The sequence below is a fragment of the Porites lutea genome, chromosome 9 (assembly GCF_958299795.1).
Source record: "Porites lutea chromosome 9, jaPorLute2.1, whole genome shotgun sequence".
Lineage (NCBI taxonomy): Eukaryota > Metazoa > Cnidaria > Anthozoa > Scleractinia > Poritidae > Porites > Porites lutea.
Window position 1 is genome coordinate 30817854 of NC_133209.1, and position 144179 is coordinate 30962032.

The window sequence follows — 144179 nt, forward strand, 5'->3', positions numbered from 1 at the left end:
CCTATTCATATACTATAGAGCGTTTTCACCCACGTGGCCAGCATCTATGCTAATTCATTGGAACAAAACAAATCATTTCATGATGAGAAAAGAGTTCTACTCCCAGAGGATTTTCTGGGTAAGCCAACATGGCCGCCGTTTCATTGTTTTGGAACACCAATATGGCTGCCGTGACGTCATGTGAAAACGCTCTATAGAGGTAGTGAGGAGAAGTTGATTAAGTATCAAGCAAAATACATTTTGTGTGATCATGTCCTTAATTCTTATGACTACTCTGTTTTACAAAGCATTGCTATAAGGAGAAATTTGATGCTGATCACTCTTGGGGTTTAAAGGGTTAGAGATTTGTAGCTGTCATCCCTTGTGAGTTACATCTGGCGCTCTGACAATCAGCAGGAGAGGTAATAGGTTGGTTAACTGGTAATAGACCCCTTTCGTGCAACTTATTGTCTATCCCAAAATTGTGCATAACCATTGTTTCCAATTTTTCTCCTAGGTATTACAGTCGTCTTAGAGAAACTGAACACAATGCTTGTGCAAAATTCTGGGGGGAAGAGGGTAACCGAAAATTATGTGAAAATGGTGAATCAGACATTTACATGGAGAAAGAGTAAAAGAGAAGTGAAAAGGGGCCGGGTTATAGGGAGGGATTGGACCCCTCCTTTAAATCTGCCACTGTTATTCTCACTTCTGTATGTATGTAGGCTGTTCGAAGCACGCTTCACGGTAGTCAGGTCCGTGTGGGCCTTTCACCTTCCACACTCCTTCGCGCCTTTCCCACTATCTGAGAGCCTGGAACAGGCTGGTAATATGCCATAACCCAAAACCCTAGCTGACCCTACTAAAGGCTTAAAGGTCTCAGCTTTATGGATTATATAAATGCTTGCAGTGCCTGCACGTCCATTCAGTTTTTTCATGCAGATGGCCATTCACATTCTCATCAGTTTTGACTGATCACAAGGTGTTTTTTGCATTGATTTACAACTTAATTTTGCAGCTGTCAAAAAACTCACCAAAAACTAATATTAACAGAGGGGAATACCTTTAATAATGTAACTGTGGACAAAATTATGCAGCAATTGAGCCAATTGCATCAACTAACAAATTGTAAGTAAGGATCAAAGTCTAGCAGCAGTAACAAACTGATTATTATTGTTAGTCAAAATAATTCACATTAAGGTGTTACAAAATCCTTTTCTGCTGAAGTTCTTAAGGTGCCCCAGAAAAATGTTTTCCTTGGAATTTTTAAAACAAAAATGGTTTGCATTTCAATGATCAAAACAGTACAACTCCAAGTCATAGACAGTACAAATCCAAGTCATACACTTTTTCCGATGTTACAAAGTGTCATATTGCTAATCAAATGAAACTTGCCCCACAGAAAGTTTGTTTATAATAATATATTATAATTATTAATTAATTTAAGATTAGCTAAATTTCTCCATCAAACCAAGTGAAATGAACAATTTGATCATTGAATCATATTAAAACACTCTGGGTAACATTCCCTATGATGTTCAACACTTAGCCGCATCAAACATCAAGTGATCTTTGCTACACAATTACATTTGAATACCAGCCAGCTCTCAAGCATTATGTGTGAGTTTCACGTCTGCATACAAAATACAGTGATTTCACACATCAAGGACTCAAAAATCCTGACAAATTGTTCTTTAACACATGAGAAATCAGTTTCCCCGAAAATATTCCAAACAAGAACGCGCTTACAGCGGCATTCAGGTCTCGCCTGCTTGGAGATTAGATCCAGAAATGAGGAGGTGATTAATTCTACAAGAAACATGATTTACTCGCTAAAGGTGTTTTACTTCCTACTTTATCGATGTCCATACTTCTTATTTGTTCCTGAATTGATTTAGTACGCGTGTTAGCGATGACCAAAAACACTTCTGCGGTAGCAGGCTATATGCGTGTATGAATACACAGAAATTCAAGGACCTCAACCCAGAGAAATTACATCATTGCTGGATTTCGAGAAAGTGATTTACATGGCACGTCATTTCAATCACTGCCGAAAATAAATTGCATGCTCATCCCAAGAATCATTTGCATACAGTGAAAGTTTACAACATCCGACCATCGCAATTTTGCTAATTAAGATTCTTATTTTTTTTTACTACTCCGTAGTGTTCACTTGCTCCAAAGTAATCAACGCTTTCAAGCGATAGAATTTGTGGACCGACACGTTTTGGAAAAGCTCTAAATTTAATCTTTCCTAAGCTTTCTTCGCAAAATATTCCTGGCTTTGATCACGCAACGATTCTTAGTCCCAGTTTCCATGGTCTCCGCAAGGAAGTCCTGGCACAGTGACCTGCTTGTGTCCTAAAATACGACCAAAAATTCCGGGGGGTACTTCCAGAAAAAACTGGGAGGGAAAAAAGAAACCCTTACCCTTTTTCGGACCAAAATCTGTTATTTTCCCCACCCTATTTCAGACCTGAAGCCCTAGAGCCCGGTGCATGACTGGAGTGCATGACAAGCTGTTACAGCACGTACATGGTAGTTGGCGTAAACATTAAAAGGGAAATGGTCTTATCGCCAAATGATGAAGAAGCAGCTAATTCTTCTAAGAAACATATCCAATTCAAGACTAGAGTGCACAAACCATACCCTATTTCAGACCAAAATGGCTAAAAAAAACCATACCCTTTGTTGTGGCACATCCCTATATAACCTATAAAAGGGACTACCCCTGGGGTGAAAAACTCGTTGCAGATTATGAGTCTCACTGCTTACGCAAGTGAGTCTAATATTAAGCACTTTATGTTGACTATGTGTCCCAACTGTATTAAAACATGCTAAAATTGACAGTCACCTTTTGATAGCTTCAGAAGTGCTCAAAGGTTGTCAAAACATCTTCGGACATTTCCAGCTAAGTTTGAAAGTCTCAATGGAATCAATGTCATCAATGGAAGTATTCTGAAGATGTTGAGGCATTTTCGGAAATTCTGGTCATGACAAGACCAAGTGGCAGGTATAGTTTGTATAGTTGTGTAACCAAAAAAGGTCGATTTTAAAGTTGTCACATACTTTGTATGTCCTGGTTGTTTGATAACAAAGTGTCATAATTGGTATTTAATGACGGTTTGAAACTTGTTGCTGATACTGAAAACAATGGTACAGCAACAACTTCTTTGGGTGACAAAGGTCCCTCAGAAGAATCATTTTTGCCATCTTCTGTTTTCCCTCAATCAGCTCTTAGTGAATGACACTGGAATCACATCAGCTTTTACTAAAATGAATGATAAAAACAAATATTAAATGAAAAGCCTCATCTAATCTTATTATAATGCTATGAACAGACAATGACATAACTGAGGTCTACAATAATAATAATACAGTAGGCATTCTTTACACCTAAGGGGCACTCCCTTGATTAACCTAAAAATGCTGCCAAACAGGTTATATGAGTTTACAGGGTCTTCAGTCTTATAAATAGGGTATGCAGTGTCTTGGACAGAGTATATTTTCTGGACTGGATGACATTGAACCTTGGTGGTGAGCTGTCTACATGTGTGGTGTACAAAAAAAAGGCATACATGAGCCAAAGGTCCAAACAGCTGGAGCTTATCCCAGTATCCTTAACATGAAGCATGCTTAGGGGTGTTGTTACTCCCCCCTGGATCGGATACTAGTCCATCTCAGGGTCCCCCCTCCCAGCAGTATGTTGCTGTTACTCATTTATAACTATTTTTTGGGTCCTCTCCAGAGCTCATTTTAACCCTCCTTAGCGGATTGGGCTAAAATGGGTCTGAGTCGGGCCCAAAACATATTTATGCCTACAAAAACTACTTCTCTGGCCATGCATAGCCCAACTCTTCTGGGGATTCATCTCACCCCACCCCCTCCTCCCCCCCGAACCCGATAGAAACACGTGTATATCTAAACACGTCACGTTTTTCTGCCGCACCGGTACCTAGGAATGAGCGCTAGCCAAACATCAGAGGAAGAATTTTAGATTAATCGAGGTAAATCCGTGTAAAAAACTCTTCTTCATATCCTTCGCATCAAGGGGGGAGGCTACGTTTGGACGCGAGTTTTTTTGAACCTACAACAAGATGTTGGCCGATTTATTCCAAATCTGGATATGAATGGACAGGGATTTGTTCACTCAGTTCATAGATTTATACAGCGACAAAACTTCGCGGAAAAATTATCTCACGTTTTTACGTTCACCCAAATACTGCCAAAACGTCTCTTTCAGAAACCAGTGTTGATACTTTCCTTTCATGGGTTCAGATCAGGTGCGAGTTCTAGAAACTTTCGCGGCCCAGGAAATTATTCAAAGAACTTACCATTTCCTCCCGTGACGCTAAAAAGTTTCTCTGCGACTTTAGCTATATTTCCTCTAGTAACACTCGAGCAGTAAATATAGTTGCTTGATTGATCACCGAATTGCACATAGAATGAGCCTTTCACGCCAGTTTCGCGCTTGATGTTTTGGCAGATGATTTTAGCGTCACCATTCTTCGGGAGCTCGAGCACATGGTCTTTGCCGTTGTACCTAATGGTGATTGATTCAAGTTTTTCGTCCTCACAATCTGGTTCTTGTTGTCTCTGTTTCTTGAATTTTGTTTTGATTTTAGCCTTTCCCCTTTCAGTCATGATATAGCTCGCAGAAGTAAAGATGCAAATATGGCTCCCTTGTTTACGTTTCAAACTCTTATAATGGCGCGTATGTGAGACAGATTAGACACGGCGCGGTACGGTGAGATTTGAAGCACCGCCCACCCGTCTTCGTTCTCTCCGTCTGCAACGTGAGTGCTATTATTATCACGTCATTGAGCGTGACTTCACTATTCTCTACTTTATAGTAAACCTAGAGAAAATATGGTCCTTATTTGAAGCGATACCATTTTTCTTCTCCTTTTTATAGCCTGTTCAACTGATTTAGAATTTTTATATTGTGTTGCCAGTCGTTCTCCCCTACCACGTCCACGTCTACCACGTATGTATATCCAGGATGTATATGCACAAGATTTCCAACCCGACTCCTAATCAGCTCCTGGTGGTTTGAGCTGACCTGTTTTGTCCGTACAAAGCTTGAGAGAAAGCAAGTAAAGTCATTTAAAATAAGAGGGGTCTTAAGACAGCCGAAATCTCGCCCCATCCCCCCACACTGATGACCACTGGTTTCATTTCGCGGGAAATCTCAGGCCACGAGCGGAGGGGCACTCTAGTCAGCTGTTTTATAAAATTTTATAAAACTTTATAAAACAGCTGACTAGGGCATCTTTACGAATTTTCCAGAGGTTTGCGCACTTTTCAAAACATCCTGTCTCTTATTGGTCCCACGCAGGTGACTCGATTAAATCAGATTGAATTTTTATCAGTTCACTGGGGTATGAAAATCTCTGATCTGATCTGTTCTCGCACGAATAGAATGTAACTTGCAACATGTGAAACGTGGTTCGTGTGATTGCGTAGGCAAAATCAGAGGGAAACCACTATGTTTTGCTTTGGAAAATTATATGAAAGCTCATTTTCATAGAGAATTGCACTTTTTCAGTTAAAACGTAGCTCTTTTACATTGAATGCTTTTGCATTGTTTTCCTACTTGAGTCTTTCTTGTTTTGTTCATTATTCATGGTGCCACAGGCCTAGGTCAGGAAGCAGGGGCACCCAACGAGAAAAGAGTTCAAAACCACTTAAACATAGCATTGTTAAACGTATTTTAGTATTTAAACGGTAGATATAGGCATATTCTTATCCCCTAAAAATTTTTCATCTGTTCGGATTTCCTAGTTGAAAGTCCAGTGATCTGAAGACTATAGTGATCCAAACTTACCTTTTCGAAAATCTCAGCCAGAAAAGGCTCCCGAAAATTCTAGGTGAACTTTTTAGGGTAAAAATCCGTTAAAAATGGGCAATTATACCAATTTTTTAGTTGTTTGAAAATCCTAGGAGAGGCAGGCAAGTAAGAAATTTTACAACAAATGTTCCGAAAATTCGGGTCTCAAATCGTCTTCCGAACAGATATTTTCCGAAAATTGACGTTGGGTGCCCCTGAGGAAGTGGTCAGGGAAAGAATTTCCTCAAGGTCGGGGAAAAGTCAGGGAATTTCAGTTTAGTCAAGGGAAAATTAAAGTCTTTCAAAGAGGTCAGGGAAAAATAAATTCAAGAGTACACATTTATTCTTTTCCCTCGACTTTTATTGTTTTCTAACAGTTAACAGTTTTTTGTACATTTACGAAAATGAATCATGTTGTATAATTTGGTAGAATATTGTTCATGAAATTGAACGACAAGCTAATGTTGGGTTTTCAAGAAAATTAATCTTTTTTCGCACGTTTATATGATAAGGAACTATCAATTCATGTACGCTGCACGTGACTTGCTGGTAGCATAAATAAATGGGCGAAGGTTGAGAGCCTCACGCTCCCGGTTGAGTGCATTATCAGGACTAATTTGTTAAATTGTATGTTAAATCGGTTGATCAGGGAAATTTTACATTTGTCTGGAAAAAGTCAGGAAAAAGTCAGGGAATTCCAGAAACCTCTTGTTGTGGCAACCATGTTATTTCATATCTTCGAAATTTTTTCCACGTAAATTTAGCGCGAGCGTGGACAGAAGATTTAGAAACCAAATTGACACGTGTCCTCTTAAACCACACCCAGTGAAAAAAAAATTTTTCTACTTAATAAACTCTCTCTGGTTGATTAAGTCTTATTAAGTACCCCTTTGTCTTTTGTGATCTTTTATCCTTTGTATGTATTCTATACATACAGTGGAAAATGAAAACAACAATAACCGGCAGTTTATTAACGTATTTAATTTATTCTGACTAGGAAAACCTTAGTTTCCTATAAAGTCAGTAATAAAGTCATTGTGCATTGCTGAGGAAGGAGTACAGTGTTGTGTGACAACTGGATTTGACCACAGTTGTGGACTGTTAAAAGCAAAGGAAAACTTGATTGCTAAGTGGTTTGAATGGGCAAGGGGACAATGGCAGTGCCATCTTAGAGTATGCAAAGTCCCTTATGTTCTCCAGGCCCCAGTTGTTCAAACGTTGAATAGCGCTATCCACCGGATTAATCACTATCCAGCGGATAAGTATTAGGGAAACCAATCACGCTATCCGCTGGATAGTGATTTATCCGGTGGATAGCACCATCCAGCGTTTGAACAACCGGGGCCAGGGCTATAGGAGCGAGCAGATTACTTAAGAGCGTATGAAAGTAACCACCCTGTGCAAGGAAGGTGACATGCAAAGTGAAGAGAGAAAAGTGACTGTACAAATAACCTTTTTAATACAGACATCAAAGGGAGTCAAGAGCCCATAGGCCCCCGATATGGAGGTGTCTGTATTATATAGCTAGCTAGGATGGTATGAAGTGGGTATTGTTGGAACAAGAGAATCCCCTTTCAAAGATAGGCACATTTCCATAAGGTTCAACTGTATTTTTAAAGTGCAAAAACAAATTTATTACAAACAGAGCATATACATTTCCAGTGAAGTGTTCAATAATAGTAATATTATTACAGTAATAGCCATTATCTATATTTCCAGCAACTTACATTGCCTGAAGCTCATTCCTAGTGTAAACTGGTACGCTTTTCTCCAGTTGTCAGCAGAATCCTGGCTTTTGAAAAGAGGATATTTTCAAACCTCCCAATTTTACATGTGAGCCAATGGTTAATTCTGTCAGCCAAACACACTGTATTTTACCCCTGATTGTTCATGCCCCCTGTTCTACACTTTTTCCATGCCCAGATGAAAGGGTTCAAAAATCTTGATTCTAATGAGTAAAGTAGGATATCACCAAGACAAATTTCATTGCTGCATTTCTCACTTCCCGCAAACCTCCAGTTTTCACTTCTTCTGCCGGTTGGATTTTCTGCCTATCTATCTTATCCTACCCTATCTTTAGCAGGATGTTTTTCCTCGTTGAGTGGACATTAAAGGAAAACACCTTACATATTTTTAGGAATGAAATTTGACTCAGATTTTTGTTTGAAGGCAAACCTTATACTTGATGACTACCACCAGCATATTATGTGCATTAATTAGAAGATAGCTGTAAAAGGAACAGCATTTCATAGTTCTGTGTCCAGCTTGCTGCATGTTACATCAATGGCCTCCCTTGGCTGTCAAATCTTATTAAGAGCAGAAAACCTGTCTAAACATGCAGCCTAAGTGGCACACAAAGTTAGTATTATTTATCGTAACATCCATTTCAAAAACTGTTAAACAACTTAGGAAATTAAAACTAGCCAAAAATCTGATTTAAAGATGTCATAATTTTCTCTTGGCAAATAAATATTAGATCCATATCTGTTAAATTCTGAGATTTTCATGCCAAAAACTTGTCATTAACATGCCCCATGTACAAGCAGCTGTCACGCAAAATCTTTTCTTGGTGGCGTAAATCTCTCTGGGAAATACTCTTCTTGTGTTCTTCAATCATGTTTACATAGTTGGCATTTATGACACCTGGTCTTCCTGTGCGCCCCATACTGATCAAATATTTTTCTCTCATATTTCCCCGCTCCTTTTCCATTTCATCTTTTTGTAACTTGTTTCTTTCCTCCTGCTGCCTTTTTCTTTCCAGTTCCAATTCCTAGAATTGAGGCAGAAAGATGACAGAATGATTAATTTTGGGGCCATTGATACATTTTGAGCAAAAACAAGAGGCCTCTAATAGCCAACATTTCACGCGTCACCACCGGTTTCCCAGAAAAATGAAATCTAAGGAACAAACATACAAATTCCATACTGATGATGCATCACTACCCATATCCAGGTAGTGCTTCTGATTGGCTGAAAATTTGCTTCATCCAATCAAAACCACTACCCAGATCTTGGTAGTACTAGTGACATGTCATCAGTATGCAATTTCTATGCTCGTTCCTCAGATGCAGTGGCAGATCCAGACCTTCAGATAAGTGAAGTGCCCGGTCTCAATTTTCGGCACTTTGGGCGTCAGTTTGGTTTGGGGTGGGGGCAGGGGGCAGGCCACTGAGATGTCATTTCATGGGGAAACCAGGCGACTCTGTGAAATGTTGACTGTTTTCTCAGGATAGCATCTTTATAGGATGAGTTTTAAAAGAGATCCAAACTTTGCTTTAAGATTCCTCTTTAAGTCTTTAACAGTGGCCAACATTAATTCTCTCCTATCAATATCAATACATTGTCAAAACGTTGTGAGAATTAACAGAATGGTCACCTCAGAAACATACTTTGATCAGTTAAACAACTAATTCTTTGAGGGATTTAAATGATACAAAAGTATGATATGCAAAAAAAACATATCTGCTGTTGTAGAGGGACATGGGAGAGACTGTAAAGCCTGGTTCCCATATGCTGCCGATGTATCTGTGAAGTAGCCGCCGGCACCGCCTGGGACCCTTCTCAGACAAATGAGAATATACGCCACCAGCAACTAGAGCCATCGCAGAGCTCTACTGCCAGCATGCCTACGAAGTTGAACTTGCGTAAACTTTGCAGGCATACCAGGGGTAAAGACTTGGATGAGCAATGTTGCCCGCCACTTCTGTTCTATATCGGAACAGTGTCCCAGGCAGTACCAGCGGCCATGTCATAGGTGCATCGGCAGCATATGAGAACCAGGTTTAACTTATGTTCAACTTAGTCCTACGGTACGATAAACAGTTTTTAATTATTCTAATTTTAGTCCTACCGCCATAAACAGTTTTTAATTTCTAGTTGTATAATGTATCTATAGTTTTAGTTGGTAGCATATTTTAGGCAATTATGAGAAAAATGTTGTTATACATTCTTAATTTCCAAGTTACATATTTTGAGAAATTCTCTTGTAAATTATTTTTAGTTCATCTTTGTATTTTAGTTTATCTTAATTCGTGCCGACGGCGCTAGAACGAATGAATGATACAGTTAGGAAAGCTTCGATCCGCCTCAGGAATTCGTGTCTCGACGTTCATATTTTCGTGTCAACAAGATCGATTTCGCGCTTTGACTTTGCTCCGTAAAATATGCATTGTTCGGAGTCGCTGGCTTACCATAGTTCGGTGCGATGAAGCGAAGCTGAGAAGTTTTGTCAACTTTTTGCCATGAATTTTTGTGGAATTTCACTTCTAACTTTAAAGGCGAGAAGCTCCAAGGTCTTTGAAAATACAACGTAACGACAGGCTAGTTACGTTTAATTCTTCATATTTTAGCTATTTGCGTGTATATCAGAGCGGCGTCTAATACTCAAAGAATTCATTAAGAATTTGACATTCCTTCGATTTAACGCCGGTACGAGTCTTAATAAACAATGCTCAAGATTCAATGCTCAAGAGATATTAGGAACCTTGCCCATTTTGTGCAGTTATGGACTAAAGTAAGGAATGTAAAACAAAGATGCAGGATAATTTTAACACCAAACATCCACCAAAACGCTATAAATATACCAGTTAAACACCATAAACACGGATGACACGATACGGCGGATAAAGCTTCACGACAATATTCCAACCTGACATATTGCAATCCTCGCCAAAGCTGCGTGCTTTCTTTCGATGATCCTCTGTTTTCTCAAAGCTTCCATGTGATAAGCTGCAGCCATTTAGTCGTTAGGAGTATAAATTCCACAAGATCTCTAGCACTTACAAAGCAATTTCTCAAAGACCACGATGGCTCTCAAAGGGATTTGTTACCAGTTTGGTATCTAAGGACAAATACTTGCAAAGTACTATGGGGCGGCAAGGGTTTCCCCTTACACTCCGCGGGATAGGAGGGCCGTGTGCGCGCCGAGCAGACACAGGAAAGCGACAAATGTTCCGCAAATTCTCAGATCGCTGTTACAAAACAATTTCGCAGGCGGTTGTAGTTAACTGGGCTAACTCTTGCATGCTATCTTTTGTATTAGAGAGGTTAAGCATTACGTTTACATCAAATTGCGAATGCGAATTTGTACAAAGTGACCAAGTTTCCCCTTTCCTTGTCGTTTACTGTTAATTTAGCCTGAATTTCATCCAATTGCTTCGAGTCGTTTTCTCCTCTCTGAGGGAGTAATAATAACGACTCGAAGTAATCGGATGAAATTCAGGCCACTGTTCATTATTTCTACACATAAATGAGTAGTTTCACGCAATTTTTTATCCATAAGAATTTTTTGAATTGTTGTCAATTTTTTCTGCTCATTTTCTATTTTGAGTAATTCTCAACTTGAATCTGACGTTTGCCGTTTGCCGTATGCGTAAAGCTTAAACTCTCGAATAAAAAAAAATTGAACTACAACTATTCAAAGCACCTGGCTGTATTTCATCCTTGCTAATGCGGCGTGCTTTTTATCGACTATTCTTTGTTTTCGCAGAGCCTCATTGTGATAGGCTTCAGTCATTTCTTGTTCAGTGCTGGATTTTTCTGACTGAATAGCAAAACTTGTTCAATTAGCAAAATTAGCTTCAGCGACGTCATTGTCGTCTATTGAATAATCGAATGCTAATTATCTGACGTCAATTTTGCATATTCGGAACAGAAATTGATGCGCATTTTTCCCACCCAATATATATTATATGCATTTTTCGCAAAACCGTCTAATTGTTTTGATTTTGAAAGCGTTTAAAATATACTTAACATCTTATTAAACCATCAAGAAACTTTATAATCCGCCATGCACTTTAGCCTTTATTAGCTCAAAGTCTAAAGCTCTTGAGTAGTTTTAGAGGGTCGACGATGCTCTCCATCATCAGTTAATCACCTTCCAGTAAATAATGGTTAACATACTCAGAACTCAGTATTCTTTGCTCAGAAATTACGCATTATGCGCACTCACACACGTGCTTGGAATTCAGATTAATTAGTTCAACTATTCAAGCGACAAAAGTAAACAAAAAAACAAGGTTACGACAATGGTGTGAAATAAAACCATTCAAAGTAACGGCATTTCCAGGTAGAAAAAAGAAATAATAATTTCAAGCTATACTTTATGGTCAGCATGATAAAACTTACTCCTAATATACAAGCCGTTCCCTTTCCTAAAAACCAAATCGGAGAGAGAGACTCTCTCCCCGATTGATTTTTTTTAGGGCACGGGCCGGGCGTCTGTGCACAGGCTAAGAAGATGGTGGCCAAGTAAGAAAGCTTCTGAAGAAAATGATTTCCATTAATACATCCCAATAGTGCAGTCGAGGGTTTTTATTAAATAAAAAATAACTTCTCTGAGACATAATTCCCTTTTTTGATTTGAGTACTAAATATATTTCCGAACTAGATGTCTGTGGACAAAATTCCACATGTGTCCGCTGCCGCTGCAGTCGGGAATAATTGAGAGTACGCAATACTATGGCTCGAACTAATCTTCTAATGCCTATTTTGTTCCTACAATTTCTGTAAAACGTAAAAAAGCACGAGTTTCAAGTTTAAATGCAAGTGACTGCAGCAATAGGGCAAAGAGCTTTTGCCAAATTATTTTCCTTTTACTTTATCGTACTATGAATATCCTTAGAAAACTAGGTACAGTTGTATGTTTTTCTGCATTTATGCTAACAGTTACTAAATGTGTAATGGAATTAACTCGAAAAGCAAGTGATTTAGAAAAGTTGTTACAAGCTTACATCTGACGGTGTTGCTATGGAACATGATTCCCTTGACAACTGTTTTGGGGCTAAATATTGTTCTCTGTTAACTCAATTCTTACCGCTCTCTCTCTCAACCTGCGCATAGCCTCGTGTTTTCTATCTATAACTCGTTGTTTTCTTTGAGCTTCTGCGTGATAAGCCATACTATCCATGATGGATTCCTTTCTTTTTGCCTTACCGACTAGTATAAGCACGTTCAACTGTAAATGAGACGCCGGCCGGGCAAATGAGGTTTAACATAGGCTACTGTCTTATTAGCTCTCTTGGGAGTCCCTAGCTGTCAAAAGAATCCTTCGTGGTGCTAATGAAAAAGATTAAGAGCTTCATTGTGAGGCGTAAATGAAATCTTTTATTTACAAAATCCCGTTTTATCAATACAGTAAGACAAAGCTCTTTGCTTGGTGCAAACAAGCCTTTGTACTTGAGTAGAGTACATAGACATTCAAATCACGAAGTCAGGACTGTTGTCTGCAAAGTTTTGTGGATTGGAAAAACTCCTGTTAGAGATGCGCGAAGGACAGAAACTGCTTCAGTTCTGCATGCATAAAAATAATCGCGCAAGTTTTTGGACGTTTTCTGAATATCATTTCCAAAGTTTTGTGTTACCTTGAGGGTACTTCGCTGTACTTTGCACTTTTGATATTTGTTTACAGTACACTTAAGAAATTTATTGACCAACCACAAACAAGGAAATTACCTCCCAAGGGATTCAAGAATCTACAAAAGACAATGCCTCGTAAACAAAGTATTAAGAAGATAGGATGTTAAATCACGTGTAATACCATAGAAGCTAGACTGTCTTTTGCAATCGTTTTGCCAGGCACAAAGGTGTTTTGTCGTGAAAATATAAAAAAAGTTCCGTTCAGAAAATGTATGGAATGGCATACCACCAAGAGGCTCAGAGAAGATTTCGAGTTATCGAAAGAAAGCATCTCGCTTTGGAAAATCTCAAACGCCAAAAGCTTGCTAGAATGGTAAGACCTTAATTTCGAATTCGAATTTGCAGTCATGAATTTGTTTTCTTCATGGCTCACCATTTATTGCAAATAAGAAGTTTATTCTTACGCTGATACACATAGTGACTTTTGCGCAACCCGAGTCAGACTGAACTTTTACTGATTACTTCAACTATCGGTTACGGAAGAACTAAAATGTTTGCTCAACACATTGAAAAGTAAAACAATAGCTAGAGAAATGGATTATTACATTTGTTTACTAAACTTTGGAATGGAGCAGCATTGCCGAATTTTTGAAGAAAAGCATATTAGTTTATGGCATTATATGTAGCTTAGCACGCTCTTGGTTGTACACATTAAAGTAACAATTTTGGAGCAACCTTATATAAAACTTCTGTTCATGATAAACATTTAGTGGGACATGTATATCATCTATTACAACATTTCGTAACTAGGACAACGTCATTCCACCTTACTAGTACTGGTTATTTTTGCATGCTTTCTTCCGCCAAACATTTAAAGGTGCGGCCTGCACAGCACTCTGATTAGGGCAAAAATAAATAAATAAATAAACCAACCCTTCGCATTTCACTCCCCCACCGAAGCAGCACCACAGTTCCGTTAGAAAGTAACCCATTCATCAAAACGTGAGTGTACTGGCAAGTCAAGATGAACAAATAAATGAGAAAGCATTCCCTTGAAACTAGATCTGATGAAAGAAGCAGAACTACTCTGGGTGTACTTGTGTGTCTGTAAAAATAGATAACTATGACATTAAATAGAGCCCTTTGCTTTACCGATAGCATAGATCCAAATAACGGATCAGTGTTAAATTTTCAAGTACATTCGTACCCCACCCCTGGGGGGGGACTCCACATATGAAAGGGGTGGGGATGCTCGTCTGAAATTTTGAATTAAACCCCTAAAGGAGACCGATCTGGGCGGGGCCCAAGCTTTTTTTGAACCCTAAAAGAGACCATGGTAAAACACAGAAAATATATATCTTTCGCGTGCAACCCTAAACGAGACCTTCACGGCTAAATATGATGGCGTTTTGCCGAGAACACCCTAAGTGAGACCACAATCCGAAATTTATACCTCTAAACGACACGACGAGTATCTCCACCCCTTTCATATGGGAGTACCCCCCGGGATTCGTACCTCTCTTAGAAGGCCACCCAGGGAAAATAGATACGTAGCCGTAGTAGGGAGGTTAAACAAGGGTGAATGTTCCGACAAGAAAAGGAAAAGTGGCTGAAGGTTATGAAATAGTCTCTCCACAGACTTTCTTCTTTGTCCGGTAGAGCTCGGGCTAGGGAACGAAAATAAAAACTGCAAAGGCGTTATTGAGCGCCACCATAATCGAAGGGGTGAAAGCGCTAAAAAGAAAAATGTTTATGGAGGCTAGGAGGCCGTTTATAGGGGTTCAAATCAGGAGCTAAGATTTTAAAGATTTTTTACCGAGAGATGATTAGTTTGCAGCAACTGTTGAGATGATCTTTGTTTTCATTCCAGGAAAAAGACACAAGTAAGAGGGTAAACGAAATGGAAAACAACGAGAAAACAGGGACAAGGGCAGGGACACGCGCGAACACTCGTTCGGAAACACGCAACATGACGAGGACTGACCCGCGCGCGGCAAACGCGCGTGAAGCGTTCTGGGTTCCAGACATCTGTAATACCACTACTGGTAGCACATACTACCGTGAACTCATCCCACCGAGACCTGAGCCGCTACATCAATGGCGGGATTTAAAGAACCGAATCAGACATGACTACAATCTTGTACCACTACCTTACAAGAATGAAGACATCGTTCAAAGATGACCTCAGATGCAAGGAGTCGGTCCATGTTTTGTAAAACTCTCTTTTGCACCACTATCCCACCCTCTCTCTCACACACCTGTGCAGACCTCCCTAGTAATGAATGAATACCATGTTGTCATGCCAACAATAAAATTGCCAACTGTTCTCATTTTCAGTTTATCATTAACATCTCATGTAAATTTAAATTCAAATTTTAGCTCTTTTTCAGTATAGCTCTGGCCCTAAGGAAGGCAAATTTTGTAAGCCGCCCTTTGCCGTATTGCCAGCCTTGCATTCAGTTATGTTTTAATTCCCACTTCAAGTGACCTCTGGCATTAGAGTCAGTCTACATCAGAGATCCGGCAGGAAAGGACCAGTCGGTTTTATTTGCGCGCATAATTCAAGAAAAAGGATGATTTGTGCAAATAAACTTACATTTTAGCATGTGGAGTTATTCCTTATTCTCATCTCTATCTCATCATTTCTAAAAGCTTTTTCCATTTAACGACGGACAACTTTCTTTAAAGACCATCGTTGCTGGAACCAGCACTGATAGTGTCCATCTTAAAAGGTATCTGCCATAGAGAGCCTAAGTAAGTAACTGAACAATGGCATGGCTGTTTTCCAGATGACTGTTTTAGGCATGTGTCTGTCTAGTAGGTTAGTTCGCCGTTGACTGTATGTGAATTTTAGGACAAAAAAGACAAGTTTTTATGCTGAATAAAATTTATTTCCACAAATATATTGTTTTTCATATTACAAATACAAAGGAAAATAAAAATACAAGAGGTGAACTACATTGATGGTAAGCTTGGGTAGCGGTACATGTACATGAATTAGTTACTCTGATGACCATTTGTGTTACCACATGTAACAGAGAACGCACTGACGTTTTTGAGGTCTTGGTATTATACTGTACAACTGATGAATTTAAGAACACCATGGAACACTCAAGGACAATTGAGTTTGGCAATCACCTACCACGACCTAAAAAAAGATAGAAACTTTAACATGTTTTTTAAATGCAACTTTAAAGAAAACAAAAAACCCCTCACTGACACTGAAAGCTACTGAAAAGAGCAATTTTTTACTTCTTTAAGTTCACAGCCACCACACTGGCACACACTGGCATAAAGAAAACTCTGATTTAGCCTACGTAGCATGACGGTTTTTTGATTGGTCGTGCAAAGCCATAAAGGCGGGTGAGGGCAGAGAAACTGCGAGGAGATTGGGGGGGGGGGAGTAACGAGAAAATTTTTATTTTTCTCGCGGTTGTTTGCTCGTTTTTGCGGCTTCGCCGCTCAGTATTGCATTCTTCAAAACCGCCATGCTACGCAGGCTAACCCTGATTTAGCTGTTTACAAGCATGGCTGAATGGATTCAACTTGGAACTAACAAGAAACATATCCAGCTACTGAGGTATTAGGGTCATTATAATCCAGCACAATAACCACTCTACAAAAAATTTCTCTCTTTCTTTTTTCAAATTCTCCTTTTTCTTATTACGATAATTCTGTCAAAAACACATTTTTTGACTGTAATACTAGAACACTTTGCAAGAAAATAATATCTGGTTGCTTTTGTTAGAAAGGTGAAAGAGGCAAAATTTAAGCAAGAGTATGAAGCATTTTGATTAGCTTTAGCCTCTTTTCCAAAGTACAAGAATAGAAACCGAAGTAAATGATCATTATTTAATAACAAATTTTATAATACCTCTAAAGCCTCCACCACCACCTCTGAAACCTCCTCGAGAACCACCACCTCCACCTCTACCTCCCCCACGAAAACCACCACCTCCACCTCTACCTCCTCCACGAAAACCACCACCTCCACCCCTACCTCCCCCACGAAAACCGCCACGTCCACCACCGCGACCACCCCTGCCTCCACCTGAAATCATAACAAGAAGCACATTAAATTTATTACTGTATACAAAATATCTGCTAATGTCAATTCTAGTGGCAGATCCAGGGAAGGGCCCAGGGGACCTGGGCTCCCCTCATTTTTTTAATTTTTTTTTTTTTGAGACTGCCCCCCCCCCTCCCTGCCACGTTATCTCAGGGTCTGGATGACTGCCCCCTCCCCCCTTATCTGAAGGTCTGGATCAGCCACTGAATTCAACCAACAACAGAAAAGGACCTCTGACATTAACAGGTTAATGAAAGTTACACATGTATTCTGCTATCAAAAGTTCATAAGAAGAGGTCTGAATGGAATGGTGGTATCATAGAACTCTGTTAACATTCAAAGGACCGTTTCAAGGATAGTTTGATGGTGATTTTGTGGTGTGGAGAGATGAACTCATCCACTCCCTTATTGAATGATGGATTCTTGAAAGGTGATTCTAACTTTTGAGGCCATGGACAAAATGATGTGACATGACCATTCAAATAAACCCTCTTCGGCAGCACTTTCAAAAGGTGCTATATGGTCTTCAGCATTTTAACACGATGAAATCCGGAAATTTTGTTGGATTTTGAGTTTGGTCACTTTTGGAAGTGAAAGGTTAAAAAAGAAGAAGGTTGCCAATGTAAGATGACCAGGATTAGGATGGATAAAGGTATGCTTCTCATTCCAGTTTGCTATGTAGAGATGCTGGCACAAAACACACAAGGATATAGAATACCTCTTCCTCTGCTGCCAACACCCCCTGGGGGTCCTACAAAGTAAATAAACGGACTTATGTTAAAAAGTCTTTCAAGTAATCTCTAAGAGAACAAACATGTACTTGTTAAATAGAACCCTTGGAAATTTGTTTATGGTAAACTTGGCACAAAAAAAATCTCCTTGTAAACAATTCTGTACACCTGGTCCTGATAGTTCAAATGTTGGATAGCGTTATCCACTGGCTATATCACTGTACAGTGGAAAAGTATTTGAGAAACCAATTGTGCTATCCACCGCATGGAGACTTTTGAACAACAGGGCCCTGTTGGCAACTGTAAAAAAATAAAAGCACTTTTTTTGAGTATCAATGTATTTAGCATGAAAGCACTAATTGGAGACGGGACTGCCATTTAACGTGGTCATCCGAGCCATGCCAAGGTCTGTCCATTTGCAGGGCAAAGGCAGTACCTCCATTTTTCAGTCATTTTAAGACCCTGAGTGTTGGTCCGGTCCTGGGAATTGAACCTGCGACCTCCTGCTCTGCAGTCAAGTGCTCTACCAACTGAGCTAATCCTGGCGTGGTTACTGCAGGAAACAGGTTCATTGAATTGACTGTTTCTGTTAAGTACTAGTGTTGGATAACATTTAACCACAATATTTACCTTTTTGTCCAGGAGGCTTTGGAAGAAATCTGGCCAAAGGTAGGAGCTTCATTGGATCAATAAAAAACTGGTGGAGAAGGAATCACAAAATTAACTAAAGAGAAAATGCGTGGCTGGCTACCAAAATTAAGCCACAATTATAAACTATCTCATGTACATGTATGATTTTGTGTCCACACATCTCTGTACTGATCAAGTCATCACATCCGTGGATGTACAGTACATTTTTCTCTCCTGCCACATATTTAAGCTCAGCCATGAAGCCCTGTGCGAACAGATGCAACATTGTTGGCCAACAACTCCCAACATTGAGGGAACGTAACATGTTATGTCCGTTTGCACACCCTGTTGCATGTTGTTGCGTGTTGTTGGGAGTTGTAAAGCAAAGTTTGAAACCAGTCAAACTTTAAGCAACAACTCTCAACATTGTTGGCCATAGCTTAAAAAGTAATTTAAAAATATTCCATGAGACTACATTCTCAGTGGAGCACTGTTGATATGACCACTGTTGGACCCATCTGGGTGCTTGTGTTAGTATGGTAGCATCACATTATGTTATTACGTCCTTTGAAACTAACTGATGCCTTGTATATTTTTTACTATCAAACAGCAGGATATTGCTCAATTGCACTCTCGCGTTGATTTCCTTCATTTTGAAATGTTACCCTCTCTTTCATGTTAATTTCCGTTATTTGAAAGTTGTGTTCCACTACATTGCAAATTCATGTTAATTCAAGTCGCATTAATTTCCAGTACCTTAATTTCATGGAGCTCTAATTTCCTATACTAAGGTGTACCTATTTACCATACCTTCTGATCTTTTTTAAACGATCCTGCTTTCATGTCTGTGTTAACCTTCACTGAAAAGTACTGTATTTATAGGAACCTAGTTAAGGAAGTATCTATGTTATTTCACATGTAAAATATACATTGTATCTCATTAAAAAGGGAGTAAGGTAAAGTGAGTTGTTTGCTTTCAAATGGTTGTTGTCCAGAGGTAGCTACCAAACACCAGCTGATTCAGATGCCCACATTAAAAAACTTATGAAAAATCAACCGTGCAAGATTTTAAAAAATTGTCTCTTTAAATTCAATATACAGTTCAGTGCCTGACACTAACAGTAGTCCACTAGCCCATAACTAGTGAATAACTTCATACTGGGCTAGTAAAAATGTGCTCCTCCTAGCCCCTAGACCAGTTAGTTAGCTGGAAAAAATATGTTTTCTTTGCAACTTTTCCTTAGGGTTACTCATAACTTGGGAAGTTCTTTTTCTAAAACTCTTCATCAGAAGTTTCTAAAGCTTGAGTATTAAATGTAAACCAAAGGACTTGCTATCCATGACTCACAAAACAGATGCCATTATACGTCCTGGCTTTCATGTCACCCAATAAAGTAGGAACCTGGGTTAGAGCAACCATTGGTCCACCATCTTGGAATCTTTTTGCGCAAATTCAATGCAGGAATAAGGAAGATTTCAAGCTTTTTTTGACAACTTTTCTTTGAGAAAGAGTCCTTCAATGGCTGATGATTCCTAGGCAGTTTATCATTGTTTACCAGGGGACCAAACACAGCATGAAGAGTAAGAGAAGTGTGATATTAAAGCGAGCAAGAAGTTTTCAACCAAGTTGGAACAAAACATACCCACATCTCCAATTCATTGAAGGAAAAATGAACTGTGAATGAACTTGTGTATCCCCAAACAGCAGCGTTCAGAGATTAGCAAATCTGCATTTGCCATAGGAACAGACAATTTCTGTTTGGAAGTGATAAGGGGTCATGAAATTTCTGTATCCCACATTTTTTTTTTGGACCAGTGGCTTGTCTTTGTGGGCTAGTGATTTATTTCACATACTAGCCCATTGCCTAGTGTCCAAAATAGTTAGTGTCGGGCACTTCGGGTTTAAGGTATCTCCACTTGACACCACTTGTACTTGAGACAACCCTGAAGGTATCTGGTAACCTTCAATAGCCCTTAGGTCCTAATCTCACAGGAAATCCATTCTCAAGTTTAAACCAGTATTCAAACTAGTTTAATTCAGAATTTACTTTGTTTCCTACTCCTGAAAGTCCTTAGGAGACAACATCTGGTGCGTGAAATATTTGAAGGAAAATCAAGGCTTTGATTGTGACCCCATAACGTGCTGTTAAGAGACAAAGGAAAGTCCGGTTAAACCTGAGAACCGGATTTACCTGCAGCAAATACACCAACAATTAAGTAAGGAAAGGTTGCCACACTGACTATGATCATGTGATAAATTACATCTATCTCTATTAAAATACAAGGATACAAAATCTGTCATTGGACCAAAGATATCATCTACTTTGCCAATCTGTGACTTGTTCTCTAAATAAACTGGAGCATTGAAGTAAGGAATCTTCTCATTGGTGCATTTGCAGACTAGGTCACCCTCGCAGGTGTGAAGAACATGGCCTAATTCTGTGCACGAAGGATAGTCAAAGGAAAAAACTTCTTTAGTAAAGTGTAGTATTAAGCATCGAAGTACTTTTTTTATTGAGGAAACTGTATTTGCATCTCTCTCTAGGGACCCTGCAAACAATACTACATGGTCATTTGCGCTAGACAAGGGTCTTGCTGTTTGCAGGGTAAATGGTAGTAACTTCATTTCTTAGGGCGTGTTCGATTGACAGTATTCTGAAATAAGAATAAATGGAAAAACATGTAGAAATCATTTGTTTTGATATTCATTGCGTTGCAATGTCTGTAAATCTGCTTGAAATAAATATTGCAATGTATGAAGCATTAAGTGATCCAAAAATCACAGTACAAGAGATTTGTAACAAAACTTTTGCATAGTCCTATTCTAGAATATGCTCAATTATCAAAAGCACCCTTAGTTATTTTAAGGCCCTGAGTCCCAGTCTGCAGCTGAGCTGTCACTAATAGCTGGTGACCAGGGGCCTCCCAAGCTACTATGCTGATGTTCCCTGGATACTTCCATATGAAGCAAATGGAACATACAACCAAAAAAACTTCCCAGCGGTGCAATTCCCTGTGAACTGTGACAGCCCTGCAACAGTCCATTAATTTATAGACCGAGTTAACCGTGCCATGCTAACATGTTTTCAAGCACAATTGTCCTTACATGTGTAGTTGCTCCCAAATTTCAACTGACAGATTTGTTTACTCCGCACACTGAACAAACATTCTGAACACCCCAGAGCCTTCAACAATCAATCCTTCAATTTAGAAAAGAAGGGGCTAAACTACAGAATACAGGGTAAATTTTCTAGGTATATTTGTTGGGGTGACTTGGCAGCTCGGCAGTCCCGACTGACGAGCCGTCGAGCCACTAAAATATATATATTTCTCGTTCTCTAAGATGCTAACCTCGACTGACGAGCCATCATGCCACCAAGCCACTAAAATATATAGTTCCTTTTTTACCTTAACTTGTTCTTTAAATTTTATACTTTTAACTGTCTGTCTTATAGTTATATGGCTTATATCTTTCTCGTTCTTTAAACACTCATGAGCCACCGAGTCACTTCTGTTTAAGACCTTAAAATATGGCCCCGTAATCTGCAGTTTCTCCTAAAGAGGATTGTTAACAGTATATGTACTACAGAGGAGCATATCTGGGGCAACATCTTCACAATAAAAACTACACAGCCCTATCTGTCCTGATTTGATCTTCATTCAGTCTTCAATAAGACCCCTCATGAGGCCCGATTGAAACGAAAGACATATTCACTGTCAGTCTTATGCCTAAAGACAAGCATATAAGCTTAAGTTTGAGAACCTTCACTCACGAGTTATTTGCTAGCTTACCTATAACAGATTCAGGAGGCCCAAAATCTCGCTGCTGAAAACCTCCTCTTCCTCCACCTCTCCCGCCTCCTCGGCCTCCCCCACGGCCCCCACCACGGCCCCCACCTCGGCCCCCTCCACGGCCACGAAAAGACATAAATGTATAGTGACTGACCAGCTGGGAATTCGCACAAATTTTGATCGAAACGAACTCGCGTTTGTTGTTGTCTGACCGCGTGGTGCAAAGAAACGGCTTGCTAAGTAACCACTCACTATGTCACACGAGAGGCTACCAAGCCCTAAGCCTGATTTATTTCCAGGTCCCGCCCGTACGTGATATAGGGGCAGGGTTGAACGAGGGCAGGGTAGTCTGTGAGAGCAAGCTAAGCTCACCAGAGCGCCTCGGAGAGCTTACTCGCAGGCTACATTATTTACACCAAAAGAATTTACAACTTTTGGTCTTTCTGTCAGATATTGGAGCTTTTTCAAGCAAACAGCAAAAGAAACAATTCTGGCATCGCTTTCGGGATCAGGTGTCGGGAATTATTACTTGCACCGGCACACCAATATTTTAGGAGAGTCGTTGGTATGTGAAGTTAATCGTATATGAACATTAGAAGGGAACCCCATTTGGTTCGAAGATAAGTGAGAAAACACAGCCCCAAATTAGTTTTTAAGCTTCCTTCCTTTTAGACAACGAGGGAAGGCGATGGATTCTTCTTCTTGTCATTTCGAACGACTACTAAGGTCCTTTATAAAATAACTAAGATAGTACGCGCACTCTGATTGGCCAAGAGGAGTGTTTGCATCGTTTGCATGAGAGTATGTAAACATGGTTGTGGCGTCAAGATGTTTTGCTATTCGCGCGCTAATCACGCAAGCACGAATTTGAAAAAGTTTTCGAGTTCAAAACTCGACAAGTTTACTTTATTTACCAATTCCTCCGTCGGCTGAAACTTGGAAAATCGTTACAAAGAAGGTTTGTCAATTTTTTTTCGCTTAAGCTGACAGTTTAAGCGAAAAATTTCTGTATTTTGAATAGCATCTTTTTGCAAAACAAGAACTGATTACGCCTGCAAGACGTTGTGGACAAGACTTTGCGACTGGTAAGAATTTCTCATTTAATCAGTACCATAACAAACAGTTTTGTGTTTTTTCTTGGGAAAGTTATTTTATAAAAGCAGTAGAAAACTTTTTTCCTGTGTTTGCATAGCCTGATATAAACACGAGAGGGGTTGGGAGAATGCTCGACAGTTATGCAAACCCTCGACTTCGTCTCGGGTTTGCATCACTGTCTCGAATTCTCCCAACCCCTCTCGTGTTTATACCAGGCTATGCAAACACGGAAAACGTTTTCTACTGCTTAATTATTAGCAGGCTTTTAAAATTGGGTAAGCTGGATAGGGTGCAGTTTTAAGGGTCACAAGTCTTAAACAGGGTCTGCAGTTTCCCTATTTTAGGGTTTCTTTCTGGACCAGACAGACTGAAAAATCGGAGTGTAATATTGGCAAGGCACATCATACAAAAGTTTGGAAACAAAAGTTTCAAAATCTTATTCGATAATGTCAGCTTGGACAAAACACTTAGTTCTGTGTACGAAACGAAAGGAACAAGGGTCATGAATTGAAAAAAAGGCCTCTTGTGAATTGAACAGGGTAATGAAATGAAACTTTTTTGTCTTACACAGGGTCAGGGTTTTCATGCAGGCCTCGGCGGTATTCCCCCATCCTTACTTAAGTGAGCCCCAGGCCGCTAAATAGACTAGTAAATGACGCCGACAAACTGTTTCACGAAAAAAGAAAATTACCTCTCTGATAAAATATTTATTATAAAATATCAACCTTTTAAAGATAGGAAGCATATTGTACACAAAACTATTATTCCAATAATGTGCATGTTACATTCCTCTCTCAAGGCCAATAATCAACAGCAATTGTAGCGGACTAAACTATGCTACAAATTATTGTAAAATGATGATAAAACTCTAGATCTGAAAAAGATAAGATGATGCTTTCATGGGTGTCGCAAAATGTGAATCTAACAAAAATATTTTGGTCATTTCTATGAAAATACTATAACAATTTAGATTATTTTTTAATTAGTCCTAGCCTCATCTAGAACTAGTCTAAAAATTGCCTTATAGAAAGCAATCTTTCATTAGAAGTCGTTGATGAACAGACATAAAGATTTCTATTAGAACGCAAAGGCGAAAGCAAATTCTGTTACTATTTGGTCAGAATTTATTCTACACCTTTTGTACTCGAGACAAAAGCGAAGATCTTCCGAGATTTTGCGTATTTTCCGAAGATCTTCATTCTTTCGTTTCCGGAGCAAAAATAAATATTTATCCCGGCATGCACATCTCATGATCAAACATTCTTAACTACCTAATCATATTCAAACCTTCCATAACCGGAAGTATTGTCACCGAAGTCGGTTTTACTCTTAGCGTCTACACGCAGTGTAGATTTGTATTATCTTTCTTCTTCTATTTCAACTTTTTACTTGAGAATAGAAGATACACTCACTAAGGAGATTTTTATTTTTTTACATAAATAAGGCCTCTGTCGCGATTCACCGCGATTTCTCAGTGTCCACATGTAAACCTCTTTTTCTTAACTATTCCTAGCGCAATCCTACAATTCATGATTCTGATTCACCCACTGCCATAACAAATGCCAGGAAATAAACGTTTCAAATTTCTGATAAAAAATTAACAAAAAACAGTACCAAGAGATACCAGCTTTAGAGTGATCGTGGTCGAAATACCAAACTATCTACAGACCCCAAAATTGACCTCTTACAAAAGCACAACAAGCAGAACCTCAGGAAATCCCACTCACTCACGATCTGTAAAACAATTGAAACTTTCCGTCATTTTTCTTCAAATATAGTGGATGAACAGCACTGCTGGAGTGTCACTACTAACTAAAAGGGCAACATATAAAGGCAATTATATAGGCGTGTTCGTTTAACTGAACAGAATCATACATTGTAAATCCTACTGACATCAGGGGCCTGTTTCTCGAAAGTCCCGGTAACTTTACGGGCCCGAAATCAAATATTCAAATCGAAATATAAAGAATAAGAGCGCGGTTCCTGGCTAGCAAACTACTCCATTTCGTTTCACTAACTGACAGTTTTATCACGTTAGATGCAAAACTATTGAAACCTCGATCTTTAATGTAAACGGAGACAGCTTACCGGGCCCGTTTATTATCGGGACGTTCGAGAAACGGGCCCCTGGTGCAACGAAGAGGCACCCATTTGGAAGGACACTGCTGAGACTCGTTTTTTTGTGGCAAATCGTTGCAAGGAGATACGTTGTAGTTGTTGGGCGTCATTGATGTATGTAGTTGTCTGATCAAATATTTATAGCGGTGAGTATTTTACACGTTAATGGGTTACGGGTTATGCCAGCTAAAACAATGCGGGTTACTGTGTAGTTGTGTTAAAAAAGAGACAGGGACGAATTGGGTGCTTAACACAAACTTATAGGGTTACCGAGGATAGAAGTGCCTAATCGAGGATTCACACCATACCACATTAACCAATAACCTGCACTTATAAACATCAAAACATTATTTACAGTATCAGAGCGATTTTCGCTTGACCTTGAAATGATCGCTTATGAAGAATACCACATCAACAAGCAAACAAGCAAGATTATATGAAAATGTGATTTAGCGAATACGCACTAGAACACGTTACCAGTTTAAAAATTGTGGCTGAGGATTAATTTTCCAAAACTTTGAGCAACAGCAACTGATGGGCTCATTTTCGATTGTAACAATCGAACGACACTTTTTAATTCTTAGTGTTTCCTTAAGCGATAAAACGACGAATCCAGTGTTTTGATCAATTTTACTATTGGCAAATAAAACAAAAAAACGAACGCTTACACTGCGAAACCATTTACCAAGGTCAAATGAAAAATTGCTTTAACTGTAAACCAGGCAGGCGAGAGCTAGCCTGCGAGCAATCTCTCCTATTTGGGCGAGTGAAACGAGTCTCGCGAAAACGCGCGAGCGAGCGGCGAAGGAGAGCTTGCTCGCAGGCTAGGCGAGAGCAGCGAGGGTCCTAGGTAACAACCTCGCAACTCTCTTCTCATACATACCAACCACTCACTAAATTGAAAGAGAACAGCACGGCTAAAATACTGGTTGTAGCTACAGATCTAAGTGAACTCTGGTCTTACTAGGGTGCCGTTTCCATGAGCGTTATCGTACATATTTCGGCACCTATCTTGGAAAAAGGGCGAGTGAACTCCACAAAAACGTTTTACCACTAAGAGACAGATAAAACTGTCTCATGCAAATATACTACACAAGCGTTTCCTGTTCCAGAAAGTCTTTTTGACTGCTGTTTTGTTGCGTTAGTGATTCCCATTGAAACCAGTTCTCTAGCTGCCAATCGGAAAAAGTGAAAGGCGAAGGAGATCGTCTTCGGGGGTACATGTCCCCCTCGTGAGTCAACTCTACGTCAATTTCCGTATGAAAAGTCCATTCCGATAACGCCGGTCGGTCGTCTTCGATATAAGCTCGACCTGGTAAAGGTGACGAGGAATTCGAGTCTGCAGAAACATAAGCCCCAGAGCCCGAAGGGGAAGAAGGAGGTGTAGAATAGTTTGAGTATGAGACCGACGGTGATGTTGATGAAAGAGATGGTGAAGGTGGCTCATCCGATCCATCATATCTACAAATCGCTCGCGTTATAGGAGGTGTCCTGCGCTTATTTTGTCGATAATTATAATTGTAACTTGGCGGCGATAAACTATCGTCCGGTGTAGACATCTGTCGCCAAAATACATTATCCCGATAATGTCTTGCTTCTTCTTGATTCAAAGAATGACTACGTACAGGAAATCCAGGGTTGTAATGAGTCTTATCACTGCTAGTGCGTGTCGCTATATAGTGCCTCGGCCGCAAGCTCGTGTCGCCGTGTGACCGCGACAAGGGCGTGTTTACACCACGTGAACGTTCGATCACACCAGCAGATTGCACACGCCCTCTCATTGGTAATTCAAGCTTTTCTGTTTCTCCCAGATTAAAAAGTTCGTCTTCCATGTCAAAGCTGCGAGAAAAACGAAGAGTCCTTAACACACTTATTCGAATTAGGATATAAAATTGAAGTGATTGATGAAACGCTACTCTCACTTTTTAGCTAACCTAAGACGCCTCTTAGTAAAAGTAACTGCAGTTATCGTGTTATTAAGATCATGGATAGCTCATTGTTACGGAAAATTTGTTCCTTCCATGTCGCTAAGCTAGGAGACGATGTTACGGAAGCAAAATTTCGTCCTAGAAGGTAAAAACTTTTAATTGGCAACTGATTCCAATTTGTATTCTACGTCTGGGATGCAAAATGTTTCTCGTGATTTGTATCGGTTTAGTTTATAATAAGACCGCTGGGACATTGTTTCCTAGCTAGTTTAGCCTGCACAGCGTTTGTTTTCAGAAGTGTGGTGATAACTACAAGGCACATTAGAGCCAAGTTTTCCTACATATCTCTCACAGAGAGACATAAACTTCCCTTGACAAACAGCTTTCCAAAGGAGGGGGTTTCCATTCTATTTGTTGCGTTAACCTGTTAAATCAAATTTATATCTATATTAAGTATTTTATTTCCTATTTGTCCACGTACACCATTCACAATGTTTCATTACCTTGTACCATTGGCTCGCAACAGCTTCCTCCTTAAAATGTAGTCAACTATTTCCGGTTCATTGTCAAGGAGTTGAAAAAGAATGTCATGGTGTACTTCCGCAGAAATCTGAAATAGCCAAAGTTGAGATGTGACCATAATGACAAACCATTGCAAAACTTTCGTCTAGTTGCGAACGATCGTGGCGAAGTTTAATGTTTGAATTGTTTATATCCAATGAAGGGGTTTTGTTGGGAATTGTTTGTTGGCAGAACATTGGAGTCAAAAATATTCAAAGCATACGAGATTTTGCCCAACCATATGCTCCCTTCTATACTCCACTGGATTTTTTTTTTAATCGGAACGTCCAGTTAGGTCTCCCTGACCCGCCTTGCAGATTTACTTGCTGGTTATTAATTATTAGGATCATATTCCTGATATATTAAACAGTCTCGTAAATATAATAACATAGCTCGTACCTCGAACAGCTTGTCGTGATTTTCAATCATATCTTGAACAACGTCGATGATTTCTTTTCTTTCGTCAGCGCGAGCCTTGTCTTCTACTAAAAAGTCATGATGTTGGCCTTTCACCTAATTCAAACGAAATGAAAAAAAAAAAAATATAATAGTAAAGAAATAAAATAAATGAATAAAATAAGCAAGTTCTGGATACAGTGGAATCTCACCAATACGGATCCTCTGGGCAACATAGACAGTGTCTTTATTTACGGGGTAACCGTATTAGGGTCAGTAGTACCAGTGGGGTGTCCGAAATGCGGGGTCTGTTATCGAGAGGACGAAATCTTACCTGGCCGAAAAAAAGCGACCTTAGAATAAAATCACCGAAATACATGAATATTTCTTGCTTGCTTCTAAAAGACCGTTATTGGTGGATGTGAGGTGACTATGACCTTATGCCCTTGTTAGCTATCTTGCATCTCTATACTCATATCCAGTTTCATTCGCACAAAATGGGATAAACTTTCCCTCAAACGGCTGAAAATGAAGCCTTATCCATTGCGCGCTCGTGAAATTATTGTTTAAAACAGATATGATCAAATCTTACCTTGTGTAAGATATTTGGGCCAATAATAATTGCTAAGTTCTTGGAATTCATCTTGTTTCCTGGAATCTAAACAGACAAAAAAACATCACCGTTAAGGCCGCAGTTTCTAGAGCCTGGGTTCGAGTCTCTTTCCCGGGCCCTCGGGTCGGCCCCTGGGGTTTTAAACTGGCAGCTTTGGGAATCGCTCCACGTTGGCATAAACTTAAAGTGGCATGAAGAAGCTTTACAAGAGATTTTAGAAGAGCTGGACACTTTTAGAAATAATGTCGAGGTATGTGTCTTATTTATTCTGAACCGGCTTCATCAATATTAATTCTTCAAACATCTTCACAATCAGCTTTAAAATCTTCCCAGTTTTGCTGGCCAACATTTCTTTGACGGACCAGAGGTTTGCTAAGCCTGCAGATACGACTCGACTTTGATGATGTTAAAGCCGGTAATAACTCCTACACGTACACACGACAAAATACAAAGAGAGCAAAAGATGAAAAATTTACAGGAAACAAGTGTTAAATCAACAGAGAACAACTTGCACGGTTTGCCAAAACAGCTGTTTATTTATTTCCAGCAGTGCCAATCCCCTTTCTTAAAATAAATAAATTAAATAAATAAATAAATGAATAATTTGTGTTACAAGAAATCTTTACTATGAAAAACAAAACGAACTTACTTCAACTCCATTTTCACCGATTCTGTCTTCTGACCACTGTGCAACTTCAGCAAGAAACTCTAGCAGCGCTTTCAACGTGTCCCTGTTTGGAATTGGCAGTAAACAGCATAGTAGACGAAGGGCTGTTATCTGCGTGCTTTGATCCTCAAAACCTTAGAGTAGAAATCAAACCTGTGACATTCCTTGCTAAACACTATGTTGAATATAGTTGTTGCTGATCCTTTCAATAGAGAGCTTAAGCAACCACTAAAACGAAAGTAACAACATCCAAAAACAATATTGGTTTTATGAACTTGAGAAAACAACAGCTCTGGATGAGCTGTGAGAGCATCATGCTTTCTAGTTCATTTCTTTGATGTCCACTACATGACTTTGATGTGAAACCTCCTAATGTGTCATTTTATGGAGGATATGAATGTACCATGACAAATTTTCCTTTCTCTTTTCAAACCTGAACAAAAGTCCTTCAGAATTCAACTCCAAGAAAAATGGCCTACATTTGACATATGGAGCAGGTTTTAATAGACACAATAACATTTGAAAGGATGCAAATTAATTTTTAGCAATGTTTTTACTGCTGTCGACGTTGTCGTTGTTTAAGCTCATCTAGAGACTAACAAAAAATAATGAATTAAGTTCAGTACCTAATGTTAAAATTATCTGTTTAACAAACAGACAATGAATGATACAGCCTTTTTCAAAAGTGATTGAAAAATGTGACAAAGGACTTTCAAAAATGACCAGAAAGTTGAGGGGATGGTTTTTGCCCATTTTTCTTAAATCAACATAATTATTATATTTAATTTTTCACAAAAAAAGAGACCACCCATCACAAAAAGGCAATGCTCTAGATAACTCTAATGCTATAAGTCGACCTCCTTGAAGCAGGATCCATGCTATCTCTTAAATTCAAAACAATTTTTGAAGCATAATTTTTTTTCCAAGGTCCCAGAAAACTTTTTGAAAATCCCATGTTTCTAGCTACTCCTTGTAGTGGGGGAATGTTGGCAGTGTAAGATGCTATGTTGAGTTTTTTCGTTGCAATAATGCTATGAAAATATTTGTCTGTATGGCTTACTTTGGGTTTCTAAGAAGGCAGAATACAGGTCACGGGTTAGAAGAGGTTCTGGAAGGTCTCGAAAATATTCCTTGAATAATGCAGCCACATCATGTGGGTTGTCATCTTCTGCTGTGAAACTTGTCTTCTCTCCTAAATCAAACTGATCTCTCATCTGTAACAAGAACCAATCAAATTTCCTTTTTCAGAGAAATTGTTTCGCATAGATGGCTTATAGAGCGAGGAATATTGATAATAACTATTAGCGCGTTTCTACTTTGTGTGAGAGCGAAATTGTTTTGCGTGGCGACCTTATAGAAAGAGGAATATTCATAATAACTATTAGCGCGTTTCTATATGCCATTCGCGTAGCATGCTCATTTTGGCTCATTACTTTAAGAACAAGTTTTTTTTTTATGTAGCGTGCTTGTTTTGACTCATCGCTTTAAGAATGACTTATGTGTACTGTGCTTGTTTTGACTCTTGGCTTTAAGAATGATTTCTGTGAGCTAAGGACTTAAAAGAGCTTCAGCAGTTATTTTGAGAAGGTACCTTGCTTTAAAGTACATGCAAGTATCTAATTCTCTACACCAGTGTGTAGTCAAAGCAAATAGTCAAATTGAAAGTCAAATTTGAGTACATACTTGTTTCATTCGCTTCTTTGATCCTCCAACTCTAAATATTCCTAGAACGTGAAGACCTGGGAATAACATAATTATACATCAATTAAATTTCATTTACCAATGGGCTATGTCAGTTTTAAAGTAAAGAAATGCTTGATTTGTAGAGAGGGTAGGGGTAAGAAGGTTTTTTTTTTTGTATAAAGGATCTTGAAGTGGTCGTAAGGAAGTGTCCACCATTTTCTATTTACCAACAAAAACAAGCACAATAATTTAAAACTCCTTTGTGGAAGTCGCCGGGTAGTAAACATCTTAAAATCTACAGGCACAGGTTCAAATGTTGCCATCATGTTTTTTCCTTAGACAAGAAACTCTGTTGCTCTTAACTCTGTCTCATTTCATCAAGATGTATAACATGGTTCTGGTGATAATTTATACTGCCTGGGGTGGCCTTGCAATGAACTAGCATCTCATCCAGGGGGGTTAGCAATGCTCCTTGGTGCTTCATGCTACAGAAACTGGCTCCCACTGACAACTGTGCTTTGTCTATTTTGCAAGCAGCTTAACCTTTCATCTATGTAGCTATATATACAAAAAATGTAACATTTAGAATACTTTTTAAGGACCCTACCATGCAACTGGAGGTGTTCAACAGCTTGTAAGACAATTGGAGGAACTTGTGGTGTTGGGGGACTGAGCGCAGACTGCTTGTCCATCAGACATGATGCTGAGGCAGAAGAGGACAAAAGTGTCAGGGCATCAATAAGCCGTGATTTCCAACTAGATGATTCTGCAGGTTGGTCTTTTCCTGATAAAAACTTGTTGTCACTGTTTTGATTCGAATTCTCATTAGATGATCTGGAACTTTGTGAGAGACTTGACCCTGATGAATGTCGTCTTACTTTTGGTGACTCTTCAGGTACTTCTTGATTGCCAGTGGAGTTTGTTGAGGAAATTGATGGTGTACTTTCTTTAACATTCCTCTGTCCTTTTTTCGACTCAGAAGCATCTAAGAGACCTTGAGATGTTACGGCTTTGTGAAGAGGTATTGCAAACACACCATTTTCTGTAATCCAATTTAGAAATGATAATAATCTCATGCCATCTCATGTTGATGTACCTTCAATTCTATTCATTATTTGTGGCTATAATTCTTAATTACTGTCAGAGCTGAGCTTCTTTGAAATTAAAGTTTATGGAACGGATAATGTAAAAATATATTTTAAGCACCTTTTAAAAATCATGAGCAATAATTATCCATAAGCTATGTCTGTTTCAATCTTAGAGACCCCTGCCTGTGATGAATGCGATATGTTTATCAATGTGTTTATGAAACCATTATTGGTTTAATTAACACTTTCAAACTATCTACAACAAAAGACAAAATTTTTTATATACTAAAATTTACTTAAACCAACCTTTACCTTTATCGAAAAGGCCAGACCCAGAAGGTTTTGTTTTCCAGGAAAGGGCTCTCTTGAGGGATTTTCTTGGAGACCTTGGGTCTTAATGAAGAAAGAACAAATAATTGATTAATGAGATATATGTCTGTAATGTTGATACACATTGAACCATTTATTGAGACATGCTAAATTTATGAACTTTTAACTGTTGAACCTGCAGACAAAATCCTGTTTTTGACAATTCAATTAGAACCTGGCTAGGTGTTCTTCCATGGGGTTCTATTAATTTTTCAGCGCTTTGCCACATTTTTGTAGAGTTTTGGTCTTGGGTAGATTCTAGATAGACAAGTAGACTATGCACGTCTGTGAAAACAGCTTTGAACAGGAGATAATGACTGTGTTACAAATCCCTCTAGTGGTCACAAAGGAAGACTCCCCATGGATTATCTAAGCATAATAATATTATCTAAGTGCAACATGTTTCCTGCCTCCTGCTTTACAAGGTATTGTATCAACTGGAGGGCCTTAAACCCTAAAGTAATTAACCTGTTACGATTAACAGAACATTTCTCCTTGAAAATGGCAATGCATGAGCAATAAGTAAGGTCACAGGAAGTCGAAAATGTGATCACTAAGTTGTATCCTGTATGAACCTAACTATGCATGGTAAAAAATGTATCAAATCCAACCGTAATTGAAATAACTCTCAGAATTATCAAAATAATTATACGATAGAAAAGACCAGCAAATGCCTGTGAATTAACACATTTTCTCTTAAAAACAGGACAGCTGCTGCTTTTACTGCCAAAAATACATGAAGTTGAGTTATTGGGACTGTTTAATCCATTTAAACTTTCCATCTGGTTCTTTAATCATTGTAAATCACTTAATCTAGCAATAAATCTCGTTATTTTGTGTTAAGTCTTCCTGTATTAACTAAAAGCTGCAACAATATTCATGTTTATGTCAAAGAAAGGTTTAGGCCATCCTGTTTGAAAGATTCAGGTTAAAACAAAATTGCACTTCAGTATTACTATTTCTAATTAAATGATGATCGCAGAATGATTCTTTTATGAGAAATAATAATATTTGTTTAATATTATAGACTCTTTGCTCCTCCAAATTGCTGGATTTGGAAGAATCACTTGAAATTGTTTTATTTACAAAATGTTTGCTTGCATATTAAATACTGTGTATTCTGAAAAAAAAACAACAATAATGTAACAGCTGTAACAGCTGTAAAGATTTTATCTCTGTGTCAGAGATTATCCAGTTTTCATGTTTTTCCTTCATTTCAAAGTAACACAAACTGATAAGGAAATATCAAATAACTCCCAATCAGCTCTTAAGGGTCATGTTAGACATGGGTCATGCAAGCCCAAGGGGGTCCATGCATGTTCCCACTTTTCTTGGAGGGAATGTTTTTTAAAACAGCCAGAGTTACATGCTACTGATATTATAAAGTGGCACATTATTAGGGCTCTTACTAAACATTCCGAAAAGATGAGGCAAGTCACTGTTGTAGGCACCACAGGGAAAAACAGCTCATAATGTAAATTTGAGCAGTGCTCCTAACATCTAAATATATAAACACAACCCAAGCTGGTGCCATTCATTTAGACAAAAGGTTATTAACCATTGATCTATTTGCAGTAGTAATTCTGCCATAGGCAAGAACACCAAGACATAACTACAAAATAAGTTTCAAACTTTCAACAGAATGCAAAAATATGAGACCATAGTACGCTAGTTAAATTCTAAATCATATTTTTTAGCACAGTCAGACCCGGTCACTGAGGGGCCATAGAAAGTGTCTGTATGAACAGGGTGTCCATATTAAGCAAGTTGAATTTTGAGAAAATATAAGGGATTTCTTTTCCCAGAGACAAAGCAAACTTTACATACTAATGAGGTGTCTGTACTAACCCTTTAAGTTCCAATATCCACATACAAATTCTCCAAACTGGTCTTCATACATTTCGTAGGAGAATTAGTTAAGAGAATTTGGTAAAAGATCAAGGTATTTTCTCTTTGGTGATCATTTTATTAATTCTCATAACCTAATCTCAATCAATCAATCAATATCAATAAACTTTATTTACCCTCGAATTTACAGTGTAGCACTCAACTGCTAATATCTTCGAGCCAACTACATTAATAAATAATTATAATAAAAAGTTAATTCTATATAGCAAAAAAGATAACTAACTACCTAGACAACTAACTTGCAAATTATCATGATGTAGAAAGGTTTGCAGTTCCTGCCCTTTTAAGTAAATTATTGTTCCCTGTAGATATCAGTCGTCGAAAAGAAGTAAAATCAGAAATAGTGCGGTAATGGTCAGGGAGAGAATTCCAAGATGTTGCTGCCAAGTAACTAAAGGAATTGATACCATAAGAAGTGGTCGATGGTTTGGGCAAACAGAGCATATTATGTCCTCTTAAAAAATAGGTGCTAGAGCGTAAACGAAACATATCTTTTAAATATCTTGGATAATCAGAAAAATGAAGACATCTCTTAACAATGTATGGATAGTGTTAGGAGAATATTGATGTTGGACACCATTGGGACTTAAAGGGTTAAGTGGGTGTCCATAAAGCAAGATTTGACTGACAATGTATCTTTACTTCGATGCAATAATTCATAAGCAAAGGGAATGTAATAATGGTAGTAAAGTTGCAGTTGCCTAATATAATAACATATTGTAGAATTTTCTAAATTTAAGACAACCCTAAACCTAGCCTGCATTGCTGGCAGATTTGAATATTTTAGACAGTGATCTAGAGAACTTGATATAGTGCATCTGCATAAGGTCTACCAAAAGCTTGTTCTGATATTCAGCAGGTTTGCAGGGATATTTTACAATTATTCCTCGAGCCAGAATGGGTTATTGACTCAGAGGCCATGAGGGCGAGAGGAATAATAATTATTGTTTTAGTAAAATCCAACTAGCTGGTCAAAAATATCGAGACAAAACAACTTTAGCTGGTTAAAGCTAGACTTTAATCCTTTTTTTGTCGCCAAAAGCTGGCGCTTTTGCTACTAGTGGGCTATAACATATAGCCTTGTAGTAGCTCAACCAATCAGAACGCAGCATTGATAATAGACCAATAGTTGGATTTTACGAAATATATATATCTGTTTCTGTTTGACTACATGTCTTACACAATTGGTGATTGGATGTTTCCAACAGCAACAACCATCCAATACTCCACAATGTATTTTTGTATTTTCCTTGGTTTTCTCTAGCTATTGACGAAGGCCACTGTTTTGGCAGATGTACAGTACTTTTTTAAATTGATCTCAAAGGTAAATTCAGGCTTTCTCAGGCTCTAGCCAATCAAAAGGGTATATATATCAGAACAAGCTTCTGCGAGCCATTATGCAGGCTTTCTATACCAAGGAGTTAATTTGACTGTGACACAGGCTACCCAGAAACCTTCTAACATTTTTGCCAACATGGAAAACAAAAACTGGAGTTTTGAAAAGCTTGTTGTGGATAAATAAATACCTAAAGCTGGACTTATAAGTGCTTTTGACAAGTTACACCGTTGCTATGGTTACCCATGTTGGAAAGAAAATGTTGTTGTTAAATTAAAACTTGTTCACCAGTAAACAGCACCTGTTTAATATCATTATAGTAACATTAAACATCATTAGTGACGGTGTTTTAGTTCTTTACTGATTATGTCCTTCAGACTATTGAAGGCTCTTTTGTAGCTTAAACTTTGCACAGAGTACCAATGAACATTTTACAGAATTGTGAACACTATGTTGACAAGAAAGGCCCTTCGTTGACAAGCATTGTTTACTGCATCTAAATTAATAATATTGTTGCTAACACAAAAAGAAAAGACTTGACAAAAACAAAATGAATTTCCATGGAAGTCTATTTTAGGAGATGAAAGAGATATCTTTAGAAATTAAATGCGTCAGTGTCAAAATTCAAATGAAGTAGATTCATACTTTTGGTCTGAAGGGTGTTTGATTTTGACATTTTCTTTTTAATTTTTAACTTGTACCCTCGACACTTGACAAGGTATTGAACTAAGAAAAAATTAAAACAGCATTTGTTTGTATCAAAGCCAAAGTCACCCCGACAACAAAATAATAGAAAAGGCATACAGGCTATAAATATAAATTCTAGCCGATCTGACAACAAATATATTGTGAACGCAAAGGACTGCTTAAGATAATCGTGCATTTACGTGTGAACAAAGGTTTGCATTATTTAGTATTTCACCCGATATTTCAACAAGGTAAATTTCTTCTTTCAAAAGGCAATTTTGAGGAAGCGTGGTCTGAGTCGAAAACAGAAGCGTGATACCTTGCTGTTCAGGACGAAGAGTTCGACTTTTTAAAGCTTGGCACATCAACTAGTTTTCGTTCATACTGCCAGACAAGGGTTACTATCAATCAGCCCAGTAATCTCATTAGATTTTTTAAAGAACAAGCATTATTTATATTTTGATAAATAGTACACACTTTAAAATATTGCAAACTGCAGAAATGAATTTTCGACCTCTACAATTTGTGGAAGTGTTGAAGAAGTATTCTTTGACATAATTACCTTCTTTTCACTTTACGTGATCAAGTCTCTTAATTAAAATGACATGTCAAAAGCTTGCAAACGCACAAAACGGCGATATTTTTCGCACCTCATCTCGCGCCGAAAATTATAAAACGATCTCTGTAAATTTATATTTGCATTGTTAACAAGTGCCGTGAAGTTTGAACAAGTGCAACTAATGGCGTTTGCTTCCACTTTTTAAAAAAGGTCTCAATTTTGACGGGCTTCTTATCAAACAAAATGGCAGCCTCTTGACAGTAAAGGCAGTAGATAAGTTTGTTATTGTCTTGATTGAGTCCAAATGCGTGAGTCCTCCTTTTCTCTTTGGGTTGAGAACCACAATCGAACTTGTTGTAAGTGAATTGGCTTTGACTATTTCATTAAACTTTTATTGAGACTATTGTCATTAGAATGATTATTGCACCATACGTACCTTTAGGTATTGTTACATGACTCTTGAAATCCATTTGCTTTAACCTGGTTTGTGCAACTCTTTGAAGAGCGATGCATTCTGGCTCTGACAGAGCAGACAGTGGAATGCTCGTTAGCTGGATTTTTCTTCCTTCCACTGAGCTCCAACTAAAATCATCCTGCAAAGCCACAAAAAGCTCGTTAAGGCGGCAAATTTACCGAAGCCTAATTCTCATCACGGTTAATTGAAAACGCAAACTGCTCAGAGGATCAGATGGGTTTTGCCAGGCCTAAATGTTAAATAAATCCTTTTAAATAGCATTCAAGTAGGGAAATGCAAGGAGCTGCTTAGTTATAATGGGAGGGTGAAAGGATGTGCGTGGTAGAAAGTTAGTGGTTTGTATTCTCAGGTTAGCAGGGTTAGTGACAGTTTATGTCGAAAGCTACCGTAAAAGTTACAAATAAAAACTTTATTTAACCTCTAACAGCGCAAACTTAATAATATTTAGTATTCTTTTCAGCTTTCATCGTTTCACTACCGTGGAGGTTTTCATCCACAGAGTTGAACATTCGAACCTCATTTTTACGAGACCCGACTTCAAAGATTTTCTTTAAAACGATCCAATTCGTTGCCAAAATCTTGTATGCGTTCGTTCAACGCTTCCCGTTTGTGGCCGCACAAACGTTGACTTGAAGCAACAGGAAACTCTCTTTATAAAATTCAAAGTGCCGTGACGACACTTAATACTTTAGCAAGGTCAGGCATGAGTGGAATGAACTTTGAATTTGTACATACAGCAGATTTTCGATAGAGAAAGCTGCCCGTAAGTTCTGTCTTGTACAAATTGCGCGATGTTTAAGCCAATCGCTGTGCTTGCAGGGTCCCATTGGCAATGCACTTAATGAATTTTGACTGAACGTATTAGAGAAGTAACGCGACGGTGAACAGTCAAAGCGACAACTATAACGCGTGCCACCGCCGGATTATATTCTCTATGTACCTGAGGAATCCATAAGGCATTTCCAGCATTAGATACAACTTTAAGCCGGTTCCTCCAGGTCTTGTTAAAGAACTTTTCCTTGTGTGAGCCTGATGGTGACAGCTTTTCCTGCATCCCTGGATCAGAATGGGGAGTAAGATCGTTCAGTACAGACGAGCCTTTGGCTGCATTCCTGCTAGACGACCTACCCGTCTCACGTCGCCCCTCCATATCCCCTGTATTTGCACCCCCCTTAAACACTGTGCCTATGTTAGCAATGGCTCCCGACGCCAGCTTTTGCAATCCCTTCTTTTTAGCTGCCGATGTCATGGACCCCTCGTTCTCAGCCTTCGGGGACATTTCGCCGGCTCTTTCGACAGCCACTTTCTGCGGGCTCAGAATGACAACGTTCGCATTTTGCTCGATTGCGCTTAGCTCAACCTTCCTTGCAAGGGCCAACCTTTCACTTGTGTTGCGGTATTTACGTTCTCCTCTTGTGAATGATGAATCGTTCATGGCTGTCGGAGATTGGGTTACACTCAGACTGCAATATGGCGAAACCCTCTCTACCGATTCTGTGTCCGTCGCGGTCTCGTAAGCGTTTAGGACCATGAATGACTCAACGCGAAAATGTTAAGCTGCTTCGAGTAGCATCACGCTCGGACCACAAACCCGAACAATCCAGAGCAGTTTGGAAGTTAAAATGTCCTTCATAATTTGCTTGTTGTTCACATTTTACTAATGGAATTGAGTTTTGTGTGTAGCTGTGAGCGACTTGCTAATCATCCATTGATTGACGCGAGGGCAGATCTTATTAATTGAAATCAATAATTACCCACCGTCCATTGGCCAAAAGACAATAGAGAATGACGTAACGCACGAAAAGCCTCTTCTATTGTACTTTGCCGCGCATAACATACAAACATCGCTTTTAACTACCGTATTTATGACAAGCAAGAAAACCTCAACCACACAAGCTTTGATTTAAGTGGCTCATTGAATACACAGAAGGTAAAATGCCGTGTAAATATGCCAAATAAATACAACCCGTCTTTGTACATGTACACGATTGATTGGTTCGGTAGGTATCTTTCTGTCTCGCCACTTACAGCCCTTTTCCAATGAGGTACGGGCGCTCTCGTCAAGTTCCCAGACACAGCAATTCTGTGCCAACTAATTGGCAAAAATAACTGACATGTGGCACTTTTCCATTGAAAAACATAAGAATTGCAATAGTTGTAGGGTCTTTTTCATCACTTTTGCCAAGCGTGTTGTTCACATACCCTCAGGGAATATAATCGTGGGCTCGCGCGATCGTCAAAGTGAACTAAAGCTGACGTAGAAACGATACAAGTGAACCGTAACGAGTTATTAAACTAGCCATTCCGCTCGCGACCTGTTTTGCTACGACATCCGGAGGATATTTAAAGTTAACAAGTGGGTCGTGCGCAGGTTTAATTTTCCGTCGTAATTTTTTTCTCATCTTAATTGTCATCTTTACAAAGTTTGAGTGGCGCATTGAAGTTACTTAGGATTTGTTCCATTGATAGACTACTTTACGACGTGGAAGCCACGAGCCTAACAAAACTTGTCACATGTATAATTGATACACCTGTAGAAATTGCTCAACCGTTCGTATCTACACAGAATATGCGACAGCTCGTAAAGAATGTCTAAGAGATAATTCCGACATAACTTCAAAGTGACGTTTTTACTCTTAAAAAAATCCACATTTTGTTTTCGTTTGTCGACTTGTTCGAAGAACTCGTTAGAGCGATATGCGACAACCTTTTCCGCACTGCCTCTGCTTAATGTATTGAAATCTTCTTGCGTACAGCTGAGGCTTTTTGAGACCATTTTATCTTAAACAAACAAAGTTATTTTACCGGATTATGCAAGTTTGTTTTGACACTTAATTCATTGACGTAGTGTGCGCTCGAAACTCCGCCATGCGTTTCATACTTTTATCAAAAGTTCCCTACCTAGTGATATGTTTGTTTTAACAGTGAAAATTCGACCTCAAAATTTTCATTTTACTTTATGTTATTCAGTTTATGAAAATACAGTCATGAAAAACGCCAGATTCTTCTGTTAACTACTGACCGACGATTTACACTAGGTTACAGTCCTCGGCACATGAACTTAGTATTGATTGTAAGACATCATGAAACAAAATAAAATGGTGGTGTTTCTCTTGAGGTTTTTTGGCAAATTCAAAAGCTAGAACATACGTTCAAGAACCACTGTGACAATTGGTCAGAGGGGACTCGGTCTCACTCCCCCCCGGAGCAGACGATCACAATTTATAGCCATTTTGCAGCTTCATGAAAAATGTCAGCAATATTCTGCAAGATACATTTAGCTTTTCGTTTGAATGTGGTCTTTTTGCAAGATTAAAAGCTACTAACAAAACAGACTGAACGGCATTTCGTCCGGGGGGTAATAGTGGAAATAAAGAATCCGCCAAATTCAAAACTGATATTAGTAGTTTTATTGCGTATTCTTTTGTAATAGATTTTTTGTAGACCCAGTTATCTTTGTTTTTGTCCCGTCTGTATCATTTCCTTTTCCTGCCGTAAGAATGTCACGTCTTGCACGCAAATTATCGCATCATGAAAAATTGGAATTTCTGTCTGTTGAGTCGAAGTTTGTTTGCTTAACATTGTTAAAACAAGTGTCGGTCACTGCTGACCAGAAATGTTGATAAAGCTATAATGGCCTCTGTTTGAAATTGTTTCGCTTTCGTTATCGTGCAATTTTTATACGAGAAACCACTTGACAGAACGAGGAGGTGTAAAATCGTTACAAACATGGCTGGTCTACGGTAATCTGAGTTTTGTCGCGTTGATGGAATGCCTATGTCCAAAGTTTTGTTCGTGACCGAGAATTAGGCGACAGGTCTATCATCCGAGCTGTACGACTTCAGACATCGCCGGTTAATTCGATCCTTTCAGCGGTTTTTGGGTGGCTTAGTGTGGAGTTTCATATATGAGATTTTTGTTCGTGTGCAACTTATCCACATGTCAATACGGTAACTCTATCCATTTTCTCAAAAGAAGGTCTTAAAGATTGGCTCTAGACCAATTTTTTTTTTCAAAAGACACGCGAGCAATGCTCGCCCTTAAGAATAACGTTTTTCTCGTTTCCTCTTGCTTAATCTTTTATGGAACAAAGGTTTGTGAAGTTGAACTTTGAAATTTAGCGACGAAGCTCATGAAACCCAGGAAAGCGAACATAAAACTCGTGAATAAAGCGGATTAGTAATGTACTTTCAATTTAAGACCTATTGTGTCCTAATACATGAGAACAAAATTGAGTCGCTTATCATCTAGCTTGGATTCGCCAAATCACATCGATTGACGGATGATACCAACAATTCAGTACGTGTTCTTTTTGAAAAGCGTTCGGCCTCGAGTAGGGTATGGTTCCCTTAAAACAGAAGACCACCCCAGACACCTGTAAAAGGCTGCTATGGCCGATATACACAACTAGTGTTAATTAACACACCGACACCGACTACTGAGTCCCGAATTTGCGCTCTCTTCATCGCGAATAAAACCATGATAAGCGATATTGAAAGATACCTTCATAGTACTGGCTGTATGATCTGGGATGTCCTCTCCTGTTTTGGCTGGTAACAAACGGATCGAAAGAGTCGACTTCAGGCATCATTTCACGTCGCACCTGAGGCGAGAAAGAGATATCAACAACCTAGTCACAAGTGAAGTCTGGTAGCAGGGTAATAAACTCAACCTTGATATGCTGTATTAACTCACACACAATGCCCTTTAGAAAATGATTGGCAGGTTCGTATCACTCACTACATAATTTGCCTCGTTACTGCGGTTCATTTAACTCTATTTCAAGGCCTCCCACGATTGAAAACTTCGGTCATGTGAAGCAAGCATTGACTGCGGTCCAAATGTTTTCGGTGTCGATGCTAACTTTTTATGTGCATTTCAATCCGAATGCGTAACCAAAGTCAAATTTAAAGAAAGTTGTTCGGTTGCATGCTGTGCTATTATATTATTTGTATGATTATCGGTCTTTAACAGTTGGAATACTGACGATCGATGAAGTCACTTTAAAACTAGGACAGAAACGGACTTAGGACTTTAGGAAAATTGTTGAAATCTACTGTCGCGACAGTATTAAGTCACTATACCGAACGAACATAAAGTACGTTCACTAAGCTAAAATGGCGTTTTTAAAACGAAAAAATAAAACAGTCATTAACCCGGATTTAGTCAAAACCTTTACAGCACTAAAAATACACGACAAACTTTTCATACCATGATCAGATGAAGTTCGAAGTTCGGCGCGGGAGTTTTTCCTGTTCGTTTTCCCGGCGTGTTTAGCTGTTTTTAAAGTGTTCTCGTCTCCACTAGCCCACCAGCTATTGTTGTTAGCTTTTTAATCCTCTTGAAATTAGAAACATGAGGTCTTCACCCTGACCTCCAAATTTTGTGTTATTTTTGGTGGCTTCAGTTCTTTTTTTTAGCGCTTCTCGTTGTTTTCTTGCTTCTTAAAAGAGACAAATTCAAAACCCGCGATTCGGATGTGGCGGCAATAATCTACTCGTTTGCCATGAATTCCTCGTTGTAAGCTCTGTCACAAAGATTTTCTTGATCTTTTTACGTTCTTTCCGGTGTCATTGTTCTTGTTGAATGGCGAAGTCCAAACATCCAAACACCAGAGACTTTAATAGTATTGATATATTGCAACATGTTTGTATTGTTTGTGGACATTTCTACGTTCTTGTCATCACGTTTAAGGCAAAAGTACAAGACTGTTGTTGATGTTCACATCTCCTCTCTCCAAATGTATTTTGGTCCTGTAATCTGTTCAGTTCAAAGTACTTAATGCAGTATTGAATTTGCTGACTATTTTTTTTTGCCGAGATTTGTCTATATAAATGTTTATACAAATATTAATCGCTTGTGGTAATCACGCTATGTTCCTGAAAGACTGTTACCATAAGACCGTGACCGCTGCTCCATTCCTTGGTATTTTATTTGCGAAATGTGACTTTACTACAATTAGCCTTAGAAATATTTCGAAGTGAAACAATAGTGTGAATAAGTTCATTTTCATACGGAACAACTAAGTCGCTCAATATCTCAATTTGTGCCCTTAACTTCGATGTGTTTATACGAAATTCCGGCAGTTCACTTTTGTTCCGTGAGTAAATTTCCGATAAATTAATGGATTTTATGGGTCGAGATTTTCTAATATAAAATCTAGAGGCTTTCCAGTGATCATCACTCATCGAGAATTTGAATTTTTGACAAGTTGTCATAAAACTCTTTTAAAACACCGCTAGGAAACGCTAGTTAATTTACGTTTTAAACAAAACGTTTAAAAAATCATGGACATCAAATTGAGTCTGTAAGCGAAATCTTTCTATAAAACCTCGTCGTTAGCACTTTCACACGAGCAAGGTGTTTTTCAAAATTTTCAAAATCATGTGAGATTTTTCGATTTTTTTTTAAGGTTTTTAGTTTTTGGGCTTCAGAGAAACAGATAAATTGTTGATGTTGATTGAAACGTGAGGTGAATTTTAAGTATTTTCTATTCGCTTTTCACAATAGTTGATGACTTAACAATATGAATATATTTTTAGAATGATCAGCAACTATCGTTTTAGTCACAAATTGTCAAGCACATAATATTGCATTAATATAGGTCAAGACAATTAATTCAATGGCCATTGAGTTGGACCATATGTTTTTACGGGTTGCTGAACACTTCATCGATCTACTATTTGATTGTTGATTTCGGTTATTTTTTTCAACTGTCTTTCCCTGCAGGATATTGGAGAAAAGAGCTATTGTTACGAATTGAAATCAGTTTCCTTACCTGCCTGCGACTATTGGACGCAAATTTTAGGCCGCTCAACTTCAGTGGAAGACCGTGACAGCCTTTTTGAAGGCCAAACATTAACCATGAAGTCGTTCACAAGGGTAAAGCAGGTTGAAACGCCAGTGAGGCAGCGTGAACAGTGTTACCACGCCACGTTCATTGATTGTTTAACTTATATCCAACCTCCTCCGACTGTCGCCAAACGTTCAGGTGCAACTTGTTGAAATTTGAGCGCTAATCCTTGACAAATGTTCTTTTTAGTTTTCTTTTCTCGCTCAATAAGTTAAGATGTAGTTGTTGAAAGAAAATCCAAACGATGCTGAAATGTGTTCCGTTCGCTTTAGAGAAATCTAGATACACGGAACACTTTCTTTTTCGTTCCTCTGATCCAGATACATGTGAGAGAACGTGGAAGTAAACATGATTGTTTTGTTACTTAGTTTGCGTGGGGATTTGTCTAAAATCTCATCAACTATTTCCCTTATACTCTTAAAGTCAAACATTTATTCACGTAACAATAATTGTAATCTTTTGATGAAAGCTACACAACAGCACTTACGTAAAGCCTACCTGATGCTCTTAATGATCGTGGCTGTACTAGGTTGTTCTTTAACTTTCTCCAAGTTTCTATAACTTTTCTAAGTCCATTTTCGTGAGGTCCTCAGTTAAGCGAGATTTCTCTCAAATTCGTCAATCGCCGCAAGACTTTGTAGCTCGTGAAATCGCGAACTGGGCGGATTGTGCATCGCTAACGTTTTGCGTGACCTATAGGCAAGTCTATGTACGCCCTTTTTTAATTGGAAGATTCAAAAGTTTAAGACCTTTATCAGTTAAGTGCCATACAAAAGTGCTGAGCTGTTGTTTGTTGTCACAACTTGTTCGCAGTTAACCTCCACCGGAATCTTATTTTCTCCTCTTCAAACATAAAGGATAATAAAGGTCAGAAGATTCGCACAAATTTTTCGTCAAGATAGAACGACCTGTTTTAATTTGTTTTAGCCTGCGTAGCAAGCGTTTCCAATCGAGTTATTGCGCGAAAGTTAGAGCGGAAGCGATAAAAAAAAAAATAGGTGGAAGGTTCCTTCTTTCCCCTCCCCGTCCCCCGTCATTCAGTTTTTTTGCTCTCTTCCCAACTTTCTCGACGAACTAGCGCGGAAACGCTTGCTACGCAGGCTAAATTTGTTTTGTCTGGTCTTTTTAAAAACAAATTCTCCTCTTTAGTGTCAGCATAGGAAATGCATGTACGTACACGGAACGGTATGGTGACCACAAGAGGTGAACAGAAGGCCGTAAAGGGCTGATCTGCTGCCAGAAATTTTGTTAACCAAACGTGTTGGAATGTGTACAAGAAAAAATAATCATCAAACATTTTTACGAGGAAAAAACTACTTTCACATTTAAAGTCAGTTTCCTCAGTTCAGCACAACTGCATCATATGCCAAACAATAATCAGTGAAAGTCATATAGTATATGCCATTTGGCAGTATAAGCAGTGTAGATTCAGTAGTGGAATTTTTGTGACCACAGTTTAGTCAGGTTTGGTCGTCAGCCACTGAAAAAATTAGCCGTCAACAAATTTATACTGAGTTGCTATTTTTATTTTTCTCGCACGCGTCGGCACCTGAAGTGTGGTTTGCCACGAATCTCAGTAATGTGAAGTTCAAAACACGTGGAGGTTTTCCCCGCTCTAAAGCTCTTGAACTCAACTCAACACTACCCACATGCAAGAATTAGCCCCTGATAACGGTTAGGTTAGCCGAAACCGAAATATTGCGCATGAAAATACTTTTTTACTCCCATCCATAACCTACCGATCAGCCTTGCTTTAAAGTTAACTTAAAGACCCCGCAGACTTCCACCAATGAAAGTGATTCAGTTCACGCTTCACCTGTAACATCACAGACCTATGTTTCCAGCTCGAATGTAGGTTAAATCCGCTGCGCGATGATTTAAAGGGTGAATTGGGCAACGTTAAGATATTCAAAAGCTGATGTTTCGGTCGCTGGGCCTTCGTCAGATAGCTACTGAAAAACGATGTGAATTACTGCTTCATTAGAAAATGAACCGCTTATATTTAGCCTTCCATTGAGGAATTGAGCAGATGTGGCTTGAAAGGTTGGATGTGGGCAATCGGAAAACCAATTTTTAGTGAAGCCCCGTTAATAAGGACACTGAGGGGGCCATAAAAAATGTCCGTATTGAATAAGTAAATAATTGCGAGCGACAAGAGGAGCCTGTAATCCTAATCTCCAGGTTGTTATTACGCATGCGTTGCATGTATGTAAGCCAGCATTTGTTTGGACTTCCACAAAGAATGAATCGTATGCAGAGAAAGCAGTTTGATCACGCGCGTTTGGACCTTCTTTCACTCGCAATTTGATCACGCGTGGTTTGACCATCTGTAACGTGAAACTTACGCAAAGCTCCTAGTTGGAGCAAAAGCGTCAAAAGCGTTTTGATCCTAGATCGTTGTCGCCCGCTTTCCGTAACCTTTGGTTAATACTAGTAAATATATAACGAGTCTTCGTCTACCTGATTCCTTGTTGAACTGGAATTTAAAAATGTTGGTTTTTGAGGAGGGGGAAACCGGAATACCCGGAGAAAAATCTCTCGGAGCAAAGGAGAGAGCCAAGAACGGGGCGTCCGGTGGAGCTGGCGCTTAAAGGAGTGCGTTGCATTAGCCTCGCCAGTGAAGGGTCTTTGATACACGGGTTTCCCCGTTCATTGACCCGACGGCTATGCCATGGTGATGAGCCTCAACAAGGGCGAAACAGCTGTCCATGGCTGCCACGCGCGGGTGATATGGCTGTGCGCATGCGTAAGGTAATCGCCATACCGCAGAGTTGGTGCGTGCGCTTCAGTGCAGTTTTAACTGCACTGAAGGTACTAGTTAAAATCAGTATCGTCCGGTCTAAGCCGATTTTAAAAACGTAAAGAAAATGTAAGGAAGGGTTTTCCCCAGGGACAAAGCAAACTGTCCGTAATAACGAGGTGTCCATATTCTGCGGGGTTCGACTGTAACTGGTTTCCCAGGTTACCGGGTTATCGACAGCTCGTAATCCCATTCAGCTGCCGCTGGTACAGGGCGGGTACTTGACAACCACAGGACTGGTGCAATTTAGGATTGAGTCCCAGCTCTAATAATGATATCTTACTATTTAGAAAGACATAATGGTCCATAATGCATAACTATTTTTCATCATTCTATATCTACATATTTTATAATTAGCTATGTTGGCTTGTGCGGCAGTCCGAATTGTGAACTGAGGTTCTAAAAGTCGTTTTGTCTCGAAACTGATGATAACAGTGGGGTGAAATATGGTAGACTTTAAGTCTCAGTGTCATCAGATTTTAGTTTCTCAGTTTTGATAACATGGTCCAAGTGACTCGACTCATGTATGATTGCTCTCCTCCAACGACTTCTTACATCACCCCATGGACGGTTTTTTCCAGTTGATCATGATATATGTTTCCGGAAAATCTTTTGTGACAACTTCTTAATATTCAGGACCGGAATAGCTCATAACAAAGAGAATCCGGCTCTAGCAGTCACTCAGTGTTCTTAGCTGACTAAAAATATCGTAAACGTGATAAACGTAAATAGCTTGCCTTTTTGATAATCAAAAACGACCATCGACATAGCTTAAAAGAAACAGAAACTGGCTTAAAACTTCTATTTTCAGTTTTTGTGTCTAATTTTGATTTGTCATTTTTAATATAAAATGGGACATTTTCATAATTGCAACTAGACGTTACAGTCTATTTCGACAACGCTCCCCGCGCAAGCTTTACTCTTTACTACTTCGAGGGAGTGGAGGTGCCTTTGTGAGAAACCGAGGTTAAGCTCAGCTCACTCTCGCTGCCCCCTTTCCTCCCCTGTATTTACACTGACACTTAAGACGTCGAGTTCGAAATGTCAACAATCTTTATCTGATGGGGCGTGCCCGAATTTTCAGCTAGAGTCGACTTCAGGCATCATTTCACGCCGCACCTTATGCAAGAAAGAGATATCAAGTGAAGTGAAGTCTGGTAGCGGACCTTTGCTCAATACTGTATGGTGTATTAATTGGCAGGCTCGTATCACTCACTCCCGGGGGGGGTACTCCTAGGAATTCTTGGTGGGGGTGCGCCGCCCGGTTCTCCAAACCCTGAGCCCATTTCAGACGAAAAAATGTAGTTTTCCACACCCGTTTTCAGACCAGACCTCTAAAATCCATACCCGTTTTCAGACCTGGTATTTAGGCAGAAAGTGTGTTATCATTACTCAGATTAGAGCGCAAACAAAAAAATTCTTCAAATCCATTTCGAATTCTCACGTTTCTCTTTCTTTCTTACTCATTTGGAATTGAAACGATAAATACGTTCATAGACTCCCGTAGTTCCCTCAAAAACCATACCCGATTCCAGACCAAAATGGGCAAAGTGTATACCCGTTTTCAGACCAAAACGGCGCAAAACCCCTACCCGATGGGGTGGCACATGCCTATATAGCTTATATAAGGGAGTACCCCCCCCCCGGGCACTCACTAGATTATTTGCTTCGTTACTGCACTTCAGTCAACTGTATTCCAAGGCCTACCACGATCCACTCTTTCTCATGTAAAGGTTGCATTGAACGATCCATTCTTTGTCATGCAATGCCGTGCATTGACTGAGGTCCGAATTCTTTTGGGGCCATCGCTAACTTTTACGTATATGCATTACAATCCGAACTCGTAACCAAAGTCAAGTTAAAAAGGAGTTGTTCCGTTACGTGCTGTGCTATTATATTATATTGTCGGCCTTTCGAATAACGGGTGAAAGTATTTAGGAAGTCAGTTGGTTTCAAACCGGAAGGATACTCCCTTATATAAGGCATAAAGGTGGTTTTGCGCCGTTTTGGTCTAAAAGCGGGTATAGATTTTGCCCATTTCGGTGTGGAATCGGGTATGGTTTTCGAAGAACCTACGGGAGTGTATGAAGGTAATTGTCGTTTCACACTTCCATATGAATCAGAAATGAATACGCGAATTCGAAATGGGCTGTAAGAAATCTTTTTGTTTGAGCTCTAGTTTAAAAAGTATCACTTAATTATGACAGGTCTGAAAACTCGTGTGAAAAATGACATTTTTTAGTCTGAAACAGGGTCAGGATTTGGGCGGCACACTCTCAACAAAAATTCCCGGGAATACCCCTCCTCCCCCCGCCCCCTCCTCTGTCGGGATTTCAAACAGAACATCACTAAAAAGTATTCCACAACTGCAGAAAATTTTTTACCGGGTGATTATTCGAAGGTGACATACATCATATTAGTCAATGCATACGGCAACCTGATAAATCATGAGTGCACAGAACAAGTGCATTCGGACATTAACATCAATCCTCACATTCTATCGATTAAAGTCACAGGCGTGTGTCTTGCGTTTAATTTAAACTCGCCTAAACGTTTAACGACATATTTACGAAAAGGTTAAATTGCGCGAATACTTTACAAGATTTTCGTTAATCTTCTAGTAACTGAGAGATTGGCTACTCAATGAAGGAAATGTTATAAATTGCTGAATGCAAACGCAACATTTATATTCAGTACATAAACCTCTATTGGTCACACACACTGATCAATGGTGTTTTATATAAAATAGAAAGTTATTAAGATGATTGACTATAACAATGAAATCCAGTATCACAGGAAACTATAACTTAAAATTTTCGAATTTTCGAAATTCACATATTAGGTTAGAATGAGAACATCTAAGACCACTCGCTTCACGCATACTAGCTGCGACCGCTTATTTGGGCGACAGAGGCATTAGTTAATCATACATTTTGGTAAGAGTAAACGAAAGTAAAGTTGTTAATTGTTACAGAAGTTATTTTTAGTGAAGTGTTTTTACTCACCATTAGTTCAGACCACAGACCTCCGGCGATAAAACGATCGAGCCCCCAACTTTAATGACCAAGAGAACCTCGCGACACTCCTAGTTATGCACCCGTCTTATATTATAGACCAAAACTCCAATGTCTTGCCAGAAAATGAAAATTTAAACTAGAAGAACCTTTCCGCTAGTTCTTCAGCAATACTGTCAGCTGGGAGAGTTCAGTGCATTTTGTGTGATGGCTTTGAACTTGCAAATATTACACTGCGATGTTCCGGTTGGTTTGAGTTCTTTAATGCGGTTCTGCAGGATGTGTTGGTATGTTTCTTCGGAAGTACTAAAAGTTAGCGGTTTTACGGTTTGATTGCACTGGAATTATACCTGCGGGCTACCAAAGCAAAATATTTAGGTTATCACTTTGATGGCGGAGAAATTAAGGGGCCTTCCGTCATGGTGAGTACTTCAGTAACGGATCAGTCATGATCTTCGAGCAGATACAGGTTGGAAAAGATATGCTGCTACACCTTAAGTTGGCTTGAAGCCAGGGGGACTCCCCCATACTGGATAATGGGGTCACTTCAAGTACCTGCCTTTAGTAGCAACTACACTAAGTCTATTGCTTCTGTTTTGGGTGCTAATATGCGAAATGATGCCGTTAGAGATATCTCAGTACCTTTACTAGGAAATAGTTTAGACTGATGACAACGCTTTCATGATCCTTGTAGTTTTTAAGAAGAGTGTGTTCGAAGAGAAAAAAATCGTATAACCTTAATCATTAATAAACAGTATGCGCTTAGCTAAAAGAGTTTGAGCTTCGCGTCGCGTAGAAAAAGATTCCCTGCTTTTTTGAGGGTTGCTTTGCGAAAATTTCCGGTATGAGAACTCCTGGGTTTGACGTCATTCAAATATAAACATTCTTTCCTGAACTGCTTCTATTACTCTGTTTTGAAATCTTTCTAAAAGTAGAATATTTTCAGCATCTGAGAACCCGGTCAGAATTAGGGCTAGCAGCGCTGACAGCGAGGGGGACTATTGTTGAGCAAAACTGAAATTATTTTCGTCTAAGCTGTAATGATGATGATGATGATTGCTTGCAATGAGCAATTTTATGGTAGAAAAACACAATGAATAAAGCTGTATTTACGAGCAAGGTTCCCCTGGTAGCCAGTGTTAGCGGAAAAAAATGAGACATGCGTTTCTTCCCAAGGAAAATAATTGCCATGTTTTCCTTTTACACAACCGCCTACACAACGTCGATACAGAACTGTAGTTTTGCATTCGAACGCGGAAACGAAGAGGATGGCTTTAAGAGTCCTTGATAATGACGTCAAACCATGCGCGTGTTGCAACGTGTTGTTATAACTGATCGGGCAGGGTTGTGTCGGGGGGGGGGGGGGTTGGAGGGTTAGGGTGGGTCGGTCATTTGGATTCAAGTTGTAGAGAAGTCAATGCAAAGAGCATAGGCCTTGTGATGCTATCACGAGATTTCGTTATATCGAGGTACTTCATTATGTATTCCACTATTATTGGGGTAAAGAAAATCGTTCGTTATACCAAGGAGGTTCCACTGTAAACAGGTCCTTAACTGTAACAAAACAGGACCATTATTTTTGGAATTCAACTGATGCGAACAAAACGTTTTAGCGTTTTTTAAAAAGATAAATAAATAGCAAATAGAAAGGCGTTACTGGTCTTTAATCATACCTACTAAACATCTAAGGAGAAGATAGGTGTGATTAATTATGTCCTGGGTGGGGGATTGCAATCGATGAAAACACAAGACATGAAATTTAAGTCAAATTAAGTTTTCAATATTGTTTATTGTTGAAACAATTTCACAGAAGTGGTTTTTGTCCGTTGCTTTTACGTTTCCTTCGGTGATCATGTGATTTAGTACAGTATATATTAGAACTTTGTGAATATTTTTCGCAAAGGGTAATAAATTAACAAAGAAAGAGCAACTGCATAATTTACATCTTATGCTAAAAAATCATTTTGTGAATTTCATAGCAATTAAACATACAAAAACCTTGAAAACTTACGAAAATGTTTATAGAAATGGTCTTTACCAACCGTCACAGCCAACTATGAAAAGACATACAACAAAAATCTTGACCTGGCTTTGTATTCTCGGCTTTACTGCCGCAAAGTGATAAATAAACCTTTATTTTTCAGAAATATGTTTTTTTCTTTCATAAAATTATCTACCAAATTTTCTTTAACGCTTCTAGTTCACAAAATTCCCTTCTAAAATTCGTAGGTGACAACCGACGACTTGTGCGAATCGACGTGAAAACACGAGTGGATTGCGAATGTAGACTGCTTTAAATACTCTGTACATCTTTTAAAAATTATATTCTCTCAGAACAAGTGCATTTGTCATCGGGTTTAAGTTTGTGGGCTTCCACTTTGGTTCCACAACACTTTCCTTGTGTTATAGTCAAGTTTTCTTTTTTGACTGCTAATTTTGAGAGTTTTCTTTTTTTTCAAAGTTACTTTTTGTCCTTTACTTTTGTTTACTCCTGGGTATCATCAAAGCTTGAAAAGTTTGTTATAATAGAGTTTATTTTGTTTCTTTAGTCTTCAGTGATGTTCGGTACTTGGTTGATTCTAAAGTTCTTGTAACGTTTGCCAACCAATCAAACCAAACGAAACCAGTCAAGACCTGATCAGAGATACAGGCGCCGGCTGCAAATTTGACATGGAGTTTTTTATACTTTAAATGCGTTCAGTTTAGACTGTGTTAAACTCTTTCCGCTTTGTTCTCACAGTCAGGAACAGAAGTCTCGTTTCCAGACTCAAGCCCAAATTCTACGCCACTTGACGACTGCGTTATACATTAGTTTCCAGTCCATCTGAGCCACACTGAAAAGTGTCCCGTACTTTCGCCACAGATGAAGCCAAAAATGGTCCAAGTGCTTTGCTGTAGTAATCTGGTGTTCTTGCCCTGAACAAAAACAAAAATATTAACCGTCTTCAATACTAATACTTCTTAGTCTCAAGCAATAATTTTTCGTTCTCTAACATCATGCATTATTGCTTCCACAGGGGGTTGGGTTGGCAGAGCCCTCAATGATCGTTTGTATTTTGAAGGGGTGGGGGGGGGGGGGGGGGTCGAGCAGGAGACCCCTCCCTAACCAGCGATCAGGCTTTCTTTATTTCGGCGAACGTCTCCCAAAGATAAAGGAAGAAGGACCTTCTGATCGCAGGTTACCCCCTCCTCCGCCAAAATCCTTGAAAACAGAAGTCGAAAACTAGGTGCTCGATCGGCCCATTCACTTTGAAGCTTTGGGTGGTTGTCTTTTGAACGTTTTCACGTTTTGTTCAGGAAATAAACCACAAATAATCCACTCTTTACCATCCGAAGAGAACGACGCCTTTTAACCGGAAAACTTATAAGGGGCGGAGGAAAAAAATGAAAGACCATGTTTTCGGAAGCTTTTCAAATGGAGTGGAAATGTCATGAATTTGAATGAGGTATATTAATGAATGATTATTAGCAGCTGACCTCACTTGTTAGCGGAAGTTATTTGCTATCACACATAGTACCTACTCTGTAAGCTCAAAATTGCACCGATTGATTGAAAAGTAAATGTAATTTCTTGCAGCGACATTTTCACACGCAGATCAAAAATGGTCGAAATGTTACTAGGAAACGCGTGGGCGCGGGATTTCTATAAGGACCTGACGCTCTAGAGATCCGAGAGACTCGGATAATATGCGATCGGCTCCCTTTTCTAGAGAGATTAAAATATTTTCGTTTCTTTGTTATTAGAGCATAGATGAACTGTGTTAAACTTATCTCGGGGAAAAGAGGCCGCCTTTTTTGTTTTAAACAGTTAGCAGTTGTGCCAAAATTGTATCTCGACATACTTTTCATGATCAGATCCGCAGTGATAAGCAAACGCAGTTTCACTAAAGACCGGACCCGGGAGACGGCGGAAATCGAGCCTAACGTATTAGTTGATCACATTATATTTTTATGTGACAATTTAAATGAAATCTCTACAGCTGTACTTTTACTCGAGTAAAATGGTTTCGCGTGTAGTTCCAACTTTTGAGTCTGTGGACCAAATCCTATGGTGTGTCCATTCAAAAGGAACATTTATAACCGTAATTTTGGACATATAAGATGCTATTTGTTTTGATTTTAGTACTTCTACAATTTTAATCTTTAATTATTTGCATCTGTAAGTTGCTGGGGTGGGTTTAGTAGTAAAACTCTACATCTCTTTTTTTCAAACAAATTTGCTAACCTTTGATCGACGCGGCTGATGTGCGTGAGTCGTGATTTGCCGTTCTCCAGGGGTTCCACAAGGTACCTTGACGCTAGAACAATAGCAGTCACTCCATTGGAAGGCGGAGCTTTAGGGTGATTTATGGATGTGGATACCAAAGCACAGACACCCCGATCGAGATCCGTCCATGATCTAAGAAACGAACAGAAAACAAAAATTTAAACAGTAGGAAACAACATCAACAAACAGAAAAAAATATACATATATAGCTGTGGCACTGAGGGACACGAAAAACACGCTTTGTGAGATATTTGGCAAATACAAAATTTATACAACAAACTAAAAGTTATGTCCATCAAGTGTGCAGGCTGGTGAAATGGCCGCCATGAAGGTCTTCTTCAAGCGAAGAATACGGTTAGGTATAGTGGAACCTCGATGTAAGGGAGTGCCAAAATATGTTCGCTATAACGAGGTTTCGTTATAACGAGGGCTTCGTTATGTAAAGGGAAGGTTCGGTCAACACGAGCGATACGACTATATGCATAACAAGGATTTGGACCAAATCAATTTCTTACAGTTGACCTTGCGCTAAACAAGGAGGAAGTAGCGTCATGCTGGGGGAAATGATTGAAACAGCTTTACTCATTTGCACTTAAAAAGGTTTCCAACCTTAGTCTGTCATGGAATTTACTGGTATTGGCACTGATACAGCATACATTTAGTGAGGTAGCAGATTTGGCGTCGAAAATGCTTTTGAGTGTACTTTTCTTTGACATTGTCTACTCTGATACAATAGGGGTCTTACTTCTTTCTAAAATTACAAAATTGTTATTGTTCGAGTAAAAGCTCTTGCCGAGTACTGTGCCATATTTAGGATGTAATGCTTACCTTAACACCACGTGACGTCGTTTTGGTTGAAGGATCATAGATTTGGTCGTGTAATAAAACACATCTGTATGATCATCGATTTTCTCAACCATGTCCCACGATTCCAGGTCTTCATCCCAAAGATGCCTAAAAATGGTATTATGTAATGTTAAACCATCTCATTTACCGTCAAAACGAACAGTTTAAATTTTGCCTCTCTAGTCACTTGTCTCACTTCGTTGTGTAACGAGTCTCCCGTGAACTAAATATGCCATTGAATAAAACTTATTTTTATTACCTTTCGTAAAGAATTCTTCTGATGACATCTTCCGGACTGGCATTCACTTCTACAGTGCATCTCCAGAGACGAAGTGGGTAGCCATCTTTAACTTTCTTGTATGATATCTCTACTGAACTGTCGTACCATGGGTGAGATACCCAGCCCTTGAATTTGTCTTTTGCTTCCTAAAGAAAAGGGAAAGCAGGAAAAAAAAATTAAAACTTACGCTCATACATTTTTTTCATTATTGTGATTTCGGTGTCTAAACGAAAAATGCCAATGAGGGAGTCGTGTAGATCTTCCATGGTACGAATTCTTTTTAACCAATCAGAGTGCAAAGTGCTTGGATGGGCCAATCGAAAGCCCTGGAAGCAGCCTGCTGCGGCGGGCTTTGGCGGGAAAGTCCCGCTCCGTTCCTGCTCGGTCGACAAAAGCTTGCTTGTGATGATTGTGTTGTTTGATTACCTACAGTGTACCTACAGTTTTTACCTTGAGTAGTCCAGCAATACAAGACTGGATGTAACTTTGATATCCGCTGTCTGGACTTGTTTTGGATTTTCCAAGCTGATCCAGCGACACGGGTTCACCTTGTTCAATGTATGAAAACCGACTGTTCTTCACTGTATCTTCGGGGATCTGACAAAAAGGTGAGACAGTCATTAGAAGCTTAAAATTATAAACCTCTCGTTCAAAAACAAAACAAAAAACACCAAAACTGGCATTCGAGTCTATTTCGAGAGCTGTTTGTCCTCGACTAATGGTCGTTCGAACGAGATGAAGTAAAATTTGAAAAGCAAGCTTGAATAAATTTGACAAGCAACAGAAATTTCATCTTTGAAGTTAACCTACCGAAAAGAGCTTGTCCACTTCCATTATCATTTGAGCAAGGCATTCATGTGCAGCCTACAACAAGAAAATAAAAATTCGTCACGATACAGACCAATTTTTGCAGTTTGTGGGGTTGCAATTTACAAAAACATTATTTTGTAAATCGTAGGCAGGGGGTAAAGAGGCGAGATGTTACGTTGAAGTTGTTGTTGGAAGAAATGCTATGATGTGGTCATAAAACCTCATTGGTAGTACTTTAGTCTTTCGCACGATACTAGTTAAGCTGTGTTGTAGGATTCTCCATAATTCAATGTGGAATTTTCTGCACTTGAACAATTTATTGTTGGAAATGAAATGGTTAAAATAGTGAGTCCCCCTTCCCACGCAAGCAACAACTCCCTCGCCTCAAGTTCCTCTGGGATATTAGTCAGCACACAAGTCAAACTTAATATACGCTAATCTGCTTATGAACCTCTAGACAAGCAAGCATTTACAGGGTTTCGGAACATACCAAGTTATCAGTAAGCTCCTTGGAAGCTTTGTTCATAGGTGTTCTCTTTTGCCTCTTGGGAGCAGATGGATCTTCTTTAGTACCACACAAATGGAACAGTGATGGAGCAAAGCAGACGCCAAGATTCTTCTCATTCATCTAATGGGAAAAAAGATTAATTTGTTTTCTTTTTGGAACAACAGAAGGTGCGTGCCTTGGTACTGGCTTCAGTGAGATGAAGAATACATGACTGTATCTTTGAAGTAACAGATACATCAGTACCAATTGTGTTAGAGAGTTGTTAACAGGGACTTTAAGATCCAATGATGCGACAGCAATGAGAACGTGAACAAAAACAATAGGTTTAATAAGCAAAACCAAGAACTTTGCACATTCATGCCACTTTTTGTACATTTCTTTGCACAACTACAACTTGACAATGCCTTATTTATCGTTTTATGGATAAAGGTCAAGCAACAACAAAATATTTTTCTCTTTCTGAACTTGGATATGGTCCCTTGGAATTCAACGTCAGGAGGGTTTGCCTAAATTTTACAAAGTAAGTGGGTAGGAATAATCACGATAATGACTAAAAGAACACAAATCCACTTTTAAGCGACGTTCTCATTGCCACCGCATCATTGAATCTTAAAGTCCCTAATATTATCATCACCTTGTTGTTTGACATATGATTTAACAGTACAATAATTAAAGTAACTTCACCTGATTTGTTTCAGAGTTGGCAGCCACTTCACTTAGGAACAACAGAAGTGTCTGAAGAGCTTCCCTGTTAGGGTCAGGCATAAGTAGAATAGCTGCTTGCATTGCCTCCATTCTGGAATTGGGAGGGATACCTAAAGGTTCAAAAACAGATAAAATTGATTGAATAAGCCCTACATGAAGAAAAAATCATGCTAAAAAATGCAAAATAGGTGAGTTATGAGTGGTTAGAAGAAGTTTACATAGCAAAAAAAGGTTTATCTCTATTCTCAGCCACCAAGCAGAAGGATGATGATTTAATCATTTTGGTATTAACAATGCTTTAATTTTATTTCTGACCACTTTGCCAGTTAGCACCTTGCCTGCAAAGAAGTCCCCAGCACCGAGGAACGAGGAGTGAAAGCTATATTCACTGGCTAGTTGGCACCCTTACTGTGAAACTCACCAAACCATGAACACCAGAAATATTTATGGAATGTTATTGTGTTGCGAGAAATTAGTCAATAAGGTGCGACATAACTAAACCGCAAACAGAAACAGTAATTAGTTTGTGGTTTTGAGGTTTGCTTGCATATCCTGAACTTTCTTGTAATTGTCCAGTAGACAATCAACATTCCTGAAATTCTTCAGGTGTTCACAGGTTTTGTGGAGTTTAACAGTAATAGCATACATCAGTAAAGGACAGGAATGCAATGCCAAGGCATAAATAAAAAAATTATCTAGTAGTCAACTCCTTATGGTTGTAATGAATATCATTGTGCTGATAGATACTTCTATTAATTAGTAACCACAACCGCAATGAAAATAGTTTTAAGTTAGAGGACATTCACTATTTGCTTTGCTTGATGATGGTTAAAAATTATCAAAGACTGGTGCAATATGTGGGCTTAACACTTCGCTTGCTATACTTACTTGAAAAAATAGATATAAACGTTTCCGCTAATTTTGAAGTCAAGATGGGTTCTGGAAGTTCTCTGAAGTACTGCTTGAGCATGTCAGCCATATCATAGGGTGACAGACCCTCAAAGTCAGTGTTATCTGCAATATGAAATATGAAATGCTCTTATCTATCATCCATTAACACAACAAAAAGAGGCCCTATTTGAATTTTGTATCTGTCAATCCCCTGCAATATGGCGAATCTGGAAAGGTGAATGAGTCAGACAATCATGACAGTGGGATCTTATCAGAAATTAAAATGAATCTGCAGCAGATGTACCTGGATCTCCTTCGATCATTTCCTTGAGGTGATTTATTCTCTGTTTGCCCCCTGACTTTCTAAAAATACCAACAGCATCGACAGCTGAAAAAAAAGGGGTTAAACCTGATAAGAACTTGATTGGTAATTTCTCTATCATGAGAAAGACTAATTCAACTAGCGGCAGACATGTGACATTACCTGATCTTTGAAGATAGTTGATAGCAAAGAGAATTGATCTTGGTAGGGGTTGTCCAGTCCTTTGGAGAACAACCGAGAGAGGAACTCCAAAAACGTTTCTGTCTAAAAGACAAGCAAAATGTTTACATTATACGCCAAGATTGCACAATTTGTAATTTGTATATAATGAGTCAAGGCTTTGCTCTTAGAAAATATTGAAGAGAGCTCAGAGCTCTGAACCTGTGAAATCCAGGGTGCCTAAATTTATATATGATTTCTAAGAAAAAACTAAGATTTTCTAGTCTAGTTACCCAGGAGAAAAAAATTAGGTTCCAGGGGCCACCGGGTACTGCTAAGGAGCACAGCCTTGTCAATAATTATTGTTCTGGGTGATGACAATAAAACAAGTAAATTAGGACTAGTACCTCTGTAATCTGGTGACTTCAGTTTCTTCAAGAAGTGAGGAAATGACCTAGAAATAAAGAAAGTACACACATCAAGTGATGTTCTTACACTTATTTACAATCAGTGGTACTGGCATTACCAAAAAGAGCATTTCTGTTGTAAACCAACTCCTAAAATCCAAGTACACAATATTTTGTACCAAAATTAACAAACTTACCAATTCCACATGCCTCGGTGGGACTGTGTGTGTCTCTCCATGAGTGCTGTAAGTTTCAAAAGTGAATATTTTCTAAGAACTGCAAGCTGCCCTGCTGTGAGGTCACATATTCTTGGTGATCTGTACCAAAGAGTTATTAGTTTTAGCAGAATACGAGTGATATAGTAAGGACCAGTTGGTAGAGAACTACTGCATATCAATGACATGTCTATAGAAAAGTGGTCGAGAATGGTTATCATTGTAGAGAATATCATAAGGCTACTCTTCACCCACTTAATATTAAGAAAAACTCACAAACAAACAATTGCACTAATAGCGATTAATGTATCTGTTGTGGTTCAATTTTATCTTTGGTTTAAATTTTCTTTTCTTTTGTTTCAGACTCATAATCATGTTTTTATCATACATTCTCATACCCAACAACAAAAGAAAATAAAATTTGAACCAAGGATAAAACTGAACCACAACACATCCAAAATCACTACAGTGAGTGAAGTGGCTGATCTCAGTGGTCATTAAAAGCATCACAGCAGCACCTCAATAAGGTATCCATTATGTATTGGGAGATGCGTTGCTGCTCACAAAATTATTTATAAACTATGATCTAACACTTACACAACATTTATTTCAGGTTTAGATGTTTTCTCAAAGCTGTGCCACCGTACTTTTGGCCTTCCTGCTGTTGATGATGGAGACATGTCATCACTACATTGTTTTTCTGAATTTCTAATTGACCGTAACATTGACAAGTCTCCCGGTAAGTCGTTGATTTCATCGTCCCTCTCAAAGTCTGATAAACCCTCATTTGATGATCCACTGCAAGACTCTATTCCTAAGTCACTGCTTGTAAGATTCCGTTTGTAATTCCTAGTAGAACTCCTCAGTTGATCATTTCTGTTAAGGTCTTTACCTACATTTGATATCGACGGCGTACTGGCACTTAATCCAGGGGCCAAATTGTCGTAAACACTTGCTCTTCCTTGTGATATGCATAAATCTAAGTGTGTAAATTGATTTAATGGATCAGCTAAAAGACTGTCTTTGTTGTGGAAAGGTCTTTGTCTTGAATTTGGTACACTGTTTAATGATGTGTTTATCCCATTATGTGAACTGCTTAAACCTGATGGACCTTTTCCCTTTGAGAGTGATGGTGAACCATTCCTTCTGCTTGACCACCGCCGATTTTTATTTTGAAGTTTCCAGCGTGAACTTAAAGCAATCAAGTCTTCCTCATCTGAGTCATAGCCATCACTCTGTTCAAAGGATAATGCTAAGAGTTAGCAGAAGTGAATAATTTTCTACCCCTTACGCACAATTACAGAAAATCAAAATGTTGAGAAAGAAAAACAGTCCAGTCCAATGATAGCGTGCAGGATCTTGCAGGGTAGTCCAATGACTGTGAATAATGGTCTGTTACATTATTCTTCTAGATAGTGTTTTAGGTCACCATCTTCATGTTGCCATCATGGGTTGACAGCATTCTCAAATGCTGTTTCGAGCAACAACAAACCAACAAACAGAAAGGAGTAAGAGGTAAAGAGCTATGTTTTTTTACCTTGATGTGGAGATTCATTTTTGCACATCGATTAAGTGTTTGAAGACGCCTATAAAAGTGAACATGGCATTTCAGTAACATAATATAGTAACTGATAGATCCAGGGAAATTGGAAGGGTAGTGTCTTCGCAAAATCTGGATACCCCACTCTCAAATGCAGCTATGAGACCAAAAATCAGTTTTGCTTTTAGCGAGGTCCACTGGGGGTATGCTCCCCTGGGAAGTTCTTTAAATTTGAATTCCCCAATAAAAGTCCCCATTCCTGGGTTTTTGAGCCATTGGAAGGGGGGAGGGCAGCATTTCCCTTGGGGGGATCTAATGCCTGAGAATTGGAAAAAAAAAACATTTGTCCAAACCATTTTCCAGATTTCAACTTAGGAAGTTTTTTTTTTAACTATTTATTATAAAAAATCTGACTGATTTCCATAAAATGATGGAAACCATTGTGGATCCGTGCCTGTCTTTACCTGTATAAGGATTGGATTGAATCCTGATCCAGGAAGTCATGTTCCTTGATAACAGTTGCTGTATCAATGGGGAACTTTCCATCTGATTCATGAATGAAGCATAGAATCTATTGTCAGCATTTCTAATAATGGGTTCTGTACAAGACAGCCCTGGCAAATGACTTGTTGGAAATTAAAGATTAAATTTCATCTTGTGTTTAGTAGGAAAAAATGATAAGTAGGATAACAAGTACATGTACTGGTAGTTAGTGTAAATACAGGGGTCTTAAAACTACAATTGAATGTTCTGGAAATATCCACTAAAACGCTAAGATGTATGGTGGTCACGTGAGAGGTAGCCACACATAGAGGTTTGACTGTACTTAAAGGTATAAAGCAAATTATTAGTGAGATAAAATACTAACATTTCCAGTTTTTTGATGACAAAAAAATTTCAGATTAAAATCCCCCCTTCTTTGTAGTGTGGGAGGTACTGTGACTGACTGCTGATTTTTAATGAAAATTTTGTGATAACTTTCATTTTGACTGTTGCTTCCACAGAGCTGATCAAAAGTGAGATTATATGCACAGTTGACATTTTATGGTGTTTACCTTCATAGGCTTGTGCATATTGTGGAAATCCTGCAGCTTTTAACCAGTAGCATGCTTCCAGAGCCTCTAATTCTGCAGGGAAACAAAGAAAGGTTTTGCAATGGATGCTGTGTGTACCATTTACAAATTTCTGAGAGACCCAAGAAGTACAAGGTAGGTAACTTCAACTGGTCCAAAGGATATCCACTCATACTTTACAGAGACGTCGGAGTGGATTATTTTAAAATCAAATTATATGGGAAAGCATCATGGTGTTCATTTTCACACAAATACAAGGGCAAAATTGCAGTAGTTTTGTTACTTAAATTTGCAAATAGAAACAAAACTCACAGTTAACTGAGGCAGACACTGATATTTGGAGCAGGGCTGTATTCTATGACCCCCAGTGACTTTTTTTTTTTGGTAAACAAGGAAGTGTAAGCTTTGCACAAAATGTTTATGCTAGGCGAGATTCAGAAACTTGTTTGAGCATTTGAGCATTTTATTGAATATTTTTCATAAAACACAGTGTAGCAAACTAGCAAAAACATATCACTGAATTAAGAACCTCATGACACTAACATGGTGGTTTTGCAGACAAGTATTCCATAATTAATACTAAAACTGAAGATGGTGTTTTACAGTGTGTTTAAAAATTAATATTAGCTATTTTCTATGAAAACAGAGTCTCTAATGCACTGAAAACTTTCACCCTTGTTTAATATAATAATATGATCATAATTTAAAACTCAAGCAATCAGAATTCTCCTCTTTTTAGTTCCAGAAACAAGAGACATGTCACTTTAGGGTCACTGCTTATTCTGCAAGGAATGAGCTGTTTCTATCTTCAAGACTTAAAGCAGGGAATATGATTACCGGTAATATAAAAGTCCAGTACCAAAATTCTTTGATGCATACTGCCATAGTACATATAAATATTTATCACATGTACGCTCAACGTAAATACAGTACAATATGTCAATGCCTGGTTTAAAAAAATCTCACTGAGCGGTTTGCGGCTTTCAGACAAATCACAATCATTGCAACTTTTGACTTTTTAAAGCATTTGTCTGTTTTGCATTTTGACATGAAAAATTGTTCAACCATCTTAACATTCAAGAGTTTACCCAAGACAGTCGCACATGTCAGTTTAGGTTGCGGTCATCCATCATTCGATACTAAGTGTGACGTTTGGCTGTCAAACATGGCACTGACAAGACAGGAAGGTTAGGCTCAGGGATACCAGCGCAAACAAGAGTCTACAGACATGTTCTTACAGGATGTAGGCTGTAACAAATACTTGCTATAGGAACAAAACAGCTGAATTTCTATTTCTGTGAAAAGAATTTATGACAGTAAGGTAATAACCAAGGGCGATTATGGGAACAAACATTTCAAATTCAGTAAGAAGCGTACTTCAAGATAATATTGCAGCCTCCCGCATAGTTCTGTTTGCTTTCTCCCAGGCTTAAGGATACAAGGACTAAACTACCAAAACCTTTGACATAGCAAACAAACAAAACATCTTGTCGCCGGTTAATGAGAAAATACGTAAGAAAAAAAATTTGCAAATTAACTTCTTGAAACATACATGCCCTCGACAAACAATTGCTACTTAAGATGCCGCAACACACAATATCTCTACGATTAACAACACTTGAAACACATCACAGAGAACAAGACCTGATATTTTCGCCGGCGATCTATTGAAAAGAGGCAACAACGTGAAACAGCGTTGATATTTTACAGAAACACGTTGATTTATGGCTAATTTTTTTTTCCGACTTACTTGTAATTTCACGCATGGTTGGCGCGCAAGATGGGTCGCATTCTGTTTGAACGATCTTCGCGGCAGACTCACAGGAAGGCAGAGAGAACCGCGAAAACGGTCTCACCGAATACAACAGCAGAGGTTCGATTAAATTTAACTAAATTTACTTAACGGAACAGTGGATTCCTTAAACAGATCCATCCATCGTCACGTGAGAAGGCCTATTCAGATTTTATTCAAATCAAGACTTTGCGGCTATGCAAGCAAAACAAATACTGAACGTATGAATGGTCGTGGTTCGCTGTTTATATTCCTCTGTGTATTGCTTTGTCCGCTTACGATTTTCAATCCAATCGCATTCAAAAATCAGGAGGGTTTTGTTTAATCACGCTTGAACCTTTCCGCTGCAATGGTCAAGCATGTACGGGGTTTAGAGCCCCACTCAAAGTTATTACCTTCCCCCAAAAAATCGATGTCACACAATTAGCGAGTTAATGGTATTCTACTTATGCCTTCTTACTGATGAACTCCTTGATGACCGACCGGTCTCTTGCCAAGTGCTAGGCAATCTTTGACCAATTTCGCAACAAACTGATTTTTTTTTTCACCGAATCTCACTACAGCTGTATATCGTTGCAATTTGTAACACTGGTGAAAGAGATGACGGAGACATGGTAGAATTCTTAACTCATCTGAGATATTTTCACATCAAGGTAGTTTTCTTTCTGTGTGCTAAGGAAAAAGCTAAGGTGAGACAATTAACCCTGAACGGAGGCTGGCAAGCGTATGAGAACCAAAACAAAAAAACATTTAGTCTGCGACAGCTCTGAATAATGACAGTATATAAAATGCAAGCAATACGAGTTGAAATTCCTTAACATCTTGGGTCAAATTATTTTACAAGCCTCGCTTGTACCTTTGATCGCTCCCTTCTTGTTCTTGCGAGCCAGGAATCGCCGGAGAATCCTTCGCCTGTTCTCGCCAGTTGTATTAACACCGTCAGAAAGCGCCATTGCCATGAGATATATTAGCGACCACGGCACAGATATTGGACGCACTCACGGTTTAATTGAGTACATAGAACAGAAGTACTCATTTCAGCCTCGAGCGAGGAAATTTTCCGTAACAGCTTGATGTCTAGAAAATGACAAATCCAAGGAGACTAGGCCCCAGGAAACTATCCCTACACCCGAGTTGATTGACGTATTGTTTGTGTCAACGCCTTGACAAATAACCACCTATTGTGCGGGAAGAAACACAACAGTAAAGGGTGGGCAGGCAAATTAAATACTCTAATTCTCTACTGCCAAGAAGCTGTAGGGACATGCTGTCTATCGTCGAGAGTTTCTCAAAACAAAATTCCATCAAATTTTGTCTCTGCACATTTATTTTGAGATGTCCGGTCGTGACGTCGACGAAGGGCGTATTATTTAATTTTCAGGTGCGCGTACCATATCCTGTTTTGTTTCAAAAACTTTGTTTCTGAGTGGGAGTCACTATTTTCGTGTTGTGGTTTTAGTCATGACAACTTACTCGTGACAAATTATATTCAAAAGGAATATTTGCAATACGGTTATCTTAAAGTGATGGATTTTTTTTTGTTGATATTAGATTTGTCGAAATTATTATTTTAAGTCCTCCAGGATTAGTGTTAGTTTTTATAAGCAGTCGCTTCACTTTGCCACTGCTTCCGATTCTATCCCCGTTTAAAAATGGCTTAAAACAAAGCAGGAAAGCAGTGCTGGATTACCTCAGTAATGAAGGAAAAAACACTGGTTTAGAATTGTCTTTGCAAAGGCAAGTGAACGCTATTTGCCCTTTAGAAACCACAGTAATTTGTCTCTGTAATTTGTAATCTTTGAGGAGACCTCGTGGGAAAAATATCTATCGGGAGTAAGATACCCTGTAAACATGAATAAATTTCACTTTTAAAAATGCTTGTTGCCGCATACAAAAAGAAGTTAAAACGTGATAATTTCTCAAAGACTTTTTCCCATGTTCTAGAAAACAACGTCTTAAAGAAATCTTTCAAGACGAATTGATTAATGTGTAGAAACAAGCCTGGGAAACAAGGTCAGTTAGACCACATAACATAGATGATCTACAGAAATAATAAATACCATCCGCCAGCATTGACGCGAATTCTGCAACAACCTCCATTGTGGCGTCCAAATACCTGCACTCTAAATTTTCAGAGAGTTCGCTGTCCTCTTTCCAGTAAGCTCCACACATGACTTATTGCTGAACACAGCAAATGACTACTAAACACGCCTTGAAAAAGGTGGCTCTTTTATACCCACTCGACGGGGTACGGCCACCGGATGACGTCAATGGCGTAACTCAGAGATCGCTGACCGGAAGGTGGAAAACGGAGTTGTCGGAGTTTTTCGCAGAATTCCGACTGAAACGGCACGAAAGCTACTGCATTACATGTACAAAGGTAAAGGAGCGTCTATTTTGTATCCTCATTTGGGAACACCCGAAGCGTGAAAAATTCCACGCTCTGAGAAAGATATATATTTCTTTCAGTCAAGATTCAGTGAAGATTGCTTGAGCTAAATTAATTAGTTAACAAAGGTGAAGTGGCTTGCAATCGGGCGATCAGCGGGACAAGTACCTTGGCCATCTGAGTGGTAAAATCATTGTCTTCCTGTGATTTAGCCGTACATATCACCCTTACAAATGTGTTTTCGTTCTACAAAGCTTTTCAAAATGTCAATAAAATTCTTTTTGACTTGCGTACGATGTTTGTCTTACTGACTTAAACAGATCTAATGTGACAGTGAATGTTCGTAAAGTGGTTATTTCCTTGACTTCCTTTTGACTTGGATAGCCAAAGTTAAAACAGCCGATCACTTGCTTTTAGCACAGGAAATTAAAAATAAAGGATTTAACAGCGGAGATAACACGCCTTCCGCGTGTTTAGCACTGAAGTTAATTCTAAAATATTTACCATTCCGCACCTAAAAATGCTGAATTAAAAAAAAGAAAAAGACATCTACCAAAGATTCCAAAAGTAGGCTATTTCTGTGAACACTGGACAATAATCGATAATATAAAAAGGTTTTGTTTGATTGTTTATAAGGATTACCAAGAGAATTCATTTGTGGACTCAAACGTTACATCACATGTCACTCTGAAAGGTTTAATCTTATAATTCCCTAGTTCAAAGTTGAACAAGTGTTTCCTAATTGGTCCGAACTAAAACCCTCTGAAAACCCCACGCAGTGCCACAAAGAATATTTGTCGATGGCTGTTTAATTCATAAGGTGGTAATGCTTCATCCGCCGAGTCGAGGCTTAGACATTGTATAAAGCATATCTGGACTCTACAGACTCTACAAGCAAATCGGAAACCCACGCGATTTTATGCTACAACATAACAGTAACAACTGTGTTCTCGGCGGGTCAATGGAGACACCTAACAATCCCGAAGGCGTGAAGCTATTTTCATAATATTCTCCTATAGAATTTATGGCTGCATCTCGTGTTTGGCCTTGACACACGAAATGTAATCAAAACATTCCCCACCTTTGTCAGATGACTTTTCAAGCAAGGCGAGGCCAAAACTGCTTACTAAATAAGGTTTATCTATCGATGGCAATTATTAAAGCATTCAGTGACTTTATTTTACAAAAATGTGGGAAAAGATTTGAATAGTTTGGTAACAAGTGAAGTAAGGGAAAGGCTTTTTATACTCTGTAAGCCTCTTAGCTGGAGGTTTAGCGAGGTTTCGGTTCTCTTCTGTGCCTTCTGTTCTGCTTTTAAACCCTTTGCAAAATTTAGGGATAACAATCTACTGTTCGCTCGTTGTGAAGCGTGTGACTGGAAGCAATTTACCTTATGTAAGGGTGTAGAAATCAGGGCATTTTAGTTTAGGATACTAATGGCTTATACCAGGAAGTTAAACAACACCTCCAAAAATGCAAAGCCAGATGATACCACTTGGACATTTCGGCTTACCTAAGCCCTAAAGTATGCGCTTAGGTAACATCATTTCCTGGTCTTTCGTGATGGTTAGATGCAGAAATCATGAGAAGTGAATCACACGATTACTTGTTTCTCCAACAATCGTCATTCTTTTCTTCTTTTTTTTTTTCACGTAAAAATTACGATTCGCATAAGTAGATCCTTTCCAGGGGGTTAGTTTGTTGATGGCATGCAGCGGTTGAACACTGACGTGGACGTGGATGATTACAATACCAATCAGTTCTTTAACCTGATTGCGCAAGTTTAATTTCAAAATTGTGTACGTGCTCTATTGAATGTTTGTTTATTTTATTTAAGTCCAGCACAAGTATTTCAGCTGCACAAAAACAAGGAGAATAACTTTCTTAATCTTGCTATACTGACGTTACTCTGACAAAGGAATTTTCTTTTCGTGTCGATGTCTGGGATGATAACCCCTTGATAGGTTTAGGTTGATATTTGGAATGTTTTTGATAGTTTCTGTGCCCTGAAGTGAGTAATCACAATTCAGAATGAATCGCCTAAGAAACTTTGGCTCATAAAACAGTCTCTAACGATTCGGCCCCCTATCCACGAGAGGAGTTTTCATCCTTAGACTGTCTTTTGACGGATACTTTGCCTGTGACAGATGAAACAAATTTCCAGCAGGCTGTCAAAAATACCAGACGTAGCTCATTGCGTCATAGTTACAAGAAGTTGGTCAAGGACAGGGACAAATCTGGAAACTTCGCTACTGTAACTCGATAGCCACTGTTTAATGTCAAATGCTCACAAACGTAAAAGAGAGGCAGACATTCTCAAGAGCAACTCAGAAGTACTACTTTTGAGGATTAAAACTGCAGACAGAATTAACTTTCACGGTGATAAATTGGTAGTAATTTGAAAAAAAGCGATAAAATCAAACTTCAATGTCTTTCTCATGCATGGAGGTCCTTCTAGGACCCGCTTAGGGTGCTAAAACATAAAATGACTGCTGCCAGAGTTGATACGCTTTATTAGGAGAAAGATTTATGACACTACTTTCAAAAAGTCCTTGAGAAGAAATTTTTTGGAAAGTTATCTTTATTACTATCAAGAATTGGCCGTACCAGTTATATAATTTGTTTCTGTTGAATTGGTATCTCTTAGGGGTGAAAATGAATTGGGGACACGCCCATAAAACTAGATTCTGGTACCTTTTAAGGGTGTTCTCGTAATTTTCTGACGAGCACCCCCGTCACTTTTATAGAGGAGTAACTCTGCGCTGTCCTTCCGACCTCGCAATTTTGAACTACGTCCGAGCAACTCGATGATTGGCGTGGGTTTTCATCAAACATTTCATTTAGTACCATTGGTGTAGTTTCGCCAGTATGAGACAAAAACAAACAACAACAACAAAACAATCATGAGTGCGTAAATTCAATAACGTTTGATGTAGCGGTCTTGTAGGTAGAAAATGCAACAATGATCAATTATACTTTTTTCACGCAATGGAAAAACTGATATGCTTACTTTTCAAACTGTTCATTTCACATTGTTTTACCCTTCTTGCTTGCTTTCTGCAACGTTTATAAACGCTCTTTTTGACCTCTTTGTACTATCAGTTACTGTTAATGATGTCAGTAATAGTACGGGTTATTAGCTTTTAGTTGGAACAAAGTGTGTTTACAAAGTGAAGTGTTTAACCGCCAGAATTTATAATGAATCGACGTATGAAAAAGGGCATGAATACATCTGGTACCAATTTGTATCTTTTATGACGTATAACATGAAACATAAAAAGGGATATAAACCTTGCTTCCCGCAGCTTTTATTCTGCTGTAATAAATAAAAGCATAAATATATCAAGAAATATTTCAGTACTACTGCGAGCACACGTCTCGTGATATGTAGGATCATGCGTTTGAAAGCACATTAAGGAAGTTGTGACACAAGTTATTGATAAACCAACAGTATTTATTAGAGAAGAGATAACGAGACTTGCTTCAAGACGTGTATTTCACGGCATCTGCTTTCATATTTCCTCGTAAATTTGTTTTGATTGTAAATATGCAGATGAAAAGAGCGTGACTATTCTCAGGGTAACTCTTGATGAAACTTTTTTCAAGTATAGTTCTTGGTAATCTCTTGGAAATCGACGAAAACGAGCCGAACATTTGCAACACAAATATTTTTTTAGTTAGGGTTTGTTATCTTACGTTTAGCCAGTACGAGTTGGTCTTTCCCTCTTGTTTGTTTTAATGCAACAACACTTATCGTAAAAGTTTCTTGTCGTTGAATTCTATCCGTTACGTGCTCTCTCTTTGGTCTCGTTATTATTTCGATTTTTAGACCATTAGAGGGCGTTTTTTTTCAGTTTTTGTAATTTCACCACTAGTTTTGCAGCTTAAAGTTTATTTCATTTAATTTTGAGTATCCGAGACTCAGGGCCCTCCCTTAAGCTAAACTTTGTCATTAAATTCCCACTCGGTTTCCAAGGTATGGTCCTATTAAGATCAAATCTGTTAGTTTGTTTCTTTCTTTGTTTTGACTGTCTTTTATATTTGCTTTTTTTTTCGTACGTCGAAATGGTCGTGTACAAAACCTTGCGGAAGTAGACTAGTTTGGAGCTTGAGCTAATCCAATTATCTCTTTATCTGTGGATAACGTTCTGTGTAAATCAACCTTTAAATGGTGGTTGGTATTCCTAACTCCAAAAGATTTATCTCCGCTTTATTTCAGTCCCGACTTAACCTTTCACTCATAGAAGTGACCAAAGTCAAAATTCAACATGAAAATTCCCAAATTTTAATATGTTAAATGCTACAAAACATACATATGACCATACGAAACTGCTAAGAGGTTTCATTTAAGTGGTCACACCACTGGATTTTGTCCACAAACTTAAAGTTGGAACCACCTCAGTGAAACTCTATCATTTTCTCGGGGAGTCGGAAAGGGTCAAATTTGAGCCGCCTTGTGTGGTGATAACTCTACACTTCGCAGCTTAACCTCGTCTGAGAGGAGAGAAGACAAACCTTTCTTAGATCTACCCGGAGAAAAAAGAGGCAAAGGTTACCGGAAAAACATCAGCAGGAGGAAAGGCTAATCTTAACGAGCACTTTAGTGTTCCAAGCTGTTGAAAGTCTAGAAAAGGCATATTGTCAACGACTGAAAGGTGATGCAGGCTTACATTCCATCGGAGAAAATAACTCACAGACGCAGTTTGCTTGCTTTCTGCGACGTTAAAAAAACAAACAAACAAATGGCGGGAAAAGATGAAAAAGTTTTCGATGAATAGATGGGCCCGAATGCTGTTAAGGTATGGGCATAATTTTGACAAAGAACAGCACGGTAGTTTTACTTTTCACATTCTTAACCCTTTTACTTGCTCATTATCAAATTTTAGGAAACTTTACCCCATATTTCATTTAGTGAAATACTGAAAAACGAAAAGTACAATAACGCAGTACTTAAAAAGATTTCATTTGATTAGTCACTCCGTTTTATCCACAAACGGTAAAGTTAGAATTACAAATCTTGACTTTCTAAGTGATTTTCAAGCTAGAGTGAAAAGGTTTATGTGACAGTACTTATAAGCAGGTTCTGGAATTTTCACGAGCGTAACTCTTCCGTCCTTAATCCTTAACCGTACTAAACTCCTAAATTTCTATCTGGCTTTTCGTTGTTAATTCAGTAACATAAAAGACAAAAACAAAACAAGACAAATAAAAAGACAAGAGTCAGGTTATAAAACAAACATACACAAAGAAGGCAGTAACGAGACTTCAAGCAACTGTGTACTACTTTCCCAATTCACAACAATTTCTTGTTTTATCTGAGACATATATACCAATTAGAAAATAAGATACCGCGTAATACAAAAAAATGGAAACCTTTCTTTTCCTCGCTGGGTCTTGTTTCCTAACTCCAAAAACATAAATTAGTAATATGTGCACCTACCGTGAATATATATTACTTTCACCACAAAGAAAGCAAAAAAAACTGTGTAATACTTTTCATTAGATGATCACTTCCTAGTTATTAGCCCGCGAATACAGCGCCATCAGGCTACCAAATTACGATTTCATGCCCAATATCACGATAGCACTCTTTTCTTTGCAGGAACTAAGAACAAAAGCAATGCTTCCCCTCTTCGCATTTCGGCAACACGTTTTTTAACCATGTATTTAGAGTCTCAGATTTGATTAGCCGGGTGAGTTTATTGCCTCTGCGTGAATCATCCAAAACGAACTGCCAAGGTTAAAAGCATTAATGTATTCAAAACGGAGAAAAATTAATTATTAGATCAAACCTGACGTACGCCATCACTGCTGAGCAAGAAATGAGCTGAGACCGCAAATCGGACCGTGAAATTAATCTCAAATGAATTTCATTGCGTTAAATTTACCTTGACCTGACGAAAATGAAATAAAACCAAAAGTGATCACTTTAATTTAATGCTCGCTGGCTGAAATTGCCGCAGTTAACATGATTTTCTGTTAACTTGCTATCCACTGCATACGTATGTGAACACCCTAGTGTAGAAAGCCGGATCTGCCTTGTCAAGGCTAAAACTAAGAGCTTTCTTTATCTCTGTTTTCTCATCTTTTTTGCTTCCTTCCCGGTTTTTGCCAGGTGAAAAGCCAAATGGAGATATCTTGATCAATTACTCAGCATTTCGTTGATCGGTTTTTGATGAGGACATATTTTTATAACGCCTTTCCTGCTGTTTATTAGTAATATCACACATGCTCGGCTTCCACATCCGCTGGAGAATTGCCCAAAGAAGAGACTGAAAACGAGGTTGTCAGACAATGACAAACCTGCTAATTAAAGAGCACTGCAAATTTCGCTAAAAGATCAGGTGTATCGAGATCAACTGAACTGAAGATATGCTTTCAAGAGTTAGTTGCATGTAAGCAGCAAAGTCCACCATCTAGATGAGTCAACAAGCTGAGCTTAAGCTGTGCGTTACTCAATAAAACCGGCGCAGCAAAGAAAATGAAATGTAGAAATTGGTAATTTTGAAAGATAAAGGTTTTCTTAGCCGGCTAACGACTTGTCTTAAGTTCCAGGTGCTTCTTTTTCGATACCGTTGTACAGTTTTGATTTCATTTTGTGGCAAGGTAGTCAACGACACAACAAGCTAAATTTGGTTCAGTCATTGGTGCAAGACCAACTTCCCTTTTGTAATACAAGAAATGAAAACCCCTAAACAAACATGCAACATACGACCAGTCTGATGCTCTTAACGATAAAAAAGTATGTTAACAAAAGAAAATATTTCAATTGAGAATATTCCCAGAGTCTGTGTTGTTGCAAGAGATTATCCTTCTAATTCGTCGGTTGTATTTTTTCGAAATAACTGAATATACATTATAGAAAAAGTAAACGCGGTTTATAAAACAAGCCAGTCGTGGAACGTGATAAAACCCATATTGCCCGAGGCATCACCAAAGCACTTAGTAACTATATTGTAAGCAATTATTTCGATTCGCTTACTAGAAGACATACACTTAGTAGGAAATATGTATTATGTAAATACAACAATAGCTACATCGACTTCACACTAAAACTGGCTAAAATTAGCCAAATTTAACTATTCTTTTTACCTGCATTTCCGTGAAAACAACCCAAAATAAGCGGCTTTAGAAACTGGCAGTTTCGGCTGGGCATTTTCCACACGAGAAAAATGACTTTTACGATCTATTCAATCGAGCGTCAGTACACAAGTCCAACTTGGAGGACATTTTCGACAAACTAAAATGAATGTGGTCTGTTGACACTGACGTATCTTGTTATCTGTCAGTAAGTGCGGATTCCAAATGTTTTTGCATTAGCACGCGATGTGAAGCATACTAACACACGTTGTGATTGGTTGTTTAACTAGCCAACGGAAGATAAGATAAGATCGGCTGCCTCAGCTCTGATCGCCTGTGATGGTAAATATTATTGAATATCAAACTCTGTCATAATAGAGAACCTATTTATCGGGACATGCAAGGACCTTTTTATCTTTAGTGCCGGAGTAACCTTTTTTATCGGTCAAGCGTCTACCGTTTCCTCTGATAAACAAACGAAACAGATAGGACCTCGTCTTCATCAACTTGAAAAGTGGATGAAAAATGCGGCTTATAATTGCACTGCGCCAAAAGCTAAATTGCTCGCTAACTTTTTCTCAATGATCATAACTGGAGACAAATTCGTATTCAATCCGTAGAACTCAACAGTTACAGCCACCCAACACGGTACCGTTCACGATTTAACCTATCTCTTGAGTTAAAACTGAACAGCTAGTTAGGGAAACAAAAATTATGCTCGCAAGATTATAGTTCCTTGACAAAGATTTCAAGGAGCCAAACCATCCATGTGGAAGAATGAAATTTTTATTTTAAGTCTCATTTAGGAGACCAGATTAAATGTCTTCTTCACACTGACGCTGAAAGGAGAAAGTCTTTTAGAATGTCAAGGCTCAAGCCTTTAATCACGAAAGAATACGGCTCTTGGAGGTGTTTGTAAAGAGATTCACTCATAAAAATTAACATGAAATGCTCGTTTTTCAAATGAATGGGATCACCCACAAACTCGGATGAGCAAGCACTGCGGTTAACCTTGGCATTTTTGCGAGGCACGAGTGTTTACTGGGAAAAAAGACAAGTGTTTATGTTGAAACTCCGAATGTCAATGTTCAATTTGTAAAAGACTGAAAACGAAAATACTGTTCAAGATTTGCGAAAGTCCCGGCCGAAGCCCACATGTCATATACACTGACACATCGTAGAATTTTCCCCAAGTGTAGTGGTACATATCACCGTACTGATCTGACCCTTGGAGTAAACACTGAGTGGAATGTTAAACCCATAACCTCCCAAAAATGCGTAAAAGTTGGTTAAAAAACAACAACAACAACCACAACAACGAAAAACGTTTTACGAAATATTTCATGGCAATCAGTTCATTGCGAAAGCTCTCCTGAAGACGTTTCATTCGAAAGGTCACCGCCCAAAGGTTTTAATGCACAGACCGTCGCTCTGAAAAGTTACAATTCGCATTACTTTACATGTCCCCCCAAAAATCCTGTGTTCCAGTTTACTGTTTAAGAGCCCAGAAAACGCCTAGTTAAAAGTTACCACATCTTTTAATTTATGTCATGGTTAAGTGCAGTGAGGTGGAATTATCGAATTTATTGGCCACTTATGAGTTATACAATGTCAAAAAAGCTGCAAAGAAGGCTAAGGGTATTTGACACATGTTGAAGTTCAGTAACACGTGTCGTAGAAAGCTCTTTCCAAAAACCTTATTTAACAATTACCTAAAGAGCCGAAGCCGAGATGTTTCATAGATTAGTTAAGAATTGAGTTGATTAGAAAAACATTTCAGTGCGAGGCGGTTTTATCGACTGAGCCGAGCCAAGCAACGAAACTGGATTGTTTTAATATAGTTTAAGTGGCTAATTACATATCGAATAAAAAAAAAATCATTGCTAAAAGCAGATAATTCTCTCAGGTCAAATCTCTGATAGACTCTGAAGTGGTCTTTGTTCATAGAATTTAACAAGCCATTTGTGTATACGTTTGAATTGTTCTGAGTGATTATTCTTTTCAATTCGAATACAAAATCTGATTCAGAAAGAGATTACGTTTACTAGGAGTCCTCAACAGAACAAACAAACACCAGTGGAAAAGGACGTCATCCCGGAATAAAACACATCTTCCTTCAGTCACTGAACTCTGTAGAGTAATAGCGCCTTCGAGTTCATTGTTTGAATAGCGCGGCCTGTGTGGCATCTTTCTCATTTCGTCTCGCTGGTTGCAAACATGACCGACGTAAAATAAGCAGCTCCCCTCTGAACTCTAATGACCACCCGCGCCCTACCTTATTCTCAATAAATATGACGCTATGGCGGTTTTTCAGTTCTATGACTGGATAATACACGCCTTTTTCTACGTATATGTCTTCTAATTGTAATCGGAGAACAGCAGTGAAATAAGTACATGTAACTGAAACATTGTATTTCCAGACTACTTTCTCTTTTTTACGACTTTCCCTCCTGACGGCTTTTTCTGTTTTGTACCGTTTATAACACACCCACTATAATTGATATCCAGTAGATCACTGTCTCACGGTGTACTCTGTTCATCTTGGTATATAACCTTGTTAAAGAACATTTTACATGCAGTTATCTCTCTCACGCTTCCCTCGCAGTGTTTTCAGCTAGTGGGAAGCCATTTGCTAACAAAGTAATGATGGTACTTGGATAATGTTGATTGTACCTGCAGCCTGGTTTTTCACGTCCGGGTTTTAATGACCTTTAATTTCCTACTCTAGACGACTGCTGGTAATTTCACGGTAAATGATACCCTATTCTAGACTAAATAAAGCTGATTTCTAATCAGTCCCAGATTTACTGCTTGAGGACTAATCGATACTCTTCAAATTCACATCCGTTCCATGCGGTTTGTAAAAAGTATCCCCTCTCGTACTTCTCCTCTTGGAGTTAGAGTTCCATGCAAAATGTTGGCTGGGTTTGTACTCCTTCACATAATACTTCATTATCAGTTCTCAATCCAGTCTACAACGTTTGCAAATGAGAGCTGGTTATTTAAGTATCAGTCAAGATCAATGTTTTATGATCTTTTATCCGAAAAAGAAAACACACAGAACTCTCCTCATACAAGTTGACTGAAATACGAGGACTACTGACGAAGCATAACTGTATTTCCCTCAGGGCAATTAGAGAGTCGCCAAAGCACGTACTTTAAGTACTCAGCGAGTCATATCTGTACTAGATATGCGAGATTCATTTGGCAATTGATAAATCTGGAGATAACTTTTGAGAGGAAAAGCGCCCATAGATGATCATAGATCGTTTTTATAATAATTTAGTTTTATTTCGACAACTTAATTAAAAAACCGTAGTAAAGTATGTTTGACATGTACTAATTGCTAGTTTATTTTAAATGCAAGAGATTTCAGTCAATTTAAGTCACCGTGAAAGGAAAAACATTTTCGGAATTTTTCAGGTTTAGTCGACGTGGCCTTCGAAACACTGCCTTGCAGTTGAAAATCGCATAGACGCCGCAAAGAAATGGATGAAATGGTTTTTAATACGTTTTGCTGAAAAGTTCAAAAAGCTGTTTGCTGTTGTGAAAAAGAAAACAACCGAGTTGTTGATTGGTTTACAGGCAAACTCTCTACTTATTACGTAACCCAACGCAAAACGATAGCTGTATGATAACAAATGATTAATGACTTGGCTGAACAGGAAACAAGGACACTGTACCGTCAAAAGGCATACTTTTGGAGTATCAAAGCACGAGTCACGTAGACCGACAGGATTTAAGCGCCCAGTTAAGAAAGTTTAGGGAGATTATTTCTACCCACTTTACAGGATTTGCAAGGCAAGGCATTCATCAGCTGTCATAATACAGAGGTGCGGTGTGGAAAAAGCGGTCTCTACACAACCGCTTCGTGTCCTAACAACCAGAGAGAACGTGCAGAATAAAACGATCACTTACCCAATCGGCGCTTTGACTCTTCCTCCGTCTCAATTACTGGCGTAGGAACTGGCTGAAATGAAAAGAACGATTTGAGATCGTAATCATGTGCATTGACCCAAGAGTCACTCACTGATCTACGCCGGAGTGAAATGCATGAGTGAGTAGGTAAGAGCATTCCCAGCCAACGCACTTAACAAAATTGGCGCCAGATTTGCATTTTTGTATCGTAACGTTGAATTTAGTTTAATAAGCATTGTCGTACGAATCTTATATTTGGGTTTGATTAGCAAGAACTGTGTGCACTGATAATGCACATTGTACGTCTTTTCTTCCTAAAATCCAACACCGGTAATCGCTTTTACTCAATACTGGAGAACGTATTTTGAAAACGTAGTTTAGAAGTAACCATGTCAAAAATGTAGATAGGTAGGACTTTAGGAGGTTTTAGCGATATAGACAGGTTATCTTCAAACTTAAATACTTTTTGGTTTACGACGGTCATCTCGCGACCAAACCATCTTGCCACCAAGAGGTCGACTCGCCCCCAACTGAAATAATTGACACAGTTTAATTCGTGGGATTACTTACCTACGATTTTTGCCAAGCATATTCGAATTTAAAGTCGACCCAAATACAAATCTGTCGATCCTAAATTGACGATTCTTGCTTCTAACGTCTTATGCTCTTGATAATGCAAATACTAAAATACTCTAGTGTGAATGTAACCTGACTTTGACATTTGAGAGATCAGTTAAAAAACTGGCAGAAGCGTTTCACAGCCACTAGTCATTTCTTTGAAATATGAAAATAAAGTAACGGTTAAGAAATTTCCGTTCATGAAGGTTCGAAACAGTGCTAAGTTAGGTTCTGTTCTTGGTGGGGATTTCGTTGGTGGCGAGGTGACCAGATACCTATTTTCTGAATGGCCTCAGTACTGGAGCCTTTCCTATCCAGCAGGTAACTATTGATGTATTTTTAAGCACTCATAGCCTAAACAGAAACACAACATTTTGTTGCAGCTTTAACAAGCCGGATATCGGATGCCCGATGTGTATTTTTATCTGTTATTTACGAGAACATTGGTAGTTTGCATCCGAATAAACAAAATTTGGAACATCACAGCTTATGAACCCTTCTATCCTGACAGACATGAGTATGCAAAGCCTCGAAAACATTTCAGGCCACAATTATAATTCATCATTTTTGGAATTCTGAAAACGCTCCCAAAAAAGGAAGTTGGTACTAACGGCACACTGGATGCATTCTCTTAATTTTTTCTTTAAATTTACTGTGGCAACAACTGCCGACTATGAAGAGAACGGGAAACTCTTTTCAATCCGGAAAACTAATCAAGCATGGAAGCTACGAGAAACCAAACCATTATCTTTAAAGAAAAATGTGACTTCCCTCATCAGCCTCATTCTACCCTGAAAGTGTAGAATGCAATATGACAGACTTATTAAAGGCAGGGGAAGGGGAAAGCAAATGTGGACTGGATTCAGCCAGTATGTCACTAGAGCTTATCTGAGTCACAGCTTGAATGGAACGAAAGCGTAAAGTGCATATGTGACTTGGAAATGAATATACGGTTATAAACCGACGTTATTAAGGCGGATGTACTCGCCAGCCTAAAAGGAAACTATCGAAGACTGGTGGTGGGCGACTGAAATCCCTTATACTAAGATTTATTTTTTTCTTATGACTGCCCTATCTTACCCTGAGTGCCAGAGGCTTTTCATGCGCGGTTTCCGGTTTCGGTCATGTCTTAAAAAAGTGACCCGCGCGAAAAGCGATTTCGCCGCTCGTGTCTCCGGCCTTCGCCCGAAGACGGGTCGGCCTGCGGCCGACGAAGCTCCTCGTCGCACGCGAGAAAAAAACTTCTGGCACCCAGGGTAGCCCTATCTTGGAGTTAATTGTGTATTTTAACAAGCCTGCGTATCAAAATGGGTCACAGTTGAAAGGTTTGGATGCTCTTGAAATACCTCATTTTCGTTTTCGTCCGGGCATCCTTGAAGCGCAAATGCATTGTTAGACTGTGCCGAAGAACCATTCCCCTTGTCTTCATCCTCCGCTTGGAAGCAGTTATTTAAGTTTGGTGTTGTGAGAATGTCCTCCAGAGATGAAACCTCCATTCTCTAAGGAAAAACATCGGTCAAGCTTATTTAGAAATTAATGGTAAAGCAAAGTATGAACCTGAGCGAAAGAGCGGTGCCGGAACAAACACTACGACAACAAACGGTGACGAACAAGTGCCTGATCATTGTAAAACCATAACAATTTACCATAGAAAAAGCCTGCGTGCGACATCTTAACCGTTAGTTTGTTTCAATAAAAAAACACAAGCTCCTTGACCGAGTCTTTGTTGTGGAAGGTCAACATGATAAAAATGCCAAATTTGAAGAAGTTAAAGAAATTAAAAAAGCGAGCAATGTTCAGAGCCCTCTTGAATTCGAAACGGTGAACTCAGTACAAGAAAGCCAAGGCTATAAAAGATATACAATTTGAGATACTATAAAGGCTTTATTTTCAATCTACCATATCGTTTCTTTTTCTCTAATTGTTGTTAGAAATCACTTCAAAATTGACATTACCAGGAGCCTATTTAATAGCGACCCTGACATTACACTTTGGTGCACGCACGTGATGTAACTGCTCAACCAGGAAATATATCAGCATATTGCGGTTTCCTCCGCTTTCCCATATACCCGCGATGATACGCTGGCCATGCGGTTGATGCCCAAGATCAAGAGAGAGACTAGCACTCCATCGTAGAACTAAAATAATTAGGTACTGACTTTTCCCAGTCATAACAAAATAATGTGAAATAAAAACAGGCCTTTTTAGAAAGCAGAATGGGTGTGTGGACACAAGTAAATGTCATGCATCGTCATTTCTTTTTAAGCTAAGTGATGTCACAAGTAGTTCACATGATACTCATTACACTGTGCATGATTCCACGAGTGTCGGACTCCCCCACGTAAAATTTGGATTTAATCTCTAGTTAGACGATAATCGTAGTGGATTTGGCGGTTTCTTGTTTCCAATTTACTCAGGCGACTGCTCCGGTTGTACGGTCACCCATCAGTCATGATCAACCAACTTAGTAAGAGTTTTAAGATTCAGGAGGAACTTGCCTTATATCAGAGAGACACTTTGGTGGTTTTTCTGCTTTAACAAAATCGGCGCTCCCTGAAAGGATCCAAACCACTGATTTCCGTTTCACGGAAAACGTAAGAATAAGTTATAGTTGTCCGCATTTCCGCAAAAGTTGAGAATTGTATAAATTTGGTATTTTTGGTATCAAACTAACAATCGTTCTCTTGAAACCCTAAGTCATCAGACTCGTCCCAACGAGCACCAACGATCGGAATTACATGCCGGGTTCTTTCATGCATGTCAGTAGTGTCGGCGCGGAGGTTAATTTCAGTTCAAAAACATGACCTTGATTTGTTATAAAAATCAACTGATACTAACTAAATCATAGCTAAGTTAGAACTGTTGTAGAAGCCTGTTATCTTTTAAAACTTAGCCACAAGATGCCCTTACCCAGGGCCAATTTATCAGTTGTACCACGGCTGTTGAGCAATTTAGGAAAGAAGCTATCATCCCGTAACTGAAGCAGAGCTTGCATATTCGGCTTCTACAGTTCGGCAAAGTCCTATAATCCGTACCTTTGTCAGTGAGTTGACTATACGTGATTTATAACCAGCGTGGTTTGTAACGCATCTTTCAGCTACAAAGACAACGATTTAGTAGTACTTAATCTAAAAAACGACGACTGAGTTATACACAGAAGCTATCCTCCATTAAACTGTATGTATCGCTGAAACCTACACGTTGTAAGATTGTCTTGTCTTATTTAGCCCGCAATTTTTAGATCATTAGTTTAATGAATCCCGTTTAGATAGCTTGTTGAAAATTATCTCAAGAGCGTTAATCTTAAATTTAAGGCTGACAATGTAGAAAAAGTCATTAGCAAAAATAATGCAGTGAAGAAATTAACTGTTGAGTATCGGTATTTATGTCTCGTTTGCGGTATAGAATTAAAAGATGACTCAACTGAAAATTTCAAGCACTTACATCTAACATAAGCAACCATGTACCACCCATGTGCCGTCTTCTTTTAAGATCCGTCTTCATGATTCTACCAAACCGCGTTAATTCTATATCAGCCTTCATTGTCGGTGTTACTCGAATTAAAAATGCTTGGAAGTCTAGAATGACTAATGTTTTGGTCGAGAAAATGCTCTCAAGCGTGCGATATTTGTACCACCCACTCCCTTAAATCTCAACAGGGGCGGACCGCAGTCACGAAAAGCATACGATTGATAGGGCTAATACTACTTGAAATATTGATCTCCATAGGAAATATTGAAAGGTTATTTTTGTGAGAGTAGTAGAAGTGATTGGCAGGGTTCTTGTGACGCCGAGGTGATGTTAAATCACTTACGGAATAATTTTTAAGCTAAAATATTCGCGTCTAATCATCATATTAGGTGCAATTACCGCAAACGCCCAAACCGAGAATACGCCGGCTAATCGATTGGCGGCTTATTTGCTTTGTTCGCGGACCAGGTTTTCCTTTTGATAAAGAATATTAAAATAATTTCAGAGAAAAAGACTTTTCAAAGCGGCTGTGAATAATAAACTATTATGTTGGTTTGTTTATTGTAACGGAGCGGTGTTAATGAGTCGGTCTTTCCGCTCTTTTAGTCATTGATAGCGGCCGGAGAAAAGATCGCCCTTACTGAAGTAATGTGATGTAGAGCAGTAGCACGGGAAACCTCTACTGACAAGAGAAACTATAAAATGTGGTAATTCCTAAAGTGAGCGCACATTAAGTAACTTGCATTCTTATAATGTGTGGAAGTTTGGTTTACCAAATTATATCGCGCGGTTACCTCATATTTAGAGTTACACGGTAGAGGCCGGAAGTTTCGTTTACCTTCAAAATAAGCCTTTGCAATGATCTGAAAATACACAGTGATCGCAAAGATACTAGGGAAAAAATACAAAATGGATCTACTTTGTTTCTGGCGAAATATTTGTCCACCACATTAGTCCAAGCAGTAGGGAGGGCTGTAGTTATCAGCTAGGTCAGGCTTTTAAGGTAAGTTCTCATTTCGCTCATGAAAGAGTAAGAATTGATCTTTCTTGTGGAAGGTTTGTGAATAACTGCTACGTTGTCTGTGAGAATTGCCCACAAGTCGACTCTTTCGAGTGATGAAGTCGTGGAAACGAGCGACTAAAGTGCAGTTGTCTACGTGCGTTTTGAGTATACAGATATTTCAGAAAGGTTGTCGAAAAAGTGCACGCGACAATCCCGAAAGGTATTGTTGGTGGTTTTAAGTTCACTGTTCTTTAAAGAAATTTGAAAGAATTGGTACGAAAGGCCATGGAAATGTGTTTGCGAGTGCTAAAGGAAAGCAACAAAAGTAGGTTCGACAGGTACAGTCGTCAGAAACAGAGTATTGATCATATCCCATATTACCTTTCGGGATTGTCGCGTGCACATTTTTCCGACAACCTTTCTCGAAATAGCTGTAGACTCTTTATTTGCTTGCGTTTTACGTACAGACGGCTTTTCAACATAAATTCAGTGGGACTGGTACGTGCTTCTTGCGCGCTTTGCTTGACTGTGCGTACTGAAAAAAAAAAGAGACTGCTCGAAGTCTAAGCCACATACCTTTGGTGTGGTTGTGCGGTACATGTATACACGTGCATGGTGAGCAGGCCAGAGATATGATTACTTTGTGGCTGAGAAAACCGCTGCGCAGCTTCATTTTTTGGACCATCATTCCCTTTCTAAGGCATGAACAACGAGAGATAAAGCTGTACATTCACTAGCTCGTCCTTTCTTTTTGTTATAAAACTCGAAAAAAAACTCTATCCTTTTTTTACAGTAGCTCCTGCAAACTTTTCTTTCCTTTTTTCTCCAAAGTGATCCGTTTTAAATTTCACCGGCCCCTCTCTTTCTGGTGTGGACACTAGCGTGGGCCGGCTTGACCTGAATTGTGTGGACAAAACCTTAGTAGCAGGGAGGAGACTGAGAGGAATGCTATATTGCGATAATGCGGGACGAGGATGGCTAATATAAGAGATTTATGAGAGTGATAAGCCTGAAGTCCTTCGAAGTATTCTCGTATACGACAAATTACAACTAAAAAAGCAAGCCTGTAATTATAAAGCACAGTGACGTCCTTTATCCGGCAATGTTCGTGTTGGCAAAAGGATCAACTTACGATTTAATAGTCACTGTACATGCATACTTCTATTGATTCTGTATTGGCTTTCCACTCTTAACAAACAAGGCTTTGTCTTCTTGGTTTAAAGAGAAAGGCCAAAACTTCAGTAATGCCTTGATCTAAACCCTCCCCTTACTATCATATATTCAATACCAACCTATGAGCTCTATGAACTTGCTTTGCTTCAGTTGATGTGCATCTCGAAATACTCGTCAGCATTAAAAATTATTCGTAGGAATTTCTTGATGAACAATGCATACTCGAGAACAGGTCCTATGTCACAGCTGAGTGGTATCTTGTCTCCCCTGTCTGTTCTCACGAATTGCGAATTGCTGTACTGTGTGAAAGGCGACTCACAGGAACGTAAAATTGAATAAAAAACAGACAAACAAATAAGCCCACCCGATTTGTTAGGTGCAGACAATCCTAAACTTCCAATATCTCCCTGCTGGGACAATGCTTCTGAATACTTGTCACGCAACAGTTGGTAATGTGTCACGACCAACTTAAATTTATATGGCGAGAATATGAACCGCTGACCGACTGACGTAGGCAAAAGAGTATACGAAGGTTCGGTGTTGGCCTTGAGTGGATTTATATGAATTCTCGTATTAAAAGAAGTGACTTGAAGAATTATAACAGGAGCATCCAACCGTCAATTTTCGGAAAATATCTGTTCGGAAGACGATTTGAGATCTAGAATTATAAGCTGAGACTGTAAAGTCTTGATGATTCTCGCGGTTTGTGGTTTGTACTTTGTATGGGATTTCCGAGACTTATTGTACGTTTACTAGGTACCAGTTCTTTTTCCATGCGCGACCTAACCCAAAAACAGTGTAAGGGATAAACAATAATGCATAGGAACGCTTAGAGAAGCAAAAGTTCGAAGCGGTTTGTGGTTTTTGCTCTCTATGCGATTTTACTTTTTTGCACGTTTACTAGATTTTAAGGGTTAAATGCTCAGGAAAGCTTAAGGAAGCAATAGTACTTTCATGCTCGAATACTAATAGGTGCTCATTTATGAAAAGCGTAGCTATACTAGTTTAACCACACAAAATTTGAAATGTAATGTGTAAAGTGGTACTTGGGCTTATAATATATGCTCCGAGAATGTTTTTTTTTTGGTTATCCTGACTTACAGATGCCCCTGATGAAAATCGTCACAACGACCTGAGGATCTGAACTCAAAAATTGGGGGAAGACGCGTGGCAGATGATATTCTGCCGTTTGAGAGAGATAATACAATGCCTCGAGTCAGGTTAAGTAACTATAATAATACTGGGAGAAATACTCTGATTTCAGTTTTTGTCCGTCACCGCACAGCTAGACTGCAAAACAGTTGGTAAAATCAGTAAAGAAATCGGTAAAGCGTGGCGTAAGAGTCTTGCGCGCACGAAGCGCCTTAGGGCGTGTGAGACGAGAGGAAAGCGTCTCTCCCCAGTCTCGTTCTCTGCTTTCAGCCTCGGACCTTTTGTTTGACTGCTAGCGCGTGGTTGAATAGGCAAAAATACGGACTGTTTTGCAGTCTACCGCACTGCTTGTTAATAAAAAGGAAGGGGATTACGCAATAGACCATTGCCGAGTTTTTTCCAAAAATGGAGGAAGCGCAAAGTGTTATGATGGAAATAAGTTTTATCGTCATTCAGGTGTAACTTACGTTCATGGCAAAGGTTTTGCACCCAACTCCACTGGCTTTAACCCTTTAAGTCCCAATAGTGACCAACAGCAATTTTCTCCTAACGATATCCATACATTGTCATGAGATGAGGTTATGAGAATTAATAAAATGATCACCTAAGAGAAAATACTTTGATCTCTTATCAAATTCTCTTAACTAATGCTTAAAGTAAATGTATAGAGATCAGTTTGGAGAATTTGTATGTAGATATTGGGGCTTAAAGGGTTAAAAGCGAGAGTTTGAGGAACTCGGAAATGGCCTACTGCGCAATTACTTTTGGTAGGCAAATATACTCACAGAAAGGATGTCCATGTAACTCATCGGTACTGTGACGAAGGGAGTCAGCCGACACAAGCTGGCTGTAAAAGATAAGAATAAAGGAAAAATAAAGGTCACTTTCTGTATTCAGTTTGCCGGAAGATCCATCATGCTTGTTTTGGCAGGTTTTTGGGAAAGACTCCAAACGTGAAACCGAAAATGAAAAGGAATATTGGAATAAAAAATGCTTATTAACACGATAATTTTGTAACTAAACTGAGTTAAACAAGAGGATCTGAATACTTGACATCGGCGTATGACCGTTGCGGGTTACAGGTGAATTATCCACATTTGTTTTGCAAAAAAGGTGAGAGATGTTCGTGCAAAGTGAGCAATGGCAAGCAACCGTAAGATTGCCTCTCAGTGGAGTAGTTATGACAAAGAAATAGCCTTTCATCTACATTGTTAGCAGGTTTTCACGTACTATTATTTAGCATACAATTTAATCCGTGGCATTTGCCTCTGGTGACGCATTATGAGACAATAAAGGTCAAACAGAATCGGAAGTGTAGTTTTACAACTTCAGATTCTCGTCTTTTATAAAAGCTTGTAATCCCAGTGACTTATAGTTGTTTAATTTCCGTTTTTAGTCCTAACAGTGAAACCGAACTTAGTTTTCCATTTATACGGTACATAAGTTTGTCAACCGGTCAGGACAGTTCATATAAGAAACTATTCTCGTGTAGGGCCTGAAAGAAGCCGATAATTATTTTTCTCACATCCTTAACAGACTAGGAGGAAGTTGGTCGTGGTCAATGAACTGTTCATGCGCTCAAGTGCATAATTATGTTTCCTTATTATTCTCGCTCTTGGAAATATTAAGTCTTTTTTGAAGGGGATGTGGATTTTTTTATTAATTGCACGTCCCTTCATAAAAGACAATGAAATAGTCGATCACATGGTTGCCCCTTTAACTCCCAGGGTCATTTATGGAGAAATAATGAGTCTTTTAATTTGTGGATAAGACTCCATGGTGTGGCCGGGCCATTTAACTAAACGGCTCTTTCGTCAATAGTTTGCAATACTGTTTAGTTAGAACTAAAATGGTTATAACTTGACCACGGAAAAACCAAATAGGCGACAAATATCCTTTTAATTTTTTGACTTGGAACAAAGAATGCCACTTTTTAAAGTGAAAAACAGCTCTTCAACAAGGTAATTCACATTCATTTGTTGCGTGAAGGAGTTTCCAGGGCTAAATTAATGAAATGTCAGAGCTCGATGACGTCAATAGAGCACGGTGGAAGTTCTAAAACCCTTTAGTTCAAAATTCAGTCTTCACCTTTTTTTAAAGAGATACATGGGTGTTTCCTAAGGAATTTTAATGAAAGATTGTTAAAAATGTTTGCACTTTTCCCGTTTGAGGTTCAGTCTTTTGTAAACATAGTGTAAGGTTATACCATCAATTGCAAACTCGTCTGTCAGCATTTCGCATTAGTTTGGGTCATACTGCAACACAACGAAAATGAAGTTGCTTTTAAAGGTGGGTAAAAGATTATTTCACTCTGTAAAGCTAGACTTCTCTCATCGTACTAAAACCCAATTCCTTACTTTGCCATTCTGAGCTTGCAGGCGCGTAATTATTAAATCAAACTATTAATACTTGTGTTCAACTAGTGATTGATTTGTCCGGTAATATCCTTCTCACCTCGCGTTCGAAATATCGCAGAAAATTTTAACGGAGTAAACCTCTTAGTTACACTAGTCACAGTTAATCCACTTAAGCGAGATTTTTATATCGGCCAGGCTTACTTTTAGTCAAAGACACCAAGTGCAAAGATCTAATCCCTGAGTTTACCATTTAAATTCCCCAAATGAGTCAAAGAGAAACCGTCATCGGATTTGAGGTACGTTGCATATTACGCTATTTCACATAATCATGTTACTCAAATCAGCCGTTGAAGAATTCAACCTTCAAGCGAGCTCTAGGAATGAAGATGTTAGTAATTCCACCTCTCAAGTATGCTCTGTTTGTTGTTTTTCTTACCTTCAAACCGACAGAAGCCAGCCACGTCAGAACTCGAGTCAGCTGCAGAGTTCGCAATCATGAGGACAGAATGACTTAGTGATCGATCGGTTGCACGGTTTCATTCCGTTTCTTACAGTGAGCGAAATTCCGTGCTTGATTTTGAGTTAATTAAAATGGTAAAATCAAGTGACCCTTAACAGCCTTAAAACATTCACTTGAAGAGCCCCGGATATAAGTTAGTGATAATAAGATATGTAAAATGTTTGTCTACTTGCAGAGCCAAAGTAGTTCCCTCTGATCTGATTGGACCGTATTATTGTTTGGCGGTATTAAAATGCGTATTTTTGCAGACAAAAACCATTAACGCGTAGTGACATATTTTAGTCAATCAGGTGATAGTATTTGTTTTTTGCGCAAGGTTTTAGAAGGGAAATGAATCAAATAATTAAAATGTTATTTTTGTAGGACCTCGGAAAAAAAGATAAACAATGAATGGCTATTTATTGTCGGCTTCTTTCTCAGCGTTGCGTCAATGGTTTCAACGTAAATTGATGCAGTTCAGACATATTTCAAATGACACTTAATGAGAAAATTTTGGACAGTTCAGCTCATTACAGAAGCTGAGTGATATTTCTCTCATCAGTATGGTTCAGTTTGCGCCTTTGAAAGCCAAGGAAGGTTGAGGAGAGTAGAGAGGATATGAGTCCATTTATTGAACTCAGATACTACGTTAATCCAAACGTGCCCTGGGGATCTGGTATTTTACGTTTGGGTCGATTTGTGGCGGTATTTGCCGTTTTTAATTCACGCCCTTTTTTGCGGTGGTCAGCATGACCCTCCAAGGTCACTCTCAACATGGCTGGCCTCCCACGCAGACGTTCTAAGGGTTTCCATGTGTAGGACCGCGACCCCCACGTGACGAAGCCTGAGGAACCTTTGCGTAGAAGGCTACAAAAAGGGGCATAAGGCATAAGGCTAGAATTGAACGATATGCACCTATTAATCACTTGAATACTTAAGCGAATTCCAGAGCTCCCTTCCTACTCCGGAATGGGTGCCATGCACCTTTGTACAGCCGGGGTATTAATGACATTAACCAATGTAGTCTAGGAAATATAGCGCGTAAAAATCACAGGGACTATTGTCCAGGTGTGACTCGGCAACCTTGTCCCCCGAGCGCTTGTTTGCTGGTCATGTGACCGGCCGCCGATGCCAGGGCCTTTTCCCGCCCCACCTCCAAAGCCATAGAAAAGCGCCCTGGGGACGAGGTTGGTGACTGGGTTTTAGTGTTCAGTCCTGAGACGACATAATAAAATCCCTTGGTTTAGAATAGTCTTTGCAGTAATTTTGGTCTGGTTTGGTATAAGGCTGTCAGCTTTGCGACTGTATTATTGCCAGAGGAAGAAAGTACTACTCGATTCTTAATGTTCTCTCAGATACAGATGAGATTCACTCGTGTTATGTTGCTATCTTCAACACTGTTCGTGGAAGATACCCTTTCCTCTTTGATTTATTAAAACTATTTCTAATTATGAAAATTCCGTGCCGCAGTGCTTGAAAACGGTGAGAGGTGAGCTGATACTGAAGAAAATTGACTAGCTATTTAAGTCACAGCCAAAAGTTTTTTGAGTTGGAGGCAATAAATAAAATTTCTTTGTAGAGCCTTGGAAAAGTTCTGTATCTCTTAGTGAATATGGCATTCTTTCTCTGCGCGCAACCTCATATCGAGGACTTTTCCCGTAAAAAAATGGAGAAACCCTGGGGACGAGGCTGTCTCCGCGCGGTCCTGTTTACGGAATTGTGGAGGGATTATGTCACGAGGATATTGCGGTTTTTAGTCAATTCTGTGCTGAAGTCATCACGTATTAGTGCCTTTACCCAAACACAAAGTGATGAAGAAGATATCAAACAAATTTCATTAAGGAGCACTAACCATAATAACGTTTGGTGAAAATTCAGTAGGCATGGCATTAAAAGTTTCAATCCATATCCATCCTTGTTATCTTTAGCAACAGACGTCAGGAAACAGTTTCAGTTATAAACTTACAGTCAAACCAGGTCAAGCGTTCCCGTCGCTAGCAAACTAATGAATTCATCAATGGAAAATGATTTCGTTGGTTGATTCAATAATCCATTCATAAAATGAATAATCCAACAGTGAAATTGGACCTCGATTCAATAATTAAATTTTGATTTGGTTCATGAACAAAATCTACCTGTTCTTTATTCTTGTCTGTTGAGTTCAATTGCATTTGCTTCCCTTTTCCTGCCGTTTACGTTTGCGTTTTTAACTGCCTTTAATCAAAAGAACAGCTACAATAGACCGCAAATGCAAAAAAATTGACAAAGGCCGAGGATCGAAATCCACCAATTACCGCACATACATTGACCTCAGTTTGACTATGGTGTTTTCTAGGAGGTCAGGTCCGTTGCAAACAGTTTGTTTGGGTTTGAACTTCAGAACTCGTCCGCACTCGACTCGAAGAAAAAAAAGTGTAGTTTTTCAAAAAACAGTAATCGAATCAACATTCGATTATGGAATCGAGGGTAAATATGAATATTGGATCGTTCATTTTATGAATGGATTATTGAATCAACAAACGATCATTTTTCTGTTAATGAGTTTATTAGTTCGTTAGCAACGGGAACGCTTCACCTGTTTTGACTGTAAGTATTTTAAGTACTCAATTCTTAAGTTGAGATGACGTTTGGAGTGAAAAGGTACAGGGGACTGGGTCGAGTTACGAAATTGCAGCTATTGCGAAGGACCAGCCGAACACAATGTCAAGCGATCTCGAATTAAGCAGCGATTCATTCTAACAAACCAGTACAGATGAAGAGGAATTTGAAAACAAAAAAAGACGAATACTCCAAGATGACGAACGGACTTGAAGATAGCCTGCGTAGCAAGCGTTTCCGCTCGAGTTCGTCGAGAAAGTTGGGACTTGAGCAAATTTCCATTTTTTTTGCTCTCGCTCCAACTTTCGCGCAAATACTCGACTGGAAACGCTTGCTACGCAGGCTTACTTGAACATTGGAGAAATGGCCACGGCCGAATCAGGCTTAAAAACTCCGAGAATAAACAAAAATTATTTTAATGATCACCAGTGAGTAGCAAAAAGCAACGTGAGCATCTTGTCAACTTGAGATTTATTTCTCCGACCGGCTGCTTCTGATCACACCAAGTGATCACACAGACCTACATCGGGGAGTACAACAAGATAGAGCAGAGGGTCGTGAGAGCAAATTTCCATTACTCTTTATCATCACGTTCTTCTAAAGGTGTGAACAGCTAAAAAACACCCAAAATATATACCGTATTTATTCGAATAAGCGCCCAACCTCGAATTAGCGCCCACCTCGAATAAGCGCCCATCCTAAAGGCAGAAAAAGTTAATAAGCGCCCAGCCTCGAATAAGCACCCACCCCCTCCCCCTGCCAATCGAACTCAAATAAGCGCTCACCCCCACCCCACACACTTGAGTGAATAAATTCTAATTAGAACTTCCCCGAGGACGGAGTTTCCTTCAGAGCATTATACAGAAACCCTGCTTTGTTACTTCTTCGCGTTTTGTTATTAGCATTTATTGTTTTGTTGTAAAATAAACATACTTCACTTGCTAAAAATGGTAAAAATTTAATAAGCGCCCAGCCTCGAATAAGCGCCCACCTCGAATAAGCGCCCACTCTCAAGGTCCAAAAATTTAATAAGCGCCCAGGGCGGTTAATCGAATAAATACGGTACATGTACGTGCAATGTTTAATTTTTGGGGCTCACTAGTTGAACGTTGAATCCTTTAGCCCCAAAATTAAAATCCGTGAGCCCCCAAAATAAACATTACACATTTTGTTACGCATGCAGGATTATAGACATATCCTGCACGTACTGTTTATGGGTGATTTTTGCTGGATAGGACACGGCTCCTGGCTCCAGGAAGATCAGGAAAATGAGAATAGAATGGCACTGCGTCAGACACAGAGAAGAGGAACGCATCAAAGTTCCTATTGTGGCAGCCACAACATGGAGAAACAAGAAGACCAACGACCACCTATATTCACTCTGGTGGAGGACTCTGGGCTTGCAGCAATAGAACTCAGGAACGGCAATGCTAGTCAGACTCAAGGAGATTGGCGAGGAAGAATTCTTATGGTCCTAGCCTGTCGCTCGCCCAAACTCCAAAACTGAAGCGACATAACATTAGTTCTGCACATTTCCTAAAGGGTGCAAATCGGCGGCAACAGATCTCCACAAGGGGTACATTAGATACTTGACTATAAAAGAATAAGTATCAAAGCGTCTCGAAAAGGCTGAGCTCAAGAAGGAAATTGTACGTGTTTAAAAGCCTTTTGACTTAGAGTGAAATAGCTGTACAAGTTCGAATGTTTCATTGGAATCACTCGCATTTCATCAGAGCGTGATTCGGAGTGAAAAGAGATATCGGCGCTACTTTAGTTTCATAACCCCATAGTCCAATAAGCATTGCGGTTGAGTTCCTGATAAAACCAGTCAAATCGATACTGTCTACTAAGGTACTATTTCCTGACCGAAAAGACAGAAATAAACTTGTATTGAGTTATAAATACCTCGTTATCAAGTTATCATCTCCGTTTATCAGCAATAACCTTGGAAGTGCTGAATGCAATACCGTAATTTGCAGTTAACACCAACTGAAGATCACATTAATTAGTCGGAAATCCATACGAGAACCTTCATTAACGTCTTTAGATCCCCACGAAGTGGGAAAAAGCAGCGGAACAAGCGGCAACATGCACAGACTTTGTTCATAATCCCTTTGGTATTTGCGTCCTTTTAAAAAAAATACGGCACATACGGCGTGTTTAACATATTTCTGCAGATAGTATAGTTTGATTGACGTCATCTCTTAGCCGTCGCTCGTTTCAGTATTAGCCACTACATCCGTCGAAGCTGACATAATTGATAATCCTTTTGAGTAAACAAAATGTCACGAAATGACGCATAGTCAAGAATTTTGTCGGCCAATAAGGAGCTTTTAAAGTGCAAATTTGAAAATAGGGTATTAAATGCATGCTGTTCGGCTTCAAAAAGCTGTAAAACTAAGAAACAATGGTATGATCATGCAGTAGTATTAATAAGAATACTCCATACACGAGCCAAGTAAACTTGAATAACAAAAAGAAGAAAGATGAAAATTTTCTGAAAAACCAGTAGAAAGCAAAAGTAGTTTTTTCAGGCACCTGGTTTTTTTATGTATTGCTGCATTGGAGTTTTTTTGGCCAATAAGGAGCTTTCCTAATTCAACTTCAGCGGCGGGAAAGTTTTTGAACTAAAGGGCTGTAAGTAGCTGCTCAGGTGGGCTAAATCACTGAGCCTTTCAGGTGTGGCTTTTATCCTGTTTTGCTAAGTGATTTACAAAATAAAAAAGAAGTTACATTAATAAGTAATTCGGGTATTCAGTCAGTCGAACAGAAATCCACATTTCCGCTCGCTCCCTATGAAACTTGGAACTAATGCAATTCAAATGTCGAGGTATTCAGAGCATGCGTGGCCAGCGGATGCAGTCCCCTTCTCTCATGCTCAGACAGTAATTTGACAGCATAAAACAAGGAAGGCTTCGATAGATATTGGGAAGGAAGCCCATTACCCGCAGACGTAAGCCCGGGGATGCGTGTGTTTTGACAGACAATCAAAAGTCCGCATGCTAGTTATACTTACACTTCCTCGAGCGATAAGCTGCAATCTCAGGCAAAAACCTTGAAACACTTTGGAGAGTTTCGTTCCGTTTCATTCCCTTCTCCCTTTTGCAATGTTGTTAAAGTCGCGTAACGTTGCAATCATATTTCAACATTGCCTCTAACATTGCAGAGGGAAAGGGAAGTTCATGGATGTTTGGAGGATTTTTTGGCGGGGATTGTAGTCTTCAACTGAGCGGCCAGCTCAGGGAGTTGTTGTCACTCTTATTGACTTTTTTTTGGATCACATCTTCCACTGTTATCATTCAAATAAAAGCCACTGACAAGTACGCCGAAAAAAAGGTGTTGTGCTATTGATATCGAGGCAAAGCAGTTAAAAAAAGTGTTACAGTAGGAATATAAGTCAAACTAATTTATTTGTCACATTGCCGTCGTAATACTGTAAGATGAATTACTAGATCACTGATGTGACTCAAAGTAAACATCTTCTCTGTCGATCGCGTATATTATATTCATTACCAGGTCGTAAATTTGTGACTAATATATTTTATATAAACAGAATATTTTGCCAATCGATGATGTTAAAATACTAAAACTGCGGTTCTCCGCGAATTTAGTTTTTAGAGTCTTTTTATTGTTCGCTGAATCGGTGCATCCGGAAACTTCCCTCTCGTACAAATTTTCCAAAGTGGCCCTTTACAACTTTAGAGGAAGATGCTACAATTTCACTCAAAAAATAAAAACAAATATTAGCTTTCAGTGAGTATATAATTGCTATGTACTTTACATTGGAATGGCGCCAAGTTCTGGGTCTTCACTTTCATGAACCCAACCCAGTCAAAATAAGGGAGAATTTAGTTACAGCGAATTGCACGCACTACGGCCGTCATCATAGTCACTGTATAAACTGACTGATCATGATTCTCTAACCCCACAGAGCCCTGAAGAACTCTTGCTCCGACGCAAGTGCATGTCAGTTCACCTACTCTGTAAGTACTCTTCTGTTTTTAGATTTTACATGAATCCTTGTCAGTAGTTCTATGATCGGTTGTTTTTGAGTCTCTATCGTTCGTTTGAGCGCTCACTGCTGTTATAGAGTGATTTTAGACACTGGGAATAGTAGGGAATTAAGCAAATTGTTTCATGTTGGAAAATAAATCAACATAGCAAGCAGGTGACCGATATTCAAATGACGATTATGGGATAAAAATAACTTAATGAAATGCTGCCCTGCGCAGGCGGGGAAAACATTGGTTTTGACTTCAGTGGAGATCAAAAAATCTTGTCCACACTACTGTACCATGCCACTTTAAGAAGGGAAATACTTTTAGCTGGCGACACATTTTAATATCAAGGGACTGAAGAATTCCCTTCTCATTATCGAAGACAGATCATCACAGAATACAACATGACCACGAAGATCATTGGGTGCACTGACCATAATTGAAAAACTGAATCCAACTTACCATCAACAAAACTTTTTAAACGGGGGTTGTAACGCTATGGGTGGCTTTAAAGAAAACCAGCTAGAGCTGATTCTTTGAAACTGATCGTTCAGTAGCAGTGTAGAAGTTATGGTGGAACATGATATTAATACTAACCTTTACTCGACTTTCTCCGGCTGAAGCTAAACCGCTTTTTGCTTTCTTGTGGTCGCGCCGTAATATTGTAAGAACTTGATCGGCTGAGTCGGTGGATTTTATGAGTGAAAAACATGCACCATAGAGAACACATGACGAACGCAGTTTTTTCGATGTCTTTTCGGTGATTATTTACTCTGACTGCCGCAACGTATCGCGTACGTGCCAGTTAAACTTGAATGTCGAGAGCGATGTGCGCAGGTTGGCTAATATATATCCTTCAGACGTGGTATTAGCCATACAAAGGATGCTTAAAATACTTTGGACGTGATACTTTGTTTAGACTCGCTGTTAGTAATTGACGGAATGTAGCAATGTGTGGTCAAACTTTTGATGGATTTGTTATGGCCTAGCAACCCATTTAGCTACCAATTAGCACTGATTAGTTATTTGCTCATCCTTTTTCTAATATTTTATTCCATTTTTAAATTCTTGAAAAAAAAAACTGATTTCGTAATTCAAAATTAAACGTGATCAATCTGCAGCTTAATTTGTTTTTGTTTTTTCCTAAAAATTTGCAAAATAATAGCAACATGAAAACAACAACCAGCAATAATTTTCCACTCTAATTGTTTTCTTTACAGAAGACTGTTCCGGTTTCAAACACAAATTAAATGATTTCAGGGGGACTCATTAAGTGAATTTTCATTCCCATGTAGAATACGTACGTTGAACAAAGGACGTCATGGTCACTTATTATTTGTTTGCTTAACCTCTAATTAATTACATACGGATATTAGAGGTGACATTATTATGCTTGTTTAAAATCCTTTCTTTTCAGCCATCAAAAGAACAATGCTTCTTCACTTCGAATGCTCCTCACAATAATTTTCGCCTGAATTTAGCTGCATTGTTTTTAAACAAAATAAACAGCTAAAATAATAATAATAATAATAATAATAATAATAATAATAATATTTTTAGGGGAAGACGAAGGAATTGATTGGATTACTCAATCTTCCGTGCCCATGAAGAAATTAATGTTCCAAATAGAAAATGACGACCTTGAGTATGTACAGGAAGTTGCATGTTTAGCCTTTTCGAACATTTACAGGTTTAAACACACCCGCAACACACTGTGAGAAGGATTCCTATCTTAAGAAGAATTGAAACAGTAACATTAATAGAGAAAATATTTGCAAAAGTTTAACGAGGATGGTTACGGGGCTAATTTAATTTGGGCGCGGACACCTTTAAACGTTTGGGAAACAGAGCTTGTTTCGGAGACCTAGTAATACCACCTAGATTTCTTACGTCCCTCGCCGAAAAGCGGCCAAGAGAGGAAGAATTAACATTAATAATAATAATTAACAACAATAAAAATAATTATAAAATTTGCTTCAGTTTTGGAGATATGCAACCCCAGTTTTAAGACACCGAATGAGCATTCTCACATGCCCACATTGTGAGATCAGGGGAGTTCTTCAGTCTAGACTCCAAAAAGACGGAACTTGGAAAACTCTGAATTCAGTTGGAATCAACCTACGCACCACTATTCTGTTTACGCAATTCAGTGCTCTCCTATTCAGGATCTTCGAAATTGAATGGCAATATTTCAATATTTCATATACAGTCTCAGAATAGTTGGAGTTACAATTGATCACAGATCTAGCTGACTTGATTGATTTTTTCCTGATAGATATGACACTCAGTCGGACTTGCGGAACTTTGGAAGGTTCAGAAATCCCCTTTGTTTGTAAAAGCGGAGACTTATGAGGCAAAGAGAAAGCCATGACTTAAGTGGGTTACTTATCGATGCGCAAATATGTTTTAGAATTCCCTCGGTTTCAAGTAAAATAGAAAACTTTAAAAAATATTCTGTTATTACTTGGTTTTACTATAATAGTTTTATTACTCAGATTCGTTGGCTGTTAAGAGTGTATTTTGCACCCTTGTTCTACGGGGTCATGGTTTTGTTTTGGTTTTAGAGCGTATTTTGCACCCTTGTTCTAGGAGTTTTTTTAAAAACTACATTCTAGATTATGCTGTCAGAATCCGCTTATGGTTCATTTGCAAACCAAATACTCGCTGGGCTTATATGCAGCCAAATCTGTTTCACAAATCCTTCAAAGAGGATTGTGCAACTTTCACGTACTTTAATTCGTTATTTGTACGTGGGAGACAAATTTAGTTTTCGTGCAGTAACGGGCCGTTGTTATTTAAGTAGTATAGAAGCCTTGGTAATGAAATGAACCATTTGGAGAACAACTTCTTGAACTTGTTGTAACCTTCGTTAACGCTGTCGGTTATGGGGGAACCCTCTACGCAAAGTGTCATATAAATAGCAAGCCAGCGTATTTATAGTCTTAAATAGTTGTTGATGGCGACTGCGTGGATTTGTCTCTAGTTTATCTATAGAATTTTATTAAATCTGATTTTCTATGATTCTCACAGGCGGCAGTACGTGTAAAGGGTACTATTCGTCATAAGAGGGTATTCGCCTTTTCTGTCAAAAATGGTATATATAAAACGGTAAGAGATTGGACATCGAAGAGGAGCCTTCCATATAAAACATTATTGAGTGACTCCCTCCCCCCCCCCCCCCCCCTTACTACTGGAAGTTTGTGTTAGCAGTAGTAATTGTCATTCTGTTCCCTACTTCATTTGCCAAAAATAAAATACATGACGCAACAGGCCAAGATTTCGGGGGAGCTTTTTAATCAAGTCAGTACCGTGCCAAGTTTTCCTAAGGTCGAAACATTTTCATTGTTTTAGTGACATGAAAGCAGGTATTTTCGGACAGACACGATGCCATAAATATGATTGAGTCACCGATGGGGAACGATCGGTTCTGTGTTGTTTGAGACATGGAGCCACAGTATTGATCTGTGACCATGATTAACATGTTATCCCGTCGAATAATTTAACCAACCCTTAACAGTCAGGTTCAAAGCAGTGCGTGGTTTGTTTCCTGTTCGGACTTGTTTCTCAGTTCATACAGTAGACTTCATTGGATAAAGCAAGTCAACTCCATTTTAAGCCTGTCTAAACTAATCGCCAATGAAAACTGCCATGTCGTTTCTAAAATAAATCCCTGGTTGTTTTCCCTCTGTAATGCCAGTGAAGATAATGGAACCAAGCAAGCCGCCAAAACTAAGTAAACGTTATGTCATGTCCTCAAAGGTGTGAACTACAAAACAAGTGTTATAGACAGTTGTGGTGTGGCTTTTGTACAGCTTCTCTATTCAAATCCCTCGTGTCGAACTCAGAACGCACATGTTTAGCAAAATTGAATGCCGTTGTGATTTACTCCAGTGCTTGTTTAGATGTAAAAGAATCATCTTTTCCACGATATTCTTCGTCACCTTTAAACTGAAAATACAATATACGATATAACGAAACCTACCATTATATGAGCGAGCATATTTTGCCTTGACTGTCCTTTGGGCCGTTCTTAAACCCATCCAGAGCTTCTATCTAAGAAGAGTGTGGTCTCGATTTCTAGGTTGAAGTTCTTTTTAGCAGAGAGGACTTTCAGAAGTTGTTTAAATATTTCTTGCCGTAAATTTTGCCGGGTTAGTCAGGGGTATCTGCTGCATATGATTTTCTTACTTTTATAACTGATAATAATGCTTCATGCAAAATATCGCTCGCAAAAATAATCACGGTTGTGACGTTTATTTTCTGATGGTTTTATGGATGTCCGCAGCTGCCGCGAAGCTAACGCACTCGCTTCGAAGCAAACATTGTGGCCCGCTGTGATTGGCCTCAGGAAATATTTCTTTTAAAACGGTTGGTGAAAATTTGTTTCCTTATTTCTGGCTGTTCTTCGAGAATCGATTTGCAGTACAGAACTGTAATTAGTTTTTTCTCCCAAGATATTAAATATTTTATTGACCACGCTTATTAGGTCATGAATGAAAATGGCTAGATCTGAGGAGGCCTAGTTTCTTTCTGCGTTTTTGTGGATCTAGACTTGCCCTTTTACATACTCAAGGCGATCAACATTGAAAAAAAAAAGCAAAACTGACAAGACTTTGGTATAACGCGATCAATTTTGGACTAGAGCGGTGACTCGAATATTTTCGTGTTCTCGCTCGTACTAAGCGCTATACCTTCAAAACCATGCATGCATAGAGATGATCTTCAAATCTTTCCCGACATGTGAAAAAATGGGATGAAAAGCTAGCACACGTTTTTGCCTTCATTTGCTCCGTTTACGAGGATCGATTTCGGTTTATGCTTTTTCAATAAATCAGATTTTTCCCCAACGTTTTTAATTTGATTACGTTTATATACAGTGCAACCGCTTTCCGGCTTGCGAAATAAGAAAATAAATTAAAACATGTTAGAATATTAAAGGATTATGCATTTATACATTCTCAGACTGCAGCATTTCTTCAGTTAGGTGTATAAGAAAATGTTAAAAGCCCCGTTGTCTGTGTTCCTGCTTAATTGCTTCCACGAGACGAAGACAATGTAAAAAGGGAAAAGATGTAGGCCCGCTGTTAGTTAAGAGGATATTCCTACGAAACATTTTATGGCCAAGGTGGCCGTACATTTAAAGTATATATTTTCCTCAATTCTTTGGAGGATATTTCGTCTGTCTACCACCCTGGTTCTGTGGTTGAAAAGGGTGTCGATGAACAACATTTTGTTGTACATTTTTGTTGTACTTCTGTGAAAGGTATTTCATGAAACAGCTGTAATTTGTATTGTCCGTCTCACTTTTTGTTTAAAACATCTCAGTCAATATCCATCAAAATCAATTTTTAGAACGAATAAATTATTCATTCCGACAATGCATATGCCAGTGTCGACGCATTTTCAATAAAGATGAGTAGATGATGCCCAGAAATTTTATTTGACGTAAAAACATTTGAAGCCCGTTTATTTACGTTTGAACGAATACAGAGTATTGAAGGAGGGGGAAATAGAATTGAAAGTGACATTTACTGGAGAATTTCTCTCTTGTTGTGGGTGTCATTGTGTCAAAGCTTGTTTGCGCATTATAAACCAACCTGAGTTATCGCACCAATCATGAGTCTTCCTGTCGAATATAATATTGCAAATGAATCAGAGCTTTCGTCTTGAGTAAGTCGGCTATTGTTACTTTCCCAAATTTGCATAAGAGAATTTTTAATTTTCCGCCTCCTTTCGAATTCTGTGCTTTAACTCAAACCGGGACAGAATTTGAAGAAAGGGACAGAAACAGTAGTTATTATTTTTTTCAAGTAATTACTTGCCGTGAGGGTTGTTGAAGAAAGTTCAGACTGACTGACTTTGCCGTGGATTGTATAGGCGAAAACCTTGGTGATGTAGATTCAAACGATTTTATCTTTCGGCAACGACAAAGAATTTCAACGAGCCATGTTCAGTGACTTTTCTTTCGGATATGGCTACCTCCCGGTTGGATGGGCTATTTTCACCTCGCTTACTTTTCTCATGTGCTACGGTATTGCTGTATCGCAACATCACATTTATCCGTTTGTACCCGCTATAAGCGACACGGGCGCGCGGGTCCCCGAATCGAACATTTTCTCCGAGTTTTTTAATTTTTCTATGGTCTTGATGGCACTCAGTTTGTTTGTTCGCTATCTGCAGTTTGAAATGTTGACAAAAGGTTTGGATTCGCTAGATCTTCTTCTCAGACGTTTGAACAAGGTTGGCTTAGGTTGTGGCCTTGTCAGTGTGTTTGGCGGTACAATCATTGCTAATTTTCCATCCAACGAGGTATGTTCCAATTTACTATTACCTGTGAGATTCTTTGTTATTACTAACTTATCGTTTAGCCTTCCCTCTTAAATTTGAGCTTGTTATAATCGATATTTATTGTGTTTTACGTGTTGATTTATTATTTACTGTACAAAAGTTTTGGAATACCTTTAATCAGAAAACCACAAATTTTTTAGTTGTACATGTACATTTCAGCCGGCTCTCACCTTTTGCTCCTTCTGGCTTTTCTGATTGAAATAAGCAAATACATTATTGACAGTTTATTTCATTATAAACCGATCAAATAAAATCCCGTGATAAAGTAAAAATTACTTTCATTTTTAACCAAAATCGTTGTTGTGTTTTTTTTCTAGTTGTAGTACATAGACAGAAAAAAATCCATTTTTTTTACAAAATGCAAATTATGCTATGTTTTTTTAAGTGTAAACTTAATTACGCAAACAAGGTATGGGTTCAGCACGATCTTCTGGAATGTGATAACCGCCGTCAAGGCCCTTGTATGAACACCGCAGACTGACTAAGTTATTTCCATTAAATGTCTCTGAATTAAATAAATTCTCGGCTTGAATTTTACTTCAGTCAAAAGCCCAGACTTGCAGAGCATCATCGGTTAATATTTAGACTTTCAATCTATATTTTAAGAGTTCTCTTTAGATATTACATGATCTGACAAGAGCCCATAACATGTTAACTCCGCATTTTTAACCCTAACAAAGAAATATGCCCGAACTAATTTCTTAAATAATTTCTTATAATTATAGCTTCTTAAAATCAAATTTTGTGATTTATGGAACCAGCTACCTTTAAATATTCGTTGTCAGGTTAAGTTCTGGTAATGTTAATATTTTTTAAGTCTAAAGCTAGGAAAATCCTTTCAGATTCTTAAGTATTAGCACTTGGTTCCTTGATGTTTTTTAGTAAATTATATATCATTTTTATGTTTTATACTTAACATAATTTTTTTTTTGTATTTTTGTAATATTTTTTGTATTATTTATCGGTATTTATATAGCTTACAGGTGATCTGTTTTTGTGTGGGGTTCTGGACTCCCTTACGGATTACCCCTTGGCTCTTTTTTAAATTGTATTTTGTCAGTTTATGCCATAGATTTGTAATAAATAAATATCTTTTTATTGACAGCAAGACAACATGATTTACGTGCACGATGCTGGCGCGGTTCTGTTGTTTGGAAGCGGTGCTCTGTACTGTTGGGTCCAGTGCTGTCTCACCTATAAGTTAACTCAGCTGGGAATCAACTCCCAGTTCCTCTTTGCAGTTCGCTTCATTCTGACATGCGTAATAACCGCGTTCGGCTCGATTTTTTTTGTGGCGGAAATATTCGCGTACGAAGAGTTTCGTCACCAGACTGCTCACGTGGTCGCCAACTGGCAGCCCTCAGACCCAGGCTACAGCGTCCACGTTCTAAGCAATGTCAGTGAGTGGATCGCAGCACTGTGCTTTGGCTTGTTTGGTATCACATTCTTCGAGGAATTCCAGAAGATCTCTTTGCACGTAGAATGCAGTGAGAAATATGTCCAGGATCGTCAAAGCAGCCCGTTGCTTGAGTATGCAAATATAGACAGTGGTGATGAAGAGTAATTACATTGATTATTGATTTATAATTTGGCATACAATCAACTCTCTCGATCTCTAAGACGGACACCTGCGGGACCGGCGACTGTGTGTCTTAAAGAGGTGTCTGGCTTTATGGGAGTGAAGGTCAGAGACGTGACACCTGTAATTTTAAAGCTGAACCTATTCGCAATGAATTCACGTCTGTTTAACTTGAACGACTCAGCTAAAACTGGAACATTGTAACAGAAAAGTGGAATTTTTTTCTCACTGTGCAATCAAACGTTCTTTACAAGCAAACGTTCACGGCTTCGTGGTCTCAAAGCGTAACAGTATACACTGGAACAGGTGCAAGACTAAAAAATATCAAACACTTTCCAATTTACTGTCATGTAGAGCACCTACATTTTTGTTTTGAATTTTTTTTCACTTCATAAAGCACTTCTCAACTGTCCGTTTACGGTTTCAAAAGTGTCTGTTGTCCGTCTTATAGTTACAGTAAAATGACTGAAAAACGGCAGCGATCAACACCAGGTGTCCGTCTTAGAGAGGTACCCGTTTTATAGAAGTGTCCGTTGAGAGAGAGTGGACTGAACGGCTGAATAATTTATTTTTTGAAGTTAGGAATTTTTCTCAATTACCATCATGGTAACAGCTCTGCATGACAACCTCGTCCCCAGGGCTTTTCCCTTAAAAAATGGGTGGCGCCCCACCCATTTTTTAAGGGAAAAGCCCTGGGGACGAGGTTGCTCTGCATGAGAGATCTCGAATCTCAGTTATATTAGTCAGATTTTTACCGATTTCTCCGCCATCAGGCAAAATTTCATGGCCTATCAGTGAATTTTTTTTTCCACATCTGACAAGTAAAATTTTTTTACCACATCTCAACCCCATACAGAGTCTTTATATCCTTATAGTTCAGCATGCAGTAATTTTTTTACGCTTTATTTAGGGATTTCCTCAGTTACGAGCGACTTTTTTGAAACTATTTGTAATTTGATCAGAAGACTACCTGTTTCATCAATGCCGGGTTCTGCCGTTGGATAATGTTTAGTTCTCTAGTGAACGTTATCTCTCAGGGGCTGTTGACAAGGAAATAGGGGAGAAAGATCCTAAAACTAGGAAGATCCTAGAGGGCGGAACTACCTAACGTCATATGTTTTCTCTATTCAGTTTTCGTGCAGAGTTGTACTTGTCCCTAGCGCTAGGATCTTCTTAATTAAGTACTAGAAATTCCTTGCTGAGAGGTACCTACGATCTTGGACAAAATAAAATGGAACTGCAAACCCCCATCCCCCCCAAATCAAGGATGAAGCCGCGCAAAGGGCAAAAACGCGCCATTTTCCCATCCTTGATTTGGGGGGGAAGGTGGGGTCTTGGTTTTCCAGTTATTTTGTCCAAGATTGTAGTTCTGTGTAAACGACCTTCACGAGGAAGATCCTATATTACTAGGGATAAACCACTCCAAAATGGCAGCGTCTCGTTCCTTCTCTACTGTTAACCAAACGGACTGAAATTTCTGCATAAAAACCCAACGAAAAGTTGTTCCGCCTTCTAGGATCTACCCGGTGCTCGGATCTATCTCAGTCCTTCCATGTAAACAGCCCTTTAGTTTCAGATAAACGGTCATGTGCTGTGAACTAAAAGAGAGTTTTTCAGATAAGGGTTTTTAGCAGCTGTGTGTATCTTTATTGAAGAACTGTTGTAAAAAGTTTATTATTCAGTGGTCACTAGGAGGGTAGGGAATGGGTATCGATAAATTGACATTTGATCAGAATTTGACAAAAAGTCAAGCAAAATTCGGGTAACGATAAAACCTTTAATGTTGCTTACACCAAAAACATTAATTCTCATCGATCTTGAATAACGGAAACTAATAAACATGCCTATTCACTTTCGTGGTTTTTGTCCATTAGATCTCGCTAAGTGAACTTCAACTTATCGAAAGAACCCTATTCATGCGAAATTCCTCAAATTGGCACCGACTTTGAGAACTATCGTGTATTTCAAAATTTGCAAAGGGCTGGTTTCCTTGGATTTACCGTGCATGACATTTCTCGTTTGTTTACTCCTTTTGGATTATGGGCCGATTATGGGGCTTTTCAAGGTAATCTTAACTTTTCACAGACACCATATTTTTTCTCTTGAGAGATCGAGTGCGCGCCTGGAAGTACTTGAAACCTCGGCGAATGATTTATCGACCAAAATCCTTGAAAGAAAGAAAAAAACGGCTGTGGCCAGACTAATATCAAATGAATTAGTTTAATAGGACAGACTGATTTTATCTTATGACACAAAAGCCTGCCTTTTTTTTCTTATTGATAGTTTTTCAACGTGTAAGCCGTGTAAGGATCAGAAAGTTTTTACCGTGGTCGCCTTGGCTACACGTGTATCGCTAGAAAAACGGGGAGCATTCCTCATTAACAGTTTTGAAAGCATGCGTGATGATAAGCCACTGGGGAAGAAAATAGGAATTGCCTAGGCAAGGCCCGGTATGTCTTTTAACAAAGAACTTCTAAGCGGTTATCTTTTTGTCGTAAATTGAAGAGAACTTTCACACTTTCACACTGCTTTTAAAACTGAATTCATCAAGAATTTAAACAAAGCACCAAGTAGATTTATGTATAGCTTTATGTGAATGAACATAATTCAGGATACTTAGTAGGATTTTATCCAAACTAGGCTACGTTTAACCCGAGTTAACTTAAAGATTTCAAGAACCACCTTGTACAGCATAATAAACAGTACCACAGGAAAGTAACTGCTCAGTATAGCTTTTTTTAAATGTTCACACTCTAAGATCTAGATCTTCCACAGAATCAAAAGTTAGAACCACTTTGTAGAGCATAATAAATTAAAACCGCAGTATACGACATGAACGGTACTTCTCAGAGTAGCTTTCATTTGGATGTTCACACTCTAAGATTTCTTTCACAGACTCAAAAGTTAGAACCACCTTGTCGAGTACAATTTATAATCACAGGATAGTACTCAGTAATCAGTACTTTTCATATGAATGGTCACACTTTAGGATTTCACCCACAGACTCAAAAGTTTCAACTACCAGCGGCACCCAACGACTGTTTTGTGTAAAATATCTGTTCGGAGAAGCAAGTATTGCCTAGAATTTCTATTACGTGAGGAAAGCTAAAAATTTCTAGATGACGTTCCATTCCTGTACAGTTTTCAAAGCTTATCTGATAAATTCCCTACGATTTTCTGAAGTTCGATTTTTACATTTGACACCCCAGGTTAAGCTATTTTCGTGGGAAAAAGGAAACCTTCTCGGTTGTGAACTGGAATAATTTTGCAGTGAGGAAATATTAGAATTTACATCACTAGGTTTGTTTATGCAAGAAAAAAGACGCGTCTTGAATAAAACTAAGGGCCTGTTTACATGGAGGTGGGGGATCCCAGGTAGGTGAGGTAACCCGCCTGTCCATGTAATCTCTTATTTACTTTTATTACGTTTACATGATAGGTGGGGTAACCCGCCACATGTTACCTCACCTACCTGGGGTCCCCCACCTTCATGTAAACAAGCCCTAAAACTTCTCGTATAAATGGCACAAAAAAGCCAGTGTCGTGGCGTCTTAAATAAGGTACGACTTAGCTAAGACGCATTCCGGCATGCTCGAATAAATAGTGCAGTTAGTGCCTTATTTTAGAGCAGTGTCTTAGGTAAGACGCGTCTTATACCCTCTGTATAAATGGCATTACAGTCTGTGATTTCTTAGCCTATACCAGGCAGCAATGCATCTCTCTCTTGCCAGTTTCTTAACTTAGCATCCTTCCGCTTTCTATCTATGTAATTATCTATTTGCAAGTTATTACCGTGTGACACGAAATTTTTGCGAGAGTTTATTTTTGCGGATTGGCGATTTTTTGTGTTTGACGGGAACCAGGAAATTTTTGTGATTAGGGCAGATTGGTTTTTCTCGCTGGGATTTAATTTTTGCGATTTTCAGAAAGTACCCAGTACCCAGCATTAATAATATTTTCGTTTTTGTTAAGTACGTGTAATAGAAATACATATTAGATAGTCGTATAAACATAACAACTTTCTTTAATTTTCCAGACATGTTTCGACGGTACATCCGTCATCTTCAGTGTTACATATTTTGAAATCGCCGTTGAATTTAAAGCGCGCGCGATCTTACAAAGTTCGTTACATTGCGTTGTCAATATTGCGTACTAAAACAAAGTTAAATGAGTGACGCTTAGTTCTTTACAGGGAGAGAGTCAGGTTAATGTGTTTCACCTGCTGGTTGAGATCGGGCTTCTCCCATTTTATGAACATGGATTCCTTAAGCTTCACGTGGTACTTAGTGGCTGCAGAGTCCAGGATCTCGAAGCAATCCGGTGTGCAGGATGCTCTACAAAACTCTGAACCCTGCAGATGTTTAAAAACGTTCGAAGACCTGTCTGAAAGTAAGTGCTCGCGCACTCGTGTGGAGAAGTGTCGGCTGGTTTCACCAACATAACAAGCATTACAACTTGCACACGAAAATTTATAGACCACACGCGTGCGTAGCCCCTCAGGGACAGCATCTTTCACATTAAAAAGATTCCTGACTTTGAAAGTAGTAAAGACTAACCTTAAATCAATAGGTTTACATAACCGGTTAGCAAGTTTGCGTATACTCCTCTGTGCCGTGACTGAGAAGTGCCCAACGTAAGGGATTTTGAAGAAGAACTTAGGCGTTTCCTGGGGCTCGACTCCTGAATAGGGCTGTGTTTTCCCTCCCTTGACTGCTGTCTGAATATATTTAGAAATATATTTGTTGATAAGGTTTTCAGGGAAGAGATTCCTCCGCAGAATGACAGACAATTTTTGAAGGTCAGTATGGAACCCCATCCAAGTGTTGTTTATCTTAAAAGTTCTATGAATCAAGGTTTTGATTAACCCCACTTTGTAGGTAAAGGGGCAAAAACTCAGATAACTAGTGAGCAGACCTGTGAAAGTCTTTTTCCGGTAAACGGTGGTTGCACTTTGGTGTGGGTCAGTGTTGTTGATTAGAACATCTAGGAAAGGTAGAACATGGTCAGTTTCCCGCTCCATTGTAAAGCGTATATTGGGGTGTTGATTGTTGATGTAATTGAAGAAAAGGGTTGCATCCCGTTCAGAGTGGAAAAGGCAAAATGTATCGTCTACGTAGCGACGATAGAATAATACCTCTGAATCCCCGTATTGATCCAACCATATATTCTCATGGTGACCCATAAAGAGATTGGCGAGAACAGGGGCAAGGGGGGACCCCATGGCTACACCATCCACCTGATCATAGAAGTTACCTTTGAACAGGAAGTGAGTTTCCTTGGTAGCAAACTCAAACAGCCTTTTGAGCTCATTTTTGCTAAGTTTCAACCCTGGATTACCCTCAGTAATATATTTGACGGCAAGGTCGATACAATCATCTAGAGGGATGTTGGTGAAGAGGCTTTCAACATCGAAGGAGACCATAAACATCCCGTGCAAAGATAGATCATTGATTTCCTTCACAAAAGTGAAGGAATCTGAAGCAATGAATGTGGACAGAATATGAGGTTGGAGGAGATTACTTAAGTATTTAGCCAAGCTGTAGTTGTAGGTGCCTATGGAGGAAACTATGGGCCGAAATGGAGGGGTGGAATTTGGCGCTCGTGGTTTGTGCATCTTAGGGAGACCATATATCCTGGCAGGCTGAGATCCACTTGGATAAATGGTCTCATAGACGTCAGGATCAAAGTGACCTTTTTTCTTAAGTTCCCTGAGATATCGCTGTAGTTTCCCTTCCCGGGTAAGAGTAGGGTCGGATGTAAGGACCCTGAATTTAGTAGTGTCGTTAATGATTTTAAATAAACCCTTGTCATATTCTACTCTATCTAAAATTACTACCCCATTACCCTTATCCGGTTTCAATATTACAATGTTCTTGTTCTTTCTTAGTTCTTTCTTACTAAGAAAGAACAAGAACATTGTAATATTGAAACCGGATAAGGGTAATGGGGTAGTAATTTTAGATAGAGTAGAATATGACAAGGGTTTATTTAAAATCATTAACGACACTACTAAATTCAGGGTCCTTACATCCGACCCTACTCTTACCCGGGAAGGGAAACTACAGCGATATCTCAGGGAACTTAAGAAAAAAGGTTACTTTGATCCTGACGTCTATGAGACCATTTATCCAAGTGGATCTCAGCCTGCCAGGATATATGGTCTCCCTAAGATGCACAAACCACGAGCGCCAAATTCCACCCCTCCATTTCGGCCCATAGTTTCCTCCATAGGCACCTACAACTACAGCTTGGCTAAATACTTAAGTAATCTCCTCCAACCTCATATTCCGTCCACATTCATTGCTTCAGATTCCTTCACTTTTGTGAAGGAAATCAATGATCTATCTTTGCACGGGATGTTTATGGTCTCCTTCGATGTTGAAAGCCTCTTCACCAACATCCCTCTAGATGATTGTATCGACCTTGCCGTCAAATATATTACTGAGGGTAATCCAGGGTTGAAACTTAGCAAAAATGAGCTCAAAAGGCTGTTTGAGTTTGCTACCAAGGAAACTCACTTCCTGTTCAAAGGTAACTTCTATGATCAGGTGGATGGTGTAGCCATGGGGTCCCCCCTTGCCCCTGTTCTCGCCAATCTCTTTATGGGTCACCATGAGAATATATGGTTGGATCAATACGGGGATTCAGAGGTATTATTCTATCGTCGCTACGTAGACGATACATTTTGCCTTTTCCACTCTGAACGGGATGCAACCCTTTTCTTCAATTACATCAACAATCAACACCCCAATATACGCTTTACAATGGAGCGGGAAACTGACCATGTTCTACCTTTCCTAGATGTTCTAATCAACAACACTGACCCACACCAAAGTGCAACCACCGTTTACCGGAAAAAGACTTTCACAGGTCTGCTCACTAGTTATCTGAGTTTTTGCCCCTTTACCTACAAAGTGGGGTTAATCAAAACCTTGATTCATAGAACTTTTAAGATAAACAACACTTGGATGGGGTTCCATACTGACCTTCAAAAATTGTCTGTCATTCTGCGGAGGAATCTCTTCCCTGAAAACCTTATCAACAAATATATTTCTAAATATATTCAGACAGCAGTCAAGGGAGGGAAAACACAGCCCTATTCAGGAGTCGAGCCCCAGGAAACGCCTAAGTTCTTCTTCAAAATCCCTTACGTTGGGCACTTCTCAGTCACGGCACAGAGGAGTATACGCAAACTTGCTAACCGGTTATGTAAACCTATTGATTTAAGGTTAGTCTTTACTACTTTCAAAGTCAGGAATCTTTTTAATGTGAAAGATGCTGTCCCTGAGGGGCTACGCACGCGTGTGGTCTATAAATTTTCGTGTGCAAGTTGTAATGCTTGTTATGTTGGTGAAACCAGCCGACACTTCTCCACACGAGTGCGCGAGCACTTACTTTCAGACAGGTCTTCGAACGTTTTTAAACATCTGCAGGGTTCAGAGTTTTGTAGAGCATCCTGCACACCGGATTGCTTCGAGATCCTGGACTCTGCAGCCACTAAGTACCAAGTGAAGCTTAAGGAATCCATGTTCATAAAATGGGAGAAGCCCGATCTCAACCAGCAGGTGAAACACATTAACCTGACTCTCTCCCTGTAAAGAACTAAGCGTCACTCATTTAACTTTGTTTTAGTACGCAATATTGACAACGCAATGTAACGAACTTTGTAAGATCGCGCGCGCTTTAAATTCAACGGCGATTTCAAAATATGTAACACTGAAGATGACGGATGTACCGTCGAAACATGTCTGGAAAATTAAAGAAAGTTGTTATGTTTATACGACTATCTATATTGTTGCTGCTATCTAGACCTTTTAAATACATATTAGTTTTCAAACAGTAATACGGTATGCGTACCCTATGTAAAACCAGCAATTCATTGTATACCGTTTTGTTTCTGAATAAAAGAGACAAGTTTTCCAGACACGATTTCTTAATACTGTATTTTTGTGTAGCAAATTTAAGTTAGAGAATATTGACTTTGGATGTAGTAAGTGTTTGCGGGAATTCTTATTTGCGGATCACTGCAAAAATCGTAAAAATTTCATGCCACACGGTATTTATTTTTTTTTATTTCAAATCAATAGAAACAAGAGAAAACTTGAGTACAGGAAGCTAAATGAATAGTTATTGTGGCTACTGCCCCCCGTTAGGAGGCGTAGCCACTATGTAATGGCGTTGTGAGTAAGTCCGTATAAAGTCGGTAAGTCCGTAGACTTGCACAGGAAGCGCACTATCTTGGTCCGGTTGAAATTGTGGCCGCGCTTTAAAAAGCAGTTTAAAAAATGCTTTTGACGATACATTTCAACTGCAGAAGTATTTTGCAGAGAAAATGGAAGCGATTTGGACCAACAGCTTTAAAATAAGAGGAAAATCGTTGTATAAAAACATTTGTTATTCGTGTATTAAATTTTAGACTTTTCACACGGGTTTCGCAATTAATCTGAGCGGCGTAGTGGTAAGGTGAAGTCGCGTGGAGCCGATGGCGTCGGTTTCGGATCCCGTTAAGTACCCCTTCTTTTTTTCCTTCTATCTTGTTTTTGTTTTGTTTTTTTCGTTTTTGCCTGTTTAATTTCGTTTTTGGTTTACACCTATTTCAATAAAGGTTGCTTTGGGAATCGTGCTTTGGTTTTTGAAAGTGGTCACACGAGTGATGTGGTGGTCCTTCATCGTCAACTCGCTATGCCTCCGTTTCTTCCTTCTGGCAAGTTTTGTTCTCTTAATACAACAATCAATGCGCAAGTCATTGAAAGTACAGCGGACATTAGCCCTCTCGGAGTTAACATCGACGAACACCTTGTATTTAGCAAACACACTAGTGAACTGCGTATAAAAGCTAGCCAGAGAGTGGGCGTCCTCTCAAGATTAAGGACCCATTAAGAAATCTGATCCCTACCGAAGCAACATTACTTTTATATAAATCCTCGATATTGCCATATTTAACATATTGTCATCTTATATGACATTTCTGTAAAGCCTCCGACGCCAGAAAAGTTGAAAGAGTACAAGAGCGAGCCCTTAGGATCGTGTATAACACACATTCAGTAGAGTCAGCTGTAGAGTACTCTAATCTTCTTAACCCTGCCAATCTATCTAGCCTACAAAATCGGCGTTTACAAGATCTTGCTACCTTAAGGTATAAAGTTAAACATGGTTCGGTACCTAGTAATGTCGCTGACATTTTTAGTGTTAAGTCATCCAAATATCACTTAAGAAATATGGATTTTCATTTACCCAGATTTAATAGTGTAAGTTACGGGAAACATTCTATATTAAGGTACTCAGTTGGACCACATATATGGTCTAGATTGGACAGCAAAATCAAGGATAAACCTACTTTACAATCCTTCAAGACTAGCATACGGCGTATTAACCTTGCGAATCTATCTTATTTGTAGTACTTGAGAATTTTTAAAAATATGTTAAGCATTTTTCTGTGTATTTTAGTGGGTATAACTCCGTAATCTTTTAACCTTTAAAATTTTACCTTTTATAAATTTTAGATTTTAGAGAATTATAAATTCACCTTATGATACCATGTATAAACTCATTTTATACTTTTTTTCCTATTGTTTTAGTGTCCCCAATTAGCCTTTATGTCACATGCATTGCGCATGCTCAATTCTTTGAAAAGTGTTCAGCCCAACAAGAAATCAAACTGACGCGAATCCTCACAAATCAAGTGAAAATCTGTTTCCATCGTCGCTAATCGGTGTTCGTTTTGTATTTTATCTATATATTTAAATTATTTAGACATAAGGCTTTCGTGTTACAGTAATTTTTTGGAGAATTGTGAATTGGGAATTGTGAATTGTGAATTGGAAATCCTAAGCGCTATTTAGCGCTCCAAGCGAAGGATGTCGGCTCAAGGCGGTAAACGCTACGGCAGTGGCCGTAGGCTCTTGTCACCTGGAAGCTTTGTTAGGAGCATAGAGAAGAGATCTGACTCTCGGAGTTCGTGGCTCAAGTCCCATGGAAGGATTTACGTCCGCCGTGACATTCTGGACACATTTAAAACGCTGAAAGCTCAGTGTGTCTTCTCCACCGACACTGCTTTCTTGCAACATTTGTTGTCGTTTGAGATGCGAAGGCAACAAAGGTGAGAAAATAAGACTTCTACATTTATATTGCTTTTTAGTCTAAGATGCAACGTCGAATCTAACTACCTATTAAATATTACTTTATTTTAACAGTTTAAAAGCCAAGCAAGCCTTGAAGAAGAGTACGGAAGAGTCAAGGGCAGTACAACAACCCCAAGCAGGTATCTACACTCAAAGGAAAATAGAAGAAAAATGGAACCAAACGAAACCCCCCGTTGTTTGATTCTCTGCCTACTTATTTTATGAACCCAGCAACTTGAAATATTAGTGACAGCTCTGAATTTTTTTTCCTGAGACTTTTTTGAAAATTATCACATTATATTATATCAGGCTGTAAACACTTTGTTTCTTCACAATGTTTTAGGGTCTGTTTACATGGAGGTGGGGGACCTCTGATAGGTGAGGTGAAATGTGGTGGGTCACCCCATCTATCAAATTAAAATGAGATATTATATGGACAAGCGGGATACTCCACCAAAGCGGGTTACCTCACCTACCTTAGGTTTCCTACCTCCATGTGAACAGACCCTATGTCATTATCATCTTGTTATATCTGTTTCAATGAAATTTTACTATTATGAACTCATGATACCTGGATCTCACTATTACACCATTCGTGCAATCAACATGAGTGGGCTGATGGCCACTGTGACCACGAGCCAATCACTGAGGAAAACCACCAGCTTCCATGGTTTGACAGGAGATCCAAAGAGTTTGAGGCACTGCAAAAAATTATCCTGGATCCTGACCTTCTTGAAAGTGTCAAGTACTACACCAGATTCAGGTATATAAGGGGAACCCTGTTTTCATAAGAAAGACTAAATATATATCTTATTTCAATACGTTGGTTTATTCAAATATAATGTTTATGGATGAATGTTATGGTCTTCAAAGAAAAAATATTTTGGTTTGTATGCCTGTCTGCTTGGTCCTTGGCAAAAGAAATGTATGGAGGAAACTTAAAAGAAGAATGTGTTAATGAATACTATGTCAATAACTCCGAGCAGCCCCATTCCTTAAACTAAGCTCAGTAACGTTAACGTTGTCAGGCTTAGGCAAGGGTTTATTTTTTATTGCCACTGTGGACCTTGTGAAAACCTTCTTAAGGTGTTGGCCAGCCCCTAAATGCCTTTCTATGTCAAGCTCAATTCATTGTCCTTCTTTAATTATTACATGTATATTTAACCATGTTTTTCAAAAATATTTATTTTACTTTTAGGCATACAGGCGCATTAGAACGAGCCAACTCTCTGTCATTGACGTATGCCAGCAAGAGAATTTCCTACACGTAAGTAACGACACTTCATAGTTTTAAAAGTTCATAGTATTTATATTATCTGTAGCCTATAGAGAAGCTCAAATTGTTGTAGACTTCAAAAAATTGCACTGTGTGAACAAAGATCTCATGGAACACTGTCTATTTTGATCAATTGTTCTTTTTAGGAAGAAAGTCTACAAAGCAAGAAAACAACTAGCTGCCATTGACTGGAACTATCACCTCGATATTCCTGAACAAGAAGATGTGCTAGGCGAGGTTGCTGTGACCCGGAAGTACAACCAAAGAACAAAGAGTTGGAATGTGAAAATTGTAAAGCAGGCCAAAGACTATGGTTATATTCGGATGCGTCTGGCTAAAGTGTTTCGTCTACGTGTGGAGGATAATGAAAATATGCAGAGGGCGGTCCCAATGGAAGCTGATGACCCAAGGAGGATAGCCCCTACAATTGCTGTGGTGCCACCCCCACCTTCACGCGAGCTCTTTATTCAGCACAGCAGCAGGTTTAAGAAAAACTAGGAAACATGATGTAAAATATGTAATGAATACGGAACCTTTATGTATTCATGTGCAGTGTAAGAAAATATTCATCAAAGAAGGACTGTCATGTATGATGCACAATAAGCAATAGTGATGTTTTTGACAATAAATTGACAATAAATATAACCTATGAGAATTGTTTAATAATTTTAATGCACAATATGTGAAACTAAATAATGCAAAAGTTAACCGAAGACAAAGGATTGGTTAGTAAATGTAAATACCGGAGTAGGTTGGTCCTTATTGAACTAACCGTTGGAATCCGTTTTTGTGAGTCTAATTATCCATATTATAAAATTTGCTCGCACTGCCACAATACAAATACAGCTGTAATGCTATTGTTTTCATGGGGCAATATTCACAGGGGTACTCAATCCAGGACAACTTTTTTTTGAGGGGGGGGGGGGTGGGGTTGGGGGTATGGCATGAGGTTGAACAAACCAACTGCAATTAAAAATTCCTTGTAGAAACCTATCAAAAAGTGATTTCCATTTTAGCGAGGTTTGAACCCCATGTACACCCCAGTTGAGGAAGGGTAGTGCTCTCAAATTTTCCATACACAGCATGAAGGGCATACCCTTCTTTTGTGTTTTCCAAGGTAGCCATACTCTTCAATTATATAATGACGATAGGCAGCCTTTCGGAAGGCTCTGCTGCTATTATCTTGACGGTCGTTTCTGATATCCCCTGAACACTTTATACTTAATTATAAATAATCAGGGTCCAGGCATAGCTTGCGAAAGCGTGCGCTAAGTGAGACACAGTCTCGAGAATTACAGCACCGGTTCTCAACCTCCTGCGACATTCTGCGGCAATGTCCACATTTGCACCACTCGGGCACTGGTTCACTTGACCTTGCCATAGATGCTGTTGGCGGTGGCCTGAAAGATGCGGGCCCACCTGAAGCTGATGTTCCAGATATGCTCAAGTCTGAGGCTGGGGTGGATGCAGGTGTAGATTGGGCAGGGTTCGGTGGTGCTGGACTTGACACTTCTGGGGGGATAGAGAAAGGGAAGATGGGAGAGCGGCATCATCATTCTCATCTTCTGGGTCCTCCTGGATAAGAAGCATATCTATATAGTCCATGCTGCCCACTCCCCTCTGTAGAGCTCTTGTAGCAAGTTTTTTTGCTAGCTCCTCATCCAGGGTTTGGATAAACTCCTGTGAGGTTGAAAAATAGTGCAATAATTTGTTAGAGTAGTTGGACAATTACTTTTTATCACATTCTGTCGAAGCTTGACACGTAGATTTTTTTAAGAGCGTAATCGACGAGAAAATAACTAGTAAAAAGGGGACTTCCCTAAGAAATCTTGCACACTTCAGAACATGACACACAAACGAGACACTAAAACAAAAGACAATTTGCTCCATTTAGGGGAAGCAACAATCAACAACTTGTACAAGGAAAACTTACTAGATAATGGAATAGCAGATGAGATTTTTGAAGGACTATCTTTTGTGCCATCGACTATGAATTATAATTCAGTATTATACCTTCACTCGTCGATTTTCCATGTCCCGTTCTTGCTCCTCCGTAAGACCATTATCTGGTTGGCCTGGCCGTTCTTTGCACGAATCCCCATCCTTAGGATGCCACGGATGCAGCCTTCACATGATAAAAAAGAAATCGCAAACTGTACTAGTACTTCCTACTAGCGAATTTTAGACCTCAACCGAGCTTTGTTTCCCCACCTCTCTGTTCTTGCACGGCTTTCGTCGACCGCACGAACAAGCCTCTCCGCAGTAGCGACCGGCTGTTTTGCAAGGACATCCAGTCCTTTTTCTTCCTGCTTTCGTAGAGCAAGTGCTTGTACACTGGCAAGAGTTAGGGACGTTGTCCTGCGCAAACGGGAAGGAAATAATGTTGACTAGATTTCGCGCAATCGAGTGGAATAAACTGCGGTATTCAGAAGTCCAGGAAGAGTAGAGCGCGAGTCGCTGACTACAAAAGCGGCAAGAAAGTTGTGGCTAAATAAATACACGGATACATACCGCAAAAGAGCGACTTTGTTCCGAAGAAAGGCTCATTTCTGTAAAAGGTTCTAACGACAATAAGGAATCTCGATGAAGGTTTCGCAGCGCGAGTCGGCTTTTCACATGGGCTCATATAAACATGGCCTTGTTTACATCATTTGCATCTGTCAAATGCAAGCATGCGCAGTAGCCGTGTTATGTTATGTTATGTAGCCATTGTTTGCTGGTCACTCAAGTAAAGCATTGCATTGTATTCTGTGTTTCAATGACCAAATCTCAAAGCAACCTTTATCGAAATAGGTGTATACATTTCTTTTTTTTACAGCAATACATTCTACAAAACTAAAACAGCAGCCATATTCAGTCACAGACTCACAGACTGCCTTTTATTTTATTGAGCTGTCGTGTATTGTATTGTTAGAAGGGTGCATCGGTTAGTCATGCATCAGGATTATGCTTGTGGTTATGCAAAACACTTTTAATGTAATTTCTAGAATGTAAGTTTGTAACTGACATAAGAGTGTATAGCATAATACAAGGTCAATTCAATTTGCATGCTTTGTCTTATTTACTTCTCATGAGAATCGTTCTTTGTTATAGCTTGTGACACATTTTTCTGTTTCCATATTTGCGTAACTAAATACAAATCTTAACTGACTAACTGCATCCGCAATATAGTTTGATTTCCCGTCATGGTTACTATATCTTCTGGCCTTTGCTTTCTTCCAATCTTGTGGTCATTTCTGTTGGTCGTCACGGTGATAGTCTCTCGTTTAATGGCCAATAATACAGAGTTTGATGACTCTGTTCACTCGGCGAGCGCCTCTCAATGGTTGCATTCGATTTTCAGTCAACTTCTAGATTTGTTGGCCTTGGTAGGACTTCTTTCGATCTTCATTCGCTACTTACACTTGGAAGTGGTCACAAGAGGCCTTCCGCAAGAGACAAATGCAAGCATTGGACGTCTAAGACTGGCGTCACTGATATTTGGCATGGGAACTATGACTGGAATAACGGCCATTAGCAATTTCCGTCAACCAGGGGAAAAAGTAAGTCTGATCAATTTCTGTTTCCATAATTTAGAATGACTATAAAAATTTGAAGCCATTGTAAGCAATAGACTCTCCCACGTATTTTTTTTACCAAGTTTTAATGAGGATCAATCTGCAGAAAATCCGTCGACACTTCTTAAAAGAGCGTCTTAATACCAGTACACTTGCTAAGTTTGAAAATGATAGGTGTAAAGGGAGCGAGGTTATAGCTCCCCGAAGTCGATAAACTAATAGACGTTTGTATGGTGGAGGTCATGTTGGTGCCCCCACCATACAATATTAATATACTATATTTTGAGATACAGTGGAGAAAGGCTATATTTTGCAATGACAAAGCACGTATGAATTAAGTTACTGACGTGCGTACTCCGTATTAGCTTGGGGAAAAAGTTAGAATGAATTTGTGGAATGGCAAGCGACATGACTTTTGGAATGCTATTTAATGTTATGCGGAACGTAATAGAAACAGAATGATTCAAAAATAAATTCGACCAGGGTACTACTTTTAGAAACGTTGGGGGCGCTTCGCTATTTATTTCGTTGATATATCAGTGCATAGGCATTCCACATATGCCATTCCTCGAGCCATCTGCAAACTCATGGTCATCTGGCCACCAACCGTGTCGCCGATTTTAGCTTGGTCTTCTTTCAAAATGCTATGATACATATGGTGGTTTCGATTTACACATTGAAACTATGCATCTGATCTTAAGTGGTTGGCCAAACCGTTACAGTGTACCAGATCAGAAGCTAAAGCTTAGACCAACCTGAATAAAGGAAAAATTGCATCGCCTCGTTCAACAATTCTATAAAGCTTCTGAAACAGAACTTCTGGAGAATGAACCAATTCATTCTCCAGTCCAGGTTGAATTTCTGCTTTCTCCCAATTTAGTTTATGTAAATGTTAAGTACTCATCGACAAAACCGCTTGCTCTTCTTCAGGCAATATTGAATTAACCTTAGTTTGCTTAATGACTTTTTCACAGGGTAGCAAAGGCTTAGACACATTCCACCACACTGGACGAATTGTTATTGGCCTTTGTGGAATAACTTACTGTTCACTTCAAGCTTTCATAACGTTCCAACTTGCCAAACTAGGACTCAGTACTTTCAAGCTGTTTATCTTCCGCATCGTCATCTCGATCCTTTTGTGTGTCATTGGACTTGTGCACGTGACTATGGAGGTGTGGCTTGCTGTTCGGTTTTTGAAAGAAAATAAACCTTATAGACCTTGGTATTCCCACAGGGGTGACAATGAGGCTTATTTTCTAGACGCTTTTAGTGATATTAGCGAGTGGCTGACGTTTTTGCTATTTGCAGCCTTCTCTTCGACATATTTCATGGAGTTTTATGATTTGGGCCTTGAAATGACATGTTTCTTGCCAGGTTACGAAACTCAAGGAGCTCGTATTATCGAAAAGGCGAAGTACACTATGGTAAATCGCCAAGAGATTGAAAGTTCCAACGATGACTGAATTCTTTTAGAAAAATGCAGAAATTAACTCGTTATTATTGTTATTTTTAGGAGATAGGCAATGAAAAATTTGTAACACTGCCGAAAATATATTTAACGTAAAAACTTGAAGAGCCGAGAGGAAGCTTGTGTTGGTAAAGAACGCAGAAAAACAGGGGAACCCAACGACAGTGTTGTCCTAAATGTATTGAAAACACTTTTTAGGCTATCCAGAATACTTTTAGATCTTCAGAAATACATTCTAAGCGGCGCTATAGAATTCACATCTGTTCGATCATCCTAGGGCAACTTGAGTTTGTTCGAAATTACCAGGGCTTCAGTATCATTTTCCTGAAAATTTTAGATGCAATTTATAATTTTACGAAAGTGGATTGGGAATTTTTCTGTCCTCTTTCTATCGCACTCTCGAATCCGAAAATTTCAGGTCGGTTCCTTTTTCCGCGAAAAATTAAACGTAAGAAAATCGTAGGGATAAGCTTCGAAAATTGTACACGAATGAAACGGTCATCTAGAAATTCTTAGCCGTCCTCAAGTAACAGAAAATTCCAGACAATTTTGCTTTTCCGAACAGATATTTTACAGAAAACAGTCGTCGGGTGCCCCTGGATAAACAACTCAGCTGTTAACATTCAATGTGGTGTTTTATTGTTATTTACATTTGCATGTAGATGAGACTCCCTAGTATGATAAGCGGCGAGAAGATGGGGACTTCTAACTGGAATTAGTAATACACTGACAATAATTTAGAGGTATTAATCTCTACCGCCGTACCTCAAGCCCCTAGTTCTCGAACCTCCCGACCCTTGTATGTTTATCTTTCCTCTAAAGGATGCTTTCTCTTAAGACCTTATAACCGTGTTATCGTTGTTCAGTCAGTTGAACCTCCATGTGTGACCACTTTTTATAAGCGATCACCGCCCATAATCGACTATCTAAGCAAAGCACCAAAATTTTTGCACTGAGCATACACCACGAAATTACTAAACTGATTTGCTTCTTTGTAAACCCATGTTTTACGAGAATAAAAGAATGATTTGACAGAAATATTCTTGTAGTTGTCGCGAGTAACTTTAGAACATAGCTTGGTTTAGAAGGTAATAGCCATTTCAATTGAACAATGCAAAACTAAAATCCTGGTCTGCCTGGTCCCAGTTGTTCAAAAAATGGATATAGCGCTATCCGCCGGATGAATCTCCATCTACCGGATAATACATACAACGTGTTGGTTTTCTCTTGATAGTGATTTGTCCGGTGGATAGTTCTATCCAGCGTTTGACTACCGGGGCCTGACTGTAATAAGAAAGAAAATCCAGTGATAATTGGAGAAACTTTGATTTCCAGATATAAGAAGAAAAGTAATTAAGCACACACTTGTCCACTATTTTTTGTCCGTGTATCTGCCACTACAGTCTGTCCCCCCAGGAAACTCCCTATAATGGCCTAGAGGGAGGTCCCCCCCGAATGGGTGTTCAGGTACATACAGTAAAAATGGTTGTGATTTCACTTGTTAGAGTGGTTTTCGTTTGAGTGTCGTAAAACCAAAACCAAAGTAATTACTCTGGCCAATCACATAGGACACAGACAATACATTGAACCAATCAAAACTCGAAGTAATTACATGTGGCTGACGCAAAGCGCGGGAAAATGCATGCGAGCGCGTCACAATTGGCTTTGGTCTTACTTCTGATTGGATGAAAAGGTGGCGCGAATCTTTTAAGCCAATCGCATCGTGTAGAAAGTGCAAAACCAATTACTTTTCGACACTCAAATGAAAACCGCTCTAAATGCAAAGTATATAAAAGCTGGGTGGGGAAATCTTACGATCTGATTTCGGTCGATAAATAGACTCAAAAGGGCCAACAGATGTATTTTATGGCCGTGAAAAAATCAAGAAAACGTTCCCGTTTCGTGATTTAAAGACAGTACATTTACAGCAAGGGCCACAACCAGGAGTAGTTGTGTGTTTTTTTGATGCTGGGTGTTTCGCTAGATTAAGATAAGAGTATGTGGAAAGTTAGTACTCAGGCTCTTCCCTCTCGTCAACTTGTTTTATCTGTTCGCATTCGTGAAGCTTGTTGTCAGGTTGATAAATTTTTTTTCCGTTATTTTCAACACAGCAAACCTCGATGGAGAAGGTCTGACAGTCTTTGTGATACGACATTTGGTAAAAGGCTAAAATGAAGCAAGTTATACATTCTCCTAAGCAGTTGAGCAAGTGTAAACTATATCCGCCATCATTCAGCTTCCAGTGAGCTATATCGTTACTTCCATGGAACTTTGTGTAGGAAAACAATTTGAAGAATGGGAATCCTACTCCTGTTAAGGTTATAGCACAGGACACAGCGAACAGCAAGAAGAACATACATTTTGTGTTAAGACCAACTTTGACCCCATAGAAAGTGATAAGGGTTTGGAACAAGTAGTAGATCGCTCCAGTGACAAAAAACAACGGGGTTCCCGCATCATCAACCTTGCCTATTGGTATGATGCGCTATCAAAGAAAGTAAAGGATCATTGAGATTGTTTTTAATTATAATTATAGTAATAATGATAATAATAATAATAATGATAATTATAATAATAACTTTATTTAATGAGGGTAGCACCTTACAGTAGAACACTGACAAACCTGTTGTCCTCTCGATCTGTGCGTTTTATTTTTTAAGATTGACCTCTTAAGCTTCAGTATGTTGTTTTTCCAATGTAGGTATGTGATAATATTCTAGAGGACTGTTTCATTCCACCTGTGGGTATGATTTATGAAAACACATTTGGTCAAATTCGCATTAGACCTTCATTGGCAAACCCAAAGATACAAGCTAAAGAGGTCTATTGACTCGATCGCGGTCTCTATCGCCCTAAAAATAGAAGCGAACTTGACGATGCAGATAATTATATGCCGGAAAGATTTTTTTGTGCACTATATTAGTTTCTCTAGGCCATTTCCGAGTTGCTCCAAGCCTCTGTTTCAAAGCGAGGCTAAGTGCAAAGCCATTGATACAAATTTTATTCTCATGCAAATGCTGAGTCAAATCCCGCGTTACGAACATCTCATTATTACATAATAATAATAATAATAATAATAATAATAATAATAACGCGAATATTTATACAGGATAACCTATCAGTTCTAATAAAAAGAACTGTTATCAAAAGGGTCCTGTAATTATCTCATAATTAGCTAAAAAATAAAAAATAAAATCGACAAAGGAAAATAGAATAAAATAACACTAAGAAATCTAAGATTTAAAAATCAAAATCTGTAAAAATCATCGACTTACAAGACTGAAAAGAGTTATGAATTATGGAATACTATTGAAAAAATTGTTTTAAATTACTTAAAACAATTTTTAAGTAATTTAAAACAATTTTTACTAACAGTTTTCTTTGCCCCTGGGGAAAGAAAGCCCTTACATTTTCTCTAAATTCAACCCGCTTTAAACGTGGATACCCCGTTAATACAGACACTTTCTATGGCCCCCTCAGTGTCCATATTAGTGTCCGTTTGACTCTAACATCTAAAACTAGCCTATTGGTAATTTAATTTGACAAAGTAGGTTCTTAGTAAGGTTCTTATTTTCTATGAAGGAGATAATTGATATGAATCTGCTTTATCTTTTTGGGTCTAAAAAAAGTGAAAAATGTCTACCAGGAGGTTCTTAATCCACAAGGTTCTTGTTTTCTGTACTGTTTTTAAAATACTTCCTTGATTGACTCTGAGGAAAGCTTAATTTTCCGAAGGATTACCCAAAATCAACCCAACAGCTTGAAGTTTTTTTTAGCAGTTGAGGTAGAATTATATAATTACCCACTGGTTGTCTAAGTACATTGGACCTCTGGATGCTACTTCTGGAAACACTATAAGAACACTTAAGTTTGCCAATGTTGTGCATAAACGTGTTGATGGCTTAAACTTAATAAAAAATCAAATCTTAAGTGGATACTTACTGCACGAGATCGAAAGTTCAATACTACTAGTAGACCCACGATACATGAACAACCAAACGGCACGGAAACCTTGTTTAGCCGCTGCACCTTCGTAAATAACCGAAGGTCTAGCTTGAAACTGCCTTCATTTTCAAGAAAAAAAATCATTAGCAATCCAGATAAGGCTACAAATGACATAAGAAAACCAAATATGGATCCTTCGGGCTCAGACGCTGCCGTTTTACTGATTGAAAGCGGGGATGGGTAGACAGGTTCCAAACAAACTGCTATGATATATGGAGTGATTGGCCGCATTTATACTAAAGGACGTCTTAGACGTCCAGACGCATTAAACGTCTGACTGTTAAGTGCGTCCCGTTTTTATACTAGACGTCTTAAACTTCTGAGACGACTAATTCATCTGTTAAGTGCGTCGATCGGACGCATTTAACTTCAGTGAGACGTCTTATTCGTCTGACGTTTAATGCGTCTGTCTTATTTCCCGTATTTATACTAGACGTCTAAGTCGTCTAAGACGTCTTAGACGTCCTCTAGTATAAATATGGCTATTATTGTAACACAGATCAGTACAGGATAAAAGATTGGCAAAAGATGAATCACGCGCGCAAACGTCGTCATTTTTGTGGTACTAAATCTCGGCCAAGTCAGGATCAAGCTTCCAGTACATTGGCTATCTTAAGGGACAGTTCCAAGGTAACTCCTTTTATCCATAAAAAATTTTACACTCCTGGAAAGAATACCTCTTCATGAAGGGGTGTGATATTTTAATATCATATCACACCCCTTATGAGCCAATCACAACAGGCACTTATCACCAAACAGCTGATTTAAACTGACCTCATTCAAATTACTCAGGAAATTTTTTTCATCCCTAGTGACCCATATTATAGTGCGTAAAATCAACAGGTTAACTCTTAAACACGAAAAGGTTGATTCTGTAATGAGCAATTAGTATGTGTAATCAAATGGTGACGAGTGAAATTAGGGAATAATTTCACTTGCGTTTTGTCCAAATCCTAATAATTTCGATTCCCGAGCCTTCAGCCGAGGGAAATTATTAGGATTTGGACAAAACGCAAGTGAAATTATTCCCTAATTTCACGAGTATATCATTTGATTACCTATTAATATCATGGGTGACGAATTACGTTAGCAATCTTGGATTTTTGACATGTTTATCCTGGATCTTATCGATCGAGAACTCTCCACTCTCTCAAATGTTTAGACCTTAAATTTGGCTTATAAAGTTCAGAATGTTTCAGACTTTTTCGGCAAAATACCTGTTAGAATCCTTCTTGATGTTCTCTTGTGTGTTCAGGTTTTCTAAAGCGTCTGAAATTTCGCGCCAAAATTAAGGAGTAATTCGTCACCTATGACATTACAGTTAAAATTACTCGAGACGGTGACAGATGCAATCCACAGTGACTTTTTACTGATGTTTTTCATTATTAATGAAAAGTTGTTATTTAATCATAATTTAAGAAAGCTACTCTAAATTTTGAATTGAATTAAATCTTACTCTGACAATAATGAGTTAAACGAACAATCAGTAAAGTAAATAATTAGATTTTCGCTACGGATTAAAAACAAACTTTACTTTACCTGAAACGTGCAGCCTAAAGTTTCAACTTTTTTAAAATTTGTAATAAAAGTAAACGTTTAACTGTGCACTTTTGTTGCACTGATGCATTTCAATAATTTGAATATTCCTGCCCAACATTTGTTATTTTAGCTGCTTTTGTTTAATAACTTTTTTCAATCAACACGTTGATTATTTAGCAATCCTATTGGAATGAAATGCTTCGGGGACGTTAATGAAGCTGTTCAGAATTACTCATTGACATGCAGTTTGAACATTTTTTTTAAAACGGCAAGCCATTAGAATTATTTTATTCTTGCCAATTTAATGCCCCTCTTCAGTTAACGGAAAGCAACGAGGGATGCACCAGGGTGAGTTCTTTCACCATACTGTGCCGGCAGTCATGATAACTTTTACTAGAGGAGTTCACCTCTTACCGATCTTTTTTCCTATCTTGATCGTCGTCACAATTCTTACCCCATATATCATAGCGGTATCGTTGGACCATGTCTACCCGTTTTTGCCGTGCATAAGTAAAACGGCAGGATTTGAGCCAGAGGGATCAATTTTTGGTTTTCTGATGTTTCTAGTGGCGTTGATCGGACTGTTGACGATCTTTGCTCGATATCTTCGACTCAAGGGATTCAGTCAACAAGCCCGTTTTGAGGCGAATGTTTTGCACAAGGTGAAATGGTTCAACACAATTTCTCTGCTATCTGGTGTTTCATGTATCCTTGGCGTTGTTTTGGTGGCAAATTTTCGTTCTTCTGTACCACAAGTGAGTACCACGGCTTTCAGATAATCTAATGTCTTGCTGGTGTATTAGACTACGAGTAGTCCCCCATTCGCGTGCTCGCGTTTTGCTAGCTCTACTATCCCTGAGGAAAAATGGGGGACTACTCGTAGTCTACTGGTGTATGTACTGCCTGTTGTTCGGGTTCATACTGAAGAATAATTGACAGAGCAGAAAAAATTCACGGACATATGCCAATATGGATAGTTTCAGTCTTGTTGTCAGAGCGTTTGATATACAGTAAAAACCCACGTATAAGAACCTAGATTTTTCCAACTTTATAGCCTACTACAGGGCATATGTGATATGGAATATGTTGCTGTATTAAATAATTATCTAGCATACAGTTTAGATGATAACCATGCAGTAATTTTATTTTTCCAAAGTACTAGCATGCATGTCTTTCACGCTGCAGTGTCCATAAAATTCTGTGTTACATTTTGAGTCTTACTGAGTGAAACCTAGACTTAACTTTCTTTTTTCCGCGTGTATTTTCATCTCTACCTTCATTTTTGTGTAATAAGAACCTACTGAAAATCTTAGGCTAAATAGGTTCTTATGAAAAGGCGGTTTAAAATAAAAATTTTGCCTAACGGGCTTTTAAATTTTAGGTTCTTATATGTGGGTTTTTATACTGTATAGCATATCTTCAGCATTCAATCGATCTTTTTACTCGAATTTGCATGAAATGGCCAGATTTTGTTGTTTTATGCCGTAAAAAGTACATTTTTCCAAACAAAGAAAAAAAACTTGGCAATTTGCTTAACCCATTCGCCCTCAGGGAATTTTGCCGAGAAACGTGTTTGGAAGCTTGTCGAGCGGTTTCCAGGCTGGTCACTACCTAGCTATGAAGAACTAAAACTTACCACAAAGCCGTTTACAAGTCGGACACGTCGCAGCCTTAATCTGACCCAATGGTGGTTCGGGGGCGAATAGGTTAAGACAAAAAAAGAAATTAGGAAACAAAAGAAAAGAAATAACGAAGTGAAATCGCAAGTGTTTTTTCGCACAAGATCTATTTATCTCCATATTACTGGGCAACAATTTTGTTTACACATACGTGTACATGTCCCCTCTGGCTTAGAGTTTTTTCCTGGTCATTTGTTTTTTGGCTGTCCCTGGAACAAAAATATCAAATGGATTAAATGTCTGCTCAGCATAAATTTTTGTGATACTCAATTTAGAATTTAAGGACCGGTCATAATTTGTCGCCCCAAAGGGGTGGGGGGGGGGGGGGGGAGGGGTTGAGAGGATTTTGGGGGGATCACACGGTTTTCAAGAGAACAGAGGGGAAGGGGAGGGGGTCAGCCCTAATTGACAGGCACTAAGGAGGGACCAGGAAAAAAAAAAGGAGAAAATAATTTGAGGCGGTGGGATCACTTTATAACTTTTTTGTTGATCTTGTTCAGACACAAACTATACTAGAAGTTCTAACTGAGAAGGGAAGTGCTGCCGTGAGTTGCGATGCGAATAGGACAAAGACAGTATGTAGAACAGTTGAACATACGAATTTTTTTCTTTAAGTCAATAACATAGAATTATGATGCACTCAGGGTAAAATACAAAAAATGAACCGATCACGATGACAAATATGCTCACATTCAGATACTGACTCGCCAAAGTTTCAACATGATTTTGTAATTCATTTTAACAACAGCAATGCTGATAGGCTGTTTCTTCATCGAACAATCATCGTGTACATGACGAGAAGAGTTGCGAACAAATAACGTAAAGGCCAAAACTTGTTTATTCACGGGTCAGGTAGACGTACAGTACACGCCGATCACAACTTACAATCCTGATTCCCGAGATAACAATCTGCGTGACAAAAAATACTCGCTATAACTAATCTTGAAACCTAGCATAAAAAAAAACGAAAGAATGTCCCGTACAATAGTTCTTGAACTGTTCTTACTGTTTAGGCTGTTTAAAAAGACAGCAAACATCCGATGTACTATAACTTCTGCACAGATCTTAAACTCACATGAGAACAAAACAAAATGGCGGGTTGCTCTGAAGAGAAAAACAGGCGCGGCAGCTAAGCACTTGCTGATTGAACCATGGAACCATTGAACCATCGAACCAAAAATCTCAAATCGTTCAAGAATATGGTCTGCTGCCGGCTGATGCCCGGCAGCAAATACGGCAGATATAGCGCCTGGAGAGAATTAATTGTTTTTGTTATTCATTCAAAATATTTCCCCAATTCTGACTGGCTAAAAGCTCACGCATAAGTCCCCATAACCAGTAACTGATGACCAAATTTGGAAGAATTTTGTGTTTAAAGAGGAAATGACGTCAAAAAATGCAGCCCGCTACAGGTTAAGGCACCGTTACCGAGAAAACCTGGGGACGAGGTATAGTTGTTTTGATTGTGAAAAAAAAATGGCGGGCATTTCACTCGTTTCAAGAGTAAGAACTACAGCAGCAACTAGGCGAAATAATAGCTAAAAACATGGCAAAAACGGCAAGAAGACAACTCGGAGGGCGACATCTGCTATTTCGAGAATATTTGTGGAGCTCGACAAACATAAACATACACTATCGAAGATGAACTATTATCGATGCAGGTAAGCATGTTTTAGCTATTAAACTAGGAATTATTTTGAATGAATAATAAAGCAATTAATGAATTCGGCTTTCGTAGGATATGAAGAATTAAGCAGATCTCGGAGGGATCGGCCTCGGTGGATAACACCCTCCTTGACCTGCTTAAGTCTTCATATCCTACGAAAGCGGAATTCATTAATTGCTAATTAACCTTTCTCCCTGGAGGGACTGATCTTGGACAATACTCCAAAGAACAGAAAATGTTTGGGAATAACAGAGGAGAATTTTTTATTAGCTAAAAAGAACTGAGTGAACTTATGTTACTCGCTACTTAAAAATGGGTTATCGCTGTCACAATTCTTTTCTGTTTTTCTGTCGATTGTTGATCGGTGCTCGACTGAGCCGAGAAACTTTACTATCTGAACGGCCTGTAACAAGCTAACTCAGTAATAATGAGGTGTCCGTATTACTGAAGTGGGTGTCTGTATTAAGCGGGGTTTGACTTATTTGTTACCTTTTCAACATTTTCTCTTTAGCCAGTCAAAGCCATAGACACAGTTCATAACGCTGGGACTTTAATGCTCTTTCTTGGCGGAGGTGTATATTTCTGGTTTCAAACCCTCATCAGTTATCACGGTATTGCAGTTAAGCTCAATAGCAAAAGCATGTTCCTCTTCCGGTTGGCTGTATCCTGTATTGTGATCGTCACTGGCGTGGTATACCCGTTCCTCAAAGATTTTGCCTACACAAAGTATAGTGGTAGAGTGCAATTAAATTCAGTCACAGCGGCCCACTGGAGTCCAAATGAAGGTGGGTGGGCAGTACAGGTGGCCAGTAATGCTGGAGAATGGATTGATTGCCTGTCTTTAGCGATCTACGCTGCGTCATTTTACAAAGAGTTTCAGACGTTCTCTCTTGACGTCTCGTATGTTGAAAACGCTGAAATGGAGAAAGGATGGAATAGAAAGTACTCAAAAATACGACAAAGCAAAGAAGAAGAAGATTCGGACGAATAAAATACCATCGACTTACATCAAATGAATTGCGCTAGGAGGGCTAACTGGTAATGGGATAGAAATGATTAGACTAGCCTGGGAAAAAGGCAGAAAAAACGGGGTGAAATCGAGCCGTGGTCGGGGGAGGGGGGAAAGGCTGCGGCCACCGCTTGGCTCGCTTCGCTCGCCGAATCCCCAACTGAATTAAGAAACAAATTCAGTAGTAACGTAATTTATATCATCATAGAAACGTTCATAGGTAGAGCTGGAGTAGGGGTATGGTGATAAAAGGAAGATAAGCCACATCATTTTACCACTTCCACATCATTCCATTATACAGTTCGTTTTCCCCCAAACCTCGTTTGCATGAGTATTGCCAGTTCTCTTGGGTTTTACCATTGTTCCAAGAGAAATTGAAAACACTGAATGCTTATGGAAACTTTTTAGGGGGAACTAGCAGGTTATTCTTCAACAAATAAGATGTGACTTTCTTTCCTTATCTTCACTTTAATAGTTAGGAACTACTTCATGCTAGCTACAAATCACTCTCTCAATTACGTTCTACCAACTACCAGAAAACGCCGACTTGCTTAATTCAAATCAATGCTCATATAAGTCTACTGTGAGTGGCTAGAAGAGACTCATTAGCATTGAACCTTCGACGTATCGACTTTGTCAAAACGATTTTCTTTCTTAAACTGAAATTTCACCCTTAGTCTCGGATTGTCCAGTCAATAAAAAACAAGGAGAGCAATATAAAAGTTACAGAGAATAGGCTTCTAAATAGAATTAGACTAGAATTCTTACAACAATATTGAGGAAAGTGCTAAAATTACAGTTTCAAATCAGAGAAAAATGACAACAATTATAGATTAACCTTTTAAAATTTACCTTTACTAAAACTTGTGAGTTAGGAGATATTCTATACCATTATGATTTACATATTTAAATAATTTTTAATTGCAAGTAAAAACAATCAACCGCATAAACTCGATTGAAAAGACCGGTAAACAACCACGGCTAAAAAATAATAAAAATATTAGGATAGGAGTAATTTCCTGGAAATCCAGACAAAGGGTCAAGTTAAGGTTGAAATATCAAACCAGGTAATATTCCTAAATGTAAAAAAAGCTTTTAATTAGTAGAAACCTTAGTGGATCATATTTTAAGATAATTACTGGGAGGGGTTGCCGTCGAATCAAAATAATAATTAACATTTATTACATTTAGCACTTTATTACTTTTAGGGCCGTTTATTAGATTTAGGCCTTCTACAAAAGTTCACTGGTTCTTACACCGTGGTAAACCCCAAATCTTTGATCATGTTTGATAGCAAACAAAAGCTCATTCTCTCTTGTCGCAAATGTTGGTAATAAAGCCCTCAAACGTAATAAAAATTGACCACAAATGGAAAAAAATCTATTTTTCAGCATGCTCCATCAGAGGAGGCGGATCCAGAGGGAAGGTTGAGTTAATTTTCCCTCGTCGGAAATTAAAATCAAACCCCCATAGGAGGCCAATGTGGGTGTGGCTCGAGCCTAAATTATCCCCTACGGGAGGCCATACTAAAACACCATTGTCATAAATCTCTAGTTTTCCGTACTACTTAAACTCCTTGACACCTTTCTCTGTGGTTAGTGTCACGGCTTTTTTGGTAAATTTCTCTATGTACAACCCTAAGCGATACATGTAATATAGTGACTTTCCATCCTAAACACCCTAACTTTGACAAAAATCTGCAATTTACACTCCTAAGCGAGACCACAAGCATCCCCATCACTTCTATATGGGAGTCACTCTCCTTCCCCCCCCCCCCCCCGTCCCGTCAATGGGGGGATACACGACCTTATACTCAGGCCACATAGCAATCAAAGGCATACGGGACCAAGGAGAAGGCCACTAGGGGTGGGGACTCCCATATGAAAGGGGCGGGGATACTCGTCCGAAATTTGAATTAGACCCTAAAGGAGACCAATCTGGGCGTGGCCCAACCTTTTTTGACCGCTAAAAGCAATCATTTTAAATTTTGATTACATGAATCGAGTAAATAAAACGAACTGAAGATATATAATTTTTTTAACATTTCTTCGAGTGCAACCCTAAAAGAGACCTTTACGGCCAAATGTAATGGTGTTTTGCCCAGAAGACCCTAAGTGAGACCGACATCTGAAATTTACACCCCTAAGCGAGACAACGAGCATCCGCGCCCCTTTCATATGGGAGTCACCCACCCCCCCCCCCCCCCGGGGATGCCAGTTAACACAAGTTTATTTATATACATACAAACGACACCACCAGTACACTCTCAATACATGAAACATCATGAAACGGCAAGGAAACCTTATTGAGACACTGCACCTTCTTGTACAACCGAGGGTTGAGCTTGAAGCTCTCTTAATTTCGAGTTGGAGATGACGACAGGAGAGCGTTAGCAGTCTAAGGGAAGCTACAACATGCACAGGGTAACCACACAATCTCTGTGCGTAACCGATTGACGTGTTATTTTATAGTAAATGTACTGGATTTACCGTTTGCCTCACCTATAGAGAAATATCGCTACGTATGTATATAAATCAATGTTAAGTAAACGCTGAATTACCTTACCTGTGGTACTTGTCGTCCTTTTGCCTCAAAAGCGGTTTCTTGAGCGATTTTGAAGGATTTTGAGTTCGCGGTTTACTGTTCTCGTTGTTTCTCAGCCTTAAGTTATGAAAAGCGATTGACGTGCTTCAGTCAATGAATCCAAAAAGACGATAAAGAATTTTTCAGATTACTTAGCTCAGTCATTTCGTCATGATACAGTGAAAACGCTTAGGCTTACGGTTACCTCAACTTTGGGGACATTGTGCGTACCTGTGAAAAAATCCTGTCTAAGCCGCTGAAATGTGTTCACCAAAGACAACGGCTTGATAGCCGTATTGAGAAGGCAAAGTAAACGCTTAACTATGTACTTTTGTTGCTGCATAATGCATTTCAATAACTTGAATATTTCTGCCCAACATTTGTTATTTTTGCTGCCTTTGTTTGGCTTTTTCAATCAACACGTTGATTATTTAGCAATCCTACTGAAAAATTCTCCGGGGACGTTTAATGAAGCTGTTCAAAGCTGTTCAGAATACTCATTGACAACTTAATTTTTTAAAAAAAGGGCATGCCATTACAATTTTTTTATTGGCAATTTAATGCCCCTCTCCAGTTAATGGAAAGCAGCGAGGGATGCATCAGGGCGAGCTGTGGCGGATCTAGGAGGGGGGGAGGGGTTAGGGGGGTTTCGATCGAACCCCATAATTTAAAACAGCCAACGCCAAAAACTTGTAAAAATATAAAATAAGTACAGTCAATCTAAAATGTAATGTATTTGTAACCAAGTTAAGCCTCTGCTGCTCAATAAAGCTAAAACGTTTTCTCCATAAAAAACAAATGCATTTTTCGTTCACTGACATTTTCCCTGACATTAACCGTTTGCTGCGAATAGCTTACAACGAGCGAGAAAAAAGTACAGGTTTGAACTAAAGCTTGTCAAAGGATATTTACGCACCACCATGACAACGGAAAGACTGTAAGGCTTTGCTACGATAAACATTCATTACGAAAGCCAATTGACTGCGATGCTGTGGTTCAGCTTTTTGCGGAAAGATACCGAAGAATGTTTCTTATTGATCCCGTCTTTAACGAAACACAAAATTGAAAATAGATAACATTAATGCAGTATATTTTTATCATATTTTTCTAAATGCAAATTTGCATCGTTGTTACGCAGCTATAATAGTTATATTTTAATGCAAAAAGAATGGCATTGTCACTTTAAAAAAATGAGATATTAAAACACGATAATTTTGCCTCAAAATGGCGGAAACCGCTTTCATCGAACCCCTTATGCTAAAATCTGGATCCGCCCCAGGGCGAGTTCTTTCACCATACTGTGCCGGCAGTCATGATAACTTTTACTAGAGCAGTTCACCTCTTACCGATCTTTTTTGCTATCTTGATCGTCGTCACAATTCTTACCCCCTATATCATAGCGGTATCGTTGGACCATGTCTACCCGTTTTTGCCGTGCGTAAGTAAAACGGCAGGATTTGAGCCAGAGGGATCAATTTTTGGGTTTCTGATGTTTTTAGTGGCGTTGATCGGACTGCTGTCGATCTTTGCTCGATATCTTCAACTCAAGGGATTCAGTCAACAAGCCCGTTTTGAGGCGAATGTTTTACACAAGGTGAAATGGTTCAACACAATTTCTCTGCTATCTGGTGTTTCATGTATCCTTGGCGTTGTTTTGGTGGCAAATTTTCGTTCTTCTGTACCACAAGTGAGTACCACGGCTTTCAGATAATCTAATGTCTTGCTGCTGTATGTACTGCCCGTTATTCGTGGAAAGAATACCTCTTCATGAAGGGGTGTGATATTTTAATATCATATCACACCCCTTATGAGCCAATCACAACAGGCACTTATCACCAAACAGCTGATTTAAACTGACCTCATTCAAATTACTCAGGAAATTTTTTTCATCCCTAGTGACCCATATTATAGTGCGTAAAATCAACAGGTTAACTCTTAAACACGAAAAGGTTGATTCTGTAATGAGCAATTAGTATGTGTAATCAAATGGTGACGAGTGAAATTAGGGAATAATTTCACTTGCGTTTTGTCCAAATCCTAATAATTTCGATTCCCGAGCCTTCAGCCGAGGGAAATTATTAGGATTTGGACAAAACGCAAGTGAAATTATTCCCTAATTTCACGAGTATATCATTTGATTACCTATTAATATCATGGGTGACGAATTACGTTAGCAATCTTGGATTTTTGACATGTTTATCCTGGATCTTATCGATCGAGAACTCTCCACTCTCTCAAATGTTTAGACCTTAAATTTGGCTTATAAAGTTCAGAATGTTTCAGACTTTTTCGGCAAAATACCTGTTAGAATCCTTCTTGATGTTCTCTTGTGTGTTCAGGTTTTCTAAAGCGTCTGAAATTTCGCGCCAAAATTAAGGAGTAATTCGTCACCTATGACATTACAGTTAAAATTACTCGAGACGGTGACAGATGCAATCCACAGTGACTTTTTACTGATGTTTTTCATTATTAATGAAAAGTTGTTATTTAATCATAATTTAAGAAAGCTACTCTAAATTTTGAATTGAATTAAATCTTACTCTGACAATAATGAGTTAAACGAACAATCAGTAAAGTAAATAATTAGATTTTCGCTACGGATTAAAAACAAACTTTACTTTACCTGAAACGTGCAGCCTAAAGTTTCAACTTTTTTAAAATTTGTAATAAAAGTAAACGTTTAACTGTGCACTTTTGTTGCACTGATGCATTTCAATAATTTGAATATTCCTGCCCAACATTTGTTATTTTAGCTGCTTTTGTTTAATAATTTTGTTCAATCAACACGTTGATTATTTAGCAATCCTATTGGAATGAAATGCTCCGGGGACGTTAATGAAGCTGTTCAAAGCTGTTCAGAATTACTCATTGACATGCAGTTTGAACATTTTTTTTAAAACGGCAAGCCATTAGAATTATTTTATTCTTGCCAATTTAATGCCCCTCTTCAGTTAACGGAAAGCAACGAGGGATGCACCAGGGCGAGTTCTTTCACCATACTGTGCCGGCAGTCATGATATCTTTTACTAGAGCAGTTCACCTCTTACCGATCTTTTTTGCTATGTTGATCGTCGTCACAATTCTTACCCCCTATATCATAGCGGTATCGTTGGACCATGTCTACCCGTTTTTGCCGTGCATAAGTAAAACGGCAGGATTTGAGCCAGAGGGATCAATTTTTGGTTTTCTGATGTTTTTAGTGGCGTTGATTGGACTGCTGTCGATCTTTGCTCGATATCTTCAACTTAAGGGATTCAGTCAACAAGGTTTTGAGGCGAATGTTTTACACAAGGTGAAATGGTTCAACACAATTTCTCTGCTATCTGGTGTTTCATGTATCCTTGGCGTTGTTTTGGTGGCAAATTTTCGTTCTTCTGTACCACAAGTGAGTACCACGGCTTTCAGATAATCTAATGTCTTGCTGGTGTATTAGACTACGAGTAGTCCCCCATTCGCGTGCTCGCGTTTTGCTAGCTCTACTATCCCTGAGGAAAAATGGGGGACTACTCGTAGTCTACTGGTGTATGTACTGCCTGTTGTTCGGGTTCATACTGAAGAATAATTGACAGAGCAGAAAAAATTCACGGACATATGCCAATATGGATAGTTTCAGTCTTGTTGTCAGAGCGTTTGATATACAGTAAAAACCCACGTATAAGAACCTAGATTTTTCCAACTTAGCCAAAATAGGTTCTTATAGAAATGGTATTTAGTGGGATTTTAGGCTGGTTAGGTTCTTAAATAGGTTCTTAATTTGAAAGGGGCACCATCGATCAGCACAGATAACTTCTACAGGGCATATGTGATATGGAATATGTTGCTGTATCAAATAATTATCTAGCATACAGTTTAGATGATAACCATGCAGTAATTTTATCCTTCCAAAGTACTAGCACGCAAGTCTTTCACGCTGCAGTGTCCATAAAATGCTGTGTTACATTTTGAATCTTACTGACTGAAACCAAGACTTAATTTTCTTTTTTCCGGGTGTATTTTCATCTCTGCCTTCATTTTTGTGAAATGAGAACCTACTGAAAATCTTAGGCTAAAAAGTTTTTTATGAAAAGGGGGGTTTAAAATAAAAATTTTTGCCTAACGGGTTCTTAAATTTTAGGTTCCTATATGTGGGTTTTTATACTGTATAGCATATCTTCAGCATTCAATCGATCTTTTTACTCGAATTTGCATGAAATGGCCAGATTTTGTTGTTTTATGCCGGAAAAAGTATATTTTTCCCAAAAAAGAAAAAAAAAACTTGGTAATTTGCTTAACCCATTCGCCCTCAGGGAATTTTGCCGAGAAACGTGTTTGGAAGCTTGTCGAGCGGTTTCCAGGCTGGTCACTACCTAGCTATGAAGAACTAAAACTTACCACAAAGCCGTTTACAAGTCGGACGCGTCGCAACCTTCTGACCCAATGGCGGTTCGGGGATGAATAGGTTAAGACAAAAAAGAAATAAGGAAACAAAACAAAAAAAGAAATAACGAAGTGAAATCGCAATTTTTTTTTCACACAAGATCTATGTATCTCCATATTACTGGGCAACAATTTTGTTTGCACATACATGTACACGTCCCCTCTGGCTTTATGGTGTTTTTTTCTAAAAATTTTTTTTGGCTGCCCCTGGAACAAAAATATCAAATGGCTTAAATGTCTGCTCAGCATACATCAATGTGATACTCAATTTGGAATTTAGGGACCGGTCATAATTTGTCCCCCCCGGGGGAGGGGGACGAGGAGTTTGGGGGGAATCACACGGTTTTCAAAAGAACAAGGGGGAAGGGTCAGCCCTAATTGACAGGCACTAAGTGGGGACCAGGAAAAAAAAGGAGAAACTGAATTATCTGAGGCGGTGGGATCAATTTATAACTTTTTCGTTGATCTTGTTCAGACACGAACTAGCCTGAAAAAAAGGGGGAAAAACGGGGTGAAATGGAGCGCTGGTCTGGGGAGGGGGAAAAGGCGGCGGCCACCGCTTGGCTTGCTTCGCTCGCCGAATCCCCAACTGAATTAAGTAACAATTTAGTAATAATGTAATTTATATCATCATAGAAACGTTCATAGGTAGAGCTGGAGTAGGGGTATGGTGATAAAAGGAACATAAGCCACATCAGTTTACCACTTCCACATCGTCCCATTATACAGTTGGTTTTCCTCCAAACCTCGTTTGTATGAGTATTGCCAGTTCTCTTGGGTTTTACTAGTGTTCCAAAAGAAATTAGAAACACTGAATGCTTATGCAACTTTTTAGGGGGAACTAGTAGGTTATTCTTCAACAAATAAGATGTGACTTTCTCTCCTTATCTTCACTTTAATAGTTGCGAACTACACTATTTCATGCTAGCTACAAATCACTCTCTCAATTACGTTCTACCAACTACCAGAAAACGCCGACTTGCTTAATTCAAATCAATGCTCATATAAGTCTACTGTGAGTGGCTAGAAGAGACTCATGAGCATTGAACCTTCGAAGTATTGACTTTCTTAAACTGAAATTTCACCTTTAGGCTCGAATTGTCCAGTCAATAAAAAACAAGGAGAGCAACTGATAAAAGTTACAGAGAATAGGCTTCCAAATAGAATTCTTACAACAATAGTGAGGAAAGTACTAAAATTACAGTTTCAAATCAGAGAGAAATGAAAATTCACCTTTACTAAAACTTGTGAGTTAGGAGATATTCTATACCAAGTAAAAACAATCAACCGCATAAATACGATTGAAAAGACCGGTAAACAACCACGGCTAAAAAATAACAAAAATGTTAGGATAGGAGTAATTTCCTGGAAATCCAGAAAAAGGGGCAAGTTAAGATTGAAATATCAAACCAGGCAATATTCCTAAATGTAAAAAAAGCTTTTAATTAGTAGAAACCTTAGTGGATCATATTTTAAGATAATTACTGGGAGGGGTTGCCGTCGAATCAAAATAATAATTAACATTTATTACATTTAGCACTTTATTACATTTAGGGCCGTTTATTAGATTTAGGCCTTCTACAAAAGTTCACTGGTTCTTACACCGTAGTAAACCCCAAATCTTTGATCATGTTTGATAGCAAACAAAAGCTCATTCTCTATCTTCGGAAATGTTGGTAATAAAGCCCTCAAACGTAATAAAAATTGACCACAAATGGAAAAAAATCTATTTTTCAGCATGCTCCATCAGAGGAGGCGGATCCAGAGGGAAGGTTGAGTTAATTTTCCCTCGTCGGAAATTAAAATCAAACCCCCATGGGAGGCCAATGTGGGTGTGGCTCGAGCCTAAACTATCCCCTACGGGAGGCCATACTAAAACACCATTGTCATAAATCTCTAGTTTTCCGTACTACTTAAACTCCTTGACACCTTTCTCTGTGGTTAGTGTCACGGCTTTTTTGGTAAATTTCTTTATGCACAACCCTAAGCGATACATGTAATATAGTGACTTTCCATCCTAAACACCCTAACTTTGACCAAAATCTGCAATTTACACTCCTAAGCGAGACCACGAGCATCCCCGTCACTTCCATATGGGAGTCACTCTCCTTCCCCCCTGTTCCGTCAATGGGGGGGTAAACGACCTTATACTCAGGCCACATAGCAATCAAAGGCATACGGGACCAAGGAGAAGACCACCCGGGGTGGGGACTCCCATATGAAAGGGGCGGGGATACTCGTCCGAAATTTGAATTAGACCCTAAAGGAGACCAATCTGGGCGTGGCCCAACCTTTTTTGACCGCTAAAAGCAATCATTTTAAATTTTGATTACATGAATCGAGTAAATAAAACGAACTGAAGATATATAATTTTTTTAACATGTCTTCGAGTGCAACCCTAAAAGAGACCTTTACGGCCAAATGTAATGGTGTTTTGCCCAGAAGACCCTAAGTGAGACCAAAATCTGAAATTTACACCCCTAAGCGAGACAACGAGCATCCGCGCCCCTTTCATATGGGAGTCACCCCCCCCCCCCCCCCCGGGGATGCCAGTTAACACAAGTTTATTTATATACATACAAGCGACACCACCAGTACACTCTCAATACATGAAACATCATGAAACGGCAAGGAAACCTTATTGAGACACTGCACCTTCTTGTACAACCGAGGGTTGAGCTTGAAGCTCTCTTAATTTCGAGTTGGAGATGACGACAGGAAAGCGTTAGCAGTCTAAGGAAAGCTACAACATGCACAGGGCAACCACACAATCTCTGTGCGTAACCGATTGACGTGTTATTTTATAGTAAATGTACTGGATTTACCGTTTGCCTCACCTATAGAGAAATATCGCTACGTATGTATAGAAATCAATGTTAAGTAAACGCTGAATTACCTTACCTGTGGTACTTGTCGTCCTTTTGCCTCAAAAGCGGTTTCTTGAGCGATTTTGAAGGATTTTGAGTTCGCGGTTTACTGTTCTCGTTGTTTCTCAGCCTTAAGTTATGAAAAGCGATTGACGTGCTTCAGTCAATGAATCCAAAAAGACGATAAAGAATTTTTCAGATTACTTAATTCAGTCATTTCGTCATGATACAGTGAAAACGCTTAGGCTTACGGTTACCTCAACTTTGGGGACATTGTGCGTAGCTGTGAAAAAATCCTGTCTGGGTCGCTGAAATGTGTTCACCAAAGACAACGGCTTGATAGCCGTATTGAGAAGGCAAAGTAAACGCTTAACTGTGTACTTTTGTTGTTGCATAATGCATTGCAATAACTTGAATATTTCTGCCCAACATTTGTTATTTTTGTTGCCTTTGTTTGGCTTTTTCAATCAACACGTTGATTATTTAGCAATCCTATTGAAAAATTCTCCGGGGACGTTTAGTGAAGCTGTTCAAAGCTGTTCAGAACGGCACGCGTGCAAAACGTCTGCGCATGCACAAGGTCTCTATTTTCAATAATTAAAATTTGCAAAATCTTCCCCATTTAAATTGAAAAACATTTAGGAACTGTTTGATATGTTTAATGGTTTGCAGCCGGTTCTAGTATTAAGCACAACAAAAAATTACTTAAACTAACTTAACTAACTGACTGGTAAAGTCGTCCAGTACAAGGTTTTTCCGTCCTTGTTTTTCCTCTTAGCATGCATTGGTCGTTTGCGTTGTTCGCATTGACCGAGCTCAGCGACATGATGACCAAAACAGCAACAATGGCTACGGCGAAGTGCTGCCAGAGCGAGCGTGGACTTTCAAACATGATTTTCGCCTTTGGTGCAAGGAGGAAAGTATGTGGTGCAAAAGAGAGAAACTAAAGCGATTAATAAACTTTGTGTTCGTGAAATTCTAAGCTTATCTTTTGTGTGTGGAGCTTACTTTTTTGAATTTCGCGGCCGGAATCTAGTTTGTTTTGGTATCGCGTATAATTTTGAACGCATGCGCACTGCGTTTTTCACGCGTGTCGTTCAGAACACTCATTGACAACTTAATTTTTCAAAAAAAAAACAAAACGGCAAGCCATTACAATTATTTTATTGCCAATTTAATGCCCCTCTCCAGTTAACGGAAAGCAGCGAGGGATGCATCAGGGCGAGCTGTGGCGGATCTAGGGGGGGTTAGGGGGGTTCGATCGAACCCCATAATTTAAAACAGCCAACGTCAAAAAACTTGTAAAAATATAAAATAAATACAGTCAATCTAAAATGTAATGTATTTGTAACCAAGTTAAGCCTCTGCTGCTCAATAAAGCTAAAACGTTTCCTCCATAAAAAACAAATGCATTTTTCGTTCACTGGCATTTTCCCTGACATTAACCGCTTGCTGCGAATAGCTTAACGAGCGAGAAAAAAGTACAGCTTTGAAGCTTGTCAAAGGATATTTACGCACCACCATGACAACGGAAAGACTGTAAGGCTTGGCTACGAGGAACATTCATTACGAAAGCCCATTGACTACGATGCTGTGGTTCAGCTTTTTGCGGAAAGATACCGAAGAATGCTTCTTATTGATCCCGTCTTTAACGAAACATAAAATTGAAAATAGACAACATTAATGCAGTATATTTTTATCATATCTTTCTAAATGCAAATTTGCATCGTTGTTACGCAGCTATAATAGTTATATTTTGATGCAAAGAGAATGGCATTGTCACTTTAAAAAAATGAGATATTAAAACACGATCACTTTGCCTCAAAATGGCGGAAACCGCGTTTCCGAGGACTTGAAATTTCAAAATTTTCCGGGGAAGGATGCTCCCAGATCCCAGATCCCAGATCTACAAGGCGGCGGCCCCCTTTCATCAAACCTTATGCTAAAACCTAGATCCCCCTCAGGGCGAGTTCTTTCTGTTCTTTCACCATACTGTGCCGGCAGTCATGATAACTTTTACTAGAGCAGTTCAGCTCTTACCGATCTTTTTTCCTATCTTGATCGTCGTCACAATTTTTACCCCATATATCATAGCGGTATCGTTGGATCATGTCTACCCGTTTTTGCCGTGCATAAGTAAAACGGCAGGATTTGAGCCAGAGGGATCAATTTTTGGTTTTCTGATGTTTTTAGTGGCGTTGATCGGACTGCTGGCGATCTTTACTCGATATCTTCAACTTAAGGGATTCAGTCAACAAGCCAGTTTTGAGGCGAATGTTTTACACAAGGTGAAATGGTTCAACACAATTTCTCTGCTATCTGGTGTTTCATGTATCCTTGGCGTTGTTTTGGTGGCGAATGTTCGTTCTTCTGTACCACAGGTGAGTTCCACGGCTTTCACATAATCTAATGTCTTGCTGGTGTATGTACTGTCCGTTGTTCGGGTCTTGAACTCGTTAATTTGCAGCGTACTGAAGAATAATTGACATAGCAGAAAAAAGTCACGGACATATACTAATATATGGATAGTTTCAGTCTTGTTGTCAGAGCGTTTATAGGATATTTGATATGGAGTAAAAACCCACGTGTAAGAACCTAGATTTTTCCAACTTAGCCAAAAAAGGTTGTTATAGAAATGGTCAGTTAGTGGGATTTAGGCTACTTAGGTTCTTAAATAGGTCCTTAATTTGATAGGGGCACCAGCGGTCAGCACAGATAACTACTACAGGGCGTGTGTGATATGGAATATGTTGCTGTATTAAATAATTATCTAGAATACAGTTTAATAGGTGATAACCGTGCAGTAATTTTATCTTTGCAAAGTACTAGCATGCATGTCTTTCATTCTGCAGTATCCATAAAATGCTGTGTTACATTTTGAATCTTACTAACTCAGAAACCTATCATGAATTGAATTTTTTTTCCGGCTGTATTTTCTTCTCTGCCTTCATTTTTGTAAAATAAGAACCTGTCAGGAAAATGTTAGGCTAAATAGGTTCTTATGAAAAGGGGCTTTAAAATGAACATTTTAGCCTCACGGGCTCTTAAATTTATTTTCTTACATGTGGGTTTTTTAATGTATAGCATATCTTCAGCATTCAATCGATCTTTTTACTCGAATTTGCATGAAATGACCAGATTTTGTTGTTCCACACACGAAATTTATCCTTTTCAAAATCTCAGCCTGGAGTTTATTCTTAAAGTATTCTTAAGATTTCGCAAATTTCAGCCTCGATATTTTTATAAAATATATTCTTATAGAAAAAAAAGGGTGTATGCCGTAAAAAGTACATTTTTCCCAAAAAAAGAAAAAAACTTGGCAATTTGCTTAACCCATTCGCCCTCAGGTAATTTTGCCGAGAAACGTCTTTGGAAGCTTGTCGAGCGGTTTCCAGGCTGGTCACTACCTAGCTATGAAGAACTATTAAAACTTACAACAAAGCCGTTTACAAGTCGGACACGTCGCAGCCTTCTGAGCCAATGGTGGTTCGGGGGCGAATAGGTTAAGACAAAAAAAGAAACATGGAGAAATATAAACTGAAGTAAACGTTATACATCCTCTCTTGTTCACCGTCGAAGTGAAATGGCAAGTTTTTTTCTGCACAAGATCTAAATATCTCCATATTACTGGGCAACAATTTTGTTTACACATACATGTACACGTCCCCTCTGGCTTAGTGTTTTTTCCTGCTCACTTTTTTGGCTGTCCCTGGAACAAAAATATCAAATGGTTTAAATGTCTGCTCAGCATAAATTTTTGTGATGCTCAATTTGGAATTTAGGGACCGGTCATAATTTGTCGCGCCCCCGGGGGGGGGGGGGGGGCGGGAAGGGGGGACGAGGAGTTTGGGGGAATCATACGGTTTTCAAAAGCGCTAATTGACAGGCACAGAGTGGGGACCAGGAAAAAAAAGGAGAAACTGAATTATCTGAGGCGGTGGGATCAATTTATAACTTTTTTGTTGATCTTGTTCAGATACGAACCATGATACGGGAGATATAGCGCCTGGAGAGAATTAATTGTTTTTAACCTTTCTCCCTGGAGGGACTGATCTTGGACAATTAATACTCCAAAGAACCGAAAATGTTTGGAAGTAACAGAGGATAATTTGTTATTTCGTTGCTGAAATAGCTAAAATGAACTAAGTGAACTGATGTTACTCACTACTTCAAAAATGGGTTATCGTTGACAGTCACAATTCTTTCCTCTTTTTCTGTCGATTGTCGATCGGTGCTCGACTGAGCCGAGGAACTTTAGTATCTGAACGGCCTGTAACAAGCTAACTCGGTAATAATGAGGTGTCCGCATTACTGAAGCGGGTGTCCGTATTAAGCGGGGTTTGACTTATTTGTTGCCTTTTTAACATTTTCTCTTTAGCCAGTCAAAGCTATAGACAGAGTTCATAACGCCGGGACCTTAATGCTCTTTCTTGGCGGAGGTGTATATTTCTGGTTTCAAACCCTCATCAGTTATCACGGTATTGCAGTTAAGCTCAATAGCAAAAGCATGTTCCTCTTCCGGTTGGCTGTATCCTGTATTGTGACCATCACTGGCGTGGTATACCCGTTCCTCAAAGATTTTGCCTACACAAAGTATAGTGGTAGAGTGCAATTAAATTCAGTCACAGCGGCCCACTGGAGTCCAAATGAAGGTGGGTGGGCAGTACAGGTGGCCAGTAATGCTGGAGAATGGATTGATTGCCTGTCTTTGGCGATCTACGCTGCGTCATTTTACAAAGAGTTTCAGACGTTCTCTCTTGACGTCTCGTATGTTGAAAACGCTGAATTGGAGAAAGGATGGAATCTAAAGTACTCAAAAATAAGACAAAGCAAAGAAGAGGAGGTTTCGGACGAATAAAATACCATCGACTTACACCAAATGAACTGCGCTCGGAGGCGTAACGAGTAATGGGATAGAAATTATTGGACTAGCCTGAAAAAAAGGGGGAAAAACGGGGTGAAATGGAGCGCTGGTCTGGGGAGGGGGAAAAGGCGGCGGCCACAGCTTGGCTTGCTTCGCTCGCCGAATCCCCAACTGAATTAAGTAACAATTTAGTAATAATGTAATTTATATCATCATAGAAACGTTCATAGGTAGAGCTGGAGTAGGGGTATGGTGATAAAAGGAACATAAGCCTCATCAGTTTACCACTTCCACATCGTCCCATTATACAGTTGGTTTTCCCCCAAACCTCGTTTGCATGTCTTGAGTATTGTTTTCTCTTGGGTTTTACCATTGTTCCAAAAGAAATTAAAAACACTGAATAGTTACGCAACTTTTTAGGGGGAACTAGCAGGTTATTATTCAACAAATAAGATGGGACTTTCTCTCCTTATCTTCCTTTAATAGTTACTAACTACTTCATGCTAGCTACAAATCACTCTCTCAATTACGTTCTGTCAACTCCTTAATTCTTATATTGACCAGAAATCCCCGACTTGCTTAATTCAAATCAAT

The 144179-nt window shown here is 38.9% G+C and overlaps 8 protein-coding genes across 23 annotated transcripts; 4 read left to right on the top strand and 4 right to left on the bottom strand.

Moving 5' to 3' along the window:
- Nucleotides 1-7436: 7436 nt before the first annotated feature.
- LOC140948541 (uncharacterized) lies at nucleotides 7437-10648 on the bottom strand. The gene is made up of 2 exons (XM_073397791.1): nucleotides 10458-10648; nucleotides 7437-8579 (listed from the first exon to the last, which is right to left on the bottom strand). The coding sequence occupies exons 1-2, from the start codon at nucleotides 10545-10547 to the stop codon at nucleotides 8313-8315; spliced, it is 357 nt and encodes a 118-aa protein (XP_073253892.1). The 5' UTR covers nucleotides 10548-10648; the 3' UTR covers nucleotides 7437-8312.
- Nucleotides 10649-13433: 2785 nt separating this feature from the next.
- LOC140947234 (uncharacterized) lies at nucleotides 13434-15392 on the top strand. The gene is made up of 2 exons (XM_073396293.1): nucleotides 13434-13538; nucleotides 15036-15392. Exons 1-2 carry the CDS (start codon nucleotides 13434-13436, stop codon nucleotides 15345-15347), a joined length of 417 nt encoding a protein of 138 aa, XP_073252394.1. The 3' UTR covers nucleotides 15348-15392.
- Nucleotides 15393-16034: 642 nt separating this feature from the next.
- On the bottom strand, nucleotides 16035-22619 carry LOC140947725 (H/ACA ribonucleoprotein complex subunit 1-like). 2 transcript variants are annotated; one of them, XM_073396899.1, is made up of 8 exons: nucleotides 22388-22619; nucleotides 20886-21034; nucleotides 19406-19465; nucleotides 18596-18662; nucleotides 17953-17985; nucleotides 17166-17216; nucleotides 17040-17132; nucleotides 16035-16313 (listed from the first exon to the last, which is right to left on the bottom strand). In XM_073396899.1, the coding sequence occupies exons 1-8, from the start codon at nucleotides 22521-22523 to the stop codon at nucleotides 16300-16302; spliced, it is 603 nt and encodes a 200-aa protein (XP_073253000.1). In that variant the 5' UTR covers nucleotides 22524-22619; the 3' UTR covers nucleotides 16035-16299. The 2 variants fall into 2 exon arrangements, with proteins under 2 accessions (XP_073253000.1, XP_073252999.1); XM_073396898.1 differs by having other exon boundaries at nucleotides 17040-17216.
- Nucleotides 22620-24169: 1550 nt separating this feature from the next.
- LOC140947193 (rho GTPase-activating protein 6-like) lies at nucleotides 24170-50613 on the bottom strand. Of its 7 annotated transcripts, none has more exons than XM_073396248.1 (13): nucleotides 50529-50613; nucleotides 42374-42473; nucleotides 38811-38926; nucleotides 37832-37988; nucleotides 32849-32929; nucleotides 32056-32490; nucleotides 31449-31504; nucleotides 30826-30979; nucleotides 29748-29899; nucleotides 29078-29143; nucleotides 28489-28602; nucleotides 28032-28138; nucleotides 24170-27439 (listed from the first exon to the last, which is right to left on the bottom strand). In XM_073396248.1, exons 1-13 carry the CDS (start codon nucleotides 50529-50531, stop codon nucleotides 26689-26691), a joined length of 2292 nt encoding a protein of 763 aa, XP_073252349.1. In that variant the 5' UTR covers nucleotides 50532-50613; the 3' UTR covers nucleotides 24170-26688. The 7 variants fall into 7 exon arrangements, with proteins under 7 accessions (XP_073252349.1, XP_073252350.1, XP_073252348.1 ...); XM_073396249.1 differs by lacking the exon at nucleotides 50529-50613 and adding an exon at nucleotides 45222-45525; XM_073396247.1 differs by lacking the exon at nucleotides 50529-50613 and adding an exon at nucleotides 43082-43642.
- Nucleotides 50614-52306: 1693 nt separating this feature from the next.
- LOC140947977 (stAR-related lipid transfer protein 13-like) lies at nucleotides 52307-95430 on the bottom strand. Of its 9 annotated transcripts, none has more exons than XM_073397200.1 (21): nucleotides 95206-95429; nucleotides 85942-86003; nucleotides 79704-79856; nucleotides 77740-77791; nucleotides 62543-62614; nucleotides 61952-62033; nucleotides 61485-61533; nucleotides 60545-61182; nucleotides 59930-60049; nucleotides 59733-59779; nucleotides 59329-59430; nucleotides 59149-59232; nucleotides 58842-58967; nucleotides 57933-58063; nucleotides 57231-57368; nucleotides 56741-56794; nucleotides 56381-56527; nucleotides 55910-56076; nucleotides 55633-55758; nucleotides 54763-54936; nucleotides 52307-53453 (listed from the first exon to the last, which is right to left on the bottom strand). In XM_073397200.1, exons 1-21 carry the CDS (start codon nucleotides 95336-95338, stop codon nucleotides 53339-53341), a joined length of 2772 nt encoding a protein of 923 aa, XP_073253301.1. In that variant the 5' UTR covers nucleotides 95339-95429; the 3' UTR covers nucleotides 52307-53338. The 9 variants fall into 9 exon arrangements, with proteins under 9 accessions (XP_073253301.1, XP_073253305.1, XP_073253304.1 ...); XM_073397204.1 differs by lacking the exon at nucleotides 95206-95429 and adding an exon at nucleotides 92516-92719; XM_073397203.1 differs by lacking the exon at nucleotides 58842-58967 and having other exon boundaries at nucleotides 95206-95430.
- Nucleotides 95431-100187: 4757 nt separating this feature from the next.
- On the top strand, nucleotides 100188-103000 carry LOC140947979 (DNA damage-regulated autophagy modulator protein 2-like). Its single transcript, XM_073397209.1, has 2 exons — nucleotides 100188-100917; nucleotides 102062-103000. The coding sequence occupies exons 1-2, from the start codon at nucleotides 100555-100557 to the stop codon at nucleotides 102518-102520; spliced, it is 822 nt and encodes a 273-aa protein (XP_073253310.1). The 5' UTR covers nucleotides 100188-100554; the 3' UTR covers nucleotides 102521-103000.
- A 10255-nt stretch (nucleotides 103001-113255) lies between these two features.
- On the top strand, nucleotides 113256-114846 carry LOC140949171 (uncharacterized; the record flags this gene model as incomplete). The annotated part of the gene is made up of 3 exons (XM_073398400.1): nucleotides 113256-113419; nucleotides 113855-113923; nucleotides 114079-114846. Coding segments are annotated over 3 exons (585 nt in total), but the record flags the coding sequence as incomplete, so codon positions are not given.
- Nucleotides 114847-140727: 25881 nt separating this feature from the next.
- LOC140949172 (DNA damage-regulated autophagy modulator protein 1-like) lies at nucleotides 140728-143592 on the top strand. The gene is made up of 2 exons (XM_073398401.1): nucleotides 140728-141102; nucleotides 143100-143592. Exons 1-2 carry the CDS (start codon nucleotides 140728-140730, stop codon nucleotides 143577-143579), a joined length of 855 nt encoding a protein of 284 aa, XP_073254502.1. The 3' UTR covers nucleotides 143580-143592.
- Nucleotides 143593-144179: the final 587 nt, after the last annotated feature.

Excerpts from the sequence above, each read along its gene's own strand:
- LOC140948541 (XM_073397791.1), bottom strand. The coding sequence starts at position 10,547 with ATGGCTGCAGCTTATCACATGGAAGCTTTGAGAAAACAGAGGATCATC. Across the intron at positions 8,580-10,457 it reads CGAGGATTGCAATATGTCAG|GAATTGGAACTGGAAAGAAA; the intron begins GTTGGAATATTG and ends CCTCAATTCTAG.
- LOC140947234 (XM_073396293.1), top strand. The coding sequence starts at position 13,434 with ATGTATGGAATGGCATACCACCAAGAGGCTCAGAGAAGATTTCGAGTT. Across the intron at positions 13,539-15,035 it reads GCCAAAAGCTTGCTAGAATG|GAAAAAGACACAAGTAAGAG; the intron begins GTAAGACCTTAA and ends TTTTCATTCCAG.
- LOC140947725 (XM_073396898.1), bottom strand. The coding sequence starts at position 22,523 with ATGTCTTTTCGTGGCCGTGGAGGGGGCCGAGGTGGGGGCCGTGGTGGG. Across the intron at positions 21,035-22,387 it reads GCCTCCTGAATCTGTTATAG|AATTAGGCCATGTTCTTCAC; the intron begins GTAAGCTAGCAA and ends CTTCGTGCACAG. Across the intron at positions 19,466-20,885 it reads TTGGTCCAATGACAGATTTT|TACTTTTCAGTGAAGGTTAA; the intron begins GTATCCTTGTAT and ends CTATAAATACAG.
- LOC140947193 (XM_073396246.1), bottom strand. The coding sequence starts at position 39,401 with ATGGTCCTAAACGCTTACGAGACCGCGACGGACACAGAATCGGTAGAG. Across the intron at positions 32,491-32,848 it reads GTCTGGCCTTTTCGATAAAG|AAAATGGTGTGTTTGCAATA; the intron begins GTAAAGGTTGGT and ends ATTGGATTACAG. Across the intron at positions 28,603-29,077 it reads GCCCAAATATCTTACACAAG|GTGAAAGGCCAACATCATGA; the intron begins GTAAGATTTGAT and ends CGTTTGAATTAG.
- LOC140947977 (XM_073397200.1), bottom strand. The coding sequence starts at position 95,338 with ATGTGTTCTCTATGGTGCATGTTTTTCACTCATAAAATCCACCGACTC. Across the intron at positions 56,528-56,740 it reads AAGTGGACAAGCTCTTTTCG|ATCCCCGAAGATACAGTGAA; the intron begins GTAGGTTAACTT and ends CCTTTTTGTCAG. Across the intron at positions 55,759-55,909 it reads AGAAGAATTCTTTACGAAAG|GCATCTTTGGGATGAAGACC; the intron begins GTAATAAAAATA and ends TACCATTTTTAG.
- LOC140947979 (XM_073397209.1), top strand. The coding sequence starts at position 100,555 with ATGTTCAGTGACTTTTCTTTCGGATATGGCTACCTCCCGGTTGGATGG. Across the intron at positions 100,918-102,061 it reads CTAATTTTCCATCCAACGAG|CAAGACAACATGATTTACGT; the intron begins GTATGTTCCAAT and ends TTTTATTGACAG.
- LOC140949172 (XM_073398401.1), top strand. The coding sequence starts at position 140,728 with ATGATAACTTTTACTAGAGCAGTTCAGCTCTTACCGATCTTTTTTCCT. Across the intron at positions 141,103-143,099 it reads TTCGTTCTTCTGTACCACAG|CCAGTCAAAGCTATAGACAG; the intron begins GTGAGTTCCACG and ends TTTTCTCTTTAG.